This window comes from Myxocyprinus asiaticus, chromosome 46 (genome assembly GCF_019703515.2).
Source record: "Myxocyprinus asiaticus isolate MX2 ecotype Aquarium Trade chromosome 46, UBuf_Myxa_2, whole genome shotgun sequence".
NCBI classification, from domain to species: domain Eukaryota; kingdom Metazoa; phylum Chordata; class Actinopteri; order Cypriniformes; family Catostomidae; genus Myxocyprinus; species Myxocyprinus asiaticus.
In genome coordinates this window covers 23,767,743-23,889,638 of record NC_059389.1, presented here as the reverse complement: position 1 = coordinate 23,889,638, position 121,896 = coordinate 23,767,743, and the positions used below count along the sequence as shown (strand labels likewise).

Sequence of the window (121,896 nt, the reverse complement as noted above, 5' to 3'; positions counted from 1 at the left end):
TCGGGCCTTTATCACATGTAGCCTTTATTCCAAGCACATTTATTATTTTAAGGACCAAGCTGGGATTAATGGAAAAAGGTCAGTTGTGGGAAAATTGTAATGAAATTGGCTCTCAACATCTGAACCTGGAACCCATGATGTCATAAGACACTGCAAAAACATTTTAGTAAAGATACGTTTCAAACAATGCAAGATCTATCCATATATGTAACTCTAGGAATATTTTCTTCCTGTAATTAAATGCCCTTTAAATCACTTTGGATAGAAACGGCTGCTAAATGGCTACTTAATTTGGCTGCAATGGAAGGCAGTTTCCAGTGTTTGCATTTCATTAGTCCATAAATCTTTGAAAGCAAAACTCACCGCTTTTATTTGCGCTTTATCAAGGAACCATAATAATCCAGGTAATAACTGTTCAGGCCTGCTTTACAATTCGTTTATATGGTCAAGTTTTGTTTCTAATAATATTCTATTTGTATTCACATTTGTTCTGCTGTTTTTCTAACCATTTGATGTAAAATAAAAGTTATAATTATTAACTGAAAGAACAGTTTTTGAACTGTTTTGTTACATGTACAAACATGTAGTGTAGTGTAATCAAACATGGTTTAATTTAGCTTGTTTTGCTGTTTTGCTGTTTTTCTTTGCACAACTCCATTTGTGATATTTTTTTAGTCTCAACATAATTACCATATTTCCATTTCTATTATTCCATAGTTGTGATGACTTTACTGTTATTCTAAAATGTGAAAAAAAAATAAATAAAGAAAGAATGAGTAAGTGACCCTAAACTTTTGAACGGTAGTGTATGTAGGAAATCATGATCACTGACATTAAAATGAAGTCATATCAGTAACCTTATAAAAGCTGTTTTATTCTACATAGAGAGGGTCCACACATGGGGGCTGCTATTTTAGAATCACATGACCAGCCGAATACTACTCGCTTAATCTCAGTAACCGTCCTGTTATTTGATACTTTCACTCATTGATTATAGTAATCATGGCTGACTGTGAATACTACATTTCTACAATGGCATCTGAAACTGAAAAAGATTGATTTTAAATAATGCTGCATCCAAGCTGCTATGTGTCAGTGTAAGACTAAGATGACACAAAGATAAAAGTTACTGAGTGCACCTTTAAAGCTGCACTATGGAAGAACTTGTAAAATGAACAAACATCCAATATTGAGCCAGCACATAAAAAAAAAAAAAAAAATCCATGTTAAAAACCCTGTCCTTGCCTTACCCCGAATCACTACGATAAGCCTGCAATAATGATCTTTATTTTGAGCTGTTGGGTCAGATTTGGCACAAAAGCACAGGCTTAAATCATTCATCCTTCCCAGGGACTAGTACTTTTCGTCATTTTCGCACCTGAGGAACTATAGTTTCTCTAAGCCTTTTTAGGGGACATTGTTAGCTCTTACACTGGGGTAGGTACAGTACTTTTGGTGGGAGGTGCTGCAGCCTGTGATTGGTCTAAAACCTATGACCCACAAAGCATTGAGAAAGGAGGAGCTCGTCCACAGCCATCATTTGTAAACAAACTTTTAGCTGCTAGCCTGCTACCCAGAGGATAGCACTATTTTTACAATTCCCTTAACAGAAATAAAATAAAACCGACAAAGTATCCAAAGAGGATCACCTGTTTCACACATGTGGGCATGAGGGGTGAGCAGCGTTGCTGCTTGATTTTATCGGGAGACACACTTTGAGTTTTCATCACATCTGTACTGTTTGTACAGAAAATATAGTGATTTCTAGATTACTACATATAATTTTTCATGGGATGACAGATATATGTAACAAGATGTTTATCGAGAGTGGATAATTGAACTCTAAACACTAAACCATCATGAAATCTTGTTTACATGAGGGAAATGGAAGCCTATGCAATAATTCTTGTAGAGGACTCATAGTAGGATTATGTCATCCATTTATTCAATTCTGGCATCTCATCCAATCATGATGTAGCCTATGCCTTATTGGGTCCACAGCTTTCTCTCATTGTTCGTATGCTAATTTGCTTTTGCCCACTGACACCCTAACACCACCAGTTTAGGACTCGTCCTGCTGTAAGCTCCTCTCCCCTGCTGTCATCACCTTCTGGCAGTATCTGATGTTTTGAGCGAGAATCCTGATGCTGAACCATAGGACAGGGCTTATGCCAAGGGAAACTAATCTATCATTAACTCGTGTTATTCCATACTATCGAGTTCTCGTAGAGAAGTATTGCGTGCCTGTTACTGTGTGGTTAACTTGCATCCAGATGTCTTAAGTCAATAAGTGAGTCATAAAAAACTTTATCGTAAAATATATTGTTGATAAATAAGTTTATAGTGCATTTGCAACATGTTGTCCGCTGAGTTCAAAGTATGCCTCTGCTGTCTCGTCCCATCTCTCACTCCAGCTTCAGGGACATCTTATGCGCCTCATTTAAATTTTAACCTGAAAACACTAGCTGTGTCCGAAAACTGGAAAATGCTGCCTTTGTAGGCTGTATAAGGATGGATGAAGGTAGGATAAAATAAGGTGCTTTTTAAACTGTTCAGAGACTAGTGTTCTTAAGAGTTCCATTCATCCAAAAACACTATCGGTTAAACTATTAACTGATTAGTCAGCTGCCTATGTTTTCGGATGCAGTTCATATAAAACAGCCTTAACAAGAGTGTTGCTCCAATCCCGGCGTCCTCTGTCATTGTTGTTGATTTTGTAGGACAAGAACATGAGTTGTGTATTACATTTTCTTTATACATAAATACATAGTGAAAATCACAATAATGTAGAGGAAATACAAGAAGGGGACATAAACGTAACAAATATCAGAAAACAGCTAATCAATAAACTATATTTCTACATTTTATGAGGCAAATGCTTGCCAGTGCTCATTCGCTGCTTTAATACTATTCAGTGTTGTTGGTGATTGCCAGGGTGTTGCTTAGTGGTTGCTAAGGTGTTCTGAGTGGTTGCCTGGATGTTAGGAATGTGGGTAGTGGCTTGAAACTCTCATCATTTGTGTGCATATATATGTGTGTGTGTGAGAGAGGGAGTCCAGGACTGTGCATTCTCATGATGAGTCATAGGTCTGTAGTCCTGTGAGGTGACAAGACCTATTTTCCTGTGATCATCAGCAGTTTCTCTTTCATCTGTGAGCTGAGACAAGCACAGAGAGGCAGACTGAGAGACAGATACAGGGTTTGCCCTAACGCTCAGACAAGCCCACAGCACCTCTAGCACAAAACATGTTCCATAACAATCTTCTAATTAATAATGTAAGGGATTACACTGTATAATTAGCATTGCTTGTGTTTGCAATGAGAGCTAGTTTTACTGAAGTTGATCAAGTTAGAAATGTGATTCGGACCCTATGATTGAAAGATTTGTTTGGATTTTAAATACAGTTTTGTTCATAAAATAGAAATAAATATATATAAAAAAAAAAAAAAAAATGGCACAACTGACTGTCCTACAAAGTCAAAACGCAGTTACAACACCAACGCTGACTGAGAAGAATGGCTTCAAAGTCCAGCCAGACTGTGGATTATACAATTATTTATAATTAAATTGTGTACAGTGGTTTATAAAATCGTCTCTCTCAATTTTTCCCTGAATCTGAGCATAGTTGAACCAAACCCGTCTGGCAGAGGACAGATCATAATCTAAGACAACATATTTCCATCATAACTCAATCTGGACAAAAACGCATAGTTACTGGTTTACTTAACAGATAGCCGAAATCTTCCTAAGGCTACGTCCACATTAATACATTTAAAAGCTGCGTTTTCATTTTCAAAACACTCTCCGTCCACAGTGCCGTTTTCAAGCGTTTTCCAAAAGTTGCTTGTCCACACTGAAACGTATGAAAACTCTTAAAACCCCTATTCTGCATGCGAAAAATCGCTGTTCCATGTACGGTCTGAAGCGCAATTGTCCTCATGTTCCGTCGCCGGACAGCAGTTTAAAGTAACTTCTTGTCACCTTTGAAGGAATGGAATATGAAGGTTGTGCAAAGTACCATTTATCTTTAACAATGCTATCAAAGTGAATAGCAGGCTCAACAACACCACTACAACATGGGCCGCCATCTTGATTGTTTTGGGTTGAATGGATCACATGACTGCGACACATGACAACAAATACGTCATCATTTTCATATATCTCCGTTTCCCCTGTCCACAATACAACGCAAAGACAATGTTTTCAAATTGATCCACCTGGGAGAGTGTTTTCGAAAAGGTAAATTTTCGCTGTCAAAAACACAGTCTCAGTGTGGACGGAAGGCCACAACATTTTGCGTTTTCAAATAAAAACGTATTAGTGTGGGCGTCCCCTTACAAGCAAGCTCAATGCATGAAGCTGTGTGGGTGTTTGAGTGTTGGCTGAAAAGCAAAAAGGTTTTGTGAAAATAAAGACACATACGTTGGATTGTTATCTGGCTCCCACCTTGTCACAGTGGTGCCAAAACCTGGGAAGGAGGAAGGATACGCTGCCATGTCGTCCTCGCTGCTGGAAGAAGTCTACAAGTCCCTCGCCACCATCCACCAAGCACAACACCAGGCCCTCATGGAGCTGCGGAAGGAGCAGGAGAAGCATTTCATGGTGCTCCTCCAGGCCCAAGCGGAGGACCAGTGGGTGTTGTGGAGCTTGCTGCCCCAGGAGGGGGCTTCAGCTCTAACCCAGCAGCAGCAGGACTGCATGTGACGCTCGTGGAGATGATACCACAGGATGACCCAGAGGCCTTCCTGGAGCTCTTCGAGCACACACCCAGAGCCCTGAAGTGGCCACGCTCACAGTGAGCGGTCCATCTGCTACCGCTGCTGTCTGGGGTAACCCAACTCGTGGCACAACAACTCCCGGTTGCTGAGCGAGGTCGGTTGTCTGTTTGCCTTCGCACAACTGCTCCATGATGCCTACCGGCGGTGGTTGCTGGCTGAGGAGGAGGGCAACGGTGACAACGTCTTCAACATTGTGGTGCTGGAACAGTTTGTCTCCCAACTGCCGAAGGGGACGGCGGAGTGGGTCCAGTGCCACCGTCTGCCGTCGCTGGAGGAGGCGATCCAGTTGGCTGAGGACCATATAGTGGTGTATCCAGGGGACGGCGAGCCCTTTTCTCTCTCTCTCTCTCTCTCTGCGCATGCGTGAGTGTCTGTTGAGCGAGTGAGAGGAGCATGTGGTGAGTGCGAGTGGTTTATGCCCGCTGTGGCAAAAACAATTGCTTTCTCTTTCAATTCTTTTCTATTTCTTTTCTTTTTTTGAATTTTGATATCTGTGGTGTATCGAGTGGTGACACAAGTTTCTCTTGAGGAGTTTTCGGGCGTCAGCAACCAGTGTATCACTGGGAAGCATGGCAGCGCAAAATACAAAAGCTAGTTTAAATTCTCTCACACGGCGCCACAGAGTGAAAGTGGTGTACGCGGTGAATGTGGAAGAGTGCATTTTGGCCATTTGGGATGTTGTTGGCCATAAATGTATTTTAGCGGCATCAAAAATGAACAATGCTATTGTTTTGTTTTTTGAATTCAGTTGAGAAAGCAAACGAAGTAGTGGAGAAAGGAGTAGTAATTAGTGGTTTGTTTACCCCAGTGCTTCCCCTTTCTACCCCCGCTAAGAAAGTCACTTTGTCTAACGTTCCGCCGTTTATCAAAGATGAAATGTTACCAAAAGAACTGTCACGCTTTGGAAAGGTAATCAGTCCTATGAAAAAAATCGCCCTCGGAAGTAAATCGGACTTGATTAAGCATGTAATATCTTTCAGGAGATTTACTTACATGATCCTGAAAGATAACAGAACTGAATTGAACTTGAATTTCAAATTCAAAGTTGATGACTTTGATTATACTGTCTTTGTAAGTACTGATGTGATGAAGTGCTTCGGGTGTGGCAAAACTGGGTATTTAGTTCGTGCTTGTCCAGATAATAATGGTACAAACATGCAACAAGATGTCTCAGGTGAAAACGGTGTTTAAGTCAGGGATGGAGGAACAGATAATGTTCCTGAACCAACCCAAACTGAACCCAGGCCATCCACTAGTGGCTCAAATAATGTAATGCCTCATTCACAGACAGAAGAGGCGAATCAGACCATAGTTGAGAATAATGGGGAGAATAATTTAGTTATCCCTTTAATTGTCAGAGATGAGTCCAAGTTTAACAAACCTGATGAGAGCATGGATTTTTCACATGTCAGTGTAATGTCTGACACAAAGTCTCCTTCAGAAAGTGTAATTGATAATTTAATGATGGATATAGATCAGGCCATTTTCAAAGTACCCTTAAAGAGGAAAAAGAATGACAAGGTTTCAGAATCAAAACAAGCTAGAAAGTCAGAAAATGAAAAGGAGTCTGATGATATCGGCCATGAGAGTGATTTCTCTGATTCTGGTGCTTCTAGTTGTTCCCAGAATGAATGGACATGTCAAGATTATGATACTGAGGAAATCAAGAAGTTTTTAAAACTGACAAAAAGACCTGAGGGGGGTACAGGTTGTTGATTATTTTCCAGACATCAAACGTTTTGTGGAAAATACTAGAACTTTCACGAGTGAGGGATGTTTCACAAACAGGAAGGTATGTCGTTTGAAAAAATTTCTGACCAAAAACTCCAAAAATAACTGAATAATTGATGGCAATAAACTGGCTTAATTTTTTGGCCCTTATTGGCTGCTTTTTTCTTTATGGTGTGGTTTTTTACTTGCACATGGGTGACGTTTGTATTACATCCATGAATGTAAATGGAGCTAGAGACTGTACAAAACGTACAGCAATATATGAAATCATGAATCAAAAGCAACTTGATGTTTTATTTGTGCAGGAAACACACAGTGATACAACAAATGCTATTGAATGGGCTAATATTCCTGTCTCTTGTGAGATGGAAGAGGTTGTGAAAGGTAGACTGCTAAAGATTCGAGCCCAGTTTGAGAACCATATCTTTGTTTTTATTTGTGTGTATGCCCCAACCCTACCAGCAGAAAGAATGGTGTTTTTAGATACTCTGTTTGTAACTTTGGATAAATTTAATGGTGAAGAGCATTTATTTCTGGGTGGAGACTTTAATTGTGTCGAAAATAATATGGACAGAAATCATGTAGAACCACATTTGCTTTCTCGAAAACGACTCATTCAGATGACTGAAACAAATTATTTATGTGATGTATGGAGGAGTTTAAATGGGAACTTAAAGCAGTACACATGGGCACATGCCCGTGACAACATATTGTTATTAGCAAGACTAGATAGATGCTATAGTTTTAAACATCATCTTAGTTTTTTTAAGAAATGTTTCATAACCCCAGTTGGGTTCTCAAATCACAGTCTTGTCATATGTACAGTAACTTTAAACTCTGTGAAGCCAAAAAGTGCTTATTGGCATTTTAATACATATTTACTAAGTGACGCACATTTTAAAGATACATTTACATTTTTTGGGGGGAAAATTTTAGGAATGAAAAAACTCAGTTTCAGTCTTTGCAAAAATGGTGGGAGTTTGGTAAAACACAAATTAAGCAATTATGTCAACAGTACACCCACAATGTCACAAAAGATATGATTAAATCTATAAAAGTTTTAGAAGATGAAATTCTCAAATTCCAAGAAGTGGCACAGTCAAGTGGAAATCAAACACATATTGAATCCCTTTTTTAAAAAAATCTGTTTTGTCTGACATACAAAGAGTGAAAGCACAGGGGGCGCAAGTTCAATCACGGTTTAAAGATATAGACCAGATGGATGTGCCGTCAAAATTCTTCTTTAGTCTAGAAAAAAAGAACGGTCAAAAATGCTTTATACATTCTTTATTTTCTGAGACCGGTTCCTTGTATCAGATTCTACTGAAATTCGGAAAAAAGCAATCAGTTTTTATGAAAATCTTTATAGTTGTGAGCACAAGGAAGATCGGGTTGTTGAACAGTTTTTTTTTATTTTTTTTTATTTTTTTAATTTTTTTAAGGGCTGCCAAAGGTCTCTGAAGACTTTAATGCAGCACTCAAGAGAGCCATAGACCTGGGAGAACTGCATGAAGCTCTCCAAAGTATGGAGAATGGCAAAGCTCCTGGGATAGATGTAATCCCATTTGAGTTCTATAAAGCCTTTTGGCCTGTGATAGGGGAGGATGTGCTGGCAATTCTCAGTGACAGTCTAGTCGGAGGACTTCTGCCGCTGAGCTGTAGAAGAGCGGTCCTTACCTTTTGCCAAAAAAAGTTGATGTGAGAGACATAAAGAACTGGCGACCTGTATCTTTATTGTGCTGCGACTATAAATTGCTCTCAAAAGTGTTAGCTACCAGACTAGGAAGGGTTTTGGAGGAAGTAATTCACTCTGGTCAGTCCTACTGTGTACCTGGAAGATCCATTTTTGATAATATCCATTTGATAAGAGATTTATTTGATGTTTCTAAAATGATGGGTGTAGATATGGGTTTGATTTCCTTAGATCAGGAGAAAGTGTTTGATCGTGTAGAACATGACTATCTGTGGAAAACTTTACAAGCATTTGGTTTTAGTTCTGATATTATAGGTTATATTAAAATTTTATACAATGACATTGAGAGTTTACTGAAAATTAACGGTGGCTTATGTGCTCCTTTTAAAGTATGTCGTGAGGTAAGACAGGGGTGGTCTCTGTCAGGGATACTTTACACGTTGGCAATAGAACCACTTTTAAATAAATTGAAAAGAGTTTTAGAAGAGGTATCTTTACAAGCCTGTACAAGCACTTTCTGTTTATCAGCATACGCTGGTGACGTTATCATAATACTTAATAAACAAAATGATGTGGATTTATTAATAAAAACATTGAGAGACTTTGGAACTATTTCTTCAGCAAGAATTAACTGGGATAAAAGCGAAGCAGTGTTAGCAGGAAAGTGCGATCCAATACTCCCAAATGGGTTAAGTTGGAAAAAAGATGGTTTAAGATATTTAGGAGTGTTTTAGGAGATGACACGATTGTTCAAAAAAATTGGGAGGGAATAATTGAAAAATTTAAAGGCCGTCTTATGAAATGGACATGGATTGTTAAGAATTTATCATATAGAGTACGCACTCTGATTATTAATAATTTGGTGGCCTCTTCTTTATGGCACCGACTGGCTTGTATTGATCCACCTGCATGGTTACTTCCAAAGATTCAGTGTTTTTTAATAGATTTTTTTTGGAAAAAATGCATTGGATACCTCATAATGTATTGTATTTACCAAAAGAAGAAGGAGGGCAAGGACTTGTACATATGCAAAGTAGGACTGCAGCTTTTCGACTACAATTCATACAGCGATTTCTCACTGGGCCAGAGAACTTAAGCTGGAGACCAGTGGCCAGTACGATTTTAAAGACTGCTGAAGGACTTTGTCTGGATAAATCACTGTTCATTTTAGATCCCAAAAAAATAAACACGTCCAGGATGCCGGAGTTTTACAGGAATCTTTTTAAAGTATGGGCCCTCTTTCAAGTGAAAAGGACTGATTCTACACTTTCTTTATTCTGGTTATTGAAAGAACCTTTGATCTACGGCTCACGTTTGGACATTCTAGGCGCATGTGGAACAATGACTACGGCATTCATCAAATCCAAGATCACAACACTTGGATGTTTAATAAAAATTGGCTGGGCCAAGTTTTGGAAAAGTCAACGATGTAGCTGATTTTTTAAGGGTTAAATCCATTCGAGTTGTTGCACATGTACTACAGAAACTACAGTCTGGTTTTACAGCAGAAGAAAACAAATTGCTTGAAGGTTACTGTAAAGGAGAGTTCATCCAAAAAAGACAGTTTTCCAAATCTGCTTCTTTCACCAAATTTAGGTTTTTGGGGAATTTGAAAAGTTGCACACATTAATTTTTGGGGAATTTGAAAAGTTATGGATTTGCATGAAAGTAGTGGTAAAATTTTTTATAGAACTTGTGTAAAATCTTTTAACAAAAAAGGTTAAATGGAAGAGTGGATACACTGTGGCATGATGTTTTAAGATGAGTAACAATGTTAGACCAGAGTGGAGAGCACTTTACAAACCACTGTTAATTAAAAGAGCTGGAGATTTAAAATGGTGAATTCTACATGGTATTATTGCTGTTAATGCTTTTATTTATTTTTTAAATCCAAGTGTTGGTCAAGATTGTCCTTTTTGTTTTCACAGAGACTGTTTTTCACACTTTTATGCATTGTTTAAGGCTGAAGCCTTTATTTGATGTTTTGCAAAATCTTTTTAACTGTTTTAATGAGGAGTTTTCTGTACCAACTTTTATTTTGGGGTTTAAATATGTTCAAAAATGAAAATACGAGTGTCAGTTGTAAAATTTTATTTTGGGTGAAGCCAAAATGGCCATTTAGATTAGTAGAAAAGATCAAATTGAGCAAGACAGAGAACATAGTGTTGAAAAGGTATTCACAGCTTTGATTAAATCAAGACAATGAATGAACTTCACTTTGCACTCTTTTTATAAAATGGATTTAAAAATATTTTTGTAAAATATTTTTGAATTGATTTTATGTAAATTATTTTTTGTTAAATAAAGATTTTTGAAAAATCAAAAAACTCTCTCTCTCTCTCTCTCTCTCTCTCTCTCTCTCTCTCTCCCTCCCTCTTTCTCCATTTACTCCCCCTCCCCTTCCCCTCGTCCTGTTCCTGCTCCCCAAAACTGGTTCCCAGGTCCTGTGGGCCATTCATCCTGTTGGCTTTCCCTAACCCTCTCCGCTCTCCCCCACAGGCTGGTGAATCTGCTGCCATGGGTGTGGGCATGAAGTCTGGGCCGGTCTGCTGGAGCTGCAGGTGTCCAGGGCATTTCCAGGACCAATGCCTCACGATAAAGGTGGAGACATTGGTCCGAGTCCCCGACGTGCCACAGGCTATCCTCCCGATCGAGCAGGAGCATACTGTATACCTGTGAGTATAAAGGGGGTACATATCAAGCCTTGGTGGATTCAGGTTGTAATCAAACCTCCATTCACCAAAGCTTGATTCAATCCGTGGCGTTGGATACAAGCCGTCGGGTGAAGGTAAGGTGTGTGCACAGAGATGTTCATGATTACCCGTTAGTGACAGTCATCATTAAATTTCGGGGACAAAAGCATAGTGTAGAGGCTGCGGTTAATCCCCGCCTCACCCATCCACTAATCTTGGGAATGAATTGGCCAGCATTTACTTCTTTATTGAGGGAAATTTGTGTGGATGGGTCCTATAACAAAGTGTCTCGGTGTGTGGTTTGCGATTCACTGGCTTTGGAGGCAGGGCCATCTACATCAGCTCCGCGTCAGAATGACGTAAAGGAGGGGGAAGTTTCGGCTTCCCCAGCCCTTAGAGGATTCCCTGCAGGGGATTCTCCTCTGGAGCAAACGCAAGACGAGACCCTTATACCCCAGTACTAAATCAAGCGAAAGTGATTGATGGTCAATGTCTCCAGCCAGACATCATGCTTGCATATCCGTATTTTTCAATTATCAAGGATCGGTTGTATCGAGTGACACAGGACGCTCAGACAAAGGAAGATACAACCCAATTGTTAGTACCGAAGAGCCATCAGAAAATGTTATCCCAGACAGCTCATTATAATCCGATGGCAGGTCACTTAGGGCATGAAAAAACACTGAATCATCTAATGGCCCGTTTCTATTGGCCAGGCATTCACAGGGATGTTCGCAGATGGTGTGCGACATGCCTTGAATGTCAGCTGGTGAATCCGCCGGCCACCCCAAAAGCGTCATTGCGTCCGCTTCCATTGATCGAAGTACCCTTCGAACGAATTGGTATGGACCTTGTCGGGCCATTAGAATGGACAGCACGCGGGCATCGCTTTGTGTTGGTTTTTGTGGAATATGCAATGCAATATCCAGAAGCAGTGCCTCTGCACAACATTTCAGCATGTAGTGTTGCAGAGGCACTCTTCAGAATAATCTCCCGAGTGGGGATTCCGAAAGAAATCCTCACTGATCAAGGCACAGTGTTTATGTCACGTACACTACATGAACTGTATGAATTATTGGGGATTAAATTAATTCGTACAAGCGTTTATCACCCCCAAATGGACGGCTTGGTCGAGTGATTTAATCAGACACTAAAGAATATGATTTGAAAGTTCGTGCACAAAGATGCTGGAAATTGGGACAAGTGGTTCGAGCCCCTATTATTTGCAGTGCGAGAGGTCCCGCAAGCCTCCACGGGGTTCTCCTCGTTTGAATTATTGTATGGGCATTGACCGCGCAGCGTGCTCGATGTCCTACAGGAAAATTGGGAGGAGGGTCCTTCAAACAGCAAAAATTAAATTCAATACGTTCTTGACCTAAGAGAAAAACTCCACACACTGGGGCAATTAACACAGGAGAATTTGCTCCAGGCTCAAGAACATCAAAGCCGGCTGTATAATAGGGGTACTCGGCTAAGGGAATTTGCACCGGGAGATAAAGTTCTTGTATTACTGCCCATATCGAGCTCTAAATTACTTGCCAAGTGGCAATGACCCTTTGAGGTCACACACGAATCGGGGAAATTAATTATGAGGTTAAACAAACGGATAGAGTTGGAGCACGTCAGATTTACAACCTCAATCTCCTAAAACTGTGGAGAGAGGCGGTCCCTGTGACTTTGGCGATGGTGGTTCCAGAGAGGAGGAGCTCGGTCCGGAGGTGAACTTAAAAGCCTCCAATTGAGTCACCCTGATCACATGTGGAAACCACCTCTCAACGTCACTAGTCATGGAGGTTGCCAGATTGCAGGAACAATTCTCTGATGTGTTCTCACCTCTTCCCGGTCCTACGAATCTCAGAGCACCATATCGAAATGACCCCAGGGGTAGTGGTATGCTGTTAAAGCACTTTGCGGCAGCCGTTATTACACTTTCCTGACTTCTCTCTCCCCTTTATCTTGCAGATGGATGCATCAGACAGTGGGTTGGGAGTTAGTGACAGGCCGGATGGCGCCCCGTCTTGAGTCCGGCGATGAGGGTATGTGGTGATGGGGCGTGGCCAAGTGACAGCTGTGGAAAGCGAGGCAGAGAGAGTGAGTACGGTATGGATTGACAACTGTGAGAAATCATCTCTAACAGCTGTTTTGTGTTTGCAGTGAGAGCGGGGAGGGATTTAAAAGGGCAGTCCAGACCGCCAGGGGAGAGAGAGAGAGATGCACGAAGCTGTGTGGGTGTGTGTGTTTGAGTGTTGGCTGCAAAGCAACAAGTTTTTGTGAAAATAAAGAGACTTACTTTGGATTGTTATCCGGCTCCCGCTTCCTCCTTTGGAGAGAGTTAAGAACCATGTCACACATATGTAATTGTGATTTAGCCATTTCAGAGCTAACTTCCTTTCTCATATGGTGTTTCCATTTTGTTTATATTTATACCAGTAGGTGACTTCCCCTAAACACTGTAACACTTATGCATCATTGCTACAGTATCTCAGCTCACATGTTCTCTTGAGTACTGCAACTGACCTTATTTTCCCTCACAAATTTACGATTGAACATCTTTCATCAAACAATAAATTCATGCATCACATAACATGACTCATAATTTATGAGTCTGTTAGTTGAACCATCATTAGCACAGCTGTGTTGCTGGGCCAACAGCTCCTTATGGTAACAATTGTAGGTTAACACTTTTTCACAGTGTACGGAGAGTTACAAGTCTCATATAGGCCTGCTCATATTGTGGACAAAAAGGCCTTTTTGTGAAACAATGCAGTGTTTGGATCGCTAATGAAGATATGCCAGTTCTGGGTGTGATGTCTTCCTTATGTGCTTTGACTAATTCACAAAGTAACACAGTATCAGACGATTCATTCAACTGTCATGGTCTAGACTAATAATGTCACCTGTGATACAAGTATTTGCTGGATCCTCATGAAGTTGATTCAGAATATCAACAAGTTCCAACCAAGCAACTACATCTTGAATAGAAACTCAACCAGAAAATTTAGCTTACATCACTGAAGGACTTTGATTCTTCCTGGTGTCTACAAATTCCCCTTTCTCTGTGTGGGCCGCTTGTGTTCAAGTGAGGGACAGACTTGTTAAACAAGGCTCACTAAAGGACTGAGTGGTCGTATTGTCTGGAGTAAGACTTTAACAGCTCTGCAGGACTGAATGTTGTGCAGTTTACCATAGTAACAAAGTTAACAATGCAGTTGCTTCAGTAGATTGTGACAGCCGTGTGTGTTTGTGTGTGAATGTGTGGTGAAGTAGGGAGTTAAATGAGACCTGGGAGGGTGTTACCATGTTGATATGGAAATCTGAGCAAATCTTATTTTAAACAAATGGGGGAAAAGCTATTAAGGTTCAGATGTGTGATTTCAAGTTCAAGTTATTTTGACAGCAATAACCTCAACCAAGCATTTCCGGTAGCTGCAGATTGGACCTACACAATGTTCAGAAGGAATTTTGGACAGTTCTTCCTTACAGAACTGCTGCAGCTCAGCCATATTCTTAGAATGTCTGGCATGAATGGCTCCCTTGATGTCATTCCACAGCATCTCTATTGGGTTAAGGTATAGGCTCTGACTGGGCCACTCCAAAAGGTGGATTTTATTGTTTTGAAGCTATTCTGTTGTGGATTTACCTTGATGTTTAGGGTCATTGTCATGCTGCATCACCCAACTTCTACCCAATTCCATCTTCAGCTGGCACACAGCCACCCTGATATTTTCCTGAAGGACATCTTGATAAACTCATCGAGACATTTTTCCCCTCGATGATGGCAAGTGGTCCAGGCCCTGAAGCAGCAAAGTAGCCCCAAATCATGATGCTTCCTCCACCGTACTTCACGATTGGGATGATGTTTTCATGTTGGTATGTGGTGCCCTTTTTACACCATACGTAGTGCTGCGTGTTCTTCCCAAACAATTCAACCTCAATTCAACAATTCAACAATTCAGTCCACAAAACATTTTTCAAGTAGCGTTGTGGAGTGTCAAGATGATCTCTGGCAAACAGCAATGTTTTTGTTGGAAAGCAGCAGCTTCCGTCGTGATGTCCTGCCGTGGACATCATGCATGTTAAATGTTTTCTGTATAGTAGATGCATGAACAGAGATGTTAACCAGTTCCAATGATTCCATCAAGTCTTTAGCTGTCACTCTAGGGTTCTTTTTTTACCTCATTGAACATTTTGTGGTGTGCCCTTTGAGTCATCTTGCTGGATGGCCACTTCTAGGGAGAATTGCCACAGTACTAAATCATCTCCGTTTATAGATAATTTGTCTAACTGTGGACAGATGAATATCTAAGCTCTTTGAGATAACTTTGTAACCCTTTCCAGCTTTAAGCAAAGCAACAATTCTTGATTGTAGGTCTTCTGAGATCTTGTTTTTGCGAGGCATGGTCAATGTCAGCAGATGCTTCTTGTGAATAGCAAACTCAAAATGTTTGAGTGCTTTTTATAAGTAGCTCTAGCCCACACCTCCAATTTGGTTTCATTAAATGGATGCCAGGTTTGCCAACTCCTGACTCTAATTAGCTTTTATTGATGCATTAGCCTAGGGGTTCACATACTTTTTCCAACCTACACTGTGAATGTTTGAATGATGCATTCAGTATGTACAAGAACAATACAATAATTTGTGTGTTATTAGTTAAAACAGATTGTGTCATTATTGTAACTTAGACGAAGATCAAACCAGATTTTAAGACAAATTTATACATAAATGCAGGTAATTCCAAAGGGTTCACATACTTTTTCTTGCCACTGTATAGCATAATATTTGTAGTCATATTGCCCAGCCCTATGCTGTTAAGAAGTCACGCTGATGTTTCTGATTCAAACAAATCTTTATGTATTATATTTTTAGCTTTTTTTGTTTGAATGTTTGTTTGACAATATGAATGAAGAGGGTGAGCAATCCACAGCTGACAAACTTTATCTTGTAAGAAAAAAAAAAAAAAATAATATAATTAATAATAATAATAATAATAAAAATAATAATAATAATAAGAAGAAATAATTTAATGAATTATACAAGGCATGTGTGTAATATGGAAACTTTAAATGGAAGAGTCCTTTTTAAAATGGGCTTTTCATTTAGTTTTGACGCACTTCCGGTTTAAGACCTGCCCACATCCGGTACATCAGAGTACAGATACAGATAATTTTGCCATTGCAACAGATACAGACACAGATACTGATAATGGATTCGCTGCACAACCCTAGTGTGTAATGTTTTTGAAAAAACATTCTCCTATCTACTTTTAATGCGCAGAAACAACTACTGTAAGTATGCCATTTGTTGGTTGATTTCATAAGAGTGTAAACACTGTAGCTCTTCGGTGCTTGTAAAACATTGCTGTTACTGAGCAGGCCAACAAGCAGCATTGGCTCAACCAATGGTGTGTGTTTGGGGCAGGGCTATCTGTTTTGCTGACCAATGGCAGAAATCACATATAATCATGTTAGTATAACTACATTTTTGCTAAATAATTTTTATGTGGCTCATTGTATCTATCGCGACAGTTTCCTGGTGAAATGAACACTAGGGGAGCTACAACAATGACTTTTATTCACTTTCACACAAATCACGAGTAAAACGGTAGATTTTCAGCTCATAAAAATGTGTTTTTCGCACTGTTCCTGATACAATGTTATCTTGTGACATCAAAACATTTTTAATATAGCGCATGACTTGTGAGCCAAAACATTTTACTGTTTGCATTACTGTACATAACCAGCTACATCTACAGGCTTGTTTGCGCACAATCAGATTGTGCAGTAGCTCAACCGATAGAGCATTGCACTTGCAATGCAAAGGACTGGGGGACGAGTCCTGAAGAGCCAGCAAGTCGACACGTTTTCATCTTACATTTGCTTTTTACGACACTATCGGTTAGGTTTAGGTTTAAGGTTTAGGGTAGGGAGGTAGGTTTTGTTGTTTTAAAACTCAATAGAGCATTAACCTTAAAAACTGTTTGGTTTCATCTGTTTGGGAGAAAATTGAACTGGCTTTAGCGCCAGTCAGTGGACATTTTATGTTAGAACTGCATGATAGTGTAATGAACCACGTAATATAATATTCAATGTTGTCTGTCAGGTAATTTTCATCAGGCTGGCAGAAAAGAGAAGTCTTTGGGAAATTTGCTTGAAAACATTAGAAATTCTTGTTGACACTACTTAAAAAGTACACACTTCATTTAATAAGATCTAATAAATATGTTGTTAATATTATAGAATCTATAGCAATGCAGTGCCAAGATTTAGTTGATTTGTCATTTTGACAAATTTGAAATTCGGCTGAAATTCTTGAAAACCATCTCACAAATAAATGCTTTTACTTTCCACACATACACACGGGGGAGTTGAATTAACAGGAACATTAACTGTTATATATATATATATGCTATTAAATAAGGGAGTGTTTATTTTATGCTTTGGACTTTCACCATTTTTTAAATCTCTTTTTAGCTTTTGTCAGTTCACTGTTCATAGACCTGTGGTGTTACAAATGAACTTTTAAATTATTCCATGTAGTCTCTCAAATAATATGAGGTCATGCATAATAGTTTGGGCCATGTCAGCTATCCATTACTTTAATTATTTGATTATGATTGTGTTTTTGTTTCTAATTTTAAATTAAAAAATGTTATTTGTGTTAGATTCACTAATCTATCACTCATATAAGTAGAGATAAATAATATTTTTCTGGCTTTGGTAGGCACACAATTTCCACATTGAGTTTTTTTTTTTTTTTTTTTTTTTAAGATTTTGTCTGTGTAAACAGAGTAAAAGAAAGGCTAAGTTTTGGGTTTGGGACAGGGGGCTTGTGGGGGGCTGGATTCATAGCATGGGGTGGGGGATATCAACTTACATTTTCCCTTGGGACAGCCACATGACCTGGGAAAAGAGGGAAAAGGAGGGGAAAAAGATGTTAGGCGATGGACTGAGCTCTCTCAATGAGAACCACATGCAGGAAAGGAAAAAAGAGGGAGGAGGAGAAGAGGAGGAGGGGAGAGTGTGTGACTAAAGCCCTGTCTCTGAGAGAGGAGTGAGCGCCGCATGGATCTCTCCTCAGAAGTTTAGCGTCCAAGAGTGTGAGTGTTTGTGTGGGAGTCTCTGTGAATCAGATTCAGCGGAATACAAAACTTCCTAGAATTCAATAAGGAAAAAGCCTGAAGAGAAAAGAAAGAACAATGTCAAGTGCAATCATGAGACGAAGCTCCAGCAAACAGGGTTTGCAGAATCTTCTGAGGTGAGGAATGGTTTTGTATACCAGCCTACATTTGTATCAAGGAATTTCAGGTTTAAAGCTCACAGGTGTGATGATGGGCATGGTTTGTTTTCTCTTCCAGGATCAGTCATTCATAAAATAATGTGTTATCAATGCTATTCTTTATTCTTTAAGAGCTTATCATCCTTTGTCTATGTTTACATATATGTTAAATGACATATACACTTTCTCAACAAAGCAACTTACAGGACAATGTATTGGGTTTGTGATAATTGCTTATCAGGTAGTCAAATAGAGGTTGAGACCTAAGACAAAGCCTCATAAAGTACCATTAGGGTAAATCTCATAAAGCCTGTCAAGAACATATTGGAATCAAATTTCAACCCAAAATCAAAAGAAAGAAATAAGATATTATAATTTGCTTAAAGAAACTTAATGCCATTTGAGGACCTTTAAGATTTTTGGCATTATGACATTTTTTTTTTCATGCCAATTAAGCACATTAAAAAAATGTAATGGTCCTAAAATAGGCTTTATTCGAAACATAATTTCTCTTTTATTTTTTTTAACTTTTTTTTTTTTTTTTGGATTTTGGGGTGAAATATGGCCTAGACGCATTTCTTAAGATTACAGTCTCAATACACATTAAATAGAATTTCAATTGAAATAATTAACTCTGAGTGATAAGAAAATAGTGAATTATCTTTCACGGTTATAGCTTTGATGTTTCCACAATAGAGTCTTTATAGAGAAATGTGTTGTGTGGTTTACTGAGGCTTTTATAAGCAGGACATTTGTGAGTTCCAGATGAGAGGTTTTTGTTTCTTTCAGAGGTGCTGCGAGATTGTGGAGAGAAAACAGGACAGGAGAAGAGAGGAAGGGGGGTTGAGGGCACTCAGTCCCCATAATTAAAGTTAAGGGGATACGACCTGCAGACCTGTATTGGCAGTTACATAGTTGATATGACTGGCTATCTGTGAAGGTGCCACAAACCAACTATAATTTAGAAAACTGTAGGTTTGTTTACCATGAACAATTAAGCTATTTCAATGCACAGTGTGAAGCTTTAATTGCCAACTACCCAACTCTTTTCAGAGTCAAAACTTGTTTTTTTAAATAAACATAAACATGTCCAAGAATAGTGTGAACACTCAGGAAGTGTATACTATCACTGTATTCATTTCTGCACAGACAGTAATTTAGGTGGATCAGGTATGCTTTGTCATACACTCCACAAACAGGTTGCATAAATGCAGACAGGGTGAATTTATTTCTCAAGGCTTTCCATACAGTAGCTGCCAAAACCACCCTTTCTTAAACTATATTCATCTCAAAACTGCTGTTTGGTTTGCAGAAACACGTACCAGATATGTCAATTACAACCTTTTGTATACAACTCATCGCAGTATTTTGATAACCATTACAACTATTACAGATGACTAAAACACTGTAACAGAGACACTTATAGCACAGAATATACTATCCTTTAAAGGCACTTTATTAGGAACACCTGTACACCTACTTATTCATGCAATTATCTAATCAGCCAATTGTGTGGCAGCAGTGCAAAAGCATAAAATCATACAGATAAGGGTCAGGAGCTTCAGTTAATGTTCACATCAACCATCAGAATGGGGAAAAAAAAATTGATCCCAGTTATTTGGACCGTGGCATGACTGTTGGTGCTAGACGGGCTGGTTTGAGTATTTCTGTAACTGCTGATCTCCTGGGATTTTCCACACACAACAGTCTCTAGAGTTTACTCAGAATGGTGCCAAAAACATCCAGTGAGCGTCAGTTCTGCAGACGGAAACACCTTGTTGATGAGAGAGGTCAACAGAGAATGGAAAGACTGGTGCGAGCTGACAGAAAGGCTTTAGTAACTCAGATAAACACTCTGTACAATTTTAGTGAGCAGAATAGCATCTCAGAATGCACAACATGCCGGACATTGAGGCAGATGGACTACAACAGCAGAAGACCACGTCAGGCACTTTATTAGGACCATAATGTTCCTAATAAAGTGCTCAGTGAGTGTATACTGTATTTTACAGTTTATTTTATATATATACTGCATATACTCACATCCCCGAAACACCCCCAAAGAGTGTTCATGATTGGTTAAAACTATTGTAAATGTGTGTGTGGTTATTTATTTATCATTTTCGTTTAGTTATTTTTTATATTTTTATTTTCCTCAACAAACTCATTTTAAAATTATGCTGCCTAGAGTATAAATGCAGGCTCCATACACTTTGGGTACTTTAGTTCTTTCAGGGCAAATTTTTTTTTGGTTTATTCCATTGTATAAATTAGGCTTTAGACAGCTGTTCTTAACTTCAGGAACTGATGGCCCAGCACAGAAAAACAAAAATTGTTTATCGTACAACACTGAATTTTATTGGGTTCAAACAAAGCAATTGTCTTCCTCATTGCAAATACATTTGTTTTTGAGGATAAGGGCATGTCATGCAACCTGTCCATGTTGGCATCTGCCTGATTTGGCTAGCTTCTACCAAAGCAGTGTACAGTTTGATTGGACGCACAGCCTTTGCCACAAACAACAAAAGTCTATTAAGTGGATAGCCTATTTATTTTGCTAACTATGTGCCATTATATGGTTAGTTGCTTTTCATTACTTTAATTAAGCATTGTTATTCCCTGTTTTCTGCTACAACATGCAACCAATTTTTGGGATGTGGGCCATGGCCCACTGGTTGAGAACCCATGATCTAAGATTTTAGCATACACTTCAAAATTTCAACATTTAAACTTCAACATTTAACTGTGGAGTCACTATAACTCAACTGAAGGTCATTATTTGATGGTATTTACCACTGCATATTTGAAAATGGAGATTTACTAAGTTTAGTGGGTGTGTCATTAAAATTGCTGACTAAAACTGATGTATGGCATTATTGCAGGTAGAGCTGGTGAGGTGACTGACTTTCTACAGCAGCCTATAAGTGCACAACACAACAAAATTAGCACAGCAAATAAAAGCTGAAAACACAACAGAGTTAAGCCATAACACAACAAAATCAAGCCACAACACAACAACTTATTTCCATTGTGCTGTGGCTTTTTTGTTGTATGTGGCTTAATTTCGTTTTTATGTGGTTTATTTCCATTGTGTTTTCAGCTTTTATTTGCTTTGCTAATTTTGTTGTGTTATGCACTCCCGAGCCACCGTAACTTTTCCTTTTCAAAGAAGTTCCTTATTCTTGAAAGAATCTGTTAAAGTTTCAGGACACAAAAGCGGGAATTAAAATCTGGGATCAAGAACCATTTTTGGTCGTTGTTAAATTAGCAGTTTCCTCTATCGAATGAAAAGTTAATATAAGTAAATACAGGGGAAAAACTTAAAAACTGGAGTAGAAAATCAGTGATGAATAAAAAGTTTATTACACTGGTTTTTAACTGGCATGTGAAGTCTCTCTCATTGTGGTCAAAGTGTGACCCCCTGATCTGCTGACTTTATGCAAACCACTCTTCTGTTTACGATACTCTGATAAGGGCTGCAGGAATGCAGAGTGCTTAGCTGTTTGATTGAAAGGGGGAATAAACTTTACCATCCCTGTGGCAGTGTGCTTTTCCAAAGGTTTACCGTTTTAGAGTAGAATAAACACTGCCGGGCACCTCTGGGCTGCGTTATGTTTAGCTAAGAGTTATGAGAATTATTTTGTTTCTTTCTTGATGTTGTTTCATCGTCTCTGTCTCAACCAGGCATCAGTCAAAGCCCTGTGACAGAAAGTCACTGAAATGGTACAAAACACAAGAATTTTGTGTAGAAAACAAGGTCTAATGACACATTTGAAAAAACCCCAGTATAATTAAGCAAACAGAGCACAGTACGGCTTTTGAAAATAGGTTGTGTTCCATTTGGACTGATTAAGGTTTCAGACACTCAGACATTATATGATTACAAGGTTCCCTATCTGTCACTCACTCGATGTTGTGTCGATGTAGTGACACTAGGGGTCACTCTTGGGAGCCTGAGACACATCTGGTCTTTGATAAAAGGCCAATGAAAATTGGCGAGTGGTATTTGCATGCCACTCCCCCGGACATACGGGTATAAAAGGAGCTGGTATGCAACCACTCATTCAGATTTTCTCTTCGGAGCCGAACGGTCATGCTTACTGAGCTGAATTCTCACGACTGTTCATTCACCTCTGCTGGATCTGACGGCGCATTTCAGCGGCTTCTCCCTCCTCTGCACTGGTGCACTGCAGAGATCGCCCCTGGGCGCTTCGGCAGAAAAAAGAGAGTATATTTTCCTGAAAGAGTATATTTCTCTAAAAGAGCGGCACACACGGAACGTCTTTTTAAAGACGCGTCTTTTTAAAGATGCCTTTCCGATTGTGTGTTATTCCTGGTTGCGGTCGTTACCTCTCAACTTCAGACGGTCAAGATCGCTGTCTTTGTGTTTGGGCGTGACCCACACGGAGGCAGCTTTCGTGGATGGTTCATGTTCTCACTGCGAGAACATGACCATGGCAACGTTGTGGTTCCCCGCCTCGGTCATTCTACCTACGGGTTTGAGGCCAGCGCGGCTTGCACTGGAGGCGATTTGGGGACCCCAATGGGACCGCCTCCGCCGGGTATCCCCCAGCGGACCTTCCATTCCCCAGCACGCTCGTCTGCCCCAATAGGGCTTCCGGATGAGTCCGCTGGCACGTCTCACGGCGAGTTCGACCTATTGTTCGGAGCCCGCGAAGCTGATGAGCTCTCGAGTGCAGCATCGGAGAGCGGGCTTGTCCAGTCGGACGCAGAAGCCTCAGCTGGGCTCCCCCCTTCAGAGACAATTGCCCAGTCACAGGCTGATGCAGAGATGATGGACATGCTTTCCCGGGTGGGTGCGAGCATCGGACTAGAGTGGAACCCTCCGCTCTCCCCTGAACCCTCGCGGCTCAATGATTGGTTCCTGGGCTCACAGCACCGCTCAAAGCAGCCGCGCCCTGCTTGAGTGCCTTTCTTCCCGGAAGTGCCAACAGCGCTGCTGGACAAGCCGCCTCTGCCCTGCACGCCATGGCTCTCCTGCAGGTCCACCAAGCCAAGGCACTAAAAGAACTGCACGAGGGTAGTTCCGCCCCAGTTCTGATGCAGGAACTGCGCTCGGCGACCGACCTCACTCTCCGAGCGACGAAGGTCACGGCGCGGTCTCTCGGGTGGACGATGTCCACATTAGTGGTCCAGGAGTGCCAACTTTGGCTCAACCTGGTCGAGATGGGTGAGGCCGACAAGACACGGTTCCTTGCTGCCCCCATCTCCCAGGCTGGCCTATTCGGTGACACCATCGACGACTTTGCCCAGCAGTTCTCGACGGTGAAGCAGCAGACGGAGGCTTTCTGACATATCCTGCCCTGGCACGGCTCAAGATCCCGCACCCCGTCTGCTCATCACCAAGGGCATCCTCCTGCGGTGACTGCACCGGCTTCACTGCAGCCCGGCCCTGTCGTGGAGCCCAACGCAGGAAGCAGATGCCACCCATCTCACGGCCGGCCGCCAAGAACCCACGAAGGTCGTCAAAGTGCTCCTTTGAGCTGCATATTTGAAAATGGAGATTTACTAAGTTTAGTGGGTGTGTCATTAAAATTGCTGACTAAAACTGATGTATGGCATTATTGCAGGTAGAGCTGGTGAGGTGACTGACTTTCTACAGCAGCCTATAAGTGCACAACACAACAAAATTAGCACAGCAAATAAAAGCTGAAAACACAACAGAGGGACAACTGTGGTTGCACAGCTTACAAAACCCACTGCATTGGAGCTGGTAGTAAGACCACTCCATCCCCCGGTGGAGGGCCGGGTGGAGAATCTTTGTTGCCTTTTCATTTGATTTTGACGCATGCCCAAGTGGCTGCGGTACCCAACAGTTCAGCAAAAGAGCGGTTTCCTCCTTCCCTGGGTCACATACCCGGTGTGCACGGTCGTCATCACGACCACCGTCCACCTTATTTCCCTTGCAGGATTGGTGCTCCAGTAGCGGTCTCCCCGCCCCTGCGCACCCAGCTGTGGCACACATCCGCCCCCGATGTAACAGTCTCCACGGGTTGCAAGGACAGGCCTCTTTCTCCCCCATCCCAGGCTGTTCCGGGGGTGGTCACAAGGAGCCAGGTAAGTGCTTCGATGTCCCTAGACTTAGCACGGCCATGACATGGTGTGGCACCTCGAGCTCCGCCCCGCCACGAGGCCCCACCTGCCGGTATGTCCAACGATGTTGTCCCTTTTGTCCCCCTCGCACGGAACTTGGATGCGTGGCTTACGCTTTCCAATCCGTCGCGATGGCTGGTCCAGACTGTCCGACTCAGCTACGCGATTCAGTTTGTCAGGTGTCCGCCCAGGTTCAGCGGTATCCACTTCACCTTGGTGAAGGACGAAAACGCTGCTACCTTGTGTGCGGAGATCGCCACCCTCCCATGGAAGGGTGCGATAGAACCTGTCCCTCCAGCCAAGATGAAGAAGGGGTTTTACAGCCCCTACTTCATCTTACTGAAAAAACGCAGTGGGTTGCGGAAAATCTTGGACCTGCGAGTACTGAACCGGGCTTTACACAGATTCCCGTTCAAGATGCTGACGCAAAAACGCATTCTGGCGAGCATCCGGCATCAAGATTAGTTTGCGGTGGTAGACCTGAAGGACACGTACTTTCACGTCTCGATTCTACCTCGACACAGACCTTTCCTGCGGTTTGCATTTGAGGGTCAGGCGTATCAGTACAAGGTCCTCCCTTTCGGCCTGACCTTGTCCCCTCGCATCTTCATGAAGGTCGCAGAGGCAGCTCTTGCCCCGTTAAGGGAAGTGGGCATTTGCATTCTCAACTAGCTCACTCTCGGGACATGCTGTGTGCACACAGGGACTTGGTGCTCTCACACCTCAGCCGATTAGGGCTTCGGGTAAACTGGGAAAAGAGCAAGCTCCTCCCGGTTCAGAGCATCTATTTTCTCAGTTTGGAGTTGGACTCAGTCTCATTGACATCACGCCTCACGAACGAGCGCGCTCAGTCGGTGCTGACCTGTTTGAAGGCGTTCAAACAGAAAACAGCGGTTCCACTGAAACTCTTTCAGAGGCTCCTGGGGCATATGGCATCCTCAGCGGTGGCCACCCCGCTCGGGTTGATGCATATGAGACCACTTCAGCACTGGCTTCAGACTCGAGTCCCGAGATGGGCATGGCGCCACGGGACACATCGCGTGGCCATCACACCGGTCTGTCAACATCCCTTCAGCCCTTGGACCGACCTCTCATTTCTATGGGCAGGTGTTCCCCTAGAGCAGGTCTCCAGGCGCATCGTGATCACGCAAGACGCCTCCAAAAAGGGCTGGGGCACTGTTTGCAATGGGCACGCAGCCGCCGGCTTATGGACGGGTCCGCGGCTGGGTTGGCACTTCAACTGCCTTGAGTTGTTGGCAATTCTGCTCGCCCTGCGGAAGTTCCGGTCGTTGATCAAGGGCAAGCATGTGTTAGTTCAGACAGACAACATGGCAACAGTAGCATATGTCAACTGCCAAGGCAGTCTGTGCTCTCGTTGTATGTCACAACTCGCCCACCGTCTCCTCCTCTGGAGTCAGCAGCACTTCAAGTCATCACTCACATCCCGGGCGACCTCAACACTGCAGCGGACGCGCTGTCACGGCAGGTTACCCTCAGAGGAGAGTGGAGACTCCACCCTCAGGTGGTCCAGCTGATTTGGAGTCGATTCGGACAGGCACAGGTAGACCTGTTCGCCTCCCAAGAATCCTCCCACTGCCCGCTCAGGTACACCTTGACCGAGGCACCTCTCAGCATAGACACGCTGGCACACAGCTGGCCTCCTGGCCTACACAAATATGCGTTTCCCCCAGTGAGCCTACTTGCACAGACTCTGTGCAAGGTCAGGGAGGATGAGGAGCAGGTCGTCCTGGTAGCACCCTACTCCCCCACTTCTCGGACCTCACGCTCCTTGCGACAGCCCCCCCCCCCCGGTGAATTCCCCTGAGGAAGGAACTTCTTTCTCAGGGACGGGGCACCATCTTGCACCCGCGACCAGACCTCGTGTCTGTCCCCTGGATGGGATGCGGAAGACCTAAGCGGTCTACCACCCGTGGTGGTAGACACAATCACTCAGGCTAGGGCCCCCTCTACGAGGCGCCTGTATGCCTTTAAGTGGCGTCTGTTCACTAAGTGGTGTTCTTCCCGACGGGAAAACCCCCAGAGATGCGCAGTCGGATCGGTGCTTTCCTTCCTGCAGGAGAGGTTGGAAGGTCGGCTGTCCCCTTCCACCTTAAAAGTGTACGTTGCTGCTATAGCAGCACACACGACACAGTGGACGGTAAGTCCTTAGGGAAGCACGACCTGATCATCAGGTTCCTGAGAGGCGCCAGGAGGCTGAACTCCTCCAGACCGTGCCTCGTTCCCTCATGGGACCTCTCTGTTGTTCTTCAGTGTCTACAGAGAGCCCCCTTTGAGCCTTTGCAGTCAGCTGAGCTTAAGGCACTCTCCTTGAAGACTGCCCTCCTGACTGCACTCACTTCCATCAAGACGGTAGGAGATCTGCAAGCATTCTCTGTCAGCGAAACGTGCCTGGAGTTCGGTCCGGGCTACTCTCATGTGATCTTGAGACCCCGACCGGGCTATGTGCCTAAGGTTCCCACGACCCCTTTTAGGGACCAGGTGGTGAACCTGCGAGCGTTGCCCCAGGAGGAGGCAGACCCAGCCCTGTTGTTGCTGTGTCCGGTGCGCGCTTTACGCATCTATTTGGATCGCACGCAGAGTTTTCTTTGGTGCACAGCGGAAAGGAAGCGATGTCTCCAAGCAGAGGATCGCCCACTGGCTCATTGATGCCATAGCTATGGCATATCACGCCCAGGACATGCCGCCCCCGGTAGGGCTATGAGCCCATTCTACCAGGGGTGTAGTGGCCTCCTGGGCCCTGGCCAGGGGTGCCTCTCTAACAGACATTTGCAGAGCAGCGGGCTGGGCAACACCCTACACCTTTGCAAGGTTCTACAACCTCCGGGTGGAACCAGTTTTGTCCCAGGTAGTGGCATGCAATACAAGCGGATAAGCCCGGGATAGCCGGCCGGGTGTATCGCTTGCACATAGCGCCTTTCACCTCCTCTGAGCTGAAGACGTGCGCCATTAATTCCCAGTAGTGTTCACAAACTATCTTCCCTGGTTGACTTCCTCCGAGCCCTGTGGCAGTCGAGTCTTCGGAGAGACTTGCTGCCGGCCCAGTACACGTGCTATCTAAGAGCCCTGTTCTGGGGTAGGTGCTCTGTATGTGGCGGTTCCCTGTAAGGTAACCCCATGCGATGTATATCTTCCACTAATTCATTTCCCTGTTGGCAAACAGCGTCTTCCTTGGGCAGAGCCCTCTCTGCCACAGTCTCCATGTTTGTAGTAACTCCTCCCCCGTTGGGTAGGATCTACTATGAGACTTCTCCACATGGTCGGCAAGACCATGTGATGTATTTTCCACTTAAATATCCCCCCCTCTCTTTGGGCGAGGTGTGGTCTCCATGGTGTCCTCCCCTTGGGAGGGACATCCCCCCCGACTTGACCTGGCGGCCAAGTTGGATAATCCCCCTTGTTTTTTAGGGAGTGGAAAAAAGAAGGGGAAAAGAGGCCACGACTGGGTTAGCCTGTCTCTATCTTTTGGGTAGTCAACTTGTCCCCAAAGGGCCGTTCGACACTCATAACTATGTTGGGGGAGGTTACGTGTCAGCCTGGTGTGCTGGCTATGAGGCACACAGTTGTCTGCCCGTCACACACCGCCAGTTCACGTAACACAGTTCAGCCAGTTGTGGCATTTTGTATAGGGACCCCTAGTGTCATTACATCGACACAGCATCGAGTGAGAGACAGACAGGGAACGTCCTGGTTACTTGTGTAACCTCTGTTCCCTGATGGAGGGAACGAGACGTTGTGTCCCTCCTGCCACAACGCTGAACTACCTGCTGAAATGGCCGGACTTTGTCTCGGCTCCTCAGCATAAAACCTGAATGAGTGGTTGCATACCAGCTCCTTTTATACCCGGATGTCCGGGGGAGTGTCATGCAAATACCACTCGCCAATTTTCATTGGCCTTTTATCAAAGACCAGAGGTGTCTCGGGCTCCCAAGAGTGACCCCTAGTGTCACTACATCGACACAACATCTCGTTCCCTCCATCAGGGAACGGAGGTTACGCAAGTAACCAGGACGATTTGGTCCCATTCGATGCACAGTAATGGACTGACCAATGATTAATTGAATTAAATATGTCCCAACCATAAATTAATAGAACTATATAAGTATTTACTGTGCAAAAACATAAGCTCTTCCTAGTTCTTTGGTGAGAAAGTTATAATTCAGGAATTTATCCTTTCCATTTGAAGTGTGCTAAGAAATTAATCTGATCCAGCACTTTCTGATTGATTTACATAATTACAGATGACACAGTCTTCATGATTCATAACCTTATACTTCCTACGGCTTAGATGACTCCTTTGAAATTCCTTCAGCATACGCCGGGAAACATGAATGTGATGTTGTGGCCACACACTGTTGGGTTGAAGATACTAACATTTTCCTGAGACAATAATTCTGATTTACTCAAAAAATCTGTCTTGTTATGATGATATCATCTGGCTCAGCGAGTCAATAAACCTCCCAGCTGCCCTTCAATTCAGACACAAAAGGCCAGAGGAAGAAATACTATCATCCATCATTCAGATCTCAAATAGCAGGATTTGTTTCCCAGTAAACATGCACATAGGAGAACAAAAAAGAACATTGAGATGGTTTCAATTAGGAACAATGATTTGTTCTTTTATACAAAGAGGATCAGAAAACAGTTACAAGATGGTATGGTAGGATTTTTACCTTGGACAGAATTACTTTTTTAAATTCTCCAGATTGTCGTCTAAAATTGTGTACATGTTAAAGAGTATGTTAACGTGTTTTTGTTTGTAGATGGAAAAATTTGTAAAAGACTTATATTAATGTACAGTAGAAGTAATGCAGTTTCTAGTCATGTCTTTATTTGTTTATTCAATTGGCAAATTTTACTGTTTAAGAGCCACATTGTTTATACTTTGAGGAAACCAACCTACAAAAAGCTTAGGCTACATCCACATTAATCCGGATAAATTTGAAAACGGTGTTTACATTTTTGAAAAACTGTCTGACCACACTGCCGTTTTCAAACATTTCCAAAAGTTGCTCATCCACAGTGAAACGTCCAAAAAAACGCCTAAATCCTCTTACTGCGCTTGCGAGAAAAAAAAGAGTAAACTTCCCATCGCCTTTGATGGAATGCCATGTGAATGTTGTACAAAGTAACATTTATCTTTAACAATGCTATCAAAGTGAATAGCAGGCACAACAACACAGCTACAACATGGGCGGCCATCTTGATTGTTTTGGGCTGAATGGATCACATGACTGTGTCACATGACAACAAATATGTAACAGATTTCGAATATCTCTGTTTTCCCTGTCCACACTACAACACGAAGACGGCATTTAAAAATGTATCCACCAGCCATCTCTGTGTGGATGGAAGGCCTAAATGTTGCAAAATTAATGCCCTACTTACAGTGTTTTAACATCGACAAAATTACACACTTCAGCTTTATTTATAATTAGGGTTTAGAGTTGGAAAGGGAAACCCAGGTCAGAGGTCAACCTCCAGGTGACCCATTTGTACCTGACCCATCTAGCTCAGCCTATCCATTGCAAGACCAGACTTGGCTGTGGTAAATTAGGGCATGCAACAATAGCAAAAAATATTTCCCAATCTGTCAACCTTTCCAAATCCTTTCTGCCCCAAGCACTAGTCTGTGGAAGTTTAATCACACAGAATCAGAGGAGGTGATACATGTTGAATGTAAGCCAGTGTTTTGTTTATTTTTCCTCTCTCTTTCACCCTCTTTTTAATTCAGAAATAGCTCTGAGAAATATTTTGTAAATTTTTCTTTGACACACACTTAGACTAAAAAACTGTTTCACTTTCATAAATTTTGGAAGATGGTATTTCCAGACAAGATGAAGGAAAATGAAAAGTAGGTGACATAATCAGACTGATAGTGGTAAATATATTAGATGTTGAATGACATCATTGGCAAGACTGATATCATTAAAATGGCACTTGCCAAAAAATGAAGTAATCCTTGTTGAGTGATTAACAGCCTATAATAATCAGGCACGGGAACTGTGTGTGACACATCAGATTCTGCCATAAGTCCTTTGTGAAAGTTTGCGGGTAGTTTCAAGATGTGGTTTGAACTTCATGAGTTGAAGCTGGATTTTCCTTTGTCTAAATCCTCCCAGATATTACTAGATTTTATTAGGGGACTGCAGAAGAAATTAAAGAAAGAAGAAGAGGTAACCGGTTTTTTCACACTGCGACCAATTTCGATTTGTTTATCAGATCCAAAATTTAGGGCTCACTGTTCACATTGTCATTTTGGAAGTTATGAAATTGGATCCAATTGTTTAATTGTTCAGTATCTGGTATTTCAGTATCGGCTTCCATAGTAATGACTTAAACAAACATGATGGCATAAGACTTTCTTCTAACTGAGAGTAGCTGTCAGTGTAGATTGAGTGGATGGAAAACTGAAAATTTTGCCTCCACACATTTTCATCTTTGTATCTCACCATGGCGTGGTAGATTGTGAGGTACGTGTGAAGTTGTTAGGTACATTAATGCATTTTACACATTCATGCAAATGCTATTTGCTCACTCACTTTATAGTGAATGCCACACATTTCGAGAAGGATATAGCTGAAGGCAGAGCTCCAAAAAGGGGTGGTCGCTCCAAACCGCCAGCAAAGATATAGGGAGCCCCTAACCAAACCCTAACCCTAACTGTGTGTGGAAGTGACACCCCCTTTTGGAGTTGGCGCAACCCCCTTTTGGAGTAACTACACCCCTTCTGGAGTAGCCCCGCCCTCTTTTGGAGATTCCACCTCCGATATTTGGAGATCTGATATCTGCAGACTGGAGCCGAATAGCACAGAGTGGGCCCGATTGCAAATGGGGCAAAAATCTAAAGTTGGTTAATGTTATCAAGCCATTAGCCTCAGCAAAGAACTTCCTTCAAAGAGCCATTTTTCATATATAAGGTTTTTGAGTCAGCAATATGGTTCTTTGGCAATTAAAAAGATCTTCAGATCAGTCTACTGGTTTCTAAATTCTTTAAAGTATCAGTACAATGATGGTTTGCTAAAGAACTACAGAATAAAAAGATATTTGTGGAATTTAAAAAGGTTATCCTATGGCATCAGGCTAGAGTGTTGATGAAGCACTGTTGATCTGTCAACATATGCTTTTATGGCTAGCTGTAAAGCCATTGTGGTAGTCTGTGACCTCAATGATAATCTGGCCTGAAATTCTTGTGAGGGTCATTGGTGACCTATGTGCTCCCTTAATTGATCCAAAAGCCAGACTGAGACCTTAAGCTCTGACTCAAGGGCAAGCCAAGTTACTGCTTACTGCGTTAACATTTGTAAGAAATTAGCAGGACTTAGCACTAGCGAATACATTTTCATGTGCCAATGAAATCCATTTTTTTTTTTTTTTTTTTTTTGCTTGCTTGCTTTTCCGGTTTGGTGTAAACACAGATTCTGTGGCCAAGCGTAGAAAGTTTACACATGCATCTTCACACAAGCACAGACATGAAGAGGGTGTATGTACCCATGATAGTGTTTGCATGTGTTTTCGGGCTACAGTACATACTGTAAACATTGATATTTCCCTCCTCTTGAGTGTGAGTTTGCATGGGTCTCCATTCTTCATCACTCAGTCATTGGTAGTGTTGAAAGCCAGAGCAGATGTTCCTCTGGCTCCAAATTTCAACCAAGGGAATAAACAAATTGTTGTTGGAGACATCTTTTAAGAGGTCCATATATCATAGTCAATAACGCTCTTCTGTGCTAAGGGTCGTTCATCATATTGGTCAAGAAAGAACAATGGTTGTCATCTTTTGTAAGGAGGAGATCATTCTCATTTTTATTCTCGCAGAGTGACGGCCCAGCGGAGTATCGAAGATGCAGAGGAGATCGAGAGAGAGAGACGGCGTAGGGCCCGGGAGGCCTTCCGCAATCAACACAGCCCGTCTGGATCTGCAGGGTTTCCTCAGGACAGTACAAGCCCAACTGAGGCTAGCCTGTAAGTGCAAAAAACACTTTCTGTTTCTATCCTTCAAACTTCACCTGGTTTCTGTTTGGCTTGTTCTATTGCATGATGGATTTCCTTCTGAAATACACAGAAAATTGTCACCTCTCATGCTAGGAAGTACTTTGTCTGAGATTAGTCTGCTTGCTATTGACCAAGGAGGCATACTATATTCCTCCTAGGTCAATAGGAAACAGATTAATGTTAATACCTGGAGAGAGCTATCTGTTAGCATTGCTGTTTATCTCAATGGTAGTTGCTCAGCTGGCACACATTTTTTTGGAGTTAATCACCTGATCCATAAATGCCATGTCATTAATAACTCTGGATCCGCAGAAAGAAGGGACTTCAAGCAACAGATGCAATCAGGACTAAAAGCTAAAAAAAAAAGAGAGCTTTCAATCATTTATTAAAGTATGAAAAATGAAACAAAAAGGTTGCTTTAAGCGTTAAATGATAACTTACTGTCAGAAGAAGAGTTTTTACTTGTGTACCATGTCAAAAAGTCTAGATTTACTGTTTACACAATATTTGCCTATTAATCTTGACGACCGCAGTAAACTATGAAATTCTACTTAGTGGTTTAGTGCTGCAAATGTAACATATGAGTTTTGAGGAGGATGTTTAGGCTATTTGCTGTGCTTGCCACACATCATGTCTTGTAACATTAATGTTAACACTACCTAAGGTGTTGCTGACATACCTTCATACAAACAGCAGGTTCGATTAAATTAGCCAGAGTTTAAAAAATAGCAACGCATATTCCATTACAAGACTAATGATAGAATCTACTACAGGTATAATTACAATGCCTCATACCATAAGACATAACATTTACTTACCTGTTACGTAGTATTGACTAGTGATCAGGGGCCATTTCTGAGTACATAGGGGCCCTATTGAGAAATCCAACTGCCTAACGCCCTAATCTGACATTCTGACAATGCTGATTGGCTGATTGAATGCACACAGTCCCAAGCCATTCACAAGTGCCCATTTCATGCATTTATGAGCCCTCCAAAAATCAGTGATTAATAAAGTATCTAAAAAGAATATTATAATATTTGAGATTTATATGTTGCTTGCAAAAAAGAAAAGTGATATTCGTTAAAAGAGGTGCCTACTTTTAAATGGCCATCAGTGACCATGTTTACATGCACTTCAGAAAACGGTTTATTCCAGGGTTTTTGCAGTAAGTGGCATTCTGAAACATCATGTAAAAAACATATTCAGGATTGGGGGGGACCAAATGTAATAATTTAATAATCAACCATGGAAAAACCCCTTATAAGTAGATCAATATTGGGTGGTTTATGGCCCTGATTTTAATCACAGGTTAAAAGTTTAATCCCTGATTTGTTAAACCGTATTTAAAATTAAGTGGTGCAACACAACTCAAATTAAAATAAAACTTGGACCAACAAACCTTGGATTAGCTCTAAACTCTCCTCCCACCCCCAGGTTTCTCTCGGAAAACATGTGGTCATGTAAACGCTTAAGCAGCGTTGTTACAGGTTTTTGAAAGTGCACATCTGTGTTAACAGACTGGATAACAAACCTCATAGGATGGAGTCCAACAACATGTCAACAAAGTGGAGAGAATTCAACATTTCTGGGAGTACAGTGGGAAAAGCAAATACACTATAAATTATACCCATTTATACACACCAATGTAAAATATCAACAATCTCACGTTCACGTATATGCGCCCGTACAATGGGGGAATCCCAGAGTTTAACGTAACTATTGCAGGGCAATTCCTCTGCAGGTTGCGATAGAAAGTTAAGAAAACAAACACAGGAACAACTCTAGAATATCTGTATATAAAGTGAAGCAAAAGGGAATACAAACAGTGAAGTCTTCCTCAGATATCGTGTTTGTTTTTTACACAAGCATCGTGGGGAAGTTACTCTGCTGTGGAGAAATGACCGATCCGCATGTATAGGGGAGTAAAGAGTTCACCGTTTATACAGCGCATGTAAACGGGAACGCTTTCTCGCAATATGCTGCTTTCTCGCAATAAGCCGCTTTCTGGTTTCCATGTAAACATAGTCAGTGAAGAAAGATGCTTTGTGCCCACATAATGGTGTAGTTATGGCATCTACCAGCAGGGGCTAGCTACTGATGCTAACCAGTTAAACCTTTCTGACCCTGTTCTGTTGACCCTTAGCAAAATGCTGCATACCTTGGATACTGTTGCTCAGATTTCAGGGAAAATTGCGATTATGAGTAAATCAAGTGCTCATAAAGTGCTAAAATTAAATGGATATTATTATAACATGGGCTGGAAGTGCTTATATCAATTGACACGGCAAAGCGTTTTATCTCCTATTTTTTTAATAAGGAAATTGCTAAATTAATAGTAACATTATTTAAAACTACAGAGATTGTGAATCAGAAAAGATGTATTTAAAGATTTGGAATGGGAGAAAATATGCTATGTGCCCTGGCAACATTGTTTTAAAGTATTTTTATGGAGGATTGGTCAGTAACGTTTATAATGCGGGGCTTAGCAAAGAGTCATTTTAGTTCTCTTTCTCTCTGCTTTTCTCTCAAACACACACATACACACACAGGGGTACAGCTGCCCTCTCATCATTACCTAATCTCTAAAGAATTTTCAGATGGGCATGCCTTTGCAAAAGGGTTTATGTCATATCCCACACCATAGTGCTTTGCTTTTAATCAGAGCAACATTATGGAATGTCTGTCCCTCATATTTTATGTGCATAAAGTTAAACACAGCTCTCTGATTAAACTTGTTTACACTGGAAATAGGTTGTCTAGGACCACTCTGTAATTATCCTTGATCATAGAAGACTGCGTGAATCATGTTGAGAATTTGTTAGATCTTTTTTGACATGGCAAATGTTTTTTTTTTAACAATGCAGGTGCAAGCATTTTCAAACTAGTCTCACAGAATTACACCTTGATGTTGTAAAGAAACTTTAACATTTTAACTGGGTGATTTTGCATTGAATTGTATTGATTGTTGAGGTTAAGTCATTATGCTTTGCTGAAAATCTGCTTAATAATCTTGTGGAATGTGCTCTGCATTCCTTTCAAGCAGCTCCTGGGCAGATACAATAGACTTTAATGCAGTTCTTTTCATTGAACAGCAAACAGTGACAGGTTCAGCTGGTATCATTAAAAATGGCCTGAACATTTTTTATCCCAAAATATTTTTTTTTTCGGGTGCAGGTGTGTGTGTGTGTGTGTGCATTTTAAAAGCTTTGTGAACCCTTTGAGTAATCCCTAAAAATAATTTACCATGGTAACAATAGTTTGCAGCAAAAATAGTTACTATATTTATTGTTACTGCATTAAAACCATAATAAAATAATGTGTAATTTCCTTCAAAGAGTCTAAAAGTAGCACATACTGTACACAGGATGCATTCTTGTGTCACGTTTGTGCTATTTTTTTAATAGTTTAGCTGTGTTAGAGACAGTTTAGCTAAGATGGATGACTTGTATTAAAATTTATGGGAGAAAATGGAATGTCCAATTTGATGGGTGTAGAAAAGAAATTCCGCCTTACAGGTAAAAGAGCCAATTACCTTTTAATACAGACATCATCTGTCAACTCAAAAACATGCATGCGCGCTAGCTGTACTAGCTTGAAAACTAGCATTTTTTTTTTTATCTAAGCTAAAGAAGCACAATTTATGATACGATTGCTGTCAGATTTTACTGCTAATTTGAAATATGTTCTTTGTTCGTAATCTTGACCAACTGTTTTGGTGATTTCAGTATTTTCCTATTGAAGTAGACAGGATCTTTACTTACAAGCTGTACTTGCCGCTTATATCCATAGGAAATAGCTGTTCGGGAGCCTTCTCAAAACGGCCGCCAAGTGGACTGACTTAAAAATGGAGAACTAACTTATTGCCTACTGTACTGTATACATTTATTTATTTTTTCAAGTATTATATGAAACATAATGCATATGCAACAATAAATGTTTCAACTCTTGGCAGTCTGATAAAATAATGAATAAAGAAAAACATGTTAAATCGCAGACTATTTCATTCATCACACTAGGTAAACTATTCCATGTAATTTGCTCCCATCCACATTTTGGCAAATGTAGAGTGCTTATAGAATTTGTCACATTACACCTTGGAAATTTAAATAAATTCACTCTTACCTTTTCCAGCTATATTTACACATTATAACCTTCAACATCAAAGTGAAAATAACATGTAAAAAACATTCTGAACAATTAGTGAAAATTAGTTAGTAAAATAACGGTTTTGGATAAGTGATCAGCCCCCTAAGTGTAACCATTACAAACTTGCTCAGGTGCAATCAATCACCTTTCAGATCACATACCTGGATAATTGGCCCCCACCTGCTATCAGTTGTAGTGGTTTTGAATACTTCAGAATAAATCTGGCTGTTCCATGAGGATTCCATTACTAGTAGAGCATGGTGATGAATTCAAGAATTCACCATGGTTGGGAAGGTGCTTTCAAAGGGGCTCAGGGATAAAATTGTGAAACGGTACAGGTTAGGAGAAGGGTACAAAATTATTTTCAAAGGTTTCTATCCATATGAGTACCGTTCAGAGCATATCAAGAAGTGGAAAGTGCATGGCATCACCAAAACCTTGCCTATATTGGGCTATACCTCCAAAGTGGGTGACCATGCCAGGAGAATTTTGATCAGAGAAGCTATCTAGAGGCCAAAGGCAACTTTGAAGGATTTACAATCCCTTATGGCTGAGATTAATCGTTCTGTGAATGTGACAATAATCTCCCAAGCATTACACAAAGCTGGCCTGTATGGCAAGGTGGCAAGCAAGAAGCCTCTTCTGAAAAAGTGCCACACTAAGTCTCGTTTGCACTTTGCAAAAAAACACTTGGATGATTCTGATTCCATGTGGCAAAAGATTTTAAGTTCAAAAATGTAACTTTTTGGACTGAACTCCAAGTGCTATATTTGGAGAAAATCAAACACAGCACACAACCCAGAGAATACCATACCCACTATGAAGCATGGGTATTCAGCGGGGACTGGGCAATTGGTCAGAATTGAAGGGAAAATGGATGTTGCCATGTTCACCCAAATTGCTGAGGAAAATGTGTGGCCCTATGCTCAACAACTGAAGATGGGCAGGTGGTTCACCTTTCAGCACTAGAATGACCCTAAACACACCACCAAAAAAACTACACAGTGTCTTATGGATAGTAAGTGACCAAGTCAGAGCCCTCACTTAAATCCAGTAGAAGACCTGTGAATGGACTTGAATAGAGCAGTCCATTGCTGCCCACCCTGCAATTTGACTGAACTTGAAATATTCTGCAAGGAAAAATGTTTCCCAATCTAGGTGCATGAAGGTATTAGTGTCATGACTTTGTGGTGAGCTCTTTGGTCTCCGTCAGGGGAACCAGCTGGTGAGGGAGTATTCACTGGAATTTCTAGCATTTGCCTCGGGTTTGGGCTTCAACCAGGAATGCCTCATTGATCTCTTTGTTGCAGGCCTGGTTAAACCCATCAAGTCTTGTATTCCTGTTGGGGGTGAAGAGGGGAGTCTTTTTAAGACCATAAAATTGGCTTTAAAGTGGGATTATTTTATCTCAGCCTGTGTCTCGGAAGGCTCTCTCTCTTAATCCCAACCCGAGGACAGCGATGTCCTCTCACCGATGGTGGGTGCTGCAGCCCCTCTTTCCATCACTCGTAGGAAGAGACGGAGCTCCACACCTGAGTCCGTGGCTGCCCACCAGGAGGCAGCGGCCGTTCCCGCTGCTAACCGCCAGGAGGCGGCAGCCATTCCCGCTGCAGTGATTCTGACCATATGGAGGAGGAGAATGAAGCCGAGTAAGTTACCTGATCCCCAGTTGCTGCCAGCGCTCCCGGCCACGGAGGCCATTCCCCAGTTGCTGCCAGCGCTCCCGGCCACGGAGGCCATTCCCCTGTCACTGCCAGCCACAGAGATTGTTTCCCAGTCATTCCCTCGGTCCAGTTCCCCGTGGCTGTTGACAATTCTGTCCAGTTCTCTGTGGTCATCGACGAGTCCGTCAAGTTCCCTGAGGCTGTTAACAAGCTTGTCCAGTTCCCTGTGGATGTTGACAAGTCTATCCAATCCCCGTGACTGTCAATGACTCTGTCCAGTCCCCGGTAACTGTTGACGATCCTGTCCAGTCCTCAGCAACCATTGACCAGCCTTTTGCTCAGTCCAGTGGCCAGTGTCTGTCAGACACAATCGACCAGTCTGTTGCTCAGTACTGTGGCCAGCACCCATCAGACACCAGCTACCAGTCTGTTGCTCAGCCCAGTAACCAGCACCTGTCAGACACCAGCCACCAGTCTGTTGCTCAGGCCAGTAACCAGCACCCGTCAGACACCAGTGACCAGTCTTTTGCTCAGTCCAGTGGCCAGCACCTTCCAGACACCAGCTACTAGTCTGTTGCTCAGCCCAGTAACCAGTACCTGCCAGACACCAGCTACCAGTCTGTTGCTCAGACCAGTAACCAGCACCCGTCAGACACCAGTTTGTTCAGTCCCCAGCGGGTGCCACTCACTCAGTCCTGTCCCCAGCAGTCGTTGACTTGTCTGACCTAGTCCTGTCCCCAACAACTAATGACCAGTCTGTCCAGTCCTCTGTAGCCGCCACTGACTTCACCAGCTGCTCAGCGGCTCAGACTTTGCCTTGGTCTCGGGGTCCTTCTCTGGCTCCACCGTGGCCTCCCAGTCCATCTAGGCCTCCAGTTTCTCCTCCGGTTCCGCCATGGCCTTCTAGTCCACCTACTAACAGGCCCAGACCATCCCCCTGGTCTTCCCCACCTGCCCTCCCTGGTATGTCATCTGTTCCTTGGTCTGACAGCCCTCTCCTTTCTGTTGTCTGTGAATGTGTCTGTCTTGTGTTTGAGCGCATGGCTCTGTTGTGTTTTCTGTCCACCATGCGCACTCCTTACCTTGCCTGCTCGTTTCCTCTTGCCACACCTCCTCATTTAGTTCTCATCATTTTGATTGTCTGCACCTGTCCCTCATGTATCTTGCTCCATATATTGTGCCCTTTTTCCTCTCGTGTTTGTTGAATCATTTTGTTAGTAAGTCAGTCTGTTCCTGTCTTGTTCCTGTTCCCATTCCCGGTCTGTCCTAGTTATTATTTTTATTCTAGTTTATGGTTTGATTTGTTTTCTCTCCCCCATGAGAGTTTTGTGTTTCTGTTTCTTTGCTGTTTTTTTTTTCTGTTTTTTTTTCCCCCTTTTTCACCTAATTTGGAATGCCCAATTTCCTATGTGCTTTTAAGTCCTCGTGGTCGCGTAGTGATTCACCTCAATCCAGGTGGTGTAGGACGAATCCCAGCTGCCTCCGCGTCTGAGACTGCCAACCCGCGCATCTTATCACGTGGCTTGTTGAGCTCATTGCCACGGAGACAAAGTGCGTGTGGAGGCTTCACGCCATCCACCTTGGCATCCACGTTCAACTCACCACGTGCCCCACCGAGAACGAACCACATTATGGCGACCACGAGGAGGTTACCCCATGTGACTCTACCCTCCCTAGCAACCAGGCCAATTAGGAGACCTGACTGGAGTCACTCATCATGCCCTGGGATTCGAACTAGCGAACTCCAGGGGTGGTAGCCAGTGTCTTTTACCACTGAGCTACCCAGGCCTCTAACTACCCAGGCCCCTTGTTTTCTGTTGTTTTAATAAATAAAAGTATTTATTTTCACTCATTCCTTCGCCTGGATCTTTCTACATTTGATGAGATTTGTGGCTAATATCGTGTTTTATTGTAACAATAGCTGTGACTATCAATCTGTATATCAAATATATATATATATATATATATATATATATTGTTCTATTTTGTATTGTTTACTTTAGAATTTATTAAGTGGAGTAAGCTTCAGTATGTATTAACTTAGACCATTTCTTTTCATTAACTTGATTTTACTCAGTTAATTGTTAATTTATTGTTAAAAGTAAACAATGGGCATAGTTCAGATGATTGTGTATCACTCTTGTCTGGTTGCCCCTGGCAAACGAAAGAAAACAACAAACAGCACCTTTCAAAATCCTCACACGCACGTCAAACATCTGTTTTCGAAGGAGCCTGTTTGAAGTTGGCCTTTCGTGTTAATGGGTTGGCACGGTGACTTCAGCGCATAGTTTCTCTCGTCAAAGTAACACCAGTAAAGGTGTGTGGGCCATGTGTTGCTTTCACTGGCTGGAGCCGGTCATGCCTGACTGAATATTAACTTGCCCAGACCCCTTATGAATGTGATTTTATAGGTCTGTCTCTCATTGTTGTAAAAGGGTCCTTAGCCTCACCCCAAAATAATGAAGACTTGGATGTTCAAAAGAAGGATGAAAAGTCCAGGTTTTCTTCTCATTTCGTGAGAGGATGATGAACTGTAATTTACCTACTTTGTTAAATTATTTGGATCAATCACTGAACTTAGTAAGAAAAATACAATTTTTTTAAATTCACTAACGCCAACCCTTCAGTTCTTTTTTCATTGATTAATGGGTGTTCCGTGGTATTGGATGCAGTTGCCTCCCACTCAGACCCACTCAAAACAATGATTGTCAGGCTCCAAAAAGGACAGCAAAGCACCAGCAAAGTACAAGAAATGTAGTCCATACAACTGGTGTGTTATGTTTATACATGTTAGCTTTGTGTAAGGAAAAGACTGAAATTTAAGTTATATCTCACTGAAAAAATCATTTGACTCCATTTGCCTTGAAATTCATTTGCACTTGTGCAAAATCAAACTTGCTGCTTCAATACATGTCCCAACAGATTTGACTTCAATGAATACGAGCTCCATTTGTTTTCATGTCCTGATTGATCATGATGTGTTATTGATTTTATTGATTTTAAACCGTGGTGTGCAAACATGAGGTGTCAAGTTTGAATATGCAAAGTCGAGTAATATTTTAAATTTTAAGATGGATTCAAACCTGCATCTCCCACATGAGCGCCACTCTACATGCACTAACCATTAGACAACGCTTCAAAAGAGTTCACTTTTAGCGGTGTTGTTTTTGCAGCTATGAAGGTGAGCTCAGCACCTTTAAACCCAGCAGCCCTGTGACTCTGGATGAGGATGAAGGCTTTAGCGACTGGACTCAGAGGCTGGAAAGAGGAACACGTCCTAGACCAGAAGAGAATGGTCATGGGAAAGAGCTGCAAGAGGAAGAAAGAAGAGTGAATGCAAGATCTAGACAAAAGGAGAAGACCAGTTTCACCACCTCAATACAACCTCAACAAACTCAAAACACAAACCAAGAGGATGAGGTAGAGGGACAAAGACCAACGAGGAAGAGCAATGAGAGGGCGAACAGTCAGAATCCAGAGGAATGGCATGAAGACATCAGAGACATCAAAAGAACACAAGAAGAAACAAAACCACCAATGGAGAACAAGGTATCATGAGAAGTGTTATTATATTAGATGTACATGTTGCCTTTCATGTTATTGTGTCTAAATCAATACCCTCATTCACAGATGAAAGAGGAAAGAATGGAGGTGAAGGTGTCATACACTTCTAAAGTGTTCCTACAGCAGGACAGACTGCCTAATGGCAATGAAGTAGCAGCTGTTGAGGAAGTGACATCACATTTGGTCAAAACCAAAAGATCTCCTAGGTAATGTGTTTCTACATACTTTTTCACCACTTCGTCTTTGGTTGAATCTTACAAAAACATATCCAGGTCACATTTCACCACTGTAACATGGTTCAAATAGGCAAGGAGGAGGAGGGAACTGGCTGAACAGTTAAAGTAATATTTAATGAAACAAAAAGACACAACACACACACACACACACACACACACACACACACACAGCAGCTGCGTGTGGCTTTCTCTCTCTCGAACTGCCGCATCCGTCTCGGCTCTATCCCTCTCCTCGGCTGATTAGCCCTCCTCCTCGTCACAACCATAAAAACAAAAAGAAAAAAAAGAAATTACATTTACTTTTGAGTATTTTTATAATTCTCATTATGTTGATTCTCATTACTGTAATGCATAATTCTTCATTTAAAACAGCATAAAGTTATAACAACTAATACTACCAGGATGCAGAAAATACTTTATATATACATACGTATATATATATATATATATATATATATATATATATATATATATATATATATATATATATACATATATACATATCATTATAATTTTTTGTAATTAGATTTGTATAAGGTGTTATGGTAATGCTGCGCTTTGGTAACTGGTGTGTTTAATTTTTATGTATATAGTGTCATAATGCAAAAAATCTTAACTGTCCTAAAAATAACCTTCAGTTTCTAAACTCTGGTGCATTATTGGGCTGCGCCTGCAATTTTTCAAACTCAAATTTAAAAGCTCACCATTCACACATTCTGTGGACTAATTGCAAAAAATGTGTCTAATTTTTCAGAGAACCCCAAATAAAAAAAAAAAGACTACAATTAGTGGACTAGAAGCTCAATCTTGGTGTCATCAGACATTTTATCATCAATAGTCGAAAACATATTTTTCTGATTATTTGTTTAGCATGCTTTTCTTTCTGGATGGCATATTTTATTCTGGATATCTAAGAAATAACATTGCATTATTCAGCCAAGCAAGCTCACAGACAAGTAAAAAATGGCAATTTTTTTAGAAAACTCCCTAAGGTAAAAGTATAAATAAAGTTCCCTATCTGTCACTCACTCGACGTTGTGTCGATGTAGTGACACTAGGGGTCACTCTTGGGAGCCCAAACACCTCTGCTTTTTTTTAAAAAGGCCAATGAGAATTGGCAAGTGGAATTTGCATGCCAATCCCCCGAATATACAGGTATAAAAGGAGCTGGTATGGAACCACTCATTCAGATTTTCTCTTCGGAGCCGAGCGGTTCTATTCATTGAAGCTGAATTCATCCGCGAGTTCATTCACCTCATCTGCTGGATTCTACGACTCATTTCAGCGGCTTCTCCCCCTCTGCACCCGTGGAGTGCAGAGAACACCCCTGGACGCTTCGGCAGAAGAACAAAAGAGTATATTCTAAAAAAAAAAGGAGTATATTTTCTTTCTAAAAGAGCGGCACACACGGAACGTCTTTTTAAAGATGCCTTTCCATTTGTGTGTTATTCCTGGTTGCGGTCGTTATCTCTCCGCTTCTGACGGCCACGATCACTGTCTTACGTGTCTGGGCGCTGCCCACGCGGAGACATCGTTCGTGGATGGGTCTTGTCCTCATTGCGAGAACATGACCATGGCAATGTTGCGGTCGCGGCTTGCATTCGTAAGAAAGCAAGCCACCCCAGCGGCTCCCCGCCTCGGTCCTTCTACCTACAGGTATGAGGCTGTGCCGGTTAGCACTGGGGGTGATTTGGGGACATCAATGGGACCACCTCCACCGGGTATCCCCCCACGGACCTCCCATTCCCCAGCATGCTCGCTTGCCCCGGTCGGGCACTCGGACGAGACCACCGGCTCATCTCACGGCGAGTTCGACCTCTTGTTTGGAACCCCGGAAGACGACAAGTTATTGACCGCAGCATCGGAGAGCGGGCTCGTCCAGTCGGACGCAGAGGCTTCGACTGGGCTTCCTCCTTCGGGAATGGTCGCCCAGTCCCAGGCCGATGCGAAAATGACGGACATGCTTTCCCGGGCGGCCGCGAGCGTCGGGCTAGAGTAGAACCCTCCACTCTCCCCTGGACCCTCACGGCTCGACGATTGGTTTCTGGGCTCAGGGCGCTGCCCACGGCCATGGCCCACCCCCATTCCTTTCTTCCCGGAAGTGCATGAGGAGCTGACAAGATCGTGGGAGGCACCTTTTACTGCCCGGTCCTGGTCTTTCAGCTCCCCCACTCTCACTATCCTTGATGGTGGAGTGGCCAGGGTGTATTCGGCAATCCCCCAGGTGGATAAGGCACTTGCGATGCACTTATGTCCGCAGAGCGCTGTCACCTGTCACGGGCGCCCGAAGCTCCCGTCCAGGGCCTGTAGGTTTACGTCGTCCCTGACGGCTAAGGCCTATGGTGCCACTGGACAAGCCGCCTCCACCCTGCAGACGGAGGCCATACAACACATCCTGCCCCAGCGCGCCTTAAGACCCCACACCCTGTCTTCTTGTTGCCAAGGGCATCCTCTTGCAGCAACAACGCCGGCTCCGCCGCAGCCCGCCCCTGTGGCCGGCCCCGGCATGGAGCCCAATGCAGGAAGCAGACGCCACCCGTCTCACGGCCAGCCGCTAAGAACCCGAGGAAGGCTCCAAAGCGCCCCTTAGATGGGCGACCCAGAGGACAGCGGTTCCACTGAAAACTTTTCAGAGGCTCCTGGGGCATATGGCATCCTCAGCACTCGGGTTGATGCATATGAGACCGCTTCAGCACTGGCTTCAGACTCGAGTCCCGAGATGGGCATGGCACCGCGGGACACATCGCATGGCCATCACGCCGATCTGTCGCCGCCTCTTCAGTCCTTGTACCGACCTTGCATTTCTACGGGAAGGGGTTCCCCTAGAGCAGGTCTCCAGGCGCATCGTGGTTACAACAGATGCCTCCAAGATGGGCTGGGGCGCCGTATGCAATGGGCACACAGCCGCCGGCTCCTGGACTGGCCCGCGGCTGCGTTGGCACATCAACTGCCTAGAGTTGTTGGCAGTACCGCCCTGTGGAGGTTCCGGCCGTTGATCCAAGGAAAGCACGTGTTGGTCTGGACGGGCAACACAGTGACGGTAGCGTACATCAACCATCAAGGCAGTCTATGCTCCTGTTGCATGTCACAACTCGCCCGCCGTCACCTCCTCTGGAGTCAGCAGCGCCTCAAGTCGCTACAAGCCACTCACATCCCGGGTGACCTCAACACCACAGCGGATGCACTGTCATGTCAGGTTACCCTCAGGGGAGAGTGGAGACTCCATCCTCAGGTAGTCCAGCTAATTTGGAGTCAATTCGGTCGAGCACAGGTAGACCTGTTTGCTTCCCGTGAATCCTCCCACTGCCCATTTTGGTATGCCCTGACCGAGGCACCCCTTGGTATAGATGCACTGGCACACAGCTGGCCCCCTGGACTACACAAATATGCATTTCCCCCAGTGAGCCTACTTGCACAGACCCTGCAAGGTCAGGGAGGATGAGGAGCAGATCATCTTAGTAGCACCCTACTGGCCCACCCAGACGTGGTTCTTGGATCTCATGCTCCTCGCGACAGCCCCCCCCCCAGCGACGGACCTTCTTTCTCAGGGACGGGACATCATCTGGCACCCACAACCAGACCTCTGGAATCTCCATGTCTGGCCCCTGGATGGGACACATAAGACCTAAGTGGCCTGGTAGACACGATCACTCAGGCTAGGGTGCCCTCTTCGAGGCACCTGTATGCCTTGAAGTGGCGTCTGTTCACTAAGTGGTGTTCTTCCCGACGCGAAGACCCCCAGAGATGCACAGTTGGATTGGTACTTTCCTTCCTGCAGGAGAGGCTGGAGGGGCATCTGTTCCCCTCCACCTTGAAGGTGTATGTAGCCGCTATTTTGGCTCATCACGATGCAGTAGATGGTAAGTACTTGGGGAAGCAAGACTTGATCATCAGGTTCCTGAGAGGCGCTAGGAGGTTGAATCCCTCCAGACCGTGCCTCGTCCCCTCGTGGGACCTCTCTGTAGTCTTCTGGGGTCTACGGGGAGCTCCCTTTGAGCCCTTGGAGTCAGCTGAGCTTAAGGCACTCTCTTTGAAGACTGCCTTACTGACTGCACTCACTTCCATCAAAAGGGTAGGGGACCTGCAGGCGTTCTCTGTCAGCGAATCGTGCCTGGAGTTCGGTCTGGGTGACTCTCAAGTGATCCTGAGACCCCGACCGGGCTATGTGCCCAAGGTTCCCACGACCCCTTTTAGGGATCAGGTGGTGAACCTGCAAGCGCTGCCCCAGGAGGAGGCAGACCCAGCCTTGGTGTTGCTGTGTCCGGTGCGGGCTTTATGCATCTATTTGGATCGCATGAAGAGCTTTAGAAGCTCTGAGCAGCCCTTTGTCTGCTTTGGTGGACAGTGGAAAGGAAGCACTGTCTCCAAACAGAGGATCATCCACTGGGTCATTGACACCATCGCAATGGCATATCAGGCTCAGGACGTGCCACCCCCTGCGAGTGTGGCAGTCTCCTGGGCCCTGGCCAGTGGTACCTCTTTGGCATATATCTGCAGAGCAGCAGGCTGGGCAGCACCCAACACCTTTGCAAGGTTTTACAATCTCCGGGTTGAGCCGGTCTCGTCCCGTGTATTAGCAGGCACGAGCAGGTAAGTTCCAGGACAGCTGGCCGGGTGTGCCGCTTGCACATAGCACCTTTCCCATCCCTTTAGGAGAAGACGTGCGCTCTTGACTCCCAGTCGTGTTCACAGACTGTGATCCCTGGATGAATTTCCTCCTTAGCCCTCTGGCAGTTGAGTTTGCGGAGAGACTCGCTGCCGGCCCAGTACATGTGCTAATGAGACCCTGTACTGAGGTAGGTGCTCCACATGTGATGGTTCCCCGAAGGCGACCCCATGTGATATCTTCCGCAAAATCGTTTCCCTGTTGGTAAACTGTGTCTTCCTTGGGCAGAGGCCCCTCTGCCCCCGGTCACCATGCTTTGTAGAAACTCCTCCCACTTTGGGTAGAACCTACCATGGGACCTCTCCACATGACATACTTCCGACAAGACTTGGTAAGACCATGTGAAGTATTCCACTCAAAAACCCCCCTCTTTTTGGGTGGGGTGTGGTCTCCGCGGTGTCTTCCCCTTGGGAGGGACACCCCTCGACGTAGACACTTATGGCTCCCAGTCAGTTAACAAATTCCACTCTTTTTGGGGAGAAAAGAGAGGAAAAGAGGCCTCGGCTGGGCTAGCCTGTCCCTATTGTTGGGCAGTCGACTTGTTCCTGTAGGACCAAGGAGGTGTTGGGGAAGGTGTTATTTACTCACCATCATGTCATTCCAAACTCACATGACTTTCTATCTACTGTGGAACACAAAAGGAGATGTTTAGCAGAATGTTCACACTGCTATTTTCCATCTTCTCCTCTCCTCCAGGACTGTAGGTATAGATCAAGCCCTTGAGACAAAGAAAGAGATGGACACTGGTCTAGAGACAGAACTGAAGCTCGAGAAGATTCGTCGTTGCCACCAGGAGAAAGAAAGCCAGGAGCTGGAACATCTTCGGCAACGTCAGGCCGAGGCTGAACTGGAGCTGGAGGAACTGAAGAAGAAGAGAGAGGAACGCCGTAAAGCCCGTGAAGAGGAGGAGCGGAGGAAAGAGGAAGAGGAACAGCAGAAAGAGGCCAAAAAAGAGGTGGCTGTGCATGGGAACTTGCAAACACAAACTTGACCAGCTAAAAATTATATTTATTTCCTTTTGGTTGTGGGAACATTTACATGTCCAGTTTTCTTCCAGTAGAGTAGAAAATTATTTAAGTTTGGCATAAAGTTTTCAAAACATTCTCTCACCTTCATTTGTGTTTAGAAATTAGCATTCAAAAACACTTATTTTAATGTTCCAATAGTGAGTCATCTTGTTGAACATTTATAAAACACTGCTTCATATATAAAGGGATAGTTCATCCAAAAATGGAAATTCTCTCATCATTTACTCACCCTCATGCCATCCCAGATGTGTATAACTTTCTTTCTTCTACTGAACACAAAGATTTTTAGAAGAAAAACTTCTACAAGTTCTGTAGGTCCATACAATGCAAGTGAATGGTGACCAATACTTTGCAGCTCCAAAAATCAAATCACTTCTGAAGACATGGATTCAACCACTGGAGTCACATGGAGTACTTTTATGTTGCCTTTATGTGCTTTTTGGACCTTAAAAGTTCTGGCAATCATTCTCTAGCATTGTATTGACCAACAGAGCTGAGATATGTTTTCTAAAAATATTCGAAAGAATGTCATACACATCTGGGATGGCAAGAGGGTGAGTAAATGATTAGAGAATTTTCATTTTTGGGTGAACTGTCCCTTTAAAAATCTAATATTTAAAGGACGTCAAACAATGTGCCAAAACCAGTTTAATCATTAGGATGTTCCTTTAACATTATTTAAAGAAAGTTTGTTCCTAAAGTTTACACAACCTTCACAAAACATAAGCCAATATTTTTGAAATGTTACCTGTGAGGATATGCACATTAACATTCCATATAAATATATTAATTTTCTGACAAACAGTTCTGCTTTTTAGTACTGCAGTGCCAAGATTAATGTGCTGACCGATTATAAATGCCAGGTAAGAATTGTGTTTATAATGCAAAACTCTTTGGCATGTTGTACAGGATGAGAAGAGACAGATGAAGGAGGAGATCGAGAGGAGGAGGATGGAGGCAGCAGAGAAGAGAATGAAGAATCTCAACACTTCTTCCACAGATGGCGATGAGTTATTTAACACTCTTAACCCCATTAGTCCAACTTTCAAGGTAAATATAAATTTTTACATAACAGATCTGAACTTTTGCAAAGTCTTCTTAATCTAGATATCTTTTTGTAAAATGAAAAAGAATTGAAAATATCCCAGCCAGTGAACGTGACAGTCATGTTAATAAATAAACCTGTTCTTTTTAAGATGTCCATATTATTGTGTAAGTTGCTTATGCTTTGTTGTGCAGTGATCACACACAAGTTTGCAGTGTATATAAGTGTCTGAATTGTTGTTTTCAAACAAGTGACATGTATGCATATTCATGGCCTACTCTTGACCTATGGTTTAAAGATTAAATGGTTTTAACTTATTTTAGCTGATTTGTTTCAGCTAAATTTTCATACTAGAGCTTTTGGTGCAAACCCGAGTCCATCTGACAATTTTGGTTCATTGTTTGGTGTTAAAGCTGTTTTCCGAACTTGGATGTACACCAAGAAAGTCTGCTTAAAAAATTAGGGTCTAGGATATGGTTCACTTAGGCTCTAGTATAGTTTACAATTTATATGAAAGAAATGTGATCTAATGTGCAGAATCAAACCTTTATTGATGATGTTTAACCTGTTAACTTGTGCCCACTTTTTTGACCATAAGCTTAAAAATACAAATTCAAAATTCAAGGGCTGTAGTTCATCACTTCTTTGTATTACAAATATAATTATGGTCTCTTTTGATGCAAAATAGAGAGTTCATGTCAAACTTGCAGCAAAATGTCCATTGTTGCCAAAGATTTGCTGCAGGTTCACCACCAGGGGCGTAGATGACCTTATGGAGCTAAAGCCACAAGTCTGATAATGTTCTATTTCAAATTTGAAGATGATAACTTTAAAACTCTGAGTTATATGAAACATTTTCCAAGACCATGTCATGTGATTCTGGATGTGTATGGCATTAGCTGTTAGCATTAGCCGGCTTGGACCGAGCAATTCAACAAAGTGTGAAACAGCCCTAGTGTACGTGCATCAAGATCTAAAACAGTTTGAAGAGTGTCAATTGTTTCATTGAAACCTTTGCTTGTATTTATTTTTTTCTATTTAAAAATGAGTTATGAAACAGATGTGTTTTTACAAATACTTTTGGGGTTTTGGGAGATTGTTTTGAAGATGTTTCACCACTCATTTGGGTGACTTCATTGGTTCTGACACAACTGATGAGACACCTTCAATGAATGGAGAAACACTTCCAGATGCTCCAGAATAATTTTGCAAGACTATTTGTGATGACCTGCATGATTGAGTATAAACATATTCACAACTGGACTATATCATAATAAAAAGTGGCACTTGCTAAGGCTCATACTTTGGGGAATTGTGGTTATGATTTTCACCTGGCACATAGTACAATGAGCAAAAAAAATTATATATATATATATATATATATATATATATATATATATATATATATATATATATATATATATATACTATTAATTTACATTGAAGAAGAAACCTGAGTCATATCTAGAGACAACAATATAATAGAGACTTGGGAAGGTATTTTTTTTTATGTAGGTCAGTAAGCAATCACAAAGAAATGCCCTAGCAACCACCCAGAACACCCAAACAATTGCATAGCAACATGCTAAAAAAAAACACTCATAACACATAAGCAACCACATAGCAACGCCCTGGCAAGGACCCACAACACTTTAGCATAGTACTGGCGAGTTTTGCATGAGCAAGAACCACTTATATTTTCTTCAGAAAATTTAAAAATCTAGTTACAAAATAGCTTGAAAGCCACACTGGTTGATTTGCACAGCAGTTTGTGACATCTGTGGAAAAAGGTCTGACAGTTACCTTGGATATTGTGTTTTCAAATCAACATTAATCAATCAACAGAGTTCCAAAAGAGACCCAATAATCATTGTCTGAATTCATGTCTGAAGTCATAAAATCTGCAAACTCATTAGTGTGTCAAGGGGATCATTCTCAACATTTGAATCCAACCCACAGGAAAAGGAAAATGACTCAGACACTCAGTGAGCCAGTCTAAACATAAACTTTAGGTCATGAGCTTAACAAAGTTGGGATTTATAGCTGTGCTAGCTTTATCCACTTGTATCCATGGTCATTCCACAAATATGCATAACCTGGTGTGAGAAGTAATAAATTTGGACCCCAGAGTAATGGAAAACAAGTAACATGGCCTGATGAATCATCTTTGAGCCTACTTCCTACAACAGGTTTACATTTCCCATGGTGGAAACGTGGCTCTCTAATGATGCTCCCATATTACAAAATAATAAACACCCTGACCCCATGCATACTGTTAAACAAATCCAAGAGTTATTTAATGAAAACCAAGATGAAGTCAAACAGCTTCTCTTGGTTAGAAAATATTTGAAATTTTATGAAAAGTTCTATAAGACAGAGTGCAATGCAAATCCTTTAAACAACTAGAGGGGCTTCTTCTTGAATGATGCAATATCTCACAACACCGTTCGTATATAACAGCATTCAAAAGACCAAAACTGCTATGAGAACAAAAGATAGACCTAGTTCCTATAGGTTTGCAGTATTGGTCATTTCTGTTATTTTGTCCACTTATGTATGTTGATCTACTGTTATGATATGGTATGCTATTTACCCAAAATGTGAAATATACTTTGATTGATTTTGATGATCGCATCTCATTGCTTTTGGTTGAGCACTTTTTTTTTTATTAACCTTGCATGTATTAATGAAATCAGACTCTGTGTTAATCTATAATGGCCACATAAACCACTATTAAAAATGTACGAATAGCTTTAGAAAATAAAAATATCAAGCAAAGTGGCATTTATTGTAAAGAAAGACAGTACAAGCAAACTTTTCAAGCAAAACATATCACAAAAAGAGGTTTTTGCTTATATATACACTGATGAGCCAAAATATTATGCCTAATATGCTGTTGGTCCTCCACGTTCCACCAAAACAGAACTGACTCACACAGACATGGACTCTACAAGACCCCTTAAGGTGTCCCTTGGTATCTGGCACCAAGACATTAGTAGCAGATTTACAAGTCCTGTAAGTTGCAAGGTGGAGCCGCCGTGGATCGGACTTGTTGGTCCAGCACATCGCACAGATGCTCAATCAGATTGAGATCTGGGAAATTTGGAGAGCAGGGCAACACTTTGAACTCTTCATCATGTTCCTCAAACCATTCCCGAACAATGTGTGCAGTGTGGCTGGGGGCATTATCCTGCTGAAAGAAGCCACTGCCATCAGGGAGTACCATTGCCATGAAGGGGTGTACCTGGTCTGCAACGATGTTTAGGTAGGTGGCACGTGTCAAATCGACATCCACATAAATGGCCGGACCCAGGGTTTCCCAGCAGAACATTGCCCAGAGCATCACACTCCCTCCACTGGCTTTTCGTTTTCCCACAGTGCATCCTGGTGCCATCACTTCCCCAGGTAAACGGCCGTCCAGACTCATGTGATCAGGCGACCTTCTGCCACTCCTCTAAGATCCAGTTCTGACACTTGCGTGTCCATTGTAGGTGCTTTTGACAGTGGACAGGGTTCATCATGGCACTCTGACCAGTCTGCAGCTATGCAGCTCCATACACAGCAGGGTGCGATGTACTGTGTGTGGTGAAACATTCCTCCAGTAACCATCATTAAAATTTTCTGTGACTTGTGCCACAGATCTTCATGTCCGTCGGTTCGGATATGACAGGATAGCCTTTATTGCCCTTGCGCATCGTTGAACCTTGGGTGCCCAACAACCTTTTGCCGGTGTGTGGTTTGTCCCTCCACGAACCACTGTCAGTAGGTACTCACCACTGCTGACCAGGAGCACCCCACAAGCCTTGCTGTTTCAGAGATGCTCTGACCCAGTCGTCTGACCATAACAATTTGTCCCTTGTCAAAGTCGCTCAGATCTTTACTCCTGCCCATTTCACCTGCATTCAACACGCTGACTACGAGAACTGATTGTTCGCTTACTATCTAATCTACCCAGACCTTGACATGTAGCCTTGTTAGGAGATGATCATTGTTATTCACTTCACCTGTGAGTGGTCATAATGTTTTGGGTCATCGGTGTATACAGTATATATATACAGTACAATATTTACTTTAAAATTTGTAAAGTATTGTATTTAGACACGTTAAACAATGTTAGTTGAACATGTTCATAGTTAATGGGATGAACTGTGGTTCCTCTGCTAGGACACTTGTGTGACCATGAAACTAACTTTATACATCCACTAAATATGACCAATAACAGCAGCAATGTCTGAAAATTTCCGAGAAAATGTTTAGCATCTTTTTATTTTATTTATTTATTTATTTATTTATTTTTTTGCCACTTAGTTTTATATTTTGTTATCTAATGAAATGCAGCTCATGCACTGAACATTTACTTAAAAGTGTCTTATTTGGTTACATGAGTACTTCCCTTTAAATGTAGCCTTTTTAATGCTGATTTTATTTAATTTTAATTTTAGTTTTTTGGTAGTGGTGTTTTGAAGCTTTTCTGTGTTTTCAGAGTATTTTCATGGGAAACATGAGGAGTGATTGACAGCTAAAAGTACATTCCCAGTGAGCAGAGGTTAAAAAAGCCAGCGGGCTCAATAGTAACACAAAGGATCCTTTTGTGGGCCTGAAACAGGAGCATGTTGTCATGTACAGTGTTAGTCTGAAGAAGTGAGAAAAGGCTGGAAAGGTGCTGTTTCCAGGAGCTGCTCTCTCATTATTACACTTCCTTGTGGAATTCATATTTTTACCTGCACCCTTACATTTTGCCACATTATTTATTCTACCACAGCAACAATATTTATCTTAAAGACACAATAGAAACAGCATTGTTTCTGAACAGAAAATGGATCTGTACTATATATACAGTAGTCTAAGTAAACCCCTTCTACTTATGTTAAAAACAATTATAAATGCCTTTATCAAAATGTTTCTGTTTGTTTGAAGTGGGCCTATCGGTTTGTCCAACCAATGGTAGTCAGAGGGAGTGTTCGGGAAACCTGTTTGAAAACATTCATTATTTTTGCAATTCTGTTTGGTGACACTAGTGGTGCTGAAATTACACACTACTTCTTTAATGAAATAGTCAAATGTCACCTTCTAACCTCTACCTAACTGTTTGATTGTTCTTAAACTCTTCCAAACGTTTTTATTCCAGATCACAGAGAGGACAGAGTCTTTGAATCGATCTCTAAAGAAAAGGTGAGTTTATTTGGCAACATAAATGAGCATGTTCACTTTCTACTGAACATTATAAGCCTCTAAACTCATTGACATTGCTATAAACAGCAAATTCTTGAGATAAAAAAATCTACAAATAAGTTGGAAAAATGAATGTTGTCTTAAAGTAAATATTGACATAGGTGGCGTAGGTCATCCCAATACTTTGTAAGTCCATCGCCTTGTCAGCAGTGATTTATGGGTTGGATAACTTTAACCAGATGTAGAGTTTGTTTTCAGATGTAGAGTTTTGGGTGGGGGGGTTAATGATTTTAAGTGTTTTTAATTGTGATTTTGAATTTAAAGTATCATATGCACCAACCAGGAATCTTTGTTTTTAAAACAGTAACAGCTTTAAGAAGACCCAGAGACCTGTACTGCTGCCCAAGATTGATGACAAACTGGAGCAATACACACATGCAATTGAGGTGAATTTGACAACAGTCAAAGTGTGTCGTCATGCCTGGAAAGTTTCTTGGTTAAACCATTATTTAGAGAAATTACAACTTTCTGAGAAAATGTATACTACTAGATCAGATAATTGATATTTAGTGAGGTTATATGGGATCTCTTTAATTATCTCCCCTTGAGAAAGTTTATGGTTACATTTGTTATTATATTTTTTAAAAGCAAATATTATCACCCTCATACTATATGTTTTAGAGTTCCTCTAAAGAACCAAAAATGACCAAGTCAGTGGTGGTGGAACTGCCCTGCGTCTCTGCACCGGTGGCCTCTAAAAAAAACTTGTTTGAAGCTGGAGAGGCCTGGAATCCAACCACCCCAAAAGGCACGCCTTCAAAGGTCAGAGATCAGAGACACTCGTTTATTAACTCATTGCCAAACTAACAAACTAAAAAAAAAGGTTAATTGTTCTAATTTCTTACCTCCTTAGTTCCATTAAATAGTGTGTAATAGTTGGTCTGCATGAAGTAACCTTTTAGGAAAATGTCAAACTAATGAGAAATTGGCTATTTTAAATCATGCCATTAAATATAATAAGGGAAAAAAGTGATGTCAGAGTAGTAGACAGCACTTCTATTATTACTTTGAATGAGTATCAGATTGTGCAAGTATGTGGGTCATAAGGTGGCCCCAGTGTTGCAGCAGCAGCGTGAGATAGGTCATGTAGTGTGGAACATCTGTTCTTTACACTTTCACAATCTAACACGCTCACACCCACAGGATGTCAGAGTTTAACGCACTTGGAACATCATCATCCAACAATTGCGTAGGAATTCTTGGTAAACGTTAGCTAAATGAATCACATTTAGCTGCCTCTAACTGTATGATAAAGACAGTGGATGTGTCTCAAAACATACACAGGAAATCGGTGTGTTTATTTCGAGTTTCAAGTGTTTATTTCTCCATGTGGTGAAAACATTCAACCTCTTCAACCTCAGTCACTAAATTTTCATGAGATCAGTCTGCTCAAAATCTAGTCAAATGACTCACTGTCTACCCTTACAAAAATCCAGATTTCATGGCAAAATTGACCCAAATTTACCACTGATTATTTTCACATGCAAATGAGCTTTGCGGCAAATCGTCCAATGTTTCAAAAGATTTGCTGCATGTTCACCACTACCGGTGAAGAGCTGCAAGCTTCTGGCAAAAATTTGCGGCAAATCACATCTCATTTGCATGTGAAAATAATGAGTTTGCAGCTTGTTTGTCAGATTGTTTGTTAGGTAGTGCCTGGATGGGCAGCTGTTTACATAAACCTACTGTAAGTTCTATCTATAATGAAATCTCATAAGTAATTGATTTGAGATGCTGCAGCAACTTTAACAAAGTTCTATTTGCGTTGCTATTTTTTTGTCTCAATTACAACATAGCTAAGCTAACAAGCGAATATTCGTACAAAAAAGTAGCACACAGATTGATTTTTTTTTTTTTTTATCTGGAACTACATCCTGCCAATATTTTATTACTGAATAAGAATATACTTAGATACTTAGACATATAATTTTGATATTTCCATCGGCTTTGTCCACCATTTTGGATGAAAATCAACCATCAACTTGACATGGGATTGCCTTATCCATGATGGATACATGCAGTGTTGCTTGAAATGGAGGCCAAAATTAGCTATTTTAAATTTCAGTACCAACAATCTGAGACAGCGGTTCAATATGATGCCTAAGTAAGATTGGTTATTGGCATTTCAGTTGGTTTTGAAACACCTCAAGTTAATCTGTCAAAAATAGGCATTGAGTGATGACAGCTATGACAGAAACAATAACACTGTGGAAGAATTTGAAACAAAGTTGAAACAAAGACTCACACCTTCCATGAAACTGGCCCAACAATAGCCGTAAGGTAGACTGTTTGACAGGGCACACAATGAACATTCAGTGCTACAAGGCTACGAAGAGCTAACAATTCAGTACAAACCCTTACAATTTACAAATCTTAAACACAGAAGCTACTTCCACAATATAAATTACTTTTAATACTTTTCCATTTTAATTAAACAAAGTATAACTGTATGTACTGTTATACAATTAGGATACAGACTGTGTGAAAGTGGGAGTGGCAAACCTGATCAATCATTGGGTGAAAGGAAGTCCAGAAGGTGGTAACAAACACTGCCCCTCCACACCATCTGTAAGTCTATTAATGAACCTGTTCACTGCCCTTTGTGTCTTATGTAGTGTGCAAGGTTTTGCCTGAAAATAAATACATAGATAACTAAACAAAAACCTAGAGGTCTCTCCATGTCTTTTCACCTCTATCCTTAATTTAGGTCCTTTATTCATTTAACTCCTTAAAGATTTCTTGTTTACAGTGTTTTTAAAATATATTTTTAAATCCCATGGTTGAATAGAAATGTTAATTGTATTGTATGGCTAATTATAGACTATGGCAGGTGTTTGTATATAGAACAGACATTCATATTAAATTAAACTTAGTGAAATATACAGCAAAATCATTAAATTATACATTAATAGTGCCCCCTTGTGGGACAATTTTTACAAAATCAAGTTTATCAATCATCACTTTTTTTTTTTTTTTTTTTTTTATTGGATGAGGGAATGTGGTTTATAACATAAGTGGTTAAGGTCTGAAGATAAACTAACTTTAGGTCATTAAATCCAGATATAAAGAACATCAAATGTATGTTTTTTTTTTTTTGTTTGTTTGTTTTTTTGTTTTTTTTAAACATTAGTGCACCATTTTATCTTTGAATATTTATGGTTCACACACTGATGCAACTTTAAGGTCATGCAAAGTTTACCATGACTGGGTTTTGTCTAAGATTCCAAGTATGGCAAGCCAAGTTGACTTTTAATTATTCTCAGGATATGAATTGGTAGTATCAACAATTCAATTTTCACTTGTTAAAATGATATCAGTATTGTAATTGCTATTAGTTAAAACGTTAATTCTTGATATAAAAAATGATGTCATCACTCGTAGGAATACATATTCTTGATATCAAGAATTGTAATTCTACTAGTAAAAACTGTTATTCTTAATATCTGTAACTGTGTTTTATGTAGTAGAATTTCACAATGATCACTCATCCACTCTCATTCAAAACGCAATTAATGAAATCAAATATGTATTTCTTACTAGTTGAAATTCCAATTACACATATCAGCAATGCACTTATTACTAATAAAAATGATAATTTTTGATATCAATAATGACATAGTTACTAGTGCAAATGTCCATACTTGAGATCAAAACTTTAATTACAACTACAGTTATTTGGTTTTCACTATTGGCAATGTTAATTTCTGATATCTGTAATGTGCTTTTAACTAGTAAAAAAGCCTTTTTAAATATCTGTAGTTACCCTCCAATTTATTGATATCCAAAATCCATTTCCAGATATCTGAAATACCAAATCTAACATGTTTAAATGCATTTACAGAGATCTAAAATTAGCATTTTTACTTGTTATAATTTAATTTCTGATGTCAAGAATGGACATTTGAGCTATTAACCATGTAATTATTGATATCAAAACTGATCATTTTAACTAGTAAGAGGTACATAGCTGAAATGTAAAACTGGTATTTCAACTAGTAAGAAATTAATTTTAGATATCTGTAATTGCGTTTGGATTAGGAGTGAATGACAGATCATTGTGAAATTCTACTAGTGAAAATGCAGTTACATATATCAAGAATTACAGTTTTTACTAGTTGAAATTAAATTTTTGATATCAAGAATGTGTATTCCAGTGAATGATGATGTCATTTTTTATATCAAGAATTAACATGTTTACTAGTTCAGATGTGACTACTGCATTTTCACTAGTAATAATTACATTTCTGATATCAAGAGTTAGCATTTTAAGTAGTAAAAATTGAATTGTTGATATCAACAAATCATATCATTAGAATGATTAAAAGACAATTCGGCTTGCCATATTGTAGGTCTATCAGGCTATTTTAACTAACCTATCCATTTATGGATTACCTGATATTTTATCACACACCACAGCATCACAACAAACAAAAAAAGTTAGAATGGTGTTGTAAATAGCTGACAAAAGGTGATCTGGTGCCTCAGCTGGACCTTTTAATTGTTGTAGTCATAATTTGGTATCCGTATACACTTAACTATCTTACTTATTTGCCTTCCCTTAGCATGTAATCCAGATTCCTACCTGACCCGTGTGTTACTCAGAGATATACAGTAGCATTCTGATCAGTCCTTGTTTATGTTACAAGGGTGATGGGAGTCAAACAGCAAGTTTAAGAGAATAAAGGTAATCTTAATCATGTTTTCAACTGCTAATTCTCAGGATGTTAAACCTGGGGATGTTCTGCAGAAGAAGAACATGTGGGAAATTATTGGAGAAGGTTCTGCAGCCGAGAGGTCAGGAGGAAAGGTAAATATTCAGATAAGAACAACGCTAAAATTCTAAATAATAAGATAATGAATCCCTCTCTCATTACCTCTCTCCCTAACACCTACTCACCATTATATTTTTAGGGCTCCTCTTCGGGTACACGGTACAAGTTTGTTGTGACAGGCCATGGCAAATACGAGAAGATTTAAACTGATGACGACCATTACAGTGTCTACCCAAATGGGAAATCAAGTGAGACATGTTCTTTTATCTTACATTATCACTGATTTCAAAACTTTTCAAATTAACACTGTGCTAGCAATTTGTCCACTACAAAACATATTGTTGCAGGAGCATGCTACAAAAGAATAGAGCTCAACTGTAGGTTTCTTTGAGAAAATATCTCCTTAGCGAAATGTATTTCTTTTTGCTATAAACTTTTCAAGACTGACCAAGTGCTCCAGTGTTGTTAAATGATGGTACCATGCTTCTGTAGAAACTAAATACCAGTGTGATTTCATAAATAATAATAATAATAATTTAATCACCTAATAACTGTTAAAGTAGTTCACTGCCCATAAACCTGAAGTGAGAGGTCGCCACCCATCCCGTAAAATACTCAATCGTACCATATTTAAAAATGAAATCTTTTGTCCCATATCGAATCAATACATGATGCAATTTATCCCGTATTTAAACTGGTCCAATATGGTATAACGGCGAAATCGTTCAAGATCGTTAAATTAACCTGGATATTTGTTGGAAATTTTGCCTATGGTGGTTAAGGGACCATCTGAAAAGTCCACATATTGTGCTAAAATGTGCTAAAACTGTGGAGGGTGTGTTAAGGGACTGTCTGAAAACGATTTTCATTTCTGTACTGCATGAAAAAAAAATTCACATTATAGTAACCTAATAAGAATTCAGGTGGGGGAAATGTGCCTAATTGTCTTGAAAATAAAGTTACAAGGCCAAAAATCTTTAATTTTTGGGTGAAATGTGGCCCATTTATTTATTTATTTATTTATTTTTTATCTGGCCTTCAATATCGATATCACATTAAATAGGTTAAGATGGTCTAATGTATTATATCTAGTGTTGTTGATTTCTTGTATTGATTACATGATCTTGTAAATCCCTTACCAAAGAATGGAGAGTTCATATTGCCTCATATAATGAAAATAGGCTATGTGTAGAAATATCTAAAGATTTTACAGAAGTAATGTGCAGGGTTTTTGCGTATGCCCTTTTTATAAAATATCTGACTTTCTTGTTATATATATCAGTCAATTCACAACAAGCTGGCAACACAGTGCAGACTTTTTCGTTTAACAGCTTTCATGTATTTTCATAAAAAAGAAGAATGAGACCCTCTCTCAAATCAGGTATTTTATTAGAAAAATATATAAAATAACATTAAATCTAGAACAGTGCACCTTATAATGCAAAGCATTTTACACATCACCATCAGTACAGAGAAAATATTCTCACCCTGATGGTTTCTGCAGCATAAGACAAACATGCAAGCAAAGGTCAAGCCCATTTTACCATGTCCTAAGCCTGAAACAAGAACATGCGCAAGTTGACAGTCAGTATTCACTCTTGTCATCTATTCACATTGGTTTGTGGTTTGGACAGGCCATTTTTAGGGCTTCATTAGTGAAAGCTATTTGTCAACTATGAGCACCAAGTACACAGTTCTCTGCAGGCATGCTCTGGTCTGCAGAGTGTGTCATGCCTTGCGTTCAGTACTTATGAGGCATAGCACAAGTTCCAATTCTTAGCATACTTACTGTTTACATCCCTTTCATATACAATTTCTGGTTCTTGCTTCCGTGGTTACCCAGTTCCACTGGCTCACCCTCCTAAAACTCTCACTCAATTGTTCCTGCACTTTTAAATCATACAGTCATGGCTTTGCCCCTCAACACCCATAATTAGCATGTTATCTTTAAAAGCAAAAAAAGAAAAATTACTAAATGTATACATATACAACTTTTTTCTTTAAATTTATCTCCCTATCTTTGTGTATTGTGTATATATATATATATATGAGAGAGAGAGAGAGAGAGAGAGAGAGAGAGAGAGAGAGAGAGAGAGAGAGAGAGAGAGAGACTCTTTTTAATTCCAAAAGACTTTTTAAGCCACTTTACCTAAATTGTATTCTTCATTAAGAACCAAAGAATACTGGCTGTAGACAGTTTTAGCTGAGATAAAGGTATGTGTATTTTATTGTAGTGTTAGGTGCAAAAAGCTGATGTCAGAAAAAAAATTTAAGGGTAAACTGAATATTCTTAAATGACAATATATTGAAAAATGTTATACCCAATTTTTATGTCTACTGTGGCCTCTTGATTTGCTTAGATTTTGTGAGACTTGAACAAATATTCCTGTTTACTGAATTATGTAAATGAATCATAGTTTCTAACTAAGCTATTTTTTTGACTGGGATATAATTATTATAAAAATATTAACATATTTCACATGCTTACAAAAATGTATGCCATTGAAGGACGAGCTTTGAAAGTCTCTTCAGTAAACTCTTTAATCTAAAAGTGATGTCTGAAATAAATCCATTAATTTTCCTGATTAGAATAAAGCTTAAATGGCTACTTCCAGCTGACCAATGGGTAATAATATTTGGTACTGAAAATTTGCTGATGTGTGTTTGAAAGAAAATATCCATTTAGTTTACTTGCCAACTGATCTGCTATAAAGCTATAAATTTATAAAGAAAATTAAATTGGATGGTTTTCAGAACTCTACCATCGTAATAAAATCCTACAATATCCTTGCCCATCAATTATATGTCGTCCAGTTAGACGTCAGTGGTTTTAGAAGCATTGAAGCCTCTGGCTGTTCTATTAAAGTCTTTTGGTTCTTCATCTTTATTTTTGCGGCCTATGAGCCCCATTTCAAAAACTGTTGCAATCTTTGTCGCTGGTCGTGAAACTGCCTCTCTTAGTCGTCTGGCATTGAACCGTGGGCTGTAAAGCAGAACTGGCAAGCGATGTGCGAATGTCGGAATTTCTTTTGGTGTCTTCTGTTCTGCCTCCATTTTCTTCTGGTCTTCAGTTTTACTGGCTTCAATTTGTTGCATTATGTTCTCTTCAGTGGAGAACATTTGGAAGAGGACAGCATCCCACATTTTGGCTGCCCTAGGGGAGTCTTTGCTGTCCTGGCTCTCAATAATCTTAGCTTCATCTTCAGACTTATTTTGTTTTTCACTTGCATTTTGATCAGCACTGGCAGGCACTTCTTTAGTTGACCCAGGCTCAGGCTCTGGAAATGTAGCCTCCTCTGCTTCAACCACCATATGTTTCTTGAGGCGAGACCAGCCACTGAGTTTTGACTTCATGCCTTTTGGTTTCTGGATCACCTTCAAGAGAGGCTCTGCAGACAGGGAGGAGTGGTCACCCTCCTCCTTCTTTTCCTCTGCAGGCTTGATCTCCTGTTGGGTACTAACTTTTGTCTCCGATCTGTCTACTTTTTCAGGTTCAGCATCCTTTGTTTTAAGGTCCTTTTGGTCTTCTTTTGGTTTAGCCAGAGGCTTAACCCCAGCCTTATCCTCTTCATGGTTTTCAGGAGCTTTTTCAGAAGAAAAAGATGCTAGATTTTGCTTTTTAATTCTCTCCAACAAAGACATTTTAGCCTCTGTTGGCTTCTCTGGCACTTTGGTTGGTTGGCCATTAATCTGACCTTCTGACAACTTTGGCAGTGCTGGCTTTCCCACATCTTGGTCAGATAATATTGCAGCTTTAGTTCCAGGTTTCATAGTTTCATTCACAGTTTGAGGGATTGGTGTCATTTGGGCGAGTCTGGGAGATCCATAGGTTGGAGTTCTGACTCGTGGTGTCACAGTGCTTGTTGTCTTTGCTTTTGGTGCTTCTGATGGTGGTATGTCAGCTACAGAAACTATAATGGTTGGAATTTTAACATCAGGTAATCCTGTAAGTTTTACTTTTGATTTGGTTTCCTCTGGCACAGATATCTTGGGAATGTCTCCATCAGATTTGGATTTAGTCTCAGCTGCTTCCTTTGGAACCTCAGAAGGTGGAGCAGCTACAGTAATTTCATGTTTAACAACATCAGTCTGAGATGGCTGAATTTCTGGTTGTTCTTTGTGTTTTACCTCAGCCTTTGTATCCTCTTTTGCTGCCACATTAGGCTGAGGTACTACTGGTTCCTGTTTTGGAAGTTGAGATGTCTCTACCGTTGGTGAAGTAATGCTAAATGAGGGTGAATAATTTTTTATTCCTCCATGGGCAACATATTCAGCAGGGGTCAATCCATAATATGTGGATTTGGTTGTTGGTGTTTTAGGTCTTTGACTAGCCAATGGAGTGACTCTAGATATAGGTATTTGATGCCCAACTAAAGATAAAACAGACTGTGTAGGTCCTTTGCTTGTTGTTGAAGTGTCAGGCTTTGGATGATCATTTGCAATAAGCTTTGAGATTTCAGGTGTTTGAGTGTCCCGTATTTGAGGTTTGGCCTTTGACGTTTCAAGTTTTAACAAGTTTTCAGATGCGGTTTTATGTACTTTTAAGGGTTCAAATGATTTGACACATATGTCACCATTTTGAAGACTGGTGTCATTCACCTTAATCTCATCATGTGGTTCAACCAAGCTTGAGGTTGGCGTTTTTGATCTTCTGCCCTCCATGTGCACAGGAGATACAGCAAATAAAAGTGGATTTGGTCTTAAAATCTCAATCACAGGTGCTCTAACACGTGGCACATTATCTGAGGGTGTCTTGGGCCGCCCTGAAGATGTTTTTGATAAGGTAAATGTTGGTGTCCTTACTCTCGGTGTTGTAGCCCCCTTTGTCTCAAGTGTTGGAGTAGTAACCCGTTTTATCTCAAGTGTTGGAGTTGCATCTCGTTTAATCTCTGAGGCTGGAGCACTGACCTTCTTGATCTCAGAAGATGGAATTGTGTCTTTTTTTATTTCGGCAGTTGGAGTTGGGGTTTTCTTAATTTCTGAAGTTGGGGTTGTAATTGTCTTCTTTTCAAATGTTGGTGTTGTAACCCTTCTGATTTCTCTGGTGGGTGTTCTATCTCTTCTTATTTCATTTGTTGGTGTTACAATCCTTCTAACCTCAAATGTTGGTGTTGGGCCTCTCAGTAATTCTGCAGTAGGTGTTCTACTCCTTGTTGGTGAAGATGCATAATAAGATGTTCCAAAACCTGCTGACTTCGCAGTGTAAATGGAAATTTGAGGAACTTCAAACAATGGCTTTGCTGTTCTAGAGACATTAAAAATTGTTGGCTGAGGGATTGGAACTTTTTGTAATGTTTGTCGAGTATTTTCCTGGGAATCAAGTTTCATGACCAAGTGTGTGGTTTCTTCAGTCACTAAAATCCTGATTGGAACTGTAGCATGTGTGTCATGTCCAGGTACTGGTGAGAGTATGTTTGGAAACCCTGCTGTCTTGCCATAAGTGAATTCTCTGTGATGAGGGTAAGGGGATGGTACATGCTGATACAGTGGTCGAACACTGAAACGTGGGTGTACTGTGCCAATGTAGATAGGTGTTTCTGGAGTCTTGGGTGGAGTTGAGTGATCACTGTGTTCCAGATCAGGGCTTGCTTCATTGACCGGGGAGAGGCTTGAGCGGAAAGGGGCGGATGGTTGTGAGACCTGGGCAGCAGCCTTTTTCTTTGCAGTCTTCTTGAGTAGCTTCTGGAGCCGGACATTTTCTTTCCCAGGTTTGGGGAACAGAGGAGGTGGGTACTGCTGGGAAAGCAGGCCTGCCTGGGCAGCAATGCCGATATTGACAGCCATGAAATCTTCAGCCCCCTAAAACAGATAAAGAACAGACATTGATATCTAAGATAATTATGATTGTTCCTGATATTAATGTTGGCAAAGTGTAAACTATTCTGAAAACTGGCAAAAGATAGGCATCTTTATTGTTCATTAATAATATTGTTTTCTTTTTCAGGTGAAGTTTCCAATGATGACTTGTGAGGAATTTAATTCAGCAGCAAAATATTTCCTTGTCTGGGTGATTCACCAAGATTATTTTCACTGTTTATTTTAGCCTTAAAATGTCCTTCAGTATATATACCACAGTACATCAAACAACTTTAACATAAATAACAAATTACATTACATTTTACATACTTTTCTCTCTTAAATGTTTAATCATTGTTCTGTTTTTGACTGTTCTAATGTTTTCTTCTGAATAGAAAACTCAGTTTGCCACATATATAAATTAAGAGCTAACTAATTCTCAGAAATGTGACCAATTAATTGCCATAGACTATAAAGTTGTTATTTCTTTTACATTTGCCAAGTATATTCCCTCAGTATTAATGTTGATATTATGCCCTTTATAAAAGTATGAGTATAAACTTAATGTGAATGTCACATGTCAAATAGTTAAGATAGTCCAAGATGTTTGCCACCTTCATTTTTATATTGATGGTCTATGCTGGCCTTTTTATATTCTGGAACACTGTTATTTAAAAAAACAAAAAAACATTCTTACCATGTTAAAGATTAAATTGAAATACATTTAAGGGTAAGGTATACTTTAATTTTCAAAACTACTTCTAATGAAGAGGAAATTTATTAAGCTGATTTTGATGTCTTCTGAGTAATTACCAATCTTTGCCTTCTCAATCTGCCCTGGTCTATGTTATATTTGATTATATTTCATTTAGTTACCTCTCTGCTCATGCTTTTTGTAGTTCTGCATAATGACTACACTCTCCTTGGTTTTCAAGAAAACACTGGAATTATTCCATATATCATATTTATAATATTAATATAAACATGTTTGTTTAGTTATTATGTTTTATTATTTTGCGACCCAGTTGTATACTGTATTGGGTGGTTAAAATGGGAATGTGACTTGTAATCCTTAACTGCTTGTTTTACTTTCAATAAAAGTGATATTTTGTATGATTCTTATTTTGATTCTGGCCTCTTATTTAAATCTACTTGCAAGTAAAACATTTAGTAGGACTTTTCAGTTTATGACATGGTGAACCTCCACAACTGTTCTAAAATGCCTCCTTGGCCTAAATTTAGGCTGAAAGCAAATGAGCAAGTCATCTGCTCCATGTCACAGAGTGTGGTGCCACTCTCCACCCTCACTGTAAACTAATGCCAAGTGATCTGGGGCAGTCACTGCTCAACGCACAGGAGGGGCAGCTACATTTAATTACATAATAAATAACTGCAACTTTACTACAAATCAAATTCAATGGTGTCTGCTGACTCAAAAACTAAGATCATATATCAAAAAGCTGCTGTTAAGTTCAGTCGTACTATATTGACGCAGGGTGATATATTTACTAAGCAATTACAGTATTTGACTATAAAACATTAAGATAATAATTACATTTCATAATTGTTTGGTTTTTTTTTTGTTTTTTTTTTTTGGTTTTTTTGAAACCACACCTTTTTTGGCTCAATTATGCACAGATATAGATTACAGTTATATGTGTATAATTCAATCCTTATTTATAAATGAAACATTTTAACTGCACTATTGCTCGAAAAAATAATTAGATCTTTATCTATAATCTCACCTAGATGGTAAAATACTAAAATGTGAGCAAAATTATGTCTTTTGTGCAAGCATAACACTTTTACTTTTTTTTTTTTTTTTTTTTTTTGCCATGGTTCAAATGAAGGCCACCTGTAAGAGAATGTAAAAGACGCCTTGAGCCCACAGAGTGACATACAGAACCATATGAGTGGAGGTCCTCCTTTTAAGGCCCTGGTAGGCTGGGCAGTTTGGAGAACTTCCAAGATAGAAGTTCAAAAGAGGAAAGGGCAAGAATAGCCAAGCAGTAAAATCATGCACCATATAATTGCTTCTTAGCAACCACCTATGGTAAAAAAGATAACTTACCAATATATGACCGTAACCGAAGACAGTTAAAGACACTTCAGTCACGGTCCCCTATAAATATAAATATGCAAAAAGTCAGTCCAAACATTTGATTATGCATACCTTTGAAAATATGCAACTGCATTTTAAAACACTTGACATCTATGAGATAAAACAATGGCAGTTATGATTTATGGTTACACTGCTACATTGATTTTAATAATCCTAGTTTGACTGCACACCCTAGTTGCAGGAACCTTAAAAACTGTCAAGATAGCTTGCTATAATACTGCTAAAGCCTTCTTCCCATGGAGAGGCATGACAACCACTTAAGACCCAACACTAGGGACGTTTACATGTTAACAACCCGATCAAATTTGAAGGTTTTTTTTTTTGTTGTTGTTGTTTTGTACCTGCGTTTCTGCTGTTCAGGGCTGTCTGGCGGCTGCCTGCTTGTCCCAGCCTGGACTGTCAGAATGGGAGACTCATGTTCAACTATTCCCCCTTCCTTCAAATGGAAGGCACAGGCTCCATAGCAGTCCAAAAATAAAACCCTGAGTCCGTTACTCAGAATGCATGCTGAATGGTGATGGTGTGGGGGGATCCGTCAGCAAAGCAAGGGGGATCCAGTTCACCTTGGATATCACCAAGTGTCCCCCCCCCACCAGGTTGCACACCCTCAGTTACACAATCTATAAGCACAGCACCCCCTGCAGATAAGCAGCAGCTGTTGTTCCTTTTGAAGGGCTGTTCTTAAAGGTTCATGAAATGCTCTTTTTTTATAGTTTTATAATCTTCCCTGAGGTCAACTGATAATGTTAGTAACGTTTTTTGCATTAAAACATTCATAATTTAGCAATATATGATCATTTTCCACCCTGTCTCTGGCCCTCTTTCTGAAAGGCTCAATTTGGACTTAAGCGCCTCCTTAAAACTTCAACGTAAACGCCCACTGTTCTGATTGCCTCACAGCATGCAGCCCTTCAAATTCAGCCATTTTTAAAACTCAGTCTGAAGAGAATGAACAAGCTCAACAACTAGATTTAACACGATATCATAATTTTCACACCGGTGCGGTGTTCAAACCGAATAACGATATTACCACTGGTTGGATGCTAAGTGGTACTGTGAGGTAATTTTCGTTAAGCAATAACCTACACAATAATGCAAGACAGCTTGATTTCAAACTTTGAACTTTATTTTTTATTCATTTGAATTAAAATTCAAATGAAAAAAAAATTAAGTGCAGTTAAAATGGAGTTTTATATACAAGGTTCGGGAGGTGCAAGGGCGTTTAAACAGACCAATCACATCACTAGAGTAAGCATATTTAAACAGCCGCTTACCTCTACATGGCGTTGAGACTTCCGGCATTACGCCCCACCCAATACTTGAAGATGTCTCAGGAAATCGACTTGTTCCCCTCTGATGACGAATTTTCCATCGCTCTGGACTCCCCACAACAGCTTATCGAACCAGGATCATCTCTGCTTCCGCCGATGCCGTTCCTCAACCTCCATAAGCTAATCAAGGCCGCCAAACCTCACGCTCGGAGACCTCTTCTCCCAGGTGCCGCCACAGAATTATCACTTCTCCTCCTCCCTCAATAGCTTCATATTCCTCCTCATCGCATGCTTTTTCCACGGCATCCCCAGCATAGCTAAATGGACTGCCAATGGATTACGACACGCTCTTGCCATCGCAGATATCACGTACCCTATGTGCGCAAACAAAGCCCAGCTCTTCAAGCTGCTCACTGCCCCTAAACACGGTGATTCAGCCGATTCTCCTACCTCACCTCCACCCGCTAAACACTTATAATCGGCAGCCTGTAACCATAGAACCATAGACTGCAGCGAGTTCTCTGTCAACCTAAAAAATCCCTCCCGCAGCATTTCCCGCATGCTCACCTTTACCGAATTTTGCATCGCCTTCGGCCGTTATACCAAAGTTATATGCTCCATGTTCCCACACAGACAGCACGAGCTCAATGATTATCTATCCATCATCGCCGAACTTTCACTATCTTACGGAGGCAGCCACTTTTTCACATACTACAAACTATTCTCAGCTAAATGTGCAGCTAGAGTAGCACAGTGGAACCAATGTCAGTACTGGGGAGCCCTAGATTTAGATTACATAATAGTGTTCCTGGAATGCAAGAGCATCTCATGCGCCATCTGTAGGTCAACCGAACATCAAACCATATATTGTCCTTCAATTATACAAAACGTGATCTCCTCTCTCTCCTTGGCCATCTAAACTATGCCATGCGCATTATTCCCCACACCTCCTCTCCCTAGCCTCTTCAGTCCCCGCCCTAAATGACACCGTGGTCGTGGACCAAGCATGTCAGGCCGACTTACTTCTATGGTCTATCTTCCTCAGTCACTGGAATGGCATTTCCTTCTTTTACAATGATTTCATTTCCTCCCCAGACGACATCCAATTGTTCACTGATGCAGTGCCATCTTAAGTCAGAGGCTACTACCAAGCCCTATGGTTTGCATCCACCTGGTCCCCCAACATGACAACCCCCCCCCCCCCCCCCCCACTCAACACCTTCTGCCATATATGAACTGTATTTCATCGTGGTAGTAGCCTCCCTCTGGGGGTCAGGATGGACGTCTAAAAGCATCCTAGTCCACTGCAATAGCCAAGCCACTGTCCAGTGCATTAAGAAAGGCAGATCCTATTCTCCAGAATTGTCATCCCTTCTTAGACGCCTAACCTGGATTTCCATCATTAACTAATTTATGGCGCATTCCAGGCTAAAAAAAAAACAGATCGCTGACTCCGTCTCTCGTTTTCTCTTTCAGAAATTCAGAGCCTTGTCCCCAGAAGCAAACCCATCACCAACGCCAGTTCCTCCCTATTCAGTATTGAAATTACCTTAAACCATCCTCTCAAACTCCTCCACCAAGCATCCCTGGACTCCATTCTCCAAGCTGTTTCCCCCTGAACCCTACAAACCTACCAGACAGCCTGGAAATAATTCAAAGATTTCCATCTGATTTATAACATGTCATTTCCCGATTTTTCTCTCCTCTCTGTATCCTCCTTCGCCTCGCATCTCAACAAAACCAAAAACCTCCATCCTCATACTATCAAAGGGTACCTAAGCAGCATTCATTTTTTCCATAAATTAATTTTTGGAAAAAATTCTCCCACAATAAACCATACCCAGATAAACCATCCTCATCAAAGGCATCCACAAACCTAACCCCCCAGAACCGATACCAGACAACCACTCACCATTGATTTACTAATGCTGCCTAAACACTCTCCATCAAGGCACAATTTCCCTAAACACCTCAAAGACCCTAGATGCCATGTTCATCTTTGCATTCTTCGGCTTCCTCCGTTACTTCTAACTCACCAATATGTCAAAATTCAACCCAAAAATCCATCCCACCATTTCGGACATCCAGATTCTAGACGATGACACAATCAGTTACTTCATTAAAAAAAGCAAAACAGACCAAACCCAAAAAGGGTATTCAATCTTCATTTTCAACCTCTCTACTCCCATCCAGCCATTCCAATTACTAGCACACTACATACACTATAGAGGATCCCAAACAAGAAATCCTCTTGATCCCCTCTTCATTGTTGACAAAACAAAAAAACAGTATCCCGATTCTGGTTCCAAAAACATCTCAAATTTGTCCTGCTCAATTCCAGAATCCCAGATAAACCATACTCAAGCCATTTTTTCGAATCAGTACCGCAACCACAGCAGCACACAAAGGCCTGCCCGATCAACTAATAAGACTACTGGGCCGCTGGTCATCCGACGCATTCCTCGGTTACATCCGTTCCAACCACCTTCATATCAGGAAGGCCCATCAAGCCCTGATTAACTAGCCATAAGTTCTCATCCAGGGTCAGGGGGATGCTTGCTTCATCTTCAAATTTCCAACAGGCCTGCCCAACCATTCGGACGCAGCAGGGGTCCACCCCGGCCAGCCCAGAAGCCCCCCCGTCCCACAACGCAGGACGGGCATGCCTAAAGCACTCAAGGGCCCTCCCATTTGAACCACTGTGGGGGTTCTCCTGCTCGAATGCTTGAGAGCTAACTCACGTTTACTTGTATCATGGGCTCCCCCTTTCGAAGCGCAGCAAGAACCCCCGCGTTCGGGTGTAATGATCCCTCCAGCGCTTTCAGCTCTCGCAGAGCTAATTACTATGCGGCTGCTTCAGTGCTTCTGCCTAATTTAAATTCTCCACCTCTACCTATTCTATACCTCAAGTTTCCTATCCCCTGAGCGGACCCTAGTGTGAGGCTGCCTCCACTAGCAACCCCGCTCATTCTATCACACTTTGGCACCTCTGCCCACCTCTCACAGGGCTCAGCAAGCGCCTCCCCCTTCCCCAAACTCATTTCATCGCTCCATGCTCCTTTTTTGGGGGTACAAGTTGTATCATAAATACTTTGTCTCATCTCAAATGCATGAGGTATCATAAAATACTTTGTCTTTTCTCAAATACATCACTTATTGTGGGTTGTTGCAGGTTTAATGTTGGTGTTTTATTATCTTTCATCCCAGGACCCAGTGTAGCTGCTTCGGAAGGGTAATGACTTTGAATCTGTGTGATTAAATTTGTTTTGTTCCCTCCTAGGGCTGGGCAATATGCAAGAAATATGTTCACGATATTTGTATTAAAAAAAAAATTAAAAAAATCACAATATCCAATTACATCATCAACCCCCCAGCTGAGGGATTGGAGAATATTCTTGCTTTAGTGATTTTGAATTGAAAATTGAATTCATTTATTTAAAAAACTAAAAACTTAAACCAAAGGCATTTCTAAATTGCACTTCAAATGAAACGAAAAAGCAATAAAAATAACAAAGTGTCAAATTATTATTATTCTTTTTTAAATCATATAACCACCTTTCAGTATCCATCTATGACAACAGGCGGAAAATTACTAATACAAATTAAGATATAAAAACAATTTAAAATGTAAACATAATAATTATAATGATGATAATAATCACTGAAATATAAATCATGGTTCAAGAAGAACATGTTTTTGTAATATTTTATGATTTAATCACAGATGTATAGGCTATATATAAAGTGACCCTGCAGAGTTGCGCTCACAACGAACTGCTCTGTGGAAATAAAGTGAACTGAACTCTCATGCTCTGAGGTCATTTGCAGCATTCTCATAGACAATACTATTCTTGCAAAAAATATTCAGAAGACTGAAACAAAGAAAGAGTGAGAACCCTTTACAAATGCGTGTTCCACGAGACTGCGCGCCTCCGAACAAACAGCACGTCAGATATGCACACAGTTCTGTCCTCTGTTCTTAAAAATATAATAAAGTGTGTTTCTTCAAGCACGTGTCTGTGTGTCTAACAGCGTTTCTTGTGTCATTCCAAATCCGAGACGTCTTACCATGCACATTATATTCGCTACCTGCAATTAAACGCCTTCTGTCAGTGCGTGTACTTTGCTGCCTGTGTAATTTGATACATTGGTAAAGAACATCTGAGTTTCAATGTGTTATTTTGGTTCATTTATCATGGGTCGCAAACTCATTATTAGGTAAATATATTCTTTATTTAAGGCTAATCTATTCGTTGGGCTATTTTATTGATATTGGAAGTTCCATTCATAATGTTTCCCCATTATACTCGGTATAAAATTTCACACCGGTGTTCCCTTGTACCGAGTAAAACCAGTAACACCGTACACTGTGGCAACCCTGTCCACGACATTATAAAACTAAATTTCAGGATTTACACATAACGCACATCCAACACATTGCATATGAATATACAGTATTAAACTGTTCATCTCAAGCACCGTTTGCAAGAGTCGCGTCGCATCAAAAGCAATAGAACCCATTATTCTCAGTGATGCAGTCTTGCGCTGACAGTAAACAGATGTCCCGTTCCATTTTGCACTACACGCACTGGCATTACTACTGCCAACAACACAAAGAAACGGTTTAGAAAGTTTGTGTCGATGCACCCGGTGTATGCAGGAGTGAGGTTAAGTTAGTTTTGTTTATGATATTCCAGACACATTCAGCAATAAACGGCGATAACTCTTAAATGGCTTAGAAAATAATTTCCAAAATAGTATTACTGTAAAACATGGAAAGCTAATAATATTCTTCAAGCTTGTTTTCATTATTTTCACTCGATATTATGAGCATTTGTCTGCAAAAGCCATCGCAATGTGAGTTACCCCCGGAAGAAGTCCTCCTGTCACAGCAGCAAGTAAGGGACCATGGAGAAAGTGCAGTTCTTTTTTTTTTTTTGTAATAGCTTGGTGTGTGAACTGCATGTCCAAAATTAACATTCTTTTTGTAATAGCTTTTTGTTGAAGAAGATAGAGACACGAAACCAACGTCATTCAATAGAGGAGGACAGTGTACAACTTTCTCAACCATTAGTTTTACCCCTAGTGGTTGAATAGGGAATTGCATGTCCAAAATTAACATTCTTTTTGTTATAGCTTTTTTGTTGAAGGAGATAGAGACACAAAACCAACGTCATTCAGTAGAGTAGGACAGTGTGCAAATTTCTCAACCATTAGTTTTACCCCTAGTGGTTGAATAGGGAACTGCATGCCAAAAATTACCCCTCTATGGCATGAATTTTTATTTTGGGGGAAAAAAAATTTCACCCCATTTTTTGGGGGCTTGGGGGACCCTGATAATATATCCATCATAAAATGTGTCCGTCCAATCCCCCCCAACCAGATATTGGTTTGTTGCCTCAGGGCAACAATGTGCTGCGAGGGTACTGAAACACCAAGGATTTCTATAGTACATACGATAAGTGGAATAAGGAAAACAAGCAATATATGCATTAGAAAAAACTTTTATTTTGACAAACATCAACCACAAATGGTTTCAAACAATCACAAACATCAAACAATCAAATAAACAAACCTCTACTAATTACAACTAACACCTCATGTATAAATGTTTCTCACATTTCATATAAACATATAAACCAACATCCAAATGACTCTGTGTGTGTGTGTTGCATAGGCCTTCAGCGATGTATGACTTGATGGTATACAGCTTCATATGTTCCTTCTTTCTCATGCCAGTGCCTTCACAATCTCTTCGGTAGAGCAGCCAGGTGATATGGTCCTAATTATGCATCCAAGCACATCTCCACACTTTAGCATGATATTGCCCGAACAACAGTGGTCTAACTGCACAATGTTGCCCTGAGGCAACAAACCAAAAAACACAGTTTTAGTATATAAATAAAAATCTTAAAATAAAGCTTTAAACAATCAAACATACTTCTTTACATGCTCATGCACATACATATATTTTTGTTATATAAAGTTATTTCAATTTAAGCATGTTAAAAAGTGATATTTATCTTACCAATTGGAGGCACTGTGTCCCATGTGGCTTTTCTTCCTGAAAGGACTGCTCCACCCCCAGACAAAAGGCCAGACCCACTTCAGCCCCTCATTTCATTGAACACAGACATGTCAGGTGATATTATATATTTTCTTTTTATAAAAAAAATAATTAAAGGGGCGGTGTGAGGTCCAAAAAGGTAGTTTGTTGCCTGAGGGCAACATCATGCCATAGAGGGTTAACAATTTTTTTGTAATAGCTTTTTTGTTGAAGGAGATAGAGACATGAAACCAACATCATTCAATAGAGTAGGATAGTGCGCAACTTTCACAACCTTTCATTTTACCCCTAGTTGAATAGGGAGCTGCACGCCTAAAATCACCTTTCTTTTTGTGATAGCTTTTTTGTTGAAAAACATGGAGGCACGAAACCAGTGTCATGTCCCTGTCCATTCTGAGTCCGACAGTGTGTAGGAAGAAAAGGATGAGATTGACCCTCAGTCAGCCCCAGGACCAGCCTGTCTACAACAAGCTCATCAGCAGCCTGCAGGAGCAGAAATATGGATGTCAAAGATTGGTGAAATTGAATGGTCTTCTGGCCCAAGGAATGAGCCACCACGCATGGCTCACAATGTTATAAGGATGCAACCAGGGCCGACGCGAATGGCGGTTACTCGTGTGCAGGTCATAAAGTCTTCCTTTGAAGTTTTCATCCCAGACACAATACAGAAAATCTTCTGGACAGCACTAAGTTTGAGAGAAGTCATATTTTTGGAAAGAGATGGAAGGAGATGGACCAAACTCATTTACATGCATACTTTGGGTTAAAAACACAAAAATGTTGTGGCTCCATCAGACCCACAAGCATTGGGTGAATAACATAAAAATGTTTTTAAAAATGGAATTTAAAAATGTTAAATTCCCAATAATGTTGTGTGTCCATCAAACACTGGGTGAATAATCTAAATTTGAAGACCACACAAGGGTTAATTATCTTCATATATTTCAGACTGTGTGACTGCCTTGCATGGTTAAACCATAAATGACAGCTTGTGTATTGCCTGCATTTCACATTAATTGCAAAATGTATAGAACAGGGGTGTGAAGGGGTTTTAATCGCGATATTAAAACGTGACGATATTTCTCAATGAGGTGAAAAGCTGTCTCATGATATCAGCATGATGGAGTGTGAGGGTGAAATTAGCATAGAAGATGCCCCCGCCACTTTTAAATCGTTTGTGTGGCAGCATTTAGGTACCCGGTGGATACAATAAACGGCGACAGAGTGACAGACAAGACACGAACAAAGGCTGTCTAGTTTGGAAGGAGGTCGCATTTATCGTATATGTCATCGAGGCTGTCTCGTTTCATTTTTTATTTTTTATTTATTTTTTGTCTTTCTTTTTCTTATTTTTTATCTATTGTCAATGCCTTTTATGTATATGCACTTAGATTTATACAATTGTTAACCTTTTTTGCATTCCCAATAAAAAAATTAAAAAATGAAACAAGACAGCCTTGATGACGTATGCGGCCAACAAATGCGACCTCCGGAGGACGCAGCCTTCCAAACAAGACACAACCAATATGTAAGCACTGTAAGAAAATAGTGCTGTACACCGCGGCTAACAAAAGCACTATGCAAAGACACCTACAGAACCACCGCAGCTCTCAACTAAAATCAACCAGGTCTGAAGAGACTCATGTGAAATCATACAGGAGAGAAGCCAGTCAGTTGAGTTTGTGGCAAAACCTTTTACAGTGCTTGCATATTGTTCTGTGTTTTATTGCATATGATAATTCATACTCAGAAAGTAGAACTGAAGTGACATTCATTACAAGATGATTAGTTAAAACATTTCAAAATGCACCTGCATTGTTTTGCATTTTGTGACTTTCAGTTGAATAAAAGACTATTTTTCCAGTCATATACACTACCGGTCAAAAGTTTTGAAACACTTGACTGAAATGTTTCTCATGATCTTAAAAATCTTTTGATCTGAAGGCGTATGCTTAAATGTTTGAAATGAGTTTTGTAGACAAAAATATAATTGTGCCACCATATTAATTTATTTCATTATAAAACTTACATTTATTTTTTTTTTTTAAGTTTTTGAAATTGATGACTTAGACCAAATAATAAAGAAAAGCAGCCAATAAGTGCCCAACATAGATGAGAACTCCTTCAAGACTGTTTAAAAAGCATCCCAGGGTGATATCTCAATCTCAAGAAGTTGGTTGAGAAAATGTCAAGAGTACATGTCTGCAAATTCTAAGGCAAAGGGTGACTACTTTGAAGATGCTAAAATATAACACACTTTTGATTTATTTTGGATTTGTTTAGTCACAACATAATTCCCATAGTTCCATTTATGTATTCCATAGTTTTGATGACTTTACTATTATTCTAAAATGTGAAGAAAAAAATTATTATAAAGAATGAGTAAGTGTTTCAAAACTTTTGACCGGTAGTGTATATAGTGTTAAAATAACGTCTCGTCTCGTTCTCGTGAACCCAGAATCGTGTATCGTCTCATCTCATGAGCTAAGTGTATCGTCACACCCCTAGTATAGAATCTTGTACAGAAAAGAACACTTTTTTATTTCTATATGCCTATACAATCTTTAAAAGTTTTTATCCACAGATCACACACACACTTTATTCTCTTAAATTTGATGATGTCTTGCTTCGTCATGTTGACACAGAAGGAGTGGTACCATCGTTCACAGTTACTGCACTGAATCTGATGGGGGGACATTGTGACAATTAAACTTTGTACACTTTTTTATTATAACAAACATATTAATGTACAGATGAACTTTACTACATTTGTTCATACTGCATTAATGCCATTACAATATTAACTTCTACATATAATCATATACACTTTTATAAGTTGTGGCAGATAAAGAAGTATGTGCTTTTGATTAACTTAATAAAAGTTGAATATAGAATATATTTGTTATGATGTTATTTGTAACATGAGGTTAACTGCATAAAGTAGTCAGCAGGGCAACACTTGAACTAAAACTGTAGGTACTTAGTAGGGAGTTAAATATACACACCTATATGTAATAGTAATGTTTCACTCATTACTGTATGGGTCTTTCATACACAGTACTGTCTATATGTAAGGGGGTTTAGTGGAAAGGAGGAGGCGAGAACCGGCTTGACAACTTAAATAACAATTTATTAAACAAAAAACACAACCAAAAACACACAACTAAAAACACACAGTACAGCTGCCTGCAATTCTCTCTCTCTCGAACCGTCGTCCCCGGCCGCCTTTATCCCTCGCGCGCCCCATCAGGCTGATTGGGGACCGGATGTGTCTCATTCCAGCCCGGCCCTGCCCTGCTCGGCTCTACACTATACAATACAGTTTTTAATTCATAGCTGGGCAACAGTTAAATATAATATACAATACACAGATATTTACTACATCATGCCTGTTTCCATCTTGACAGCTTACTGCACTGCAAATCCTGTTTAAAGTTTGTTTTCCACAGATATGTTTAACCAGAATTTGGCATGTAGTACATGTACTTTAGCACTGTCTTGTTTGAATGACATGTTGCTAGCTTCCTAATCTTTTGAGATACAGCATGTCCCCTGACACACTAGCATCTGTACTGGACAATAAAGTTTGTTGGTGATCTGAGGTATGCTACGGGCAGTTGCATATTGTATGTTGAATAACTACATCATTACTAAAGTTTATTTATGGTCACACCAATTAGCGTCAGAAAGAAGGTTCTACACAATACATCATGTGTATAAGTTCTAGTAATTGTGGGAAATTGTCATTACCATTTAACCCATGCTGCAACACTTACTTAAATGTAATGAAAATGCTACAAGAGCAGTCATTACTGAAACTATACCTTCAAGAATTGTAGAGATGGTTGTGTTACTGGACACATTGTTAATCGATTGAAATAGTAGTTTATAGGTATTACATTTTACAATAACTTTATGTGTTCAGTAGTTGTCTATTACCGATGAAGATTCAGTGTAGTCCAATGAATAATGCTTGATTTCTATGTTATTACTTGTTACCTACACAGGCATTACTGTTCTTCAGTATTTGTATGCAGCTGTGTGGTAACAGCTATGACATGATCACAACGTTGTGTGAATTACAGTGATGTGTATGTCACAGGACATATTACAAAAAGAAAGGTGATTTTGGGTGTGCAGTTCCCTATTCAACCACTAATTTTCACAATGAATGGTTGTGAAAGTTGCGCACTGTCCTACTTTATTGAATGACATTGGTTTCGTATCTCTATCTCCTTCAACAAAAAAGCTATTACAAAAAAGAAACTGAAAATTTTGGGCATGCAGTTCCCTATTCAACCACTAGGGGTAAAACGAATGGTTGTGAAAGTTGCACACTGTCCTCCTCTACTGAAAGTCGTTGGTTTCATATCTCTATCTCCTTCAACAAAAAAGCTATTACAAAAAGAAAGTTAATTTTGGACATGCAGTTCCCTATTCAACCACTTGGGGTAAAACAAATGGTTGTGAAAGCTGCATACTGTACTGTCCTCCTCTATTTAATGATGCTGGTTTCATATCTCTATCTCCTTAAAAAGAAAGCTATTACAAAAAGAAAGTTAATTTTGGACATGCAGTTCCCTATTCAACCACTTGGGGTAAAACGAATGGTTGTGAAAGCTGCGCACTGTCCTACTTTACTGAATGACATTGGTTTTGTATCTCTATCTCCTTCAACAAAAAAGCTATTACAAAAAGAAAGATCATTTTGGGCATGCAGTTCCCTATTCAACCACTAGGGGTAAACAAATGGTTGTGAAAGCTGCGCACTGTACTGTCCTCCTCTACTGAATGACATTGATTTCGTATCTCTATCTCCTTCAACAAAAAAGCTATTACAAAAAGAATGTTGATTTTGGGTATGCAGTTCCCTATTCAACCACTAGGGGTAAAATGAATGGTTGTGAAAGTTGTGCACTGTCCTCCTATATTGAATGACGTTGGTTTTGTATCTCTATCTCCTTCAACAAAAAAGCTATAACAAAAAGAAGGTTTATATTGGGCATGCAGTTCACACACCAAGCTATTACAAAAATAATAATAATAATAATAAATATAGCTGCAAACAGCGATGACGTGCTCAAGCACTATGGTGCCATCACCACCTGGTGGCTTTAGGAAAACAAAGCATGGTGGCCGCATGCATTTGAGAGGGTAAATATAAGAGGACATTTTCAAAGTCATACAAAGTGTCACACTTCCTGTTGTCAGTTGGTGGTGCTATGGCTGTGACCCATAATAGCCATATAAATGTGATCATCCCCCATTACCAAACATACAGCTGAATTTTCATAAAAATCATACAATTCACACAGAAGATCTAAGGAAATTCCTGTTTCACATTTTTACTCTTAATTTATTGTGTCACCATGGCAAAACTGTTTGATATATCAAAAATCTGTTCGCAATTTAGCATATTCAATGTCTTGGCATAATACTGCCTAAATTTGGTGACAGTCACATGATTCCCCTAGGAGGAGTATTCAAAAGTTCAGGGCCTGCGATTTTCAAATAATTCACATTCAATCCAAAATGGCTGACTTTCTGTTGGACGGAGCTAATGACTGTAATTTTGAAAGTTGTCTGGCTTGAGAACAATATATGTAGCAAGTTTGGTGATCGTAGAAGAGCTCCCCAGCCATGCCCATGTGTTAACTATTTCCCAGGCCTAATGGCTGACAACTCTGATATGTGTGCAAAATATCTTGAAAATTCAAGCATGCCAAGTTCCTCAAAAACATGTGAATATACATAAAAAGGAATAATGACATTTAATACGTTGCCATGGCAACACTATTTAAGATATCAAGAATCCCTTCAGAATTTTAAATCTGGACTGTCTTGACATTATTCTAAAAAAATTTGAAGCAATTCAGGTTAACATAATAGGGATATTTCAAAGTCTGTTAAAAGTGACACACTTCCTTCCACCAGTTGGTGGCGCTATGGCCGTGACCCACAATAGCCACATCAATGTGATCAGCCCAAAAGGACAAACATTTGGCTCAATTTTTATGTAAAATCACACCATGCATGCAGAAGATATGAGACATTTCCTTATTCCATTTTTTTGACATTGTCAAAAATATATTTATCGCTTCACCATGGCAAAACCATTAGATATATCAAAAATCCCTTCGCAATTTAGCATCGTCAATGTCTTGGCATGATGTCGCCCACATTTGGTACCTGTAACATGAAATCCCTGGGAGGAGTATATCAAATTCCAGAGCATGCATTTTTCAAACAATCCAAAATGGCCAACTTCCTTTTGGGCAGAGCTTATAACTGTCAGTGTGAAAGTTGTCCGGCTAGATGAGATCTATATGTATACAAAGTTTGGTGACTGTAGCTCAAAAGGGATGTGCTACAGAGCCCCCCGAACATGCCCATGTTTTAGGTGGTGCTGCAGAGCCCCCCCTGCATGACCCCCCCTGCAACTTTGCCAAGCCCTAATGTCCAACTATGGCCCTAATGATGTGTGTGCAAACTTTCAAGAATTTTCACGCATGTTATGTACCCCAAAAGTACCGAAAACCTTGAAAAGAATAATAATTAAAACAATTTTTTTTAAATCTTTAGAAGAACAATAGGGCCTCACACTTTCAGTGCTTGGGCCCTAATAACAATAATAATTGCACTTTCTCCACGGTCCCTTACTTGCCACTGCGACAGGAGGACCTCTTCCCGGGGTAACTCACACAACGCTTTTGCAGGAAAATGCTCATAATATCGAGTGAAAATAATGAAAACAAGCTTGTCTGCAGTCATCAGAGAGGGAATTAGCTGCTAACCCGCTAGTGACCAAGGTGGATTTGGAGTGCGTTTGTGAAAAGTTGGAAGACCTTGAGAATCGTAATTGCCAAAACAACGTCTGAATTGTTGGAATTCCTGAGAACGAAGAAGAGATATGGTGAAATTCCTAGATGAGCTCTTGCTGAGTCTGCTTGACATAACAGGCCATAAGATGGAAATCGAGCGAGCTCACAGAGTTCTGGCTCGGAGATCCGCTGAGGGAGACAGGCCCTGATCAATTCCGGCAAAGTTTCTGAGATCACCCGATAAGGATATCGTGTTATGTGAGGCGAGGAGTAAAGGAAGGTTTTCTTGGAAGAACTACAGTATTTTCTTGTTCCCAGACTTTACGAATTCGACAAGAGAGAAACGTGATCAATTCAAGGAATGCAAGAAACTTTTGCACTGATGTTCCCAGCCAAATTGAGAATAGATACTAAGGATGGCCGCAAAATATTTACATGCCCACAGCAAGCGATGTCCTTTATAAAGTCAATGGAGTAAGTCATTGTGATGCTCTCGATGCAGCCGAGTGACAGTTTGTGGATGAATCTGCACATTCTTTGTGCTTATGCCTCCTACTGGACGGAGTTTGTTTTGTGGTAATATTTCTTGCAAACATTAGAGTGATTAGGGCATTTGTTGCACTCATGTAACAGCCGAGTGGGCCTGACTCACTGAATATTCTCTTGACTGTCCAAGGAAACTGGGCACTTATTTTGTTTCTTTTTTTGCTGGTTCCGCTAGCGGCTGGAGTCTGTTTTGTGGAGGAGCACACCTTCGGGGTAGTTATGTGGATGAATCTACGCGTTCTTTGTGCTTATTCCGCCTATTGGCTGGAGTTTGTTTTATAGATTATTTTCTGTTGTGTAATTCTGTCTCACAAAATTTGTATAGAGGCACCGGACTTGAGCAATCCGACGGCAAAGTTTTCGTGGGGACTCTCGTAGGCGTACATGGACTGTTTGAGTTTGGAGGGATGGACACCGGTTGCCGCTGTCATGCTTGAGGCTAATATGGTATGTGGTCTTTATAATTTTATTTTTGACACACAATCTATTTTTTCTAATATGTCAAATGTAGTATGAGTGGATTGTCTCTCTCCATGTGGAATGTGAATGGGCTGGGGTACCCCATAAAAATAAGGAAGGTTATTTTCTCTCTTAATGTAAGAAATATGATATAGTATTTCTTCAAGAAACACACCTTTCCCTGCAGGAAGCTGAAAAATTTGGGAAGATATGGGGTGGACATGTTTTCTTTAGTGCTGGCTCAAGTTAGAGCAGGGGAGTCATTACATTGATAAGTAAATATCTACAATTCAGATGTCTCAAACAGATTAAAGATAAATTAGGAAGAGTCATTATTTTTTTAGCAGAAATTCAGGGACAAAGATTGATTTTGGCTAATATTTACGCACCTAATGCTGAAGATCAGGGCTTTTTTATAGATCTTGAAAGGATGTTGCAAGCCGCTGGCACTCCTCATGATATAATATTGGGAGGACACTTTAATCTTTTGATGGTCTCAGTCCTTGATCATAGTGATGCAAAAGTGTGTAAGCCCACTAGGGCAACATTGATGCTTCACAGGATGTGTTAAAATCTTGGTCTTATAGATATTTGGAGACTTTTGAACCCATCTGGTAGGGACTATACATTTTTTTCATCAGTCCATAAGATTATTCTAGAATAGATGTTTTTATATATCTAAGTCCCTCATTTCATCTGTTGTGGATTGCTCAACTGAAAACATCTTAGTCTCAGATCACACCCTGGTGAGTTTAGAGGTGTTGCCACATACAGAGAAAAAGAAATCATGTAGTTAGCGCTTTGATATATCCCTTTTGCAAAATCCTGAATTCCAACAAATGTTAAGGCTGAAATCAATGTTTATATGGAGACCAAGTGGTCCTCAGTATCCTCTGTGGGTTTGGCTTGGGAGGCACTTAAAGCAGTTCTTAGGGGTCGGATCATACAGTATGCTTCATTCATCAAAAAGTCCAAAGCACGAGAACTCATGGAGTTGGAAGGGAATATTAAAAGTGCCGAGGCAGAGCTGAAGCGCAGAATGTCATCTGATGGCCTCAGAGAATTGACCCGATTAAAATACAAATATAATACTATTTTGTCACGGAAGGTGGAGTTTTGGCTATTTAGAGCAAGACAGTCATACTTTGAGTCGGGGGACAAAGCAGGGAAGTTTTTGGCTAGATATATAAAGCAGAGAGAGTCTTTTTCTACCATTCCCTCAGTGAAATCTGCTGGTGGTGAAATTTTTACTTCGGCCATTGATTTTAATAATGCTTCTAAAGAATTCTATCTACTGATGAAGATATTAGAAACTTTGTGGAACTATTAGAACTCCTAAATTGATGACTGAGCAAAAAAATTCTCTTGATTCTGAGATAACCTCGGAGGAGCTTGGCGAGGTAATTAAGGCCTTGCCTACAGGCAAGGCTCCGGGACCACGTGGCTTTGCTGCTGAATTTTTTAGATCTTATGCTACAGAACTGGCTCCACTTTTGTTAGAAGTTTATATGGACTCATTTAAGAATGGAAAGCTTCCGCCAACCATGACACAAGCCTGGATCAGTCTGATACTTAAAAAGGATCCAAATGAGTATAAGAGTTACCATCAAATTTCTTTGATCCATCTAGATGTTTATATATTTTCAAATATTCTGGCTAACCGATTAAGTAAAGTTCTGACATCTCTTATACATATAGATCAGGTGGGGTTTATTCGGGGCCACAGCTCTTCTGTTAACATTAGGCGTTTCATCAATATCATGTGGTCAGTGGTGAATGATCAGACTCCGGTCGCTGCCATCTCACTTGACGCTGAAAAGGCATTTGATATGGCAGAATGGGATTATCTTTTTAAGATTTTGGAAATATACGGGTTCGGGAATACTTTTATTGGATGGATTAAGTTACTTTATAGACACCCGGTAGCGGCGGTACAAACAAATGGATTAATTTCCGATTATTTTACTCTGGATAGGGGCACCCGGCAAGGTTGCCCTCTTTCCCCATTATTGTTCTGTCTTGCCCTGGAACCATTAGCAGCCGTGATAAGAAAGGAAGATGGCACATAAGGTATGGCACATAAGTTTTTGCTTTATGCAGATTATATTTTATTATTCATCTCTGACCCCACTAGATCTATGCCTTGCCTCCACAGAATTATTAATTCCTTTCTCAGGATACAGAGTCAGTTGGTCTAAATCCGAAGCTTTGGCTCTGACAGCGTACTACCCAGTGATGGCTTTTCAGCCGGGGCCTTCCAGTGGCCCAAACAGGGCATTAAGTATTTGGGCATTTTAATCCCAGCAAATTTGTCTGATTTAGTTAGAGTTAATTTTGACCCCTTAATAAAAAGGTTTTCGGGGGATGAGGGCAGGTGGGCTTCATTACATTTATCTATGATTGGGAAGATTAATGTTATTAAAATGAATTGTATATATTTAACTACCTGCTGCAGTCTCTCCTTGTAGATGTCCCCCTCTTTTATTTCAAGCAATTTGATAGCATAGCGAAGTCCTTCATTTGGAATGGTAAGCGTCCCAGATTACATTTCAATAAATTACAAAGGCCGATTGACAAAGGTGGGCTAGGCCTACCCAAGATTTTGTTTCATTACTATGCATTCGGTCTCATACATTTGGCTCATTGGTCGCTTCCACCTGAAAGAGCCCCTCCCTGGTTTTGTATTGAACAGGAAGTTCTTGCCACTTTTCGCCATTGCAAAGCCTTTCTATCAAACTAACCGGAGAAGTTAAGTTACACCCCGTTATCTCGCATTTGCACTCGGTATGGACAAAAGTGTCCAGAGTGTTTAATTCGGACATTTATTTAAATGTTGCCTCGAGCGTATGGCTGAATCCCAAATTATGTATTAATAAGTCCCCTTTTTTGCTGGTCAGAGTAGATTGTGAGGGGGGTTACTACACTCGGTGACCTATATGAGAGTGGATTGTTGAGATCCTTTGAAAATTTGGTTCAACATTTTGGGATTCCCAGATCTCAGTTCTATACATATTAACAGTTGCGCCACCTGCTCTGTACTGTTTTTGGGAGTAGTTTACACCCCCCTAAATACTCTGGGAGATGTGATTACTGCTTTTGGAAAAGGTCATGAGGCGTCAGTGTATTACTCCCTGCTAATTCAGAGTCTGGGGGATGGAGCTTTAACTTCTATCAAGAGATTATGGGAGAAAGGTTTCAACTTGGTATTGGAGGAGGGAGTGTGGGCTAGGATTCTAAAAAACATAAAGTCTGCATCTAGAGATGCAAGGGTGCGCCATATGCAATTCAAGATTTTACATATATTCTACTGGACCCCCTCTAGATTGTATAGGCTTGGTCTTAAAGACACATCCACCTGCTGGCGATGTCAATCAGATGATGGAGACACAACCCATGTCTTTTGGGGGTGTGTTAAGATCCAAGAATTTTGCTTGAAGATTCAGAGTTTTATGTGTGAGGTATTGGGCACTCAAATTTTATTTTGCCCCAGACTCTGAATTTTAGGCGATGAGACGGTCATCAATATAGAGAATAAGCACATAAAAAATTGGGTCCTAACCAGCGTTATGATCGCCAGATAGATAGTGTAATAGTGGGGGTTAAGTATTGATTCTGTTTGTATATGTTTTGCTTTTCTTTGTTTAATTGATGAATCAATAATAAAAATAAAAAAATTGCATAAAAAATAAAATATGCATTCCTGTTGACTGTTACATCATTTATGTCATAAAGCTAGGGTTGTCAATTTAATGCATTAATTTAGTGTGATTAATTATATATAAAATTATGTGTTAAAAAATAAAAAAAAATAAAAAACAAAACAAAAAAACAAGCGATTTATCATGCCCCTGACTGTACATATATTTCGAAATAAGGAATGTTCCTACCATTGTAGCAACTCAAGCTTGATGTACCACCTTGATGTTTTTGCAAATTTGTGGCAGTAGGGGGCAGTCAGCTCCAGCTCTACAGGCAACATACCTCATCAAACCAGCAAGAGCAACAGGCAGCACAGCCTTCCACAGACATGCTCTTGCACTCGAAACTGGACCGAGCACAACAGAATGCTGGGATCTCGACACCCATTTTTCAAACTACGTTTAACATAACAGGGTCTTAAAAATACGGCGCTAATGACTAGAGATGCTGAAAAATAGTGAGGTAAGACACAACCAAAGTGAGACATCCCAAAAGCAAATTAGGCCAATAATAGGCTCATGTTCAATGATATGGAAATAAAACAAACAATATTTTGACGTTTAAAGCCAATCTTTTGTATTGTCTGAATGCTTTACTTGTCTGCTGCCACAATATATATTTATGATTTAATGTATTTGAATTATCTAAATTATAATATTCATTATATATTATATTTATAATTAGTTATTTGTATAATATTGTTATATACTTTTATTATATACTAAATTATCATTATTTGGGGGCCAATAAATCACATATCAATAAATATTGTTATGGAATTAACTATTTTGGGTGTAATCTAATTACAAAGTAATTAGTTTCTGTAATCGAATTAAATTTTTAGTAATTAACAGTAGTATAATGTATTACATTTTAAATTCTTGTAATCAGATTACAGTTACTTCCAATTAATGTATTTACTTTTAAGTGCAAAATAGGGTTATGCTTATTTCTAATATTATAATTTTTTATGTAGACTAAACGAATTATGGCCCTGTAATGAGTCATTGTGAAGGAGAAATGTGAACTGTTGAGTGTATGACTTGTGTGTAACAATGAACAAGAAAAAAATATAGACATTATTTTCAATTTGTTGAGCAGAAAAGTGCTTTAGAAAGTAACTTAATTACTTTTTCAATTAAGTAATTAGTTATCTGATTACCATTTTAGAGGAAAAAATTAGTAATTTGTAGTGGATTAAATTTAAGTAATTTAACCAATACTGATTAATTAATCGGCACATCATGTGATTAATTTGATTAAAAATTTTAATTGTTTAACATCCCTACTTAAAACACAACTCGCTTTTGGTGCCACTCTATGGACATTTCACCTGGAAACTGGAGCTCACATGTGCCCATACATTAAACAACACTTCCAGCTTTGGCCACTGGGGGCAGTGATTCGAATTTCGGTAAGCACCGACTGATTTCAGCAGCAGAATTTTGACCTACTGTTGCCAAATTCACAGTGCAGTCACTATGAGAAAGAACATTATGGGATTGTTATGACTTGTTATGAATGAAAATTATGACTTGTTATCAATTTTCCAGTACAAAACCGATCTAAATGGTCCACTTTCCTCAATCCTCCTTGTGTTTTCACTGGTTCCATGCAAATTGTAATTGGTGACAATATAGAAATTCACTAATCCACTATATGTAAAGCAGTACACTGGTTGGTCCATGAGAGGATTCACTAGATTCACTGTGCCACTGCTTGTGCATCCCAGAAAAATATACATTCGAATAATGTCAGGTTTTTCAACTGTATTAGTATGGATTTATAGTCCCAGATATTTGTTTTAAAGTTCCCTTGCATATTTAAATGTACAGTTTATCATGTTTAATGATAATATATCACATTTCCTGTTCTTTTATATCTACTCAATGGAAATTCAGTATATTATCATTGATAGTCACTTGACACAAAGAATTTCAAAACATCAACCCTAACAAAATAAAACCAAAATGCTCTTCTTTTGAACACTACTTATATTTACAAATTGAAATGCTTTTTATTGGATCAATAAAGTTAAATGCCATACTATGTGGCTATACTTTTCTTTAAGAAGAGTGTACGACCTACTTGCTAAACCATGCTTTAAGAAAAATAATGTAAACAAATTAATTACAGAGTTAATTACAAATAAAGTTGTAGTTATAGTTAAGACCCTAGTGTGAACTTTAATAAATAAGAACTTCCGATCAGCTGGTGAAACCCTACCCTGATGCAAGAGGCTTGAATGGACATGACTGTGACATCAATAAATGTATTTTCATGAGAATAAGGCTGAGAACTATTGAATTACATAATATTTTTGTGTTAACTATTGAATGCCATTAACACTCATTTATAGCCATTTAATGATGCATTAGTGACCTCAAAACATGTACAATTAAATAAAAGCTATCAAATCTGTACCTGTTATTTTAGTTCAACTCATTTTAATTGACAAACTGTTTCACATCACTATGGAGTTCATAAAACATAACACGAGGACTTGGAAGCGAGCCTTGGGGGACACCTCAACTCCATAGCCAAAACATCCATCAATTACCTTAAAAATAACACCAAAGGCCAAACCGAACACACTCACATTCATCCCATTCATAAAAGGGGTTAATTTTGCTTGCGTAGTACAACAGCAAATATAGCAACAGTGTCTTGACTGGTTCATTACAAACGAATGCCTCTGTCATACTGCCTCAAACCTGCATTCATCTCCTTATTCAGTGCCCAGGCCAAGATCTGGACCTTCCCTCCTTAACTCTTCCCACTACGCCATCTGCACCAATTGGAAATGCCCATGTATCAGGTGTCACTATAACAGAAAGACTTTTTCAGGCCTGGTTGTTTGCAGGACTTTACAACCAGCCTCCACCAACAGGGAGCTCACTTCTGAAGCAAGGTAAGAGTGAGAGAGGGCATGTGTATGAGTGGGTGAGGGAACAGTGAGGTCAGAGCTCACCCCACCTCATCCGAGGACCAGTGGATTAGACATGTGAAAAAAGCACTGTAAGAACATTTTAAGACATTTTATGTTTTAAAATTAAATGCGGTCCACGTAGTAACCAAGGCCTGTACTTGAATTCCCGAAAAAAAGTAATTATTTTTGAATGCAAGGGAAACACATAGATGTAGAAGTCTAGAATTTGGATGTTGGAATGTTCCACATGTTTTAACCAGTGCACAGGGATTTTTGTAGGTATCAGTTGACTAATAGTAAAATGTGCCTATAATTTGTACTTCTTATTTTTTTTTTTAATATATTCTTTGCTGCTGCCTAATGGTGCTTTAGAGAGAACTGTTACAGACTTTTGAGGTCACGCTGACTTATCTCATGAAGTGTGTGTATAAGATTAAGAACAAAATTTGTAAGAGAATGAATTGGGTATATAAGAGGGAATATTCAGAATTTATCTGTTGATACTGTACATGGCAGTGATTAGATTTTAAAGGAACATTTCAGGTTCAATTCAAGTTAAGCTCTGTAAACAGCATCTGTGGCATGCTGTTGATTATCACAGAAAATAATATTCATATCTCAGTTTAAAAAAAAAAAAAAATTGTTGATTGAAATTCACTTACAATGGAAGTCTATGGGGCAAGCGTACAACAATTGCCCCATGGAATTCTATTGTAACTGTCAACACAATGTTAAGTACTAGTCAAAATTATTTGGTGTTCTAATAAACAACATTTCACACATGCTGTCGATACAGATAAATTTGTATTTATCTCAGAATACTCCTTTAAGTAATCTGCCATACAATGTAAAAACACAGTAACTACGCCAACACCGAAACTGAGAAAAATGGTTTCAAAGTTTCTTTGATTGTCCAGCCAAATGTAGATTCTATACTAGTCTCACTCCATTTTCTCTGAATCTCAGCATATCTGATTCAGCCCCATCTCTCACAGGGCAGATTATAATCTAAGCCTAAAAGACCCAATTTCGGTTATAACTCAGTTTTGACAAAATGTGTAGTTACTGCATTTTTCTTTTGCAGGTCAGTAAAATAGTCAAAAAAATAAGTAATATATTAGAAATCTTAACTGCACTTGAGACAAAAATGAAGGAAAAACAAAGAAAAAAACTTGAGCAGCTGAGTATACTCTGTTGCTTATGTTCTTGACCAGAGTGGAAGTGCATTATTTTCTCATATTTCAACAAACTTTTAATGTAATATCTATGTGATTAAAAAGAAAGGAATTATTATATTCTTTGTGTCTCATTAAATGAAGCTGGATGTTTTTGAAAAGTATAACTTTTAAATTTTATTAATTATATATCAATTATCAATAATTTTCTGTTGGTACTTACTATTGTCTGAATGACACAAAATATTCTATCCAATCTAAACTGTCTCTTGGATCTATGTCCAGATATGGAAGGGAAATGTACTTTATAAATGCTATTTCAAGAGAAAGAACTTGAGCTGAAACTTGGAAACTGGATCCTGAACAATGTTTGGGCCTGTTACTTGCAGCTGTCCAAGTCAAATTCTTAGGCCTGAGATGGCACACATCAAAATGATTGCTTGATTTTTTTTTTTTAAATCATTCCCTGAGCATAGCAATTAATTGTCATTAATTCCTACCTTAAGTCATCAAACCCTGTAATTGTTCTATTTTATGTAATATTTTGAATTTATGTATCAAAAAATGTAAGTAAACATACAGTATATATCGATAAGCATAGAAATAATCTCTTAAATTGGGAAACACCACAAAGTAACTAAGAACTTCACTAAGAAACCAAGGTTTTTAGTATTTTCTAAGTATTTTTGAAATGCTTTCATTTATTCAAGAAGGTGTTTTGAAGGAAAGTGCCATCCTTTTGATCTTTTCATTGACCTTTACTGTCTTGACAAGCCCATAAACCTTTCAGACAGAGTGGAAAGCAAAATTCACATAAATCTATGTATGGGTGAGGGAATTTCTCACTTATCCTGTGTCAGCCAGTTCTTAAGTTAGCTTAAATTTCAGCTTATTTTTTACAGCTAATTATAACACATTTTGGACAATGCTTAGCTAAAGGAGGCCCACATCTTATGCTGAAACTTTGAAACTGTCAGGAACAAGTACCATACTATTATACAAAATATGGTTGTTGCTTTAAAACATTATTTTATAAACCCAATTCACTCTCAGACATTTTGTGAACCTTAAAGTTAGCCAGTATTCCTACATATTCTGGTATACCAGCAAACTAACTAATAGTATTAGCATCCTATAGTTCTAGACCTCAGTCTTGATTATTTCATTTGGCAAGAAAGCCCATAGCATTGGGGAAAGGTAAAGGGGTCAACTTGGAAGGGGAGGAGACAATTTCATGACAGTTTTAGGAATCACCATTCCAAGGAAGTCTCTAAATATATATATTTAGTCATAGATTTTGCAAGTGTTCACTAGACTCTTTTGCAGTCTTGCCAATAGGTTCTCATTTGTCCATTTACCCCCCTCTTAGTCTCAAAGTCCACTATCATCATGTCCGACACAGAAGATTTGTAAGTAAATTTCAACATTTCATTCTACAACAGTTCTCACAGAATTGTAAACTGATCTACCCATTATCCACTTTATGAATTGCATTAACAGGCCATAAACAGGAATGTGTTTCTTATTGTTTGGTTTTCACAGTGATCAAGTTGAGGGTGAGTATATTTCTCGATGTTTTCTTCTAGCATTTTATCTCTGTTTCCCCATGTTCCTATTTCTTGTGAAAGTAGGATATTACAAGCATTTCAGAACAAAGGAAATAGAGTGCAGGGTATTCTGAAATGCATGATACTGCAGCAAAACGCATTACTAAAATCACTATTGCATGGATACATTCATCTTGTAGTAGTAGCAAGATGGCAGCTGAGTGAACTGACTTGCTTTAGAAAGGGCTCTGAAAGTTATTAACCCCCTGTTAGTCATCCTCTTTCAGTTAACCCCTTCTAAATGAACCCCTCTACCATGCAAACTCCCTCCCACCCTGCATGCAATAGCTGTAGAAGAGGAGCTTGAGGTGGCACCTGAGGCTGCCCCAGAACCTGAGCCCAAGCCTGAACCAGAGCCTGAGCCAGAACCTGAGCTTATAGAAAGTATGTGGCGTACAATATTCTCCGATCCCCACCCGAACCTTTTAGCAGTGCGATCTACCTTTTTATACGCCGGTTAGCCCTGAGAATTTGTGCCCACGTGTTCCACTGTAGCCAAGGGTCACACACAACCTCCTCTTCTTACCTGAAACTACCAGAGTGATCCGACAAGACCCAACTTGTATCATCCCAAACCCAACCCCAACCTGAAATCATTTGATCTCTTTATAATTTCTTCCTAAAACAAGTACATTTGTTGCAATGTGCAGTATTTTAAAGCATCATAGGCAACATTCATTAACAGTATAGTAACAGTAAACATACAGTTTTAACAAGGCACGGCGGCCACTCAGCACACGAGAGGAAAAGGGGGAAAACACTGGCTTACCTTTTATCAAGTCCTGTTTTCTTATCGTTTATGAAACTTTGCTGAATGAAGAACAATCATGTTAAACACATTCATGGTCTTATAGGTCAATTTAACCCTTTTGAATTTTTAAACTTAAATTTATTTTTCAGCGTGAAACTTCATGACATCCTCCACAGAGGTGATCTGAACCTGGCAATGTAATTTTTTTATTTTTTGTATTATTATTTCATGTATTTACAGTATAAACAAAGCTACAAAAGTACCCACTTTGTACCTCAGAGTCATATTGACCCTTTTTTATCTTCAATTTAAAAAGCTTATAATAAAGGCTCTGTTTTCTCTATCTACTTTTGGTCTTAAATGGCCCCTCCCAAAAAAAAAAAAAAACAAAAAAAAAAGACTGGATGTCTATGGGTGGAGTCACAAACCACATTGGGGCACACCCTGCCTTTCAGAACTGTATATTGTGATAGAAGGTAATAGAGACAAAATTTAGTGTTTGCTGCCATCTAGTGGAATGATCTAAGACTAAAAGTGGGGAGATCGAGCAAACAGAGCCTTTATTACAAGATTTCTGAAGCTGCACTGCGGCGTCCCCTGCCTTTCAGATCTGTATAGAAGGTGATGATGTTTTCTAGTGTTTGCTGCCCCGAGAGGAACTAATTAAATCCAAAGAGAGTTGAGACCAGTAGAGAGATAGAGCAAACAGAGCCTTTAATACAAGCTTTTGAAATTGAAGATAAAAAAGGGATCAATTTGACCCTGGAGTTTCAAAGTAGGGACTTGATCATTAAGACCATGGAAGGGTTAACAGTATAATAGTCACATTAGGTCCTCTGCAATCAGAACCTTTTCAGAGCGTTGAGTCTTTGTTACATCAACGCTTAAAAAAGCGCAATGAATGAAACAGAACGCAGGTGTCTTGAGGTTTGTTTTTAAAAATCACGCTTTTAAACACAGCATCTAAAAATGTGTTTATAAAGAAAAACAACTGAATAATAGCACAGAAGCACACAATAACATGTTTGCATCTGTTAGTGCATGTCAATGAACGAGACCGTGTGCACGAAACCGGTTACGTTAAAATAAATAACATTATTTATTAAATAAATGTAGCCTATATTATCTTAAATATATATTACATTATAAAATATTTATATTTTTAATATTATTATTTTTTCCCCTATTAATTACAAAGCAAACATGACCCTAACCCGCAGTTATACTTGGAAAAACTAGCCCGAAACCCTACGGTTTGTCAGGTCCTGTCCGGCTTGGGTCCGGTAGCAGACCTTTACCATATCTATTAGACTCACAGACTGTTTGTGTACATGTAGGCCTCCTTCTGACCCTTCTGCTTGTACTGTAAGGCAAAATTCGCTAATTTCTAACAAATTACCTGCCCTATGCAATGTCGTTTGTTTAATATTTTGGCTAATTTGATCATACTTTCAGCTACTAATAAGAGTATTCTTTCAAATTTGTTTAGATTTTTCCAACTTTCAATATTTAAAACATATTTAAACACATTTAACAATATTTAAATCTATTCCACAGAATTTTGCATAGAATTACGCTAATGTTCTACATAGAATACACGGATGACTACATTTAAACATTAATCATTGCATAATCTGCACTGTTTCAGTATATTAAGTATACTGCAGAGTATGCAGTAGCCTGAAGCCAAAGCTTAGCGTCTGCATACAGTTGAATGCTCATCTTTCAAAGTATATGTCATTGCTTCATTTTATTATTAATGCTTTATGCTTTACTGTGAATATCATCAGTGGCTGTACTGTATTGGCTGTATTTCTAATTTTCTGTTCTGCTTTTGCTTTCTGATCTTCAATGCTTGCTGCATGCAGAGGTCTTTGAAGAGGAAGGTATGTTGATTACAGATGTCTCCCACTTTATTCATGTTGAAGGGACTGTTATGTCCCTTGTTTCAGTTGTCTGTAGTCTCCCCCTAGTGGAGAATATCTGTCATGCTGTCCCTTGCCAAGGGTTGTATATTGGATCAAATATGCTATCTACTAAGCAGTGACCCGCTGTTTGACATTCTGTTTGACTTTGCTCTGCATGGCATGTGCCAAAAACGGACATTTTTTAGAAACAGTGGCTGGTTTAGAGGGAAAAGGAACCTGTACTTTCCTCTAAATTGTTGTGAAGTTCACACTAGTCCTCTTCTAGAAATAAAAGTGAATTAGATTAGCTTTTTACTAGTGTGGAAAACTTTTAAACTGGAGCTCTTTAGCTTTTAATTATTAAAAATTCTCAGAATTTTATCATTCAATTTTGGTTTAATAAAATCCACAATTTCATCTAATCCAACTTTGATGGTTGGATTTGTAAACATTTACTGTTGCACTTTTTTTTGTACTGTTACTTTTCACTAATTGTATTGAATTTTAAAATGAAAAAACACTGAAAACAATGATTTAAAAAAAGAAAAGAAAATATTCATATATTATTCAATTACATTTATTTTCCTTCTAATCTATTGGACACCAAATTACTAATTTTGTGAAAGTAGATATGAAAGTGCTATGCACTGCAAGGTGTTGATTTCCCAATAACAAGTACTTATCCCTTCTTCATTCTTAATACAGATGAAAAGCCAAAGTTCAAGTAAGTCATTCTCTCACAGAGACATCGTTAGGAACTATGTTTTCACATTACTACAAATTGACTGAAATAGTTAATTTTATAATATATAATGATTTTATAGTGATAACTTATTTTAATTCTTTCAAATAGGCCATCAGGACCCAAGATCCCAGATGGTGAGAAAGTGGACTTTGATGTAAGTGTTGCTGCGTTCGTGCTGTGTTTCAATTGCTGTAATTAAGAGGACTTGCAGATTCTACTTGGAGCTTTTCATGCCTTTGGACTCCCAACTGGGGCTGCAATAAATTATTATTTTCATAATCGACTAATCTAAAGAGTATTTTTCTTCATAATTAAGTTTTATTACTTAAGAAATGAATTGTAATTTTGAAACACGTATAAAATCATACGACTCCAGTCTTATCAGTAACCTAATAAAAGCTGTTTTATTCTACATGGAGAGGTTCCCCTCATGGGGGCTGCCATGTTGGGATCACATGACCAGTTGAATACTATTTGCTTAATCTCAGTAACTGCCTGATTACTGGTTATTGGACTAATGGATTTAATTAATCATTGACTGAATAGTGGATTTTTATAATGCCATCAGTTACTGAAGATGTTTGCATTTAAATTATGCTGCATACATTCTTCAAGATGTCAGTGCAAACCTAAGATGACAAATAAACAATGTACTGAGTGCACCTTTAAATGACAATTCAGATTGTGCCTTGAGTTAAGAGGTTAAATAAAACATGTGCTTACTAACAATTAAGAAATGAAGATGAAAGTGCTGTAAAAATACACAAAAATCATGTATTATTTGTTTTCTAGTAAAAATATCTTAAAATCCATAAGATAAATTTAGAGTACTTAAGAAGCAACACTGCACAAGATATGACTTATTTTCAGATAATATATATTTAATATACAGTAAGTGCGTATTGTTTTACTGCACTGGCAAAAAAAAAAAAAAACAATAAAAAAAAAAAAACACTTATTTCACTTGTTTACATTTAAAACTTATTGGAAACATAGCCGCAAGCGTCAATTAACGGGGTCCAAGCGCACGTGAAGAGAAGATAACCAAGCCAGTCAGATTTGATGGAATACATCCTATGGATGCTGTGGACACCATTGTTTTGTTTTCATATTTCAACTACTTCGATCACAGCTGCAAAATTAGGATTTTCTTAAATTATAGCACCCACTAACATCAGAAAATTAAGAAATTTGGCAAGTGACCTCAGAATGTTCTGTTGTCCATGTATACAAAGTTTTGTTTAGTTTGAATATTGTGCTCACAAGATACAGGTCAGTTAGTCATTATGGGCCACATCCAAAACCGTATTGGCCTTTATCGTCCGAACAACTTCAAAATTATTTTGATTACTTTTTGTGCCACCTTCTAGTATTATCTAAACACCATTTTTCCAAATTTCATAATGATCAGCTTTTGCATCTGAAGTTATTAGCTGCTGAAATGGGAAAGTCTGTTGGATGTCATATTTGTTGATTTGTGTGCATATATATATATATATATATATATATATATATATTTGTTGATATTTTAAGGATATACTAGCTTTTAAACAAAACAAGATGCATGCCAAATTCCAACTTCCTCGATCATACGCTTGCAGATTTATAAGAGGCTTTTAGTTTTAGCGCCCCCTATTGCCAGACATGGAAAACATTTGGTGTGAATACACATAATGGCTTTGTGTTGAAGTTTACCAAGTTTCGTTAAGTTCGGAATTTACATTCAGAAGATATAGGTCAATAAGTGAATTTGGACCAATATCAAAAATGTATTGGCTTATATCTTAGAAACGACTGAGTGTCCGTAGATGATACACACCAAATTTCAGGTGAATCAGATCTATGGCCTAGTAGGAGTTAGAAAATGTAGGTTTTTCAAAAAATTCTAAATAGTGGATAGAAAATATAGACAGAAATGAAATCTGAGATATACAGTTTGTTTGGCATGACTCATGGAGAAAAAAAAATCATTTTGATTCTAGCCCTTATCTTGCTTCACTTCACGTGAGTCATAAAGCGACTCTGACCGCACAGATAAATGCCAGTTTCAGAGTCTGTGCTTATTTAGATCACCTGCCTTTTTATTATTTGAACTTTAATATAGAATGCATTACAGACTAGAGGAAGTAATGCCAGTGTTGTCCTTTTATATGCTTACATGCAAGTTTTGCTCCTGTTACGTCCCATGAGATATAATGACTATTCGACAACAAAAATATTTGTAGACAATTTTTTATTGTTGATATTGTAAATAATGTCAACTAATCGTTTCAGCACTATAACGTCAACACAGATCCATGAGCCGCTGTGTTAATGACAGTTAAACAATAAATCACTACATTAAAGGTGCACTCAGTAATATTTTTAAGTATGTCAAAGTGACTTACATTGTCTTACACTGACATCTAGTGACCTGGATGTTGCATCATTCAAACACAGTAGTTTTCAGATACCAATGCAACTGTAGAAATGCAAAGTAAACCAGGATTAATTTAATCAATGAATGAAATTGTCCAATAATAGGGCAGTTACTGAGATTAAGCGAGTAGTATTCAGCAGGTCATGCGATGCTAACATGGCTGCCCTTGTGAAGGCGCCCCTGCCCCATGTACAGTAAAAGAGCTTTTCTAATATGACTGAACTCTTCATCTCACATGAATGGTCATGATTTTAAACATATGTTTCAAAGTTACTATTCATTTCTTTAGAAGTAAATCTTTTTAAATAAGGGAAAAATGGCTAAGTGAACCTTTAATTCATTAATTAACCTTTATATGTGCTTGCAAAATGTTTAAGAATAAAGAAAGCACTCCATGTAACAGTGGTTTTTATTACAGTGGCATATTAAACAGAAATATGTCTAAACTTAAATAATTTTAAAACCTGCTATCTTGCTTCTTTTAACATTACGTTACAATGGTCAATTTGGGGCTTTCATAAGATATCTAGTTTGCAACTTTTAGTTCTATGAGGGCGTGAACACTTTTTACAAGTCAGAAACTCGTAATTATGGTATTGCTGACATGAAGTGAACGTTATATCTGATTCCAAGTATTGATTCCATAACATATGTTTCCATCATTGAGATGAGGACAATGACCACATTTTCATGCACTTAAGAAAACTCACCATGTTTCTCTGTGTGTCTGAACACAGGACATCCAGAAGAAACGTCAGAACAAGGATCTGATTGAGCTGCAGACCCTCATCGATGCTCACTTCGAGGACAGGAAGAAGGAAGAGGAGGAGCTCATCGCCCTCAAGGAGAGAATTGTGAGTGAACGTTACCAAAGAAGTAACATTTTCACTAAATTGTTAGTCTGAACTTCTTGAGAAATATTTTTTGAAGTATTTTGCCTTGGCCACACAAACCGTGGCAGATTTGCCTCCAAATTGTGAAAGAACATCTTAGAAGGCGAGAATATGGAATTGTAAAAGCAAACTGTGGATGTGTTTTTGCCATTCCTCCAACAGGAAAAGCGCAGAACTGAGAGGGCAGATCAGCAGAGGGTCCGGGCTGAAAAAGACAAGGAGCGCCAGGCGAGACGAGAGGTGTGTATCACTGACATTCTCAGAGACCTACCTGTATTGTGTCCATCTTCTAGTAATGCACTTACTGTACACTGTGTCCTGTTGGCTTCAACAGGAGGAGAGGCTGAGGAAAGAGGAGGCAGATGCTAAGAAGAGGGCAGATGAAGATGCCAAGAAGAAGTCAGCTCTGTCCAGCATGGGCTCCAACTACAGCAGCTATCTGCAGAAGGTCAAATTTAAGAAAGGCCTAAATTTAGGGTTTCTTAGTGGCTGAAAGGGAGAACGAATGATTGATATGAATGTGGCTGAAACTTCTGGCTCTGTTGCTCTCCAGGCTGACTCCAAGAGAGGTGGCAAAAAACAGACAGAAAGAGAGAAGAAGAAAAAGATCCTGGCTGATAGGCGCAAGCCACTCAACATTGACCATCTCAGTGAGGACAAACTCAAGTGAGTTATATCCCATAATATCATAATGAACTTGAAGTGGGTGTGTAAACACAGTCAGGTCTTGCTTACTTGTGTCTTGTGTCCTGAACTTCAGGGAAAAGGCAAAGGAGTTCTTTGAATGGTTGAAGACCTTGGAGTCAGAGAAGTTTGACCACATTGAGAGGCTGAAGAAACAGAAATATGAGGTGAGAAAACAAATACTGAAATGGACAAAAAAAAAAAAAAAAAAATAGTTGGCAGCGCAAGCATGTCCCAGTGTATTTCACTACTATTTGATCCTTTGAGGTAATATCCAGATTTAAGTCATTTTACGAAGGTAAATCTCTGCAGTTAAGAGTTGCAGTTTTTTTTTTTTTTTTTTTTTTTGGTAAATTCCATTAGCTTTGATTGGATTGAGATCTGAATACAACTCTAATCTTCTTCAGGTTACCACATTGCGCAAGAGAGTGGAGGAGCTGAGCAAATTGTAAGTTGTAGGAATAACGCATGGCATGGTGCCCTCTGCTGTGCATGGCCTGTATGTGGCTGCTTCAGTGCATTTACAGGTTTGCTGTGGTGGGGAAAGGGTGGTGAAGCTCTAACTTGAGCAAGAGATTTGTAAATATAAGGATACATTTATGGCAATTTTTTGTGATTTTGAGAGAAATTTAGATTCAATACGCAATTTATACCCAGTCTATATCAAGGACACATAAAGGGAAATACACTCACTGAGCACTTTATTAGGAACACTATGGTCTTAATATAAAGTCCCTGACATGGTCTGCTGTTGTAGCCCATACGCCTCAAAGTTTGATGTGTTGTGCATTCTGAGATGCTATTCTGCTCACCACAATTGTACAGAGCGGTTATCTGAGTTACTGTAGCGTTTTTGTCAGCTCGAACCAGTCTGGCCATTCTCTGTTGACCTCTCTCATCAACAAGGTGTTTCCATCCGCAGAACTGACGCTCACTGGATGATTTTTGTTTTTGGCACCATTCTGAGTAGATTCTAGAGACTGTTGTGTGTGAAAATCCCAGGAGATCAGCAGTTAAAGAAATACTCAAACCAGTCCGTCTGGCACCAAACAATTTCACCATTCTGAGTAAATACTAGAGACTGTTGTGTGTGAAAATCCCAGGAGATCAGCAGTTACAGCAATACTCAGATCAGCCCGTCTTGCACCAACAATCATACCATGGTCGAAATCACTGAGATCACATTTTTACCCCATTCTGATGGTTGATGTGAACATTAACTGAAGCTCCTGACCCCTATATGCATTAATTTATGCACTGCACTGCTGCCAAACGATCGGCTGATTAGATAATCACATGAATAAGTAGGTGTACAGGTCTTCCTAATAAAGTGCTTTATCAGTGTATAAGGTATTTTGTCATATATGATATGTGAGAACATGCACATTGTAGCACCTTGCTTATGTTGACAAGACAGAAATTAATGTAAGGACCCATCTATCTCAATTGTGGTACTTTTTTAATTTCCAGTATTTAGACAGAGTTGTCTGTAAACACACAAGCGATAGTTGTGTGAGTTTAATTCTCAATTAAACTCAAAAAGTACCAAAAGCTATTTAATTTTGATTACAGTGACCATAAATAAAGCCTGGTTCCCTGATACCACTCGTACATCACCCAGATGTCTATTTGATGTGTGTGTTTACATCTGGAAGATGTATTTTTTAGATTGTTTACTCATTTGCAACCCAGATAGCACACATACATCTCCGATATGTCTGTTTTAGATATTTTCATCTTTAAAGCATCACAAACTAATAAACATCTGTTAAACATCTTAAAAATATCAGATTTACAATCATTCTAAATCATAAACGTCTCAAAGACATCTGATAAATGTCTTATTGACATCCGAGACATACTTGTTGACATAAGTCTTATAGACATATTGCAGATGAGTAAACAACGTAAAAAAATACGTCAGATGTGAACACACACATCAAACAGACGTCTGTGTGGTGTACGTGTAAAGAAATTAATAGTAATTTTGAAACATAAGTATAAAATCATGACCACTCAAGTGAGATGAAGAGTTCATTCATATCAGTAGTCTTATAAAAGCTTTATTCTACATGGGGCAGGGGTGCCTCATGGGGGCAGCCATTTTAGCATCACATGACCAGCTGGATACTACTCGCTTAATCTCAGTAACTGCCCTGTTATTGGATGATTTCATTCATGGATTAAATTAATCCTGGTTTACTGTGCATAGTGAATTTCTACAATGGCATTGGTATCTGAAAAGCAGGGACTAAAAACGGTTCAAGGAATGAAAACCAAAAACAAACAAAATTTTTAGCAGAACGTAACCGAAAACTGGAAAATAAGTTAATTTCAATTGTTCCACAGTGAAAGTTTTATTTTTAAATGCTGGTAACCGGTTATAACTGGTTAATTTTGTTCCAATAATTTTTTCATGAAACCAAAGGCCCCAAACGGTTTATCACAGTATATTTTTGGAACTACACCACTTCATGTTGCCCCGTAAAAATGAAACACGTGCTTTGAACCTGAAAGAAACTGCTACATCACACATTTCTTTGCCGAATTGCCCGCTGTGGATGTCGCATTCTGTGAATGAAGACCTTTTTAACAACTATGTATAAACACTACAGTATACATGCACGGTTAATCCTGACACAAGGAAAACATTATGAGAGGTAAAAAGTACTTTTCTCAGTTGTTTCCAAGTCTTCACTGAATTATTGTTAGATATGATGCATTAAAACAGATTTGATGTTGCCGGGTTTTGACTGAGAAGCAGATCTGTAAATAAAATTATACTTAACTGTTAATTAACTGCTTTTTATGATTTATATGCCGATAAATCCACCACAAAGGAAAAAATTAATTGCTTATTTTCGCTTTATTTTGGTGAGGCAAGTGGCTTATTTTGAGCTTGTTTCTCTGGCGAGATCTGGCAACACTGCAATTGGTATTTCACCCACCCCTTAGCGCAGAGTACTGTCATTTTAAAAAGAACGTTATTAACCGTTCTTTTATTTCGTTCTAACCGATAACCTTTTGGAAATGAGGCTGCTGAACTTCTGAACCGGAATGTAAAAATACCGCTTTTGCTCAGAACGAACTGAAATGAAAAACATCTTATTTTTAGTCCCTGCTGAAAACTACTGTTTTAATGATGCAGCATCCAGGCCACTAGGTGTCCTAATTTGTAAGTCAATGTAAGAAACTTCCACATACTTTAAAAAATTAAGATATCTCCTCTTGGGTGTCAATAAGACATTCATCAGATGTCTTTGAGACATTTATGATTTAGAATGTTTGTAAATCTGATCTTTTTAAGACATTTAGCAGATGTTAATTACAATGTGATGCTTTCCAGATGAAAAGATCTAAAACAGACATCTTGGAGGTGTACGTGTGCTATCTGGGTTTAAGTCCTTCATTTAGATGGATGGATGGATGGATGGATGGATGGAATTAATAGTCAAATTAAATTAACATTTTACTGTCATTTTCGCATTACAGCAGCAAGAAAGGTGCCGCCGCTCGTCGCAGAAAGTAGACGACCAATACCACCACAAATATGATGGACAAGAATACAGTCATCGTTACATTTCTATCTGTGTTGGTTACACTCAGAACTCAGTAGTTGCTGTAGGTCAAAGATCAGCCAACTCTTTCTCATCTTGAACTTTTATTATTTGGTTCCAATGTATGCCATGTAAATAAAGTGTGACTATAAATCCTTTATCAGTAGATCTGTTCGTATTCAAACATCAATAAAATCCATGTTTTTAGAAATGTCATCCAAGATCATTTTGTTCAAAACTGTCACCATTCAATAAAGGTTATTCAAAAATCACATTCTGCAGTGCACTTACAATTATGGGGCACTTCATTGCACCATGATAAATGTTAAGATCACGCTATTTTGTCAGTATTGCCACAGGATTTTTATTACATGCATTACATCAGTGAGACTAGTGTCGTAAAATCGCTCACTTACCTTATCTGTGAAAAGTTTTATCCAAATTTCAACTCCCGTCATGGCCTAAATCTCGCATGATACACGCGATAATTAAAATGGACTATTTATTTATTTTATTTTTTTTATCCCCTTTTCTCCCCAATTTGGAATGCCCAATTCCTACTTCTTAGTATGTCCTCATGGTGGCGTGGTTACTCACCTCAATCCGGGTGGTGGAGGACAAGTCTCAGTTGCCTCTGCTTCTGAGACCGTCAATCCGCACATCTTATCACGTGGCTCACTGTGCATGACACGTGGAGACTCACAGCATTTGGAGCCTCATGCTACTCTCCGCGATCCACGCACAACTTACCATGTGCCCCACTGAGAGCGAGAATCACTAATCGCGACCATGAGGAGGTTACCCCATTTGACTCTACCCTCCCTAGCAACTGGGCCAATTTGATTGCTTTGGAGACCTGGCTGGAGTCACTCAGCACACCCTGGATTTGAACTCGTGACTCCAGGGGTGGTAGTTAGCATCAATACTTGCTGAGCTACCCAGGCCCCCCAAATGGAATATTAACATCCACCATAACCACAAGTCAATCCGCCTTGAGAAAATGACAATTTACACAGCCTTACAGCTCAAACAACAAACATTTTTGGAATGGAATAATTAAAATAAGAGATTTAACTAAATTATGGGCTACATATTTCTGCTTTTAAACCACTAGAATGCATTGGCCCCCATTTTTCCATTTAAATGCTTTACTGTAATCTTTAAGTAGCCTACATGAAATTTGCTTGAGGAGCTGAAATTACTTTTTGAGGTATTCAACAGATGCTGTCAACAGAACTTAACCTGTATTAAAGTCAGAACATTCATTTATACATAATAAACATGGAATTAAGCTGCTGTGTTTAAACTAAATGTATTTTCTTCCGTGAAATTTATGCAGCAAATTTATGGAATTATCTATATAAGCAAAAAGTTGTACCATAAGTGTAGCATAAGGAACTGTTACCTTCCTACCTCTTAATATTAGTTTTTTGTAAACCAATGTATTGTTGTTGACTTGAATAAAACCAGTTAATTTAGATATTACCACATGAAGCTATTTTTTTTGTTTTTTTTTGGTTAACATTTTGTTCAGTGTAAACTCCACATTAGGCGTGGGTTGGGTTACAACACTACATTAAAATATGATCATCCCAGAAACATAAGAGATATGCACATCAATATGTTCACCATTTTCAATGTTTGATAACAGTGTATTTAGCCCCTGGTCAAACCCAATATAGGTATGTAAATATACCAGGCTGAAAATAAAGTTAAGGCTACACAAGATGGTGCTGTTGCTATGTTTTCCATCAACCCCAAAGTTTTGCACTTTGACAGCTTTTTTTTTTTTTTAAATACATTTTATATGCGGACAAAACAGCATGAGAGGGGATTATTATTTCTTAATTATTCCTTAAATATTCGATAACCCACTATAAATAATGCAAACTAACCAGCTGTAAAAGTGAAGCAAATGACATCTAGGCTATTATTCAAAAACAACAGTAGCCTAATAAATAACATTAACAAACATTATTAGCCCAGCATTATACAGGCCTGGGTAATGCATAACATACAAATAGTTCATGTAGCCTACATTTAAATTCGACGTGTCCTGAAATAGCTGAATTCAGACTTAGGAAGATGTTATGCACTAGCCTATATAGCTAATGTTTTAATTACTTAACTTACTGAAGTTATTATAAAGTTTTCCCGAAAAGTATTGTAGGCCTTTAAAGTGAAATCAAGCCCATCTTCTGTTTAAAACTTTTTTTCTTTTCAAATTTTCTGCTCCCAAAAAAGAAAAGAAAATTTAATCGAGTAAATAATTTCTGTACCTCGCTTGTAGGTTTATTGCTATTTTTTTTAAGCTTTATTATTATTATTATTATTATTATTATTATTTTATTATTATTTTGGTCCACTAGAAATAAATAGTTTTGAGAAACAGCATTGCATTTGACAGCTCTAAATTGCCAGCTATAAGTCTGAACTGGACGAAATCTAAAACTCAGAAATATTAGTCTATTATTATTATTATTATTATTATTATTATTCATTAGGATAATTAGTTAATTTTCTTCTCACAAAATTAACTAACATTTTTTTTATTCATGGAATATATCACAAAAAGAAATAAATCACAAAACTGCACAGAAAATATTTCCGTATAAATAGTTAGATTTTTTATTATTCCGACATTCACTCATTTAAGAAGTATAAATATAAAGTTAAACACAAGACACAACAAGATAATGTTTCAAACAGGCATTATTAAATACATAATGTTTGATCGTTGCTTAACAAAACAGATCTTATTTACACATGTACAAAAGTGGTCCTACTTTTCGTGTCTGAATTACGATTCTCTCGTAAATAATTAGGGAAAAAATGTGATGGTGACAGAAAATATACTCACAAAGGGGGGAAAATATGGTCACATTTTAACGTGGATACAATTAAATAAATAAGCATAGTTAAGAAACTCACTTCTGCTGATCTGTTGAGCCATTTTCATAATGGAATACAAATAAAATAAAGATTAAGAAAGAAAGAAAGAAAGAAAGAAAGAAAGAAAGAAAGAAATATCATTCGTTTCCCGCAGTGAATCGAAAATGTCTTTCTTTAGTCGTTAAGATCGGATTTGCATTTGTTTGTTTTTTTTTTTTTTTGTTTTTTTTTTTGTTTTGTTTTTTTATTCTGCTGAATGTTTCTCTTTTCTTTTCTTTTCTTCATATTGTCCTTTTTAATTTGTTGAAATGGTGAGAATCTTTATAGCACTTGGTAGATGGGATCCTGAGTTTGCTGTTGGGGGCAGTTGGTCGGGGACGGTGCGGGGGCCCCGGTCTCACTCAGGACAGACCCTTCCTGCGGAGAGCACGGGCTTCCGTCGGGCCCCTCCGATGACAACACGGGACATGCGGGGGTCTCCGTGGAAATTCTCTCCACGATGCTGGATAGGCAATCCAAACTCGACACCACTGAGTTTTTATTATTCCGTGCATCACCTAAGAAACCAATGAATTAAGAAAGGATTTGAACTTTTGAGCTTTTCAATGTCAAAAACAAACTACATTTAGGCTTTTTGGATAATGATGTTTGTTTTTGTGGGTATATGACCTACCATTTGGCGTCTCATTGAAATAAGAGCTGTCATAACTGTTCCGTCTCCTCGACTGGCATGTGGGACCCATGAAATCCATCTAGAAAACACGAAAAAAATAAATAATAATAATAATAATAATAATAATAATAATAATAATTATATATATATATATATATAAATATAAAGACTATTAAGGACACGGTTAGAAAATAAACTTTATTTAATAAACTTTACTTAATTATTTATGGTGTATTTCGCCTGAACGCTGAACATCACGTGATGTCATGGTAATGCAATTATAATTAGCCTGTATTCATTTATCAATTAATGTAATGTTTTTGATTTGGAATACGGAAAAAGTACACTCTAAAAAAATATTTTTAAGATTTACGCATTTCAGTTTCATAACCAATTTCCATCTAATTTGATTGAGTAATCTTCATCAAAATGAAATTATTAAAAACATTTTTATCTATATTTTAAGTTTAAAAAATATTCAAAAAGGAAGAAAAAATATGTTAAATATATATATATATATATATATATATATATATATATATATATATATATATATATATATATATATATATATAAAGTTTTTATGAAATTAAAATGCGTAATTATTAAAAATAAAATAGGCTACTTATTTGTAAGAATTACGCAATTCAGTTGTTATGAAATTAAAATGCGTAATTCTTAAAAATAAATGTATTTTTACAAATTTCCAATATTTAAAATACATTTTCCCTTTTTTAATAATTATATATATATATTCCAAATCAAAAACATGACATTAATGAATGGATTAATTAATTAATGTATTTACAATAAAATAAAATATATTAAAACGGTTTAATGCAATATAGAAAACAAGCTATAATAAGCACGCTATAAATAGGAGATCATATGCAATATAGTGATTTTATATTCATTTTTGATGCAAATTGAATTGTGTAATCTTTAAGAAAATTACAGTTGTGAAACGTAAAATATATAAGGCTTTTTAATAATTATTTTTTAAAGATTACACAATTCAATTTGATGGAAACTTGTTATGAAATTGAAATGCGCAAATCTTAAAAATAGGCTTAAATATTTATTTTTTTTCTATAACGATTTCATGTAACATGAGCCTATATTGGTAGCCTCTATATATTTCTAATAAAACTTCTTACCATGCCATCAGAGCAGTTGGATCTCGGGCTGGAGGCGTCCGAGTCTCCACTGTAATGTTCCAGAACGGGGTAGTAATTTTCCTCTTGACCCCTGAGCAGCGCCTGCAGAGACTCAATGTAACTGATCGCGTTTCTCAAAATCTCCACCTTTGGCAGCCTCTGGTTCGGGTTGGTGGACGTGCATCTCTTGAGGGTCTCGAAAGCATCGTTCACTTTACTCAGTCGCCTCCTCTCCCGCATGGTCGCGGCTTTGCGGCGGTCAGCATTGGTGGTTTTTCTCTTGCAGGCTTTGCATGCCCACAGCAGACACCTGCCGGCCTGGTGATGTCCGCTGGGCGCCCGGACGTGCTCGTCCTCGATGTGGTGATGCTCGTCGGGCTTGAGCAGGCTCACATGGACGAGCCTTGGGTCCAGGTCTTCGAAAAAGTGCATGTCACTGGTGTTGAAGCAGGGGTCGTCGTAGAAATCATCAGCTGAAGGGATGGGGAACGGAATATCCGACAACTCCATCTTAATGTGTTTGGGGAAAAAATCGGATGCACTCAAACTGCCCTGAATTGGAATACCAAGTGGTAACAGACTTTAAAAAGCTTCAGGAATATTAAGACAAATTCCTTTCAATCTTGAAACGACTTAATGCTCAAGACAACGATCCTATAAAGAGTTTTTCGCTTGTACCCTTCAGGTACTTGTTGCTGGTAAGAGAGCATATCCCGTTTATATAGCAGCTCGGCCACTCCGGGGCGTGTTTTGCATGTGACTGTTTGACCAATGAACGTGTGCACAGAGAAAGAGGGTGGGGTTTTGAAGGCCCTGGACTGCAGCTAATGACAGTGTCATAAAAATGTTATAATGATACATTCATTTATAAATAATCATTAAAATTGTTCTCACCACATTGTTTTTTATTATTTATTTTTTTATTATTAGTTTATTTGAGATGGAACTGACATCAAATCCCAGTTGTCAGCTTATCATAAGTTCAAATCCAATTTCCAAGATTTTGAGGGGGAAATTGGAGATATAAGGCATTTAATTTGTTTCTGAATGGCTTTGTTATATTGTAGGCTATTTGAAAAGACAACAAACCATAGGGTTGTCTATAATCAAACAACCATCTCTGCCCTAAACAAAACTTTAATCTCATGCTCACACGCAAGATTCTGAGAAAATGTCAAATGTGAGAATCCATAATATGCACGATAACATTAAACAGCATCTCAGCATCCTCATCTAACTCAACATAAAATCACTCTCCCAATAACAGCCTCTTTGCACAACCAAATTACGCGCACCAAATTTACATTATTCTACTCTAACGCAGGTGCGCTGACTGTCGCGTGGACGAGTGCTTGTGGGTTTCTTTTTCATGGATCTTCAATGGTCATGAAAATTCAATAACATCATAACCACACTGCAAGACTGTAAAAACCTCTTAAAATGGCATACCTTGTTGATGCTTTATAACGAGACCATTAAGCAGCTGCATGGCTCTGGGCAGGGCCATAGCTGGGTATTCTGGGGGCCTCTGAGTTAATATTGCTTCGGGCCACTTTCCGATTAAAAAATACAGTTTCGAATTTGTTGTGGGCCCCCCCCCCCGGGACCTGTGGGCCCTTAGAATCATTACCACCTTTCACCCCTCTATATACGGCCATGGCTCTGCGTCATTGTGTAATAGACCAGTAGAAATGTATCAAGTATCATGTCTATGCAATATCCATGGCAATGCACGTTCCCAAAAATCATTGTATTCATAATTTAGCATTTCTCGCGGACATCGATGACAGTGCTCTCTCTGGCACGCACACGAGCAAACACATAGAGTGCAAGGAGAGAGAGCGCTCATCAGTGGCGGTGATATTCTGTTTGTGTAGACTTATATATAAGTAGAGAGGGCTTCAGGGAAAAAAGGTTGGGAATCACTGGTCTGGTGCATATTTTCATAGAAAATCAGTAATAATAATAATAATAATAATAATAATAACAGCATACACAGATGCAGAATTGCTTCTTTGTGGCAGTTTATGTCATATAAAATACAGTATATTAACATTTTATAACTTTCATGAATAACCCATTAAACATTAGTGCATTATACAATGCTTAATAGACAGTTAAAACTGAAAATACATTAATGTAGTTATGAATGTCCTGAAAGTTTGATATGAAAGTCTACTTTCTGTTAAGAATTAGGCCTACCTACAGTATATGTGTGTTAATGGCAAATGAAAGTATAAAGTGTCATCAATATATTATTAAGATCGGTCAGGACTGATGTAGTTTGGTGCTGCACAGTTCATTTGGTTCATGATCTATTTTTGATGTGGCCCATTTCATTACAGTAACCGACAGTCACAAATATTTGTCCGACAATAGGGGGCGTTAATGAACCAAATGAGAGTTAAAAGTTCTCCATTCTCTCTTAAAAGGTCCGAGGTCAGTTTTTGTCTTTATCTTTTTAACCTGAATCACCATTTTTATTATTATTATTTATTTATTTATTTACAGGAACGACAATAATAACACCAGCAGCCTGATAATTAAGTAATCATTATAATAAAATAGACAATTAAATAATAATTTTATAGGAAACTTTATTTATTCCTGTACTGAAAATAAAACAATATAACAAGACTTACAAAATATAGGCAGTTCTGAATAATATTCAATGATCAAAGAGTTCAAAATGCTGCTATATATATGCTATATATATATATATATATATATATATAGACGGAGTGAGAGAGAGAGAAAGTCTATATATCAGTGAGAGAAAATTTTTTGCTGAAAAAACAGAAAATTCAGTATTTTAATTTGAAACAATAGGCTACTTTTAAATCAGACACACAGTAATACTTATAATGTAATATTTTATATATTATATTTTTACTTTGTTTAATCACAATTGTTAGACAATTGAGAAATGCTACATTTTATTTCGAATTAAAAGGCAACAAACAGCAGTGCATCAAACAACTCATACATGATACATAAGCCACTGCAGTGTTCCACATTAAAATATTTTTAATTTATGTTTTAAAGCAATGATAAATGACCAGCAAAAAAAAAAAAAAAGAACCTTCAACAAAGACATTTAAAGGAATATTCCGGGTTCAATACAAGTTAAGCTCAATCGACAGCATTTATGGCATAATATTGATTACCACAACAAATAATTTTGACTCATCACTCCTTTTCTTTAAAAAAAGCAAAAATTGAGGTTACAGTGAGGCACTTACAATGGAAGTGAATGGGGGCCAATTTTTGGAGTGTTTAAAAGCAGAAATGTGAAGCTTATAATTTTATAATAGCGCTTACATGAATTCTTCTGTTAAACTCATGTATTATTTGAGCTGTAAAGTTGTTAAAATTGTCATTTTTACAGTCGTTTTATGGTTTTAGGGTTTGTTGACATTACATCGTCATGGCAATGAAGTTGTAAAATTGGCTATAACTTTACACAAAAAAGGTTAATAGGTGATTTTTATCACACTAAGATCATGTTAACACACATATTGTTTGTCTTGTGTCTATACTTTTGAAAACGTGAGTATTTTAACATTTACGGACTGGCCCCCATTCACTTCCATTGTAATTGCCTCACTGTAACAGATTTTTGCTCTTTTTAAAGAAGAGACAAGTCAAAATTAATTGTTGTGGTAATCAAAATTATGCCACAAATGCTGTCGATTGAGCTTAACTTGTATTGAACCCGGAATATTCCTTTAATCTCTGAGACTTCCTTGAGTATTCATTTATTTTTAGTAGCATAACATTAAAATAACATTTGCAACAAATGGAGTGACCTCTTGTTTATACATAAATAGCACCTTGCAATACAGCTATTCTGCCGTAACGTCAAGTTATAGATGAACCCGGAAGTCTAATTTGACATGGATTGCTTTGGGAATTTCCTACACTGTGTGTAATTTATGTTGGAGAACAAAACGTCTACATATCAAAAGTAATGTTAACCACATACCTTATTTACACATAAGTTAAAATAAAAACATTACAAGAACCCATAGGAAAATCCTGAGGGAACCCGTGGTGAATTATCTTCCAGGTTTTTGGACTACAAACTGAACAGCTCTATAGTACATCTTCAGGGAACTCTTGTTCTAGTAATGATCATTGGCTTTTCTTTAAATGTAATGTAGGTAGAATACAAAGAGGAAGTCTAGGCAATTGTCAGGTTTTCTTGTAGCTGGTCGATAAGGTACTCGCCGAAGCCCCCTGCACTGTCATAGGTGCAACCCACTCTGCGTGCATTGGTCAAGAGGTCACCTACGAGCTTGACCTTTGGGATGAGGGGCTGAAGAAACTGACTTTTGATTATGCTGGCAGTATGTGGATCTCCATACTCAAGCGCCATTTGACTCAGCTCCACCATAATGGACTGCTCTTCCTTCCACTGGTTCAGCATGAACTCCAGAGCAGGAAGAACAGCACACACCTGTTCAGTGCCTGGCCTCTACACACACATATGCAACAGTTAGTCAACAACCTAGTGTTAACACTCAGAAGAGCTGCTGTTTTGTTAAGAACAAACAAAAAAAGTGTATAAAACTATTTCAAAGGTGATGGTTTAAAATAATATGGTACATTATAAAATGGATAATTCTGGTCTTGAATTCTGATTGGTCAATATAGTGTTTCAGCTGTGCTAATATACACAATACGAAACACTGACCTTTATAATGGATTATAATTATTTTTATTGCATAACAATGGAATTATATTTTAGCAGAAGGAAGTAACGATAAATTCGCTTAATAATATAATGTTTGAATGAAAATGTGTGTGCATAATAGTTTGTTTTATGTACTTACCATTTTAAAAAAACAACAAGGCACTTGAGGCCATGCTGTATTGTGAATATGCAATCCACTGTGCCCTTTAGTCATTACTATATTGACCATTTATAGCATGGCATCCCATACCTTATTGCCGATATATGTGAATCAGCAATGCACAATTTGCTATCCAGTCAAATTCTCAGAACTAACAATGTAACACTTTATTAAATCTAAAGGGATAGTTCACCCAAAAATTTAAATTCTCTCATCATTTAGTCACCCTCATGCCTTCCCAGATGTGTATGACTGTCTTTCTTCTGCTGAACACAAATGATGATTTTTAGAAGAATATTTCAGCTCTGTAGGTCCTCACAATGCAAGTGAATGGTGACCAGAACTTTGAAGCTCCAAAAAGCATATAAAGGCAGCATAAAATCCATAAAACTCCAGTGGTTTAATCCATGTCTTTAGAAGCTATATGATAGGTGTGGGTGAGAAACAGATCAATATTTAAGTCCTTTTTTGCTATAAATTCTCCCTACCCAGAAAGTGGTGATATGCATAAAGAATGTGTATCGCCAAAAGCACAAGATGAAGTATGTGAAAGTGGAGATTTATAGTAAAAAAAGGATTTAAATATTGATCTGTTTTTTACACCTATCATATCACTTCTGAAGACATGGATTTAACCACTGGAGTCGTATGGATCACTTTTATGCTGCATTTATGTGCTTTTTGGTGCTTCAAAGTTCTGGTCACCATTCACTTGCATTGTATGGACCTACAGATCTGAAATATTCTTCTAAAAATCTTCATTTGTGTTCAACAGAAAAAAGTCACACATCTGGGATGGCATGAGGGTGAGTAAATGAGAGAATTTTCATTTTTGGGTGAACTATCCCTTTAAGACATATCTAAACTAAATTAGAATTGCTGCAATCAACAAAATGAGCATGCAATTCTTTCACAGTGCACACAACCATCACCCAGCACGGATGGACGGATAACAAGGTGTTCAAAATCGCTGCTGATGGACCCTCACCAGTCCCAGTCCAGATCAATTTTACACGAGCCATAAAATGCAGGGAAGGGTGGATGGTAAAAAAAATAGAAAGAACAGAAAAAAGATGAGAGGACGCAGTGTAAAGTGACAGTAGTGCGAGTGCCATGGAATCCATCTGGAACTACAATTAACGCACTGTCCTTCCGCCTTCACATTAATCTCCCCAATTTACCGGAACTCAGGGGAAACGTATACCCTGACAGGCATTAAAGGGGAGATCTCTGCAAAGCCTCCCAATGGGTTTCCCCCATCTCCCCCTTTTCATGCCCTCCAAAAAGCTGCTGCCCAAACCAGCCAGCCAGGAGCCCCATTCAAAAGTGATACCTTCAATTTGTGGGGGGAAAAACTAAAGATTTTTTATTATAACAACTATGATAGGTTTTGAGGGTCTGCATGTTATTGTTTAAAGAAGTAACTTCCAGCCAAACCCTATAAGTAGGTGCTGTTTCTTATCTCAGTTTTTATATAGTTTGATTTGATGTTTTCAGGTTGGTTTGAGAGTCACTGTACCTGAAGGTTCTTACTGCAGAACATTCCGCCACGCTGGGATAGGTACTGCAGCATTGCCTCTGCCCGTTCTTGCTCTTTTACAGATTCCTGATGAAAAAATGCTGCCACTCTGGGTAAAGCCAAGTCATTATGCTCAAAACTTTTGGCCTAAAAGACAACGAAAAGAGAGGACAGCTCTGATTTTGAAGCATACTAACAGAAACATAGAGTCATGGTTTTGCTAACCACAGTTAACCACTCTAAGCAATTTCCTGTAGCAAAGGAGTTGTTGTTTTATTGAGTATGACTGTTTTTTCACATTCTGTAAATTTAGTTATTAATGTTTAAATGAAAATTTCAATTATATACTCTAAATATATTTTTTTTAATCAAACCAACAAAATAAATATTATTATGTAATATTTAGAGACAAATACATCATATTTACAGACAAAATGTTTGCAACTTGTTTGCAAAGCAATGCAACTCTGCAATGAAATATATGGTAACACTTTGTTATTCATTAACATAAGTAAATGCATTAGGTATCATATGAACTAACAATGAACAACAGGCCATGGTTTTACAGCAATATTAATGTTGGTTAGTTGATTTACAAAAATCCAATTGTTCATTATTAATTCATGTGAGTTCATAATGCATTTAATAATGGCAAAATATACAACTAATATAATGAAAAAAAATTTTTTAAAGCAATATTCTGGGTTTAACACAAGTTAAACTCAATTGTCAGCATTTGTGGCATAATATTGATTACCTCAAAAAATTATTTTGACATGCCCCTCCATTTCTTAAAAAAGAAAGCTAAAATCTGGGTTACACTGTGGCACTTACAATGGAAGTGATTGGGGGCCAATTTGTAAACGTTAAAACATTCACTGTTTGTAAAGTACAGTCACAAGACATAAACAATATGTGTGTTAACATGATTTTAGTGTGATAAAATCACTGTGTAAAGTTATAGCCAATTTTACAACTTCGTTACCATAACGATGTAATGTCAACAAACCCTAAAACCCTACAAATACTGTAAAAATGACAATTTTAACACCTTTACAGCTCAAATAATACATGAATTTAACAGAAGAATTAATGTAAGCGCTATTATAAAATTATAAGCTTCACATTTCTGCTTTTAAACACTCCAAAAATTGGCCCCCATTCACTTCCATTGTAAGTGCCTCACTTTTAGCTTTTTTTAAAGAAAAGGACAAACGAGCCAAAATGATTTGTTGTGGTAATCAAAATTATGCCACAAATGCTGTTGAATGAGCTTAACTTGTATTGAACCCGGAATATTCCTTTAATATGCTTTGAAATTAACATTAACCTTGATATAAGTGCTGGGGGGGGAAATCATTGTTTATCGATCATTGTTATTTTTTTTTATTAACTAATGTAGGCCTAGTTAACTAATGTAAAGGGATAAGACCTCATTGTAAAGCGTTACCATATAAGTGATTTAGGGTGTTGTGTTACATTGGTAGTTTACTCTGCAATGCAACTGTATGTTATTTACAGAAAAGATTCTCTTACCAGCGCTTCAAATTTGTATGAGACCTCCAGAAGTAAAGTGGAAACACCACACAGACTTTCTTCCACAACAGACGGAAAGTTTTGCTTCGCCTGACTCCCGACAACAAACATATGCGATTTACAGAGGGGGAGATTGATTTTGATTCTCTTGATTCTCGGTTCCGACATGTTTGCGGGTTAACGGTGCATAAAGTTAATATAGTATACTGTTCTTGACGATAGTGTCGGACCTGCCTTTCCTTACTTCCTCACATCACTTACGGCCAATTTTAGTACCGTACTGACAACAGATAAAGGTACTGCGACGACAAATTAATAAAAAAAAAAAAAAAAAAAAATCTAACTTTAAGCGCTGCTGGATTAATTTAGATGCGGGGAGGGGAAAACACGCAATCGTTTCCCGTTCATGCTGTCAAGTTCATCCGGTAGTACGTGTGGGTGGATGCGAGTGTACAGCCAGCCTTATAAACATAAACACTAGTTTACTGACACTAAATGATCTAGAGTGAGGGTATCTACTTTTATAAGCATGGTAACACTTTACAATAAGGTTCACATTAGTAAATGAATTAGATATCATGAATTAAAAATGAACGATGTATTTATTTATTTTTTTACAACAGTTATTAATCTTTATTAATTCAAGTTAATAAAATTACAATTGTGCATTGTTAGTTTGTTATTTTATTTCATAGTGTATTATCTAATGTTAACATATAACACTTTTGATTTAAAAATGTATTACTGTATGCTGTAACATTAATCAAGATTAATTAAAGCTGTAAAAGTGTTGTTCATTGTTAATTCATGTTAACTAACAACAAATGGAACCTTATTGTAAAGTGTTACCATGATCATTTTATTATTCATTATATTAACCCTAACATGAAAAATAAAAAATATATTAGATTTCATGTTTTTCTTCAAAATATGGCTTTTTTATTTTCATTGTTACAGTTCGCATCTCCCATAAAAACAACATGTGGTAAATAGGAACATTTGCATCATGGCATGCTGCCATTACTTTTAGATAAAGATGGTGAATTAATGTAAGACTTGACCTGAGTATTGACCTGAGGGACCCTCTTTTCTATAGCCTATATTTTATCCAGAAATTTGATCCACTCACCAATTATCCCTTTCTCCAGCCTCTCAAATGTGTATATCCCTGGGATAACTTTAGAGTTTATAAATGTGTTTACCATTACAAAATTCAACCACCGTTGATCCATGATATTTGTAGTAAAACCATAGTAACCACAAAATTAACCATTTTTACAACAGTCATGGTGAGCTACTACAATATTACTACAGTAAAACCATATGAATAGGCCTACTAGATCATTACTGTAGTTAATTGTATCCAGACCATGGTTTCTGGAACACACACACACACACACACACACACACACACACACACACACACACAAAAAACATGTTCACTATAATGTTACTATAGTAACCATAGTTGATTTTCAGGTATAGGCTACTATTTTTTTTTTTTTTTTTTTTTTTTTTTTGAATAAAGACCATAGTTTCATCTAGGCCACAATAGTTACAGTGATCTAACCATGGTAAAAAACAAAAAAAAACAACAACCACTTAATAATAAAAATAAATAAATACTGAATGTCAATCCCTGTGAAAATTCAGGATTTTTTCAAAGTTCATTGTATTATCTGTATCCTTGTAAAAGTTGAAAGTTCTTTTTATTTATTATGAAATTCGACTCCACAGTACATTGCCATCAACATCAAGCATAGACATCAGGCATAGTACTAGTGTTCAAAAACTAACAATGGCTGATCTCCTGGGATTTTCACACATAACAGTCTCAAGAATTTACTCTGAATGGTGCCAAAAAACAAAAAAACATCCAGTTAGTGCCAATTGTGCGGACAGAAAAGCCTTGATGAGAGAGGTCAACGGAGAATGGCCAGACTGGTTCGAGCTGACAGAAAGGCTACGGTAACTCAGATAACCACTCTGTGCAATTGTAGTGAACAGAATAGCATCCCAGAATGAGCAACACGTCGAACTTTGAGGCAGATGGGCTACAACAGCAGAAGACCACGTCGGGCAATTTATTAGAACCATAGTGTTCCTAACAAAGTGCTCAGTGATTGCATTTCTAAATAATAATATTTATGTATAATGGATTTAAAATATGAATTATATTATGTTTGCGTTTATTTGACATCTAAAATGTGTGCATACCCATTATAATAATATCGTTGAGCAGTTTTCTATTCGTTGATTTGTTGATTCTGTGAAATGTGTTTAAAGAACTAATTTAAAATAATTAGTAATGCAATTACTTTTTCGATTAAGTAATCTGTAAAGTAATTTGATCACAACTTTACAGAAGTAATAAGTAATCTGTAATGGCTTACTTTGTTTTAGTAACTTAAGGCCTGGGTATACTTGGTCGGATCGTGCCTGGTCAACCGCGTTGCCTTTCAAAATATACTCTTCTGACCACAAGCGAATCTGAACACGTTCGACGCATGTGCACTATGACTGCTATGTGATACACTTTTTTAGGACAGTCAACGGCTGGCACATGCGGCAACGATGCGCACAGACGAGGACTGTGCGCGTGTCAAGAAAATCTGGGCCATGCACGGACCTTGCCTACAGAATGTGCTGATGATTATATTTGCATCACACATACTATGCGCGGAGCGTTCAGCAACATGGACAACCGAAGAATACTTTGGGCTTCACCCAACACACTGTATATAACACACAGTTATTTAATGTAATTATGTGTTCTGAGTAGACATAAGTATATTGCAGCTTGATCTCATATATATAACATATATATATATATATATATATATATATATATATATATATATATATATATATATATATATATATATAATGCGACTGTGGCAACATTTTTGCGAAAAGTAATTACATTGACATTTTATTATCACCAGTTATGAAGCTTCTGGTAGTCTGGCAATTATGCCACACTGATATTATTTTTATTTTTATATAAACATGTAAAAAAGTGTGGTCACCCTTCAATAAACTAAAACTAAAGTACTTCACCCAACCACCACCCCCACGGGGAGTATTCAAATGAATGATGGATGTTGGCTTCTTTATGCTACATATGATAACATGCCCCTTTTCCAATGCAACAAGCCTTCTTTTTCGGTTCTTGTGTACCTCTGCCCTCTCCCCTGGTGGACCCTTCTCTTGTTTCATGAGTGGCCTGTGTCATTGCACCCTCCTCAGTGCAGATGACTGACACGAGGGACTGGGAAGTCTCCGGGGGCCAGTTGGGTCTAGATGGAAGAAAGAGGAACACTCAGCGTCCAGCGAGCATTGGGTCAACAGGACCTGCACTCTTGACTTGACCTCTGCACCTCTCAGACACATATATAATGACCTTAGCTGAACTTTAGTGTAACAAATTACAGACATGCTCTGGAGGAACAGATCGGTTCAGACTTAATTTCAGTATGAATTTTGATTTAAAATTGCAAGTGCGATCACTGAGTCGTGATAGGTCACATCCTGTGGTCTTTGTACAATGTGATTGGTATGTTTGTGTTGTTGTATGCCTTGAGGTAATGGTACAACAGAGTTGTCATGCATTTGGGAAGTGTGCTGAAGACCTCCTTCATGGATACCACCTGCCTTTTGTCCATGTTTTGTCTTGGTCTGTGTGTTTCTTAGTGCAGCTGTCCAAAAACACTCAAGACTTGTAATCGGTCTTGTTCCTCATCTTGCAGCAGTCTTGTTCCAAGTTTCACCTAAGATCTTCTACAGATATTCTTCAAACATTGCTGACTTAGTTTTTGATGAGTTTTGGTCTCTTACTATAGTTGTGAATGTAGGTCCAGATAATACTGTCTGTCTTAATAATAATAAAAAAAATCATAATTATTATATATTTAAATTTATATGTGTATATTTTTATATACGTTTTTATATATAACATATTTTGTATTCAATATACAATCACTGAGCATTTTATTAGGAACAACTGTACACCTACTTATTCATGTGATTATCTAATTAGCCAATCGTGTGGCACCAGTGCAGTGCATAAAATCATGCAGATATGGGCCAGGAGCTTCAGTTAATGTTCACATCAACCATCAGAATGGGGGAAAAAAAAAACTGATCTCAATGATTTCGACCGTGACATGATTGTTGGTGCCAGACGGGCTGGTTTGAGTATTTCTGTAACTGCTGATTTCCTGGGATTTTCACACACAACAGTCTCTAGAATCTACTCAGAATGGTGCCAAAAACAAGAAACATCCAGTGAGCATCAGTTCTGCGGAAACACCTTGTTGATGAAAGAGGTCAACGGAGAATGGCCAGACTGTTTCAAGCTGACAGAAAGGCTACGGTAACTCAGATAACCACTCTGTACAATTTTAGTGAGCAGAATAGCATCTCAGAATGCACAACACGTCGAACCTTGAGGCGGATGGGCTACAACAGCAGAAGATTACATCAGGCACTTTATTAAGCCATATTGTTCCTAATAAATTGCTAAGTGAGTGTATATTATTAAATAAACTCAGCAAAAAAAGAAACGTCCCTTTTTCAGGACACTGTATTTTAAAGATAATTTTGTAAAAATCCAAATAACTTTACCGATCTTTATTGTAAAGGGTTTATACAATGTTTTCAATGCTTGTTCAGTGAACGATAAACAATTAATGAACATGCACCTGTGGAACGGTCATTAAGACACTAACAGCTTACAGACTGTAGGCAATTAAGGTCACAGTTATAAAAACTTAGGACACTAAAGAGACCTTTCTACTGCTCATCTGCATGAACATGCCTTAGGCATGCTGCATGGAGGCATGAGGACTGCAGATGTGGCCAGGGCAATAAATTGCAATGTCCATACTGTGAGACGCCTAAGACAGCGCTACAGGGAGACAGGAAGGACAGCTGATCATCCTCGCAGTGGCAGACCACGTGTAACATCACCTGCACAGGATCGGTACATCCGAATATCACACCTAAGGGACAGGTACAGGATGGCAACAACAACTGCCCAAGTTACACCAGGAACACACAATCCCTCCATCAGTGCTCAGACTGTCCGCAATAGGCTGAGAGAGGCTGGACTGAGGGCTTGTAGGCCTGTTGTAAGGCAGGTCCTTACCAGACATCACTGGGAACAACGTCGCCTGTGGGCACAAACCCACCTTCGCTGGACCAGACAGGACTGGCAAAAAGTGCTCTTCACTGACGAGTTGTGGTTTTGTCTCACCAGGGGTGATGGTCAGACTCACGTTTATCGTCGAAGAAATGAGCGTTACACCGGGGCCTGTACTCTGGAGTGGGATCGATTTGGAGGTGGAGGGTTCGTCATGGTCTGGGGCGGTGTGTCACAGCATCATCGGACTGAACTTGTTGTCATTGCAGGCAATCTCAACACTGTGCATTACAGGGAAGACATCCTCCTCCCTCATGTGGTGCCCTTCCTGCAGGCTCATCCTGACATGACCCTCCAGCATGACAATACCACCAGCCATATTGCTCGTTCATTGTGTGATTTCCTGCAAGACAGGAATGTCAGTGTTCTGCCATGGCCAGCGAAGAGCCCGGATCTCAATCTCATTGAGCACGTCTGGGACCTGTTGGATCGGAGGGTGAGGGCTATTCCCCCCAGAAATGTTCGGGAACTTGCAAGTGCCTTGGTGGAAGAGTGGGGTAACATCTAACAGCAATAACGGGCAAATGTGGTGCAGTTCATGAGGAGGAGATGCACTGAAATACTCAATGCAGCTGGTGGCCACCCCAGATACTGACTGTTACTTTTGATTTGGACCCGCCCCCCTTTGTTCAGGGACACATTATTCCATTTCTGTTAGTCACATGTGTCGTGTATTTTGTTCATTCATGTTTTTCACGTCTTTTATTTTGACATTTTACATGTCTTGTTTTCCATTGTCCCGGGTCAGGTATTGTTGATGTAGGTTGATTCATAGTCATGCCATGTAAAAGTCAAGTCAAGTTCATGTTTTGTTTTTGTTTCATGTTTATGTTAGGGTTTACTGGATTTCACATTTATTAATAAATTGCTCTTGGGTTCTTATCATCATCATCGTCATCGTCATTGCCAGCAGCCAATCGTTACAACATGTCTGTGAAACTTGTTCAGTTTATGTCTTAGTTGTTGAATCTTTTTATGTTCATACAAATATTTACACATGTTAAGTTTGCTGAAAATAAAATCCTTTTTTTGCTGAGTTTATATTTACACTATTTTTAGGTTTATACTCAATTTTATATTTTTAGTGGTGCTTGTACCGTTTGTTCTACGAACATGAATGATACCCAACATAGTCTCATAACAACTCATAATAATTTTTTCAGAGATATTGAAATCGTAAGATATCATATAATTTGACTCGTACAAAAAGGTACGACTTTTATTACCATAGAAACCAACCAATCAACAAACCAAATTTCTAATCGATACAAATCAGGCATAACATTTTAGCTAGCCTCCTATCTAACACTTATTTTAAGAAAGTAAACATCAGTGAACAAATTTGGTTACTCATTCATATTTATTTATAGAATAAAAATGACTGATGTATTGCAATAACCTGAAATACACTTTCCTTGTCTCAATCCAAACCCTGATGTTTTCTTTCGTAATAATCATGAAATTGTAATAAAATCCTTCATTGGTTTGTTTATTTCTTTCAATGGGAGTAAAAGTTTTCGAACAAGCAAACTCATATGATTCCTTACGATTTTGCCATCTCATACTTATAATTACAACTTGTCATGAGTTGATGGGTTGATGATACCCCAACTCATGCGATTATTGAGGAGAGGTGTGCTATTGCTTATCTAAGCAATCAGACTGAGGATTTTTGCCTGACGGATGAGAAAATGGTCAAAAATATTCCACGGACTTAGATTGAAGGACGAACCCAAGACATTTAATTTTAGGATTTTTATAGTTTTAAGATTAGAAATGTAAAACATTTTTATGGTGTCAAACACAATTACTGTATCAGTCATTTCCAAAAATATTTACTTCCAACAACAACATATCCACATCCATGTCCACATATTAAATATAAATTCACAAGCAAAACCCTAAAAGATGCTTGTTGTTGATGGGGCATACTAGCTTCCCACACCTGCTTTTAGCT

The 121,896-nt window shown here is 39.1% G+C and overlaps 5 protein-coding genes and 1 pseudogene across 5 annotated transcripts; 3 read left to right on the top strand and 3 right to left on the bottom strand.

Moving 5' to 3' along the window:
* Nucleotides 1–17,942: 17,942 nt before the first annotated feature.
* LOC127436190 (non-muscle caldesmon-like) lies at nt 17,943–65,569 on the top strand. The gene is made up of 13 exons (XM_051690196.1): nt 17,943–18,151; nt 32,123–32,269; nt 41,286–41,661; nt 41,743–41,882; nt 47,275–47,533; nt 48,516–48,656; nt 53,780–53,823; nt 54,188–54,269; nt 54,505–54,645; nt 56,353–56,451; nt 58,604–58,690; nt 58,795–58,903; nt 64,600–65,569. The coding sequence occupies exons 1-12, from the start codon at nt 18,093–18,095 to the stop codon at nt 58,858–58,860; spliced, it is 1,641 nt and encodes a 546-aa protein (XP_051546156.1). The 5' UTR covers nt 17,943–18,092; the 3' UTR covers nt 58,861–58,903; nt 64,600–65,569.
* On the bottom strand, nt 60,028–67,055 carry LOC127436186 (titin-like). The gene is made up of 3 exons (XM_051690187.1): nt 66,915–67,055; nt 66,523–66,573; nt 60,028–64,454 (listed from the first exon to the last, which is right to left on the bottom strand). The coding sequence occupies exon 3, from the start codon at nt 64,437–64,439 to the stop codon at nt 61,470–61,472; it is 2,970 nt and encodes a 989-aa protein (XP_051546147.1). The 5' UTR covers nt 64,440–64,454; nt 66,523–66,573; nt 66,915–67,055; the 3' UTR covers nt 60,028–61,469.
* A 798-nt stretch (nt 67,056–67,853) lies between these two features.
* Nucleotides 67,854–70,368, top strand: LOC127435717 (uncharacterized; annotated as a pseudogene).
* A 20,672-nt stretch (nt 70,369–91,040) lies between these two features.
* On the top strand, nt 91,041–103,604 carry LOC127436198 (troponin T, fast skeletal muscle isoforms-like). The gene is made up of 10 exons (XM_051690214.1): nt 91,041–91,096; nt 94,511–94,529; nt 94,659–94,704; nt 97,707–97,823; nt 98,025–98,102; nt 98,197–98,310; nt 98,416–98,528; nt 98,623–98,713; nt 98,954–98,994; nt 102,039–103,604. Exons 1-10 carry the CDS (start codon nt 91,054–91,056, stop codon nt 102,073–102,075), a joined length of 699 nt encoding a protein of 232 aa, XP_051546174.1. The 5' UTR covers nt 91,041–91,053; the 3' UTR covers nt 102,076–103,604.
* Nucleotides 103,605–104,718: 1,114 nt separating this feature from the next.
* LOC127436195 (myoblast determination protein 1 homolog) lies at nt 104,719–109,283 on the bottom strand. Its single transcript, XM_051690206.1, has 3 exons — nt 106,826–109,283; nt 105,669–105,747; nt 104,719–105,552 (listed from the first exon to the last, which is right to left on the bottom strand). The coding sequence occupies exons 1-3, from the start codon at nt 107,333–107,335 to the stop codon at nt 105,317–105,319; spliced, it is 825 nt and encodes a 274-aa protein (XP_051546166.1). The 5' UTR covers nt 107,336–109,283; the 3' UTR covers nt 104,719–105,316.
* Nucleotides 109,284–109,405: 122 nt separating this feature from the next.
* On the bottom strand, nt 109,406–115,130 carry LOC127436199 (ferritin, heavy subunit-like). Its single transcript, XM_051690215.1, has 3 exons — nt 114,737–115,130; nt 113,201–113,347; nt 109,406–111,302 (listed from the first exon to the last, which is right to left on the bottom strand). Exons 1-3 carry the CDS (start codon nt 114,902–114,904, stop codon nt 111,009–111,011), a joined length of 609 nt encoding a protein of 202 aa, XP_051546175.1. The 5' UTR covers nt 114,905–115,130; the 3' UTR covers nt 109,406–111,008.
* Between the last annotated feature and the right edge of the window lie 6,766 nt (nt 115,131–121,896).

Excerpts from the sequence above, each read along its gene's own strand:
- LOC127436199 (XM_051690215.1), bottom strand. The coding sequence starts at position 114,904 with ATGTCGGAACCGAGAATCAAGAGAATCAAAATCAATCTCCCCCTCTGT. Across the intron at positions 113,348-114,736 it reads CATACAAATTTGAAGCGCTG|GCCAAAAGTTTTGAGCATAA; the intron begins GTAAGAGAATCT and ends GTTGTCTTTTAG. Across the intron at positions 111,303-113,200 it reads TCTGCAGTAAGAACCTTCAG|AGGCCAGGCACTGAACAGGT; the intron begins GTACAGTGACTC and ends ATGTGTGTGTAG.
- LOC127436198 (XM_051690214.1), top strand. The coding sequence starts at position 91,054 with ATGTGTTTCTTATTGTTTGGTTTTCACAGTGATCAAGTTGAGG. Across the intron at positions 98,311-98,415 it reads ACAGCAGCTATCTGCAGAAG|GCTGACTCCAAGAGAGGTGG; the intron begins GTCAAATTTAAG and ends GTTGCTCTCCAG. Across the intron at positions 98,995-102,038 it reads GTGGAGGAGCTGAGCAAATT|CAGCAAGAAAGGTGCCGCCG; the intron begins GTAAGTTGTAGG and ends TTCGCATTACAG.
- LOC127436195 (XM_051690206.1), bottom strand. The coding sequence starts at position 107,335 with ATGGAGTTGTCGGATATTCCGTTCCCCATCCCTTCAGCTGATGATTTC. Across the intron at positions 105,748-106,825 it reads CCAACTGCTCTGATGGCATG|ATGGATTTCATGGGTCCCAC; the intron begins GTAAGAAGTTTT and ends CGTGTTTTCTAG. Across the intron at positions 105,553-105,668 it reads TTTCAATGAGACGCCAAATG|GTGATGCACGGAATAATAAA; the intron begins GTAGGTCATATA and ends TTGGTTTCTTAG.
- LOC127436186 (XM_051690187.1), bottom strand. The coding sequence starts at position 64,439 with ATGGCTGTCAATATCGGCATTGCTGCCCAGGCAGGCCTGCTTTCCCAG.
- LOC127436190 (XM_051690196.1), top strand. The coding sequence starts at position 18,093 with ATGTCAAGTGCAATCATGAGACGAAGCTCCAGCAAACAGGGTTTGCAG. Across the intron at positions 41,883-47,274 it reads AAAACCAAAAGATCTCCTAG|GACTGTAGGTATAGATCAAG; the intron begins GTAATGTGTTTC and ends CCTCTCCTCCAG. Across the intron at positions 56,452-58,603 it reads ACTGCCCCTCCACACCATCT|GATGTTAAACCTGGGGATGT; the intron begins GTAAGTCTATTA and ends GCTAATTCTCAG.